This window comes from Nesoenas mayeri, assembly GCF_963082525.1.
Source record: "Nesoenas mayeri genome assembly, chromosome: 3".
NCBI lineage: Eukaryota > Metazoa > Chordata > Aves > Columbiformes > Columbidae > Nesoenas > Nesoenas mayeri.
In genome coordinates this window covers 51,551,847-51,677,298 of record NC_137544.1, presented here as the reverse complement: position 1 = coordinate 51,677,298, position 125,452 = coordinate 51,551,847, and the positions used below count along the sequence as shown (strand labels likewise).

The following is a 125,452-nucleotide window of genomic DNA, read 5'->3' as shown; positions in this document are numbered from 1 at the left end:
AGACAACTTATAATTGTTCAATTTTGTAGTATTTTAGAAAAAGCCAAGTTTAGTAAACCTTTATTCTAATTGAGTTCTTGTTTTGTAGGTTGTAATGTCTGGTTTTAACTTTTCAGACACCATATGTGATCAGGCATATTTTTTACTGTGTACCCAGTACATTGCATTCTTGGTATATGTATTTAACACAGTTTTTTAGTAGTTGAGACTTATCCCTTCTTTGCGAAAGAGAGTTCAAAATCTCGACTAAATAATTAGACAGGGTGTAAGGCAGAGCCTTCTTTACTGCAGCAGTTTTGCAGTCAGACTTAATCCTTGCTGGACCTCATCAGCCAATGCCAGCATCCTTCTGGCTGAAGAAGGTTGTGGTGGGTCACTCACTTCGATAATCTGGAGGCTGAGAGACTTTTAAAGAGGAGTATGTCGATGTAAATAAAAGTGGTCTGTTACTGTGTTTGTCTCATAGATTGTCAGGAACAAATCCATACAAATGAGAGTGATTATGGAGAGGCAAGTGCAAGAAAGTCAAACCCTGCAACAGCCTAAAGACTAGATTTAAAAAGAACATGGAATTGGTAAAAATATTGTGGTCATAGAAAACAACTTCTCTAATAGCAAATGCTGATTCAAAACCTACCAATGATACCCAACATAAATTAAAATATGAGAGAGAGAAATAAATAGGACAATATAGATGTTGCAAAACACGTATCACTTGTGAAATAGTTGCAGTTATTGAAAAGCAATGTAACAACAAAATAGCAAATGTTGTTTTGTATCAGTTTCAGTGGGAATCAAAACTAGTCAGTCATACACAGGTTGGTACTGGGAATTACACTGATTTGCATTCCATCCACTGAGATCTAGAATATATTCTTTAATAATATGGCCATTTTGTAGTTGTATTTGTTGAGGGTCATGATAAATATTGGCAGGAAAGTCCTGCAAGTCAGTGCCAAGTCACTTTATGGAGGCAGTGCTGCAATAAACTGAGTCTGGTGGTCTTGGGCAACTGAATATGCAAAAACCTTTGCCGCAGTGCTTGCAGATAAAGTTGCTAGTGCTGAGCTTTCAGTAGAACTTGGGTGGTTGGTAGCTGGTACAGGCAAGTTAGCAGCCTTGGAAGGCCACAGGGTTTTTGCCTATCACACCTTTGGGAGGCTCATAAGGAGAAGGGAGATGGGTTGGCACACACTGGGAAAGGAAACATTCTCCTTCTGCTGGGCGTTGGAGGCTTGGCAAGGTCCTCTGGGACAGATAGCTAGAGAATAATTCCCTTCAGAGTTATTTTTATTCCAACAGTTTGCAGTAAAATGAGAAGTCATGCCCTTGAGACTGAGGCTGTAAAATATCTGGGAGTGGTACTTGTTTTCCTTTCGTGATTGGTGAAGGAGTTTACTGTACAGAAGCATTGTCTTTTCAATCTTCTCACCACCCTGGACTCAGCAGGAGCTGGTTGCTTATCCAAGGCCACGTGTTTCCTGTTGCAAATGTCTATAATGTTCAGGTGGAAGCTTCACATCTTCCAGAAGATGTTGGAAGCAGGAGGTTTCTGTTGACTTCAGTAGGATAATGAATAACACAATCAGTGCAGTAGCTTCTCTATTATTTATTTTGCTATTAAATTCACATTGCTTTATCATGCCCTCTCCCTGTCAGTTTTCAGTATGCTGTGGGCAAGGAACTTACTGTCAACTTCCAAGATTAAATAATCATGAAGATGAATGAAGTAGTCTATAGTTCTCAAAGCTGTTATTCAAGGACTTGTGTAACCCCTGTCACATTGCTACTTTGGTTCATGTGTACTTCTCCAAATATCCCTTTATAAGGAGGAAAATTAAAACCAGCTTTTAAATAAATACAGTTTTAAAAGCAAGTGCTTTGTGTAAAGGCAAAAGTTTAATTCAGAAAAAAGGCATACGTCAAGCCTGACTAATAACTTGTGGGGATGCCACACAATGGGAGGTTCACAACACAAATGCTCCCTGGCAGATCACTTCTGACAGCTTAATGCAGCTGATTTTGGTCAATAACACTGATTAATTTGGAAGAAACAGTGTTCCCCAAGAATGTAAACAAGTTGCTTTTTAGCATGAGCACATGCCCTTCCTTTACAGTTAGTTTTCCGAGCATACCAGTTTGGAGTATTTTGTGTGTTTAATGCAAATGGTATTAACTCTGTCACCCAAAACTAGATAACGTGTCTCATCTAGTTTTCATTATATTGATACATTTACTGTGCAGCCACTTGCAAATGGGAAATTATGTCTGACCCTAGGATGAACAGCAAGACGAGACTTCAAGACAAAAATCAGTTCAAAACACTTTAGGAGGTGGTTGGTCAGTAGGGTGGGAACATGCTCAATTGTCATTTATAGACTTGTACAATCCTTAGCTTCATGGATTTACGTTCTTACCTATACTTGTTGTATACTGTTTCATACTTGTATGTAACACACACTGAAAGAGCTTCTTCTAAGCAGACCTAAAGGATCTAATAAGTCCTTGCTGCCTTGTGTCATTTAGAGCCGGCAGTTTGTCTGGGGGAGGGGCAGAGAAGGAAGGAAAAACACACTGAAGAGTTTACCTAAGCTTATGTTGCAAGCTTGACACTGTATACATATTTTCTTTCAAAAGCATCTGTTTAGTACATTTGTTCTAGGAGAAAGAAAAAAGGTAAAAAATGTAATTTATACAAAGAGGTTTAAGTTTCATCGTATTGAAGCAGCCTTGCTTTTGTGCAGCCAACAGGAAAGTTCCTGTTCTTCAGAAGCTGTGAGCACACTCTTTGCTGACTGTGTAGAAGGGAGAGGAATCATAAGGCACAGTGAAGTGGAGAGGACCCAAGGTCACAAATCACAAAACGCAAGAACGATTCTAGACATTGAGAGACACATTAATCTTGTCATTTAGCAGAAGGGTAGCTTGCAGATTGAGAGGTCTTTTAATGGTCTTTATACATGGGCCAGGTTTTGCAGTTTCATTGGTGCAAAGCAAATATTCTAATGGATTTACAGGTAAAGCTGGGAACAAAATGCCCTAGTTGCTGATCTCTGTGTATTCAGGTACTGTGTTTTACCAGAAGCATATGTGGTGGTTGAATAAAAAACCAGAAAATGAAACATAGGAAGTAAAAGCCTGAAATGCATCTAGATTCAATATTTGTATATGATATGTGAGGAACCCTCATTGTTAAAAATGATTAGGTTACAGCCAGGTCAGTGCTGCTGCAAGGTTGTGGTGTGGCTTAGAAAGTCTAGCAAGTTCCCTGAGACACACCTGAATTATTCTGTATATGCAGAGCGTTAATGGACACAGTACACTTTCATAGTATCACAGTATGTTTGGGATTGGAAGGGACCTCAAAAGATCGTCTAGTCCAATCTCCCTGCTGGAGCAGGAATGCCTAGGTGAGGTCGCACAGGAACATGTCCAGGCAGGTTTTGAATGTCTCCAGAGAATTGGAAGACTAAGGCCATGCCTAGGAAGCAGCAAAAACATTTCAGCCTCTATTGAGGTCTGCATACCATTAAACCAGCTAGAGATGGACTGGCCTCCGGGACTCCTCTGGGCTTCTCGATATTCACCTGACTACTGCTGCAAAAACGGTCTTCTCATTTTGTACCAGACTGCTGGGCTGGGCTCCCCATGTCGCAGCCAGCTGTGGTTCTGGTGAGGTTCATGTTAGCAACCTCCATCCTTGTGTACTCTTCTCTCCAGGTGTGAAAATGCACAGGAATGATGGAGGTAGTCAAATAACATTTCCACTTTTCAGGTAGTTTTGTGCAAGTAGCTAAGAGGATATCATGACTCAGTGCTTCATTACTTCAAGGGAAACCCAAGGCAAAAATTAGCCAGAAAAAAACTTCTTCAGATAGAAGAAACAGTTTAACTTGCACTGGCACAAGTTGCTGCCCATACCCATACGGATGAGTTGGAACCGTAATACTGGCATTATGCAATTATGCTAGTAGCAAAAATCCCCAGGGAGGAGAGACCATAAATATTCTTAGACCTTCAGAACATGGAAGAAGAAATTTGGGGCAATAAATTCGAGTAATAATCTCTGGGAGAGAAAACCAAAGTGCAGCAGGCTTCAAGACTTTTGTCTTCTATTTTCAGCAGAATAATTGGTCTCATCTGGGCGGGAGCAGTAGCAGGGCCCTTCCTCACCAGGGCTGGCAGGCGCTGCCTGTGGGATAATTGAATGCTAAAGAGGATACACAGCCTCATTCACTACAACAGCAGCAGTTGGGTGTAACTCTAATGAGAGCCATATAGGGGATGAATGTGCACTTTTCATCACTTTAATTACTGTAACCTATCCAATCATGTCACCTATTATGATGCAATTATGAGATCAAGCTGAAGACTAATCATTTGTCCCACTGCCACATATTTTGCCGTTTCTCGCAGCTGCTTGATAGTCTTAGGTCATAATTTGTCTTACTTTCAAGGAAAATGACATAAAGTTGCTAATCATCCAGATTTTGAAGATAATCAACCAGACGTGCCATGCTGCCGTCTTATTTGCTGTCAAGAAATATGGGGCAGAATGTTCCTTTTCATTTAAACATATTGTTTTCGGGTTGTCTTGAAAAATATTGTGATCTAAAGATTCATGACACTCTTTGTCAAAACAGAGCCTACTATTTTATAACTGACTTGTTGGCAGCATCCTTGATCAGTTTGCCAGTGACAAAGCTCTCATTGCTTTTTATAGGTGTTTTTAAGAATTTTCCTGTTTCTGTAAGGTATTAGCCCTCATACATTTAGAAGATAACCACTTTTAACTCTTAACACATAGGTAGTATGTAATTTTGAACCGTAGCATGTTTTCTTTTTGAGGGTGAGTTCACAGCTGAATTTGCATGGTCTGCATTTTTTTCTGTGAGAGGCAAGTAGTCTTAAACATTTACTCATGTCTTATGAGGCTGCATCAAAGTAGGAGCTAAGAAATAACTTGTGCAAGATATGAAGCAATCCTGTGGCCACTTCCAGGAATAAACAATTATGTTTGAATCACATGGCTTTTTAATAAAGACAGCAATCAGTCTAGTTATGTTCTTCCAAAAAAAAGTGTGGAGTAATGGAAGGTGAATGCATGCGAGCAGAGTTTAACCATTTCTCATGTAGTGAGTGTGGCACTTACTCCCATGTATACTAGGGAGAGCAGTTTACATACTGTTTTATTGATCACTAAACTCCTGGCTATAGGAGTAAGCTTAGAGAGCTGAAAGTAAATACAAATGTGAGTGAAGTGACTGCCTGGTTTAACAGAAATAATTCAGTTTACACCAGTGCTAGCCCTTTATCCTAATTTCAAGTGTTCATGCCAAGTTGCAGTTTTCTTGCAGGGTGTGATGTGAAATCAGGCAGAAAGCCTCAGGGATGGAAAAGTAAGGCCAGAGATGGCTTTCTTTGCCTTCAGTTGATTTCTTTGAAGAGAGAGGGATGGGAATCATGCTTATTAATTCAGTAATTAGTGATTCGTGGGACTGAGCTCCCTCCCCCCACCCTGTGCTCACTTTGGGCCCTATGGAAGATTGCACTCCCTGGGAGCTTCAGAAGTCAGCCAGTTGTGCATAGTGGAAGCTGGGCTCATAAATCTGCGATAATCATTATGTATGGAGAAAAAGCTTCTTGTGCAACTTTTTCACATAGCATTGGGGCATTACACCAATGAATTACAAGGTCAAATTCTTGTAATTCATAACTGTCACAGCTGTGGATTATAACTGTATATATAGTTTGAGGGTTCACTGTCAATTGCTTTTAGAGCCTGGCTATTTATTAAATGTAAAAAACTGATCAAATGTCATCTGTCTTTGTAAAGACTTTTGTGCCTTCTAAAAGAAAATTTAAAAAAAAAATTATTGGTCCCTGCAACAATCCCCACTACCCAGCCATATTCCTCATGTGCCCAGAGAAACAGGCAGCTTCACAGAGGAGATGCTGTGGGATAGCTCAGCTTAGTACAGTGCAAAAGGATAGAGGATGCACACCCAGAATCCCAAATGGTGAGCATGATGATGGTGCAGTCAGCCACAGCTAAGGCTGTGCTGGTGGCTGCTCAAACCAGGGCAAAACTAACCTTGATAATAATTACCTGGTATAGTCATGCAGTGGAAACACATACCTCTAGTCTCTAGAGAGGACATGAGTCCCTGCAGCTTCTGACTTTCTCGTGGAGTATCCCGCTCATCTGGGAATTACGAGGATTCAGCATCTTTTCAGGGATTACCATAATCTTCTGGGTTCAGACTTCTGCTGTGCACATTTGAATACTATATCATTTATGCATTTATAGGTTTCAAAAAAGATGAGCGTGCTATATAAATCAATCATCAGGATTCATGTTAGCACTGTTGAACCGTTTTCTGACTTTGTAGATTTTAATTGCAAAAGAGAAAAATCAAATGGATTTTGATTCATTCTCATGACATTATTTGGTCCCTCTCCCATATTCCTGTCAACATGCCCTCATCACTAGGGATCTAGAGAGTCAAAGCCATTGAAAAATGGTGGTCAGATATCCTGTGTTACACTATCCACTCCTATCACTGGTAAGGTGGTGAATCCTGACTTCTCAGTTTGCCAGTTCAATCAATTCTAAACAAGCAGGAGCAGGGATCCTGGCTGCTCTTCAGCCTCCTCTCAGTTACAAACCACTGTTGGAGCACACGTAGGTTATCCCATATTGGTTTCCTCTGGTGGCAAAGGCTGTCTATGGTGGACCATGAACCTTCACTTACTTCCTTGCATCTTAAAAAGTATTTAACAATATTTTTCTTGATGTTCCTTGTTTTACGTGGGACTTTTTGTTGTTGTTTTAATCTGTGGAATTACATTAATGTAATAAAATAGGGAACATTGGAGCAAAAAAAAAGAGAAAACCAGCATGACAGAGATACCACAGTCAGAAAATAGTGATAACATTTGCAGACAGCTGTTCTACCAAGTGAAGGCTATTTGGTTGCTACACAAGAGAAATATTTACAGCTATTTCATTTTACTGGTCTTATAGAAATTCCTCATATGTATCATCTTCATCTGAAAACCACGTGCAAAAAAGCAGTGAACTATTTTGATTGGCACACAGATATTAAAGTGTATGTGCCTGGGCACTCTTTCTGGACTCGGAAACACTGCCAAAGTAAGAATTACAACTTAGCAGTCCTGCTCGGGCAGAGTCTCTGCCTTCAGCTTAGTTCTTGGGCCTAATCTAAACCACCCTGAAGTTACCAGAGGAGCCTGTGCTAAAAGCAGCACTGGGTGCTCCTTTGGGCCCTTAATTTCCAGGTTCTGATGGATCTTGCTGTAGTGTTTCAAGGTATTGTTGCACCTATAGTAATAGGATCTGCCTAATTTCTGCAGCTCGCAGAGCAGCAGAACAGAGCATGTGCCTACACCTCAGCTGTTCAGCCTTCATTTAACCTGCTATTAGGATGGGTATCCACCAGCACACTGGGCTGTGAACACAAGTGTCTGCAGGGGTTGGAGGATATGGTCTCCTCTGCAGTGTCTGCTGTGGATTACTGCAAAAGGGCCATTTTCACAGAACAGACTTTCTCTGGTGTGTAATTAAATCCATATTCCAAACATTGCTAGAAAACAAAAAATACAGAAACATCTTCTCAGCAATAGTTGTTACAGTATCAATTGTTTTAATAAGTAATTCTGTTACATCTGTTTTGATCTAGAGATTTTATGTTTCTAGCATGTTCCTTTCTTCTTTGAGCTCCACTGATTCCTTTCAACATTAGAAGGTGCAGGGCTGTGTGTGTGCATGTGTTTTTGCATATAGGTAATACTGAAAAATAATATACTTTTCATAAGCCAATTTATATCTTTAATCTTGAGAGTAGAAAAATATGAATCAGTATGACATCCCTTGTTTAATGCTTCTCCTCTCTTATCCTACTTTACCTTGAGGTAGTATTTGTCATTACAGCTTAAGCATGTCATTGTTTTGCAAATCTTTAGGGAGTACAGATGTGCTAACAATTAAAGACCAACTCTTGTTATTTATATTATCATAATGCAGAGAGAGGTCACTGCTCTATTGTGCAAGATCACATTCAAACACATCACGAACAGCAGACCCGGGTCCCCAGGCTTCTTTCTATTAAGGGACAATGATGCATCCTCGGACAGAAAGTTAGTTAACAATAGCAGCTGTTAGAGTGAAGGTTTGAACTAGCTGAGTAAAAAGGTCCCTTTCTTGGTCTTCCTGGTGCTGACCTGATGTGTTGAGCCAATTCAACTTGCTGAGCCAGCAAAACATTTTCTTGACAACAAGGTGAATATCTTTCTGCTGTGTCAGTGACCTGAATTAGCTTGGTAGAGGATCAAAACAGCACCAGAGCTGGTGCAAGGGATGACCACACTGCTAGAGGACAGGACAGGGGAAACTGAGATCTGGGAACATGGTGAGAGGGAAGGGGAGGGTAAAATGTCAGGGGTGCTCTGTTTTGCAGGGCAATAAATCCTTTCAGTCTCTGTGTGCACACTCACCATTAGTGTTCAGGTGTAGCTCTGTGTTGTTTGCCCCTCTTCTTGCTCTGGCATCTGCCTGATTTCTCGTTGAAGAAAACCTCTTCAGGAAGGAAACTTCCCTCAACTGTCAGGAAACTTCCTCAGGCAAGGGAAAACGAAAAGCTGGTTCAACACCCAGGCAACTGCTTTGTTGTGGGTCTGACAGCACGTCAGTGCCAGCACGAGTGGCAGCACACACACAGCCGGAGACAGCTAATACTTAGGCCATTTTAAAGCATTGTAATTAATTTAAAATCAATAAATCTAAATGCAGATGACTGCTGTTGCCATCAATGGAGATGTCAGGCTTGGTTCAGTGGCCTGAACAGAGGCACCTCCTGCCTTTTGAGATGCTAAGATGATCTCCTTGCCTCGCAGCTGCTGGTCTGGAAGGGCAGGGGTCTCCATTGCTCTGGGATGACACCTGCTTGCCCTGGCCCTGGCAGGGGCTCTGCCTGTCCCTGTCTGGCCTCAAGGGATTCACTCCCTGGCCACAGCCGAGGACCTCATGTCAGAGCCCTGGCACCACCAGCCCCTGCCCCAGCGATGCCCCAGCAAGGCTGGCCTCCAGCTCCCACAGCCCTGCCCTGCCCAGCCAAGGGCCCCACTGAGCCATGGGCCCATGTTCCAGCCTGGCCTCAGCCTGTCCCCATCCACAGGGAGGTGCTCAATGCCTGGGGCTGCCCCATTCTTCCTGACTGCCCTGTTCCTGGCTGCGGTTGGGACAGACTCTGCCTGCCAGGCCCTGCGCTGAGGCAGGGTCCCAGTTGTGGTGACCAGATGCCCCTATCCCTGGGTGAACCTCTGGGATACCCTAAAACAGGGCAGGTATCACCAGCAACCTATATTTAGGCAACAGGCTCCCTGGTGTCAGGGAGCAGATGCACAGTCATGGGACTCAGCACCAGCTGCCTCTCAGCAGGGCTTGTTCTGGATGTGGCAGCTGTGGAGGAGTGTGTAGGCTTTCCCCTCCACCCAGCGAGGTGACAAGTGACTCCTGAGGAAAGGCCACCTCTTAAATCATGGCTGCTATTGATACTCCAAAGGGATTTGAAACCGTTAGAGGATACAATCTTAAGAATGGGGTTGCCTATGGTGTTGGCATACATTAGCTACGGCTTTCCCACAGCATTTACCTTTTCATCTGTTAAAGCAGATGGAAATGATGTGCCGGGTTACCATCCCCAAGATTTTTCATGTCAGAAGTCCCAGCTAACCGCAGTCTTCCCAGGGGATGTTTCCCTGTCCCTCAAACAAGAAGACATCAAACTTATCTCCAGCTGTTTGCAACAGGCCTGTGTTTGCCTGTTGGACACTCAAAAATGTTTTAGAGAACTTGTTTAAAATTACCATTTTTTTCTACTACAAGGGGCTTCGTTCTTGCTTGTGTAGAGAAAGGGAACTATTTGTTCCTGTGGACCAGTGACAGTACCTGTACCCAGGGGCACTGCTCAGTCAAGGAGAGGAGGACAGGAAATTTTGGGGGAGAGGGACTGAAACTCTAGATATTTATTGAAAGGTTAGTGAGCAGTGTATCCAAACAGCACTCCAGAAACACACTGTCACAAGCAAGTGATTGAAATGGTCAAAACCAGGCCCTGCTAACTCCTGCCCCACATGGTGGGCACTGTTGCGTCTCCAGCTGTCACAAACTCTGTGCAGATGGGCTCTCTTCTGGGTTGCTGGATGAGCAATTTCTTTTCATGAAACTACTGGGAGATTAAATGTTCAGGTATTTTGGAATACCATGGAAACCAGGAGGTGTTAGAGGTAAAGCCTTTTATGGGAGATGTTTATGCAGGCTGAGCATGACTGTTCTGAAGATCTCTACAAAGATCATGTAATCTGCACTACTGCTTCTGCTCCTTTTGTCTTTTTCTCCTAATCTTGGCTTTATATCTTCTTATACACTGATCTACATGCTCAGAGTGATAAGTCACTCCCTCTGCAGTTTGCAATCTTCTTTCCTTCTGTTCCTCTCTAAAAACCTTTGTAAATCTTTCCCACGCAGTCCTCTTCAGACATGCTGCATCAGGCCACTTTACATTTACACTGTTGCCCTGTCTGCTACTTGTGTAGTTTGAAATGTAGTTTTCTTCAAATTTCAGACTGCACATTTGATTAGTGACAATCACAAGATACCTAATAGATAATACAGTTGAACAAATCACTAAAGTGCTTTGGAAATACCTTGCCAACCTATCATCTTTAAAGCAATACAATACAAAAAGCAGTGCAAGCTTTATCTACCTGACAGCAAGGTTTTTATTGTTACATTGTTGCTTCCTTTGTCCCCTGATGTCATATAGGATGACTACACAAAAGTAGTTAAGTAAGCCCTGATACAGGTTTTTTTTTTAGCAGCATATTTATAGATCTTTGTTACCCTTTAGCATTCCTTATATTTTGTGTCCTGGCCTACCTTTCACATCTCTTGCTATTGTTCATCTCCACAGCTCAAATTTGCCTAGTCTGAAATCCATCATTGTACTTTGCTTAATGAGACATTTCTCCAGTCATCATTACTGCAGATCAATAGAAACAAATCCCTGTCTCCTGACTGGTTTAGCTAAGTATCTCATGCATGACTGTCTTTCCAATTTGATCCAGTTTAACAGTCTGCTTCTCCCCCCTCCCCAGCCTCACTTCTCTAATCTGCAGAGATATAAATCTTGAGCCAGACTCCAGGGGGTTTCTCTTGTACGAGTCTTCCCTCTGTTTGTGCAAAGCTCTCCCTGACCGACTGGCTGCTATTGCCAGACAAACAACTGCCTGAGCAGTTGCACTAGCAAATAAAAGGGGAGGGAGGCAGGGGCAGTGTAGGGCAGCTTTTTGCCCTCAAGGTCCTTGTTCGCTTACTTTACTGAGAAATTCAAAAGCTAATGAGGGCCCATTGCTGGAGGGAAAATGAGAATAATCTGTGATCTTTGGAAAAGAGTGAGAATCTGTCACCACTAGTGAGTGCTTCACTTGAGCAATATCTTTTCAAGGCTACCCCCACAAGACAAAGGGGTTAGAAACTGATAAGTAAAAGCTGAGATTTTCCTCTTCATTGCTCTGCCCTGTAGGCTGGCTGCGGGATTTAGTCTTTCCTTTCGCAGCTCTCCCAACTTCCCCCCTACCAAGACCGGACTCAGGAATGTGGTCTAACTTCAGGGAATTTTTAGTGCTATATAACTTGGTACAAGCAGTCCAGATTATACATACACATTTGGGGCCTTTGGGTGTCCCCCTCCTTGCCTCCTCAGGCATCCCTTTTTCTGTTTTGCAGTCCTCCCAGTTGCTGTGGAAAGACGTGGTTTTGTGAAACTAGGTACAGAAGTGTTCAAATGATGGTGCATGGTCAAGTGTTTCGTTTGATGTGATTTTAGGTAGCGAACTCACACGTGGGAGCAGATCAACATTAGATGGCTGGAGTGGGTATTGCCCTGAGCTGTTGGCCTCCCTTTTTGATGGAGTTGCTGCCACTGGGGCAGGGATGATGGCATGGCTCCTGGCGTGGGTCGACTGGGACCTGCCCTGAAATTTGACAGCTTTTCCTCTGGAGTATGAAAATAACCTGAAGTTGGCATCAGTTTGTATTAATGTGTTGGGTTGCAACCTTTGGCAGCCCAGGACTTGCTTTCCAGCAGATGCCTCTGGCTGTAGGGGTAAAACTTCGTGTCTGCACACTGGGGTGTATGGTAGGGGAGGCTGCCAACCCACTCTGAGCCAACAATTTCAGTCTTCTGCTCTAAGTACATAGGAGCCCTAAACCTCTGTCTCTTAGGATCATTAATCTGCTTATACAATACCATTCATGTGTACATATGCACAAATATGTGCATGCTCACATACAGGAAAGATTTGTCTTTACTGATCATGATAATTCCAGGTATAAAGATGATGTTAGGTGCCTTACTGGAAGTAATAATATGTATTTTTCTCCTCAGGATATAATAGTCCATATTCATTACTATCAGGGCTGATAATTTATCTGTATATAATTTTATTGCTTTCAAGGAAATTTAAAAGATGAATCCACAGTTTGTGAGGTGCTCTGATATATGCTGCTGTTCAGGTAAGGAATTGTAATAGAGTCTGCTTTTCTCTGTTATGCATTACACTGCTATTTTTCTCATTTACCGTCTCCTCTTTTGCAGACCCCCAGATTTTCTCTCCCTGTGCTGGGCTTTGGGATTAAGAAAATTATATTCTGTATGTAGATCTACTATACGAAGGACAAGGTTTATTAATGGTGTCCCACAGAGTCTAGATTCCTAGTTCTGTGCCAGGATGCAGTTTTATGGAAGAGATGCCCTTAAAAATAACACATACCCCATCATTTACAGATTTTACAAACCCTCCTTTTAAAGTTTGTTTTCTAAAGTCCATAAATACTCTCTTCCTGAAGAATTTTTAAATTTAGGGGAAAAATTCAAAGGCCGAGGTTACTGCTAGTATTTGTTTGGCCAATGTGTCAATATAATCATAAACAAGAAAGGAAACAGTTCAGTGTTTTTTTTCTTTGAAGGTCCCGGTTTATGGGATGTTACAGTGACATCTGGTGGAAAACAGCGCTGAAAGTCTATGAAAAATTTCTGCATCCTAAAACGAATTATTCTTTTGCATAATATCTTTAATATTATTTTATTAATTATCTGCAGTAATGGCTAGAGCCCATTTGTGCAAGGTGTGCATGTACTACACATATATGAATGTGAAAATTCTTACAAGAACTATCAGCATCAGTATTTGCAAATCCTTCCAGTGATAAAGAACGATTTAGTTAGGCGTTTTTTATAGTATCCAAATTTTCTTGCCCTAAGAGCCAAATGCCGACATTTTTATGTGTCTGATACCTTCTTCAGGCTTTCAGGTGCACCTTGACTACATTCCTCACCAGAATCTTAACTTGATCCCTCCTTTTCCCCTCCCACTGCACCTCCCTATATACCTTCAAATAAGACCCAAGACAGGCCCTGACAATAAATTGTTTCCTAAAAAACAAAACAAAATCCCGAAGTGTTGAATAATAGATCTGATTTTATATATATATATATATATATATATATATATATGTAAGATTGAAATTAGACACATTTGTTAACCTGTGCTACACCTAAACTAGCAATTTAAAGCCATGCCTGGCAGCAGTGACCGCATAAACCTACTGTTAAACTGCTAGATTTGTGCATGGCTAGTTTTGGTCCATGTCAGCACTAGCCCAAATAATATCCAGGAACAGTATGTGAGTTAGCAAAAGCTAGGAGTTATTCCTCATCAGTGTTCGAGTTGTGGTCATCCTCTCCTGGAGTATGAAGGATTTTTGAAGTGTGGATCTGACTTATCCTATGCCACCTGTTAGGGTGTGGATGTGGGTACATTTAATTTACTGGTGTAGAACTAGAGGTCAAATCCTGAGGGTCTTAAGTCTCCTAAAGATCTACGCAAAGCACAAAGTGCTCTGTCTCAGGAAGAAATTACAGCCCACGGCTGCCTGTCACCAGATTCCTCTTCAGTTATGCTGCTCATGTGAGCTCTGACAAAACTTCTTCAGCCTAGATGAGCTGGATTAGCAAAGAACTACTATTTAAGAAGTCAGACTAGACTGGATTATTTTGGCTGGAGCTAAGGAGTTCCCTCTTGAGCAGCTTTGCTGGTGGGCTGGAAGGTGGGCAGCATCCTTCTGGAGCAAAGAAGTGACAAACAAATGGGGCAGTAACTCCCCTTCACCTTCCCCTTCACCCTTAGCTGAAAGCTGAGCTCACTATAGACAAGTCTTATTCTCTTTCAGGAGTTCCCTTGAGTAGTGGTGAGGAGGCTGAAATAATGCACAAGCAAATCCCCAAACGCTTCGCAGGACAAGTGGAAGAAAAGGAAGAAGCCTCCTCCACAAAGCCTTTCCTTCCTCTGATCACCTTCGAGCCATGTGCTTGGCAATATCCATCGCCTCTCTCCAGCCCAGCTTATCTTTTACCTCTGTCTCGGTGCTTTTAGTGCCTTTCACCTATCATGCATGGGCACAGCAGCACATGAGGCTGTGCTGCAGCCTGAATCAGAGAAAATAGCATCAGGATGATGTTAACCAATTCACTTTTGTTGTTGCTGGGTTAGTGTCATCCAGATTCTCAGCCTGGTTTATCGCATGGCTGCAGGATGTTTGCATGGCAAGGGAGTGGGGCTTGGGAAGGTAAAGGAACATTTACATATGGTAGGAAAGTGGGTCCCCTGTTTAAGCAGCAATGACACAATGTGCCAGCTTAAACTTATGATTAGTGCTCTGTTACGTATAGAATAGCACATTTTATTTACAATGCATAATACACATGCACATAAATTATGTATCATTTGTTTATATATACATATATATTTGTAAGCTGGATCAATTTCCTATTGCAGTTCACAGAATTACTCTGTGGAGGGTCCTGTGATACAACAGAGATGTACTACAGACTGGAAGCTGGGTGTTCTCACTGACCTCTTTAATGTGAGTCTCCAACTTTAGGTAGGATTCTTCAAGTCTTTTTAAATTAGATACATGAAAAATCCATCAGGTTAAATTTTATTGCATGATATGGGCACAAACTTACTAGTACATTTGTGCCCACTCGTGTGGACACCGCCTAGCAGATTTGCTCTTGTTAACATGTGTCTACATTGCAGCAGAAGACAGACAGGAGCCTGTTTTGAGTGGTATTTTGGTGTAGAAATGGGACATTTGGAAACAATCATTAAAATAGATAATTATCATTTTTGTACTGACTGATACAAACTCTAGTGTTCTAACAAATTTATTCACCACCACAAATGAATTTACTTCATTGTATCCACTTGAAAATACTTAGAAATAGCTTAATCACAGTGGAAATGAAGATTAGGCCGGTTTTCTCTCACTCTCTCGCTGTTTCCGTGTTGCTTGGAGCACCCGATTAACAGCATTGCACTTAGTTTCCTCTGTACATTAATTATATTTATGTAAGGAGATACGCTGACTTTCATTGGTCAACTCTTTTGTTTCAGTGGTTTAATAAGAAACTATGAAATAGATGTTACGCAATTTCAAGACAAGTGCTCCAGGAAGCTGAAAAGTTGTTGAAGGAACGGAGTGTAAACAAGGATTTTAAAAACATTGAATACACTGAAATGCAGAAAGTTCACAGTCGCATCTCCGTCATCTAGCCTAAAAGGAGCTCATATGGCCAAGTCAAGGAAAGAATCGGACTGCCAGATGAAACTGTTCAAGTTATGAGGAACATTTGCCTTTGGGATCTCCCGCTAAACAGATTTGCTGCTTTTTACTGTGTATGGATTTCTGCAGTGTACTGTACTTTCTCAAAAAACTGCCAAAACTTGTGTACAAGTAACCTGGTAAGTTTTGAAAAACTGTGTTTAATCTTTTGAAACATAGATGGTTATTAGCACTGTAAGAATTTTCCATTACATATCAGCTTTTTTCAAAATTGTTTTAAAGAATGTAGCTGAGTAAAAACAGAGTTTGAGAACTAATGTTTCATATTTGAATTTGTGGAACTGGGTAAGGAATAAATGCCATTAACCAGTTTGCATGTGTTTTTGTTTTATACTTTATATACTTCAGTTCCAACAGCTCCTGAAATTGCTGTAAACGCTAAAGACCCTGGAGGGTGAAGGAGATAACCCTTTATTATTTCAGTTTATACACTTTGCTTATCCATTTCTGTCTAGTATATGACTTCTCTTATACAAACCTAGGAAAACTGTAAATTCAGAAGAAATTGGCTGGGAATCTGTGGCTTGCACAATTATCCCAAAATAGTTTCAGCTTCTTTTTTAAGCCACTTATGCTTTAAATTGTGGATGTTTCTTTAAGTACTAAAGTAAGTGGTTGGATCCTTAATCTTGTGCTTTCTTAGTGCTCCTTTGAGTACTCAGGTGGAATTTATTATTTTCCTTCTATTGATGCACAACAAAGATAAGCAAAACCTCTCAAATCCAAACAAGAATTCTACATGAGGCTTTCAGGAGTGACCTCCTTGTTTCTATTTGCCTGAAATGTTGATGTTGCTTAGAAGACCATGTACCTTTGCTCTGCAAAGAGAACATTTTGTGCCCTAGGGCTAACTAATTGTGGAAACCTACTGCAAAGGACTATCACCTGCTCCATTTTATTTCATACATTTGTCTGACAGTTCCTTTAAAACTATTTCTAATTCTTGCACCAGTGAAAGAGTTAATTGCCTTCCCTGATGGAGACCTATCATGCAATGATAACTTTAATGGGGATCCTTTGATTTAAGCTTAAATTAATTCAGAGTAAGAAGTAAGTTTTTGTTCCTCTCAGCTTTGAAAGACAGGAAAATCTGATTCCTGTTCAGTGAATGTATTGTATAAGGGATTCAGATGAGAAAAATATGATCTTTGAGTCCGAGAGCTGTAAATCTTATTTTTCATGTCCAGACTACTTATTGCATTTAGATTTGCTTTGTGACACCTTTGATTCTCACTATTGTCACAGTGTGCCCAGTGTGCTGAAAATGTCTTCTGGAGAGTTGTTTTATTAAGGATGCTCTTACCTCCTTGCCAGACAAAGCTTAAGACCTAACATTCAACTCTCCAAGGCTGTTAGATACATCCTCAAATCATTTGCATTTCACAGGTTGTGACTGGTTTTGCACACTTTGAATTATGTGAAAAAGTAGACACCTTAGCTCAACAACACTTTTGACAGGAGACGAAGGGCGATCACCATATGGCTGTGTAAAATCCCTTCAAAAAGAGGCCAGACAAAAGAAATTCCACTTGAAGGAAGGTCTTTATGCTCTCAAGAGGTCAAAACCACTTGGCTTTGTCATTTATGCCTAACATATTTATGAAACTTTCATTATTGATTCAGTGAACCAGAATCAGATGAGAGCCAAATTCCTATCTAAGGTAATGTAATTGACACCAGCTGATTATGCCAATGTCTTTGATGGTACACTGAAATTATTCTCAAGTGAGAAGCTACTGGTCTGTCAACAATAAATTTCTCCAAATTAGGAAACGTTAGTCAAAGAAAATTTGCTTTACAAGAAAATAATGCTTTAATATATTTCAATCAAAGAGTTTTGGGGAAACATTTTGACTTTGTAAAAATGTATGTATTTCTCTTATAGGAAGGAGAACTTGGAATTACTAACCTTTGCAATGTTAGTGACATCACTGGAGCAGTGAGTAATAGTTTACTTTGTTAATTACTGACATTTTATGTTACTGCTATTTGAATAAAATGGGTACAATGATTATATTGTCAAAGACTTCACGTAAATGTGCACAGTTGCCTGTCTGGCATAAGTCAATAGGTTGTGTGTTTAGACTTGGCTCAAGTTATTGCAGACACAATTGTCTTTTTTGTTTAAAGAAAATGTGTAAAGGGTGTGGATCTCTGCTGTGAGCCATGTTCACATTTATGATCTACAGTGTTGCCTTCAAAATGCAAATCAAGACAATTTTATTTAGCTACCTTTGTATAGATAAGTGTTTTATTCTGTTTTTAGAGTGATTTGATGAGAGAAAACTTAAAATTACAATTTTTGAGGATTTAGAGACCTATAGGATTTCAATTGTCTGTGTCTATCATGGAGGATTCTTAAGCTTCACGTGAGCTTTCCACAGCAGCATTCTTGCAACTGTTTGAGCTAATGTTCTCCTAGTTCAGATTTCAAATGCAATTTAAATTGGCAGTTATACATATTCTTTGAAGAGTGGTGGAGGATTCAGTCATCAGTATTTTCCACAGAGACTAGTGGGAAGCAGCCTCTCGGCACCCGGCATCCAGCAAGGCCAGGTCATTTATGATGCTGGGACCATAAAGGCTGTGTTGTCATGACAATGCATAGCAAGGTTGGCTCACTCATTTAGGTCACTGTGTATCTTTGCTCAGTGTTATAAAGTCTTACTATTTCTTTCATGAGGCTTTGCAAGGCTCAATGTCAGTTTCCTGCTTCCAAAGCCGTTCCCTTTCAGTTTCCTTTTAAAAAGAAAAATATACATGATCATGAAGAAGTGAACGGGACTGAATAAACAAGTGAGGTCCAATATGAAATCCAAACCACATCATATTCATTATATCTTTGAAAACTCCTTGTTTTAAAGCCAATGCCTTGCCTGTTGGAGAGTAGGAGGCTCGTGTTGCATGGCTTTCCACTGTGCTTGGCTGTGCTGTGTGCTCCATATCTCTTCTCCACAGAGACCAAGGGGTAAAATAAAGCTGGGAGAGAGGGAGCACTGACCGCACCCACTGTGGCTGGATGACTGGACGTGGACTGTCATTAGCCAGGGCTCCTTCTGCTCCTGGAGCTGTGCGTCAGCCCTTTCCCAGGGCCTGTGTCAAGCTGAGCACTCTCCCCAGGTGACAGTCACAGTCTGGTCAGGTGTCCTGCAATCCTTTTACTGCCCTCAGTACATGCAAGGGTGTCAAATACTTTAGCAGAACTGAACAAGTAGCTGAACATCTACTCTTCTGTACAAACCAATCTTTAAGAATTCTTTTTTTCTTCTGCTCTATATTTGATTTTGCATTGAGAAGAACACTATGCAACATAACTAACAGTGTACATAGCATGTGAGTACCTATAATCTTTGATATATTTAATATTTTTGTTACAGAGTTTAAGTGCTGTAAATGCCTACTTTATTGCTAAGGAACCAGGGCAAGAAGGACCTAAGTGACTTGGTCATGCAGAATATTTTCCTTCATCTGGAAATTGAACTGTTGTCCTCACTCTTAGCATATGGAGTATCCTCTCTCTTTAAAAATGTGTTTTCAAAGTCCTTTTTAAAGCTGCTGTCTGTCTTTGCAGTGCACACAGGGATGTCAGTTTTGGAATGCAACAGTACAAATCGATTGTCCACTGAAATGTGTGAGTATTGCCTTAGCCTTGCCTTTATAGCACTTGTCTCCAGTCCATCAAGAACCTTAGCCAACACTAGATGTGAAAAACCTAACCAGAGGAGTGTTTCTATGAAAAAGATATAATGAACATATTCTCAGTGCATTCATAAATTCTGTCTTCAGAAGTTAATAATCTATGGGAGTTACAGAATCACAGAATGTTAGGGATTGGAAGGGGCCTTGAAAGTCCAATCCCCCTGTTGGAGCAGGAACACCTAGATGAGGTTACACAGGAATGTGTCCAAGCAGGTTTTGAATGTCTCCAGAGAAAGAGACTCCACAACCCCCCTGGGCAGCCTGTTCCAGTGCTCTGTCACCCTCACTGTGAAGAAGTTTCTTCTCATATTTAAGTGGAACCTCCTGTGTTCCAGTTTGTACCCATTGCCCATTGTCTTATTACTGGTTGTTACCGATACTGAGAAGAGCCTGGCTCCATCCTCGTGACACTCACTCTTTACATATTTGTAAACATTAATGAGGTCAACCCTCAGTCTCCTCTTCTCCAAGCTAAAGAGACTCAGCTCCCTCAGCCTTTCCTCATAAGGGAGATGCTCCACTCCCTTAATCATCTTTGTTGCCCTGCGCTGGACCCTCTCCAGCAGTTCCCTGTCCTTCTTGAACTGAGGGGCCCAGAACTGGACACAATATTCCAGATGTGGTTTCACCAGGGCAGAGTAGAAGGGAAGGAGAACCTCTCTCAACCTACTAATCACCCCCCTTCTATTACACCCCAGGATACCATTGGCCTTCTTGGCCACAAGGGCACAGTGCTGGCTCATGGTCATCCTGCTGTCCACCAGGACCCCCAGGTCCCTTTCCCCTACACTGTTCTCTAACAGGTTGTTCCCCAGTTTATACTGGAACCTGGGGTTATTCATGTCCAGATGTAAGACTCTACACTTACCCTTGTAATATTTCTTTAAATTTTTCCCTGCCCAACTCTCCAGCCTGTCCAGGTCTCACTGGATGGCAGCACAGCCATCTGGCATATCAGCCACTCCTCCCAGTTTGCTGTCATCAGCAAACCTGCTGATAGTGCACTCTATTCCCTCATCCAAGTCACTGATAAATAGAGTGAATAATACTGGTCCCAGTATTGTCCCTTGAGGGACTACACTAGATACAGGCCTCTAATATCAAAATTTTCATTGTGTTTGTCAAAATCTGGGGACATTTTACAGTTCATTAAGTTCAACCACTCACCCAGATATTCAGGCAGTGAGAAAGAACTAGTACTTTTCAGGATTTTATTCTACTGGGGCCCGTGTCAGAGTTGTATGCAGATGCAAATGAAGCACATGGTCTTTACTAGATTGATTTCTTGCTTTTATTAAACCGATGAATAAGAATTACCATTGGTCTGGGACAACTGGCCTGATAGTTTTTAACTGCCTTTTTTTCTGGACCTCTTGAAGACATGAAGCTGGCATCATTTTAATGTTGACTTTCTGGTTTTTCAAGTGTGGATTTTCTTTCTTTCATTATTTGCCAGTGATAAGTTTTTGTAGCATACTTTCACTGCAAGAAATTTTTAATTAATTGATACTATCTGAAATACTCTGTGATTATATTTATGCTAATCCTGCATTTGATTTATTTGCTTCTTGGCAGAACAAGACATACATTAGAGCATGTGAGGTAAGTTAAATGCTATCAGATCAATATAAAAAATCATTATTTCAGTGATTACAATGTCCATATAGTGCTAAGAAATACAATGTAGATACATAAACTTATCAATCCGGGTCTACTGGTTTTGTGCTCCCTAAAGCTGAAGAATGAGTTAAGTACTGAATCCTTTCTTTCCAGCATGGTGAATAAGGACATGTTCACATTTAAAACTGCTGTGTAGCAAAGAATATTGCTTTCAAGAAAACAGACTAATCACACCAGTATGGTACAGAGTACAGATAGAGGTCTTGTTCTATCTAGTTTTTCATTAATGCCATCAAAGATGAAACAGGTGAGAATCAATGCTGGTATGACACCAGTTTGGTGAGAAATGGCAACAAAGAGTGGGAACTAGAAGACAAAACACACTCTTGCCTCAGAAGAGTCTCGGAACGAAGTAAAATGCAATTTAGTAAGAGATCTCAAATGGACAGTCTGTACTGCAAGATGGACTGGGTTTACAGTGATAAATATGAGGCAACGAAGTGCTGCTAAAGAGACAGTGCCTTTCTGGGGCCCTTTTAGCATGAACATAGAGTGTACGACCAGATGGGGATGGGACTGTTTCAGGACTGTGTTTGGGACTGTTGAGGTCTCTGTCCGAGGGCTGTACCCAGATGGGAGTAACGTACTTCAAGCAGGAGATGATGGAGTTGGAGGGAATCCCGAGTAGGAACAAAAATGCGTTGGCAAGCTGGAACTTGGATTGAAAAGACTGACTTTTTAAATGCTTTTTAATCTGTGAAATTGTAACCATGACACAGGTTTACAAATATGCTAAATGATGGTTTTGGAGTGTAGGAACAGCCAAGAAGTAACCAACTTTTGTAGAAACACTGAATTAGTGTGATTTTTGTTGTTGTTGTTGGCTTTTTTTTGTTCGTTTTGTTTTTGTTTTTGTTTTTGTTTTCGTTTTTTTTTCTTGTCTGGCCACACAATATGCCAGCTAAATTCACTAATTCTACAAGGGCTTTTGTGAGATGATTTTTCCACTGTATTAGCTAGCTGACTTGACTCCCCACATGGTCAGGTGAGCAGCAGGTCACTGCCTGCAGAGGAACAGGTCACTGTGTCCTGCATGGGAGAGGAGGGTGAGTAACTGTGTAACTTTTCCTTTGGTGTTGGCTCAGCTCTGTCCTGTGACTACACCTTGGGACTGGAATCTGGTAGTATTACTCCTGTTGGATATTATCTCTCACCTAGAAACACGGGAGTGCCACTGAATTCTGTGGGAATATTCACAAGGGCAGCAGAATCTGTCTCATATAGGGGCAGTTCTGATCAATGGAGAGTATGTGACTATTGCTTGTTTTCAGGCAGAGCAGATGGCAAATTTCCCTCTAAGTTTCTAAGGCTAGGAGCTTTAGTAATCCTCTTACCTCAAGCAAAAATTGTGTTTATGGTTCAGACAAAGATGAAAAGAAGAAAGAAAAACACTGCATAAAACAAATGGTCAGAATTGTTTGTCATAAATGAAGCAGAAGGCAGTATGAATCAGTACGTAATCTGGGGACACTATCCCATACAAACTAAACAAGTCTTGGTTGTAAATGAAAGCTCCAGTGTACAGCTGGTAACTGATGTCTGCTAATACCTGCATATTTGCCTGCTCACCGTCAAGATAATTCACTTGGAAGTATTTTATTTCTCTGAATATAAAAACATCAGAAAAAACTTTTTGATACTTGCACTTGGCACTGAATGCCTAGATATGAGATAATGTATGTAGGAACACACTGCTAAGCAAGTTTATAAATCCATCTCACCTGCAACTGTCTTGTTTGAAATAACATGCCTTATCAGTTTCTGTAGGGTGACGGAAGTGTATATCCTAGAATCACAGGAAGAGCAATTAAAAAATTTGCTCACTTAACATAATTAATTGTTTCTGAATGATCTGAAGGTTAATTATCACTTGAAAGGTCGTTGCTGTATGAAGCAAACTTCAATATTTTATAGGCTGAATGAACTTGCAGAATAAAATGAGCCCAAATAAAATACTTGTTTAGAAAAGCTCAAACCATCACTTCTCAAAAGCTTCGGCTTTCCAGAAAACACAACCTTTCAGGTAATTTTTAAGCTACTGAGATGCACCTGGAAAATGTTACTACCTCTTCTTAAGTTGTCTACCTATAAAGCAGGGTAGCACTATATCTATGTTCCTTACCCAAACTGAAACTCTTAGGAGTTTTCTGGTTTTAGGATATGAGCATAGAGAACTCATTGCCCTGGGGTATTTGTTATGTTTGCAGCTTGTAGACATGACTGTACCAGAAGGAGTAACTACTAACAAGGAAGTGTGAATTAGACATGGCTGCTCTGATGAATCACTAATTTCAACTATTTTGAAAACTGACTGGAAATACATTTGAAAGAATGTTCCTCATTCACAGGAAAGACAGGAAGCAGGAAAGAGTGAAACCAAACATGTGGCACGTAGCATTAACAAGTTAAAAAACATTATTTCCTGACTCCATGGTTGTCACTGAATTCTATTCCCAGCTTTAATGTAGCCCCATAGTTGTGCTTTCCACAAAAGGACAGTGTGTGAGGAGAAGAACCCTAATTCAGTGCCCAGTGAACCAATGGAAACGCTCTCAGGAAGTTCTTTGGATTGAGTTTGTGGAACTGCTGTTTTTTAGAATGAATGTAATGACTTCCACAGGGTTTGTATGTATTCAATATATCCACAGGATTTGTACATGTTTAAACTGTGTCTGTGTAACTCTAGGAGGAAGTTTGCCTTTTCACAAAACTAACCAGTGATTTCTGTACCCTACACAGACAGTTTCCTGTAAATTTGGCTGTAGCCGTGCAGAGGATGCATATGGAGTTGAAGCACAAAGTAAGTCTGAATGGAGTCCTGTGTCTGATTCACAGTCTGATAAATTCAGTTTTAACATTATAGTCTTGTTCTACTCTCTGGATTTCTTTGAAAAAATAGGAATGTCTTGAGTATTTTTATTTATCAGAATATTACCACTCCTCTCTTTTCTTTTAACAAATACAATGAAGTTAACCATTTCTTATCGTAAAACTCATTTTCCTCCCTTTCATGGACATCAGACTTTGAAAATTCAACCTCAGCTGTTTAAGATGATACTTTGTCAAGACCTGTCTACTACCTTGAAATCATTGCCAAAAGCTCCTGAGACTTACATGGGAACAACTGGGCTAATACAGTGTTGTTGAAATAGACTCCTTGAAAATGTCTTCAAAAGTCTACCACAGCTTCTCTAGGTCTCTATTTAGCAAAATTTTACTAAGTATCTGTAACTAAAAGGGCATTTACCAAAGCACAGAGTTGTAGTCACATACGCTTGCATTGAGTTTGGCCCAGTTTGGGCTTACTTATCAAACTGTGCTTAAAACGTCATGCAATTTATTCAGCAAAATTGTCAATGTATTCTTTTCTGTCTTTTCATTGGCCTCACAACTTTTGGGTGTGTGGAGTGCCATGCTTTAACCTTCAAGGCCCAGAGATTGTCATGGAGGTTTTTTCTCACTATTGAATTATATTTTCCCTTCAGACTACTTGAACAAACCTAGTGCTCCATTTGCATCTGCCATTGGAAGTCACAATGTCACATTAGGGTGGAAGCCAGCTAACATCTCTGGGGTGAAATATATTATCCAGTGGAAGTTCAATCAGCTCCCTAGAGACTGGAGGTACACAGAGGTAAAGAAGAACATTTCCTTTTACTTGGCAAGGAAATAGGTTCTTGATTTTATTTATAATCCTATCCCATTTCACTGGAGAAAGAAAGGGTAATTTATTACTAGGGTGCAATCATATAAAAAAAAACTCATGAGGAAAGAAAGTAATGACTAGATTTTGAAACAGAAGTGGCTGTAATTTACTACTGAATTAAGTTGTTCCTTTATCTTTTCCTAGCAGTTGACTAAGACTGGTAAAATACTTTGGGATTCTTAGTGTATTTGCAGGACAATGGTTGTGCTTGTTATCTCTGCTTTTCACTTTATTTTAGAAAAACATTGGATAATATGTTAGGTACAAGAAACAGGTTTACAAAATCATGAGTAGCATAGAGGAGTTGAGAAGTGGACAATTATTATCCATTTCCTCCAACATAGGAACTAGGGATCCTGATAGAAACTAGCAAGTGTCAGGTTCAAAACTAGCAAATGAACGTATTTTCTCACAGAATGTGTAGTTCAAATGTTCAGCTGCTTTCTGGCAGATGTGGATGCTAAATTACTAAATTTCAACTACTAAATATTGAAATAACTAAAATTACTAAGTGGAGTTCAAAAAGTGACTGGATCAATTAATGGAAGAAAAAATTAGGTTCTAGTAAATGCAAACATTGCCATTGTTTCATGTTGAGCCATGCGTATAAAATGACAAGACTGGGAGTATTTAAAAGAAATATCACTGTAGGCTTTCTCTTTTTTTATACCTTTCCCTAGACATATATTTTAGTTCTTGTCAAAGACACAATGCTTGGCTTCGTAGACCTTTGTTCTGACTCAGTATGGTTATTCTCATATTATGTACTTTTGCGTCAACTGTACACGTGTTATCTTGCTATCAACTCAATTGGACCAATTTACAGAGCATGGCAAGTTTGTGCCACAAATCAAAGGTAAAGATAATTTGCTAAGCAGGAAGTTCTGATGAATTAATCATCGGTGAAATAATGGGGAACAATTGCTTTGGACCATAAATATTTTAGAGTAACTAGGAGCTATTGGTTCTTGAACTTGTAGTATATATATATCAACAGTTTAAAATACATTGCCCATAATATGTTATTATTTTAGTTTTTTACCTTATTCTTCAAATTTACTATTATACAGCATCCATCCTTCCATACATTTACTCATTGTTTAGATTTGGTAGTGTGTTCTGAAGAAAAGAGAGGAGGACAAGAGAAAAAGTTCTGAAAGGTTGGAAAATGAAAGTCTATGGTGAAAATAGCCCCCAGAATTTCCTCTTATTTAAACTTAGGATGTTACTTTTCAGTATCCTGAAATATATCTGTTGTTGTATGAGACCTCTTTTGCCCTGATAACACTCTACATAGCAACTGCAGATGGAGGAATTAAAAAAATGATTGTGTCTGTGCATTGATCTAGGTAGTATCTGAAAATTCATATACAGTCAAAGAACTTCAAGCCTTCACAGAGTACGTGTTCCGAGTGACTTGGATCATTACATCTCAGCTGCAGCTCTATTCTTCATCGAGTCCCAGTTACCGGACACATGCTTTTGGAGGTAACAAATAGAACTTTAAATTGCAGCTTTCGGGACCATATCAGAAACATTTAGATTTCCTTGTTGTTTCTTTCACGGAAAACATTGATGTTTAATCTTCAGAATGATGTCTATGTTGTCTGCTGGGTAGCTGCAGAAGACCAAACTAAAATTCTATGGGCTCTTTTTATTTGAACTGGAAGATTTAGGGCTACTTCCTGCTTTTAGTTTGAAAAACATGTACAGAAAATAATGGTCAAAATTGTGAAGGCACACTGGATACCTTTGTGCATAATTATGCATGTTAACTTTTTGACTGAAATACATGCACATTTTCCTGGTTCAAAAAAAGAAAGGTTAACCATTGCTGAAATCTTATGCTGTCCATAATCATATTTATTAGTATAAATGAATTAGTAGGTGCGAAACCTAAAAATGTACCTAAAAAAAGAAAAAAACTATTAACGTATTAAATGCCATCCCAGAGTTAATTACTTCTGTCTCTTGCAGCTCCTGCAACAGCTCCTGTCATTGAAGATATCCAAAGTTCAAGTCCAAACACTGTTGAAGTTAGGTGGTCTCCACCACTTTTTCCCAATGGGCTGATTGTTGGATATAACTTGCTCCTGACCAGTGAGAAGCATGAGCTGCTGAGAGCCTCGAGAGGGCACAGCTTTCAGTTCTTCTCCACTTTCCCAAACAACACTTACAGGTACAAAAAGAAAATACAACCAATGTGGCCAAGTGTGCTGTAGCTCTTATTGCCCCGATAGTACAAGATATGCTTAAACACCACTGCTGCACAATTATGCAGCTTACTTATGTTCTTGCCGAAAGCAAGAGTTCCTTCCTTGAGATAACGGAGTTATTCCAGATAAGTTGGCTACTTATGTGCAACTGAGATGGGGAGGAAGGAAAAGCAATAGGTCTAGAAGGCTGCATTTTCTTGGCTGCTGTTTTTCATTTTTTTTAATCTTATGTGGCATGTTTTCTGTATATGCAGGGAATAACAGAGCAATACTCCCTAGCCCTTTAAACATCTGGAAAAATTCCTTCACCTTTATTAAACACAAAGGCCTGCATTCTGCTTGCACTCTTTTGAAATGAAGTTGTATTGCTCTTGAGTCTGAAACCCCATTTTGAATTTTAATTTAGAAGATTCTGTTGTTGCCCCACCTTTGGGGAACTCAGATTTTGGTTGGTTTTATTTTTATTATAAATTTCTCAGGGCATTATATTTAAACAGGCATTTTCTGGAAGTCAAGCACTTCTGTAGCAGCTGCCCTACTTGATAAAATATTTCTCAGGGAATCTTTCAAAAGAAACCTGCAAACCAAAACCTGTCTCTTTTCTTTAATGTAGGTTCAGTATTGTGGCAGTTAATGAGTTTGGTGCTGGACCTCCTGCTGAAGCCAACATCACAACCCCAGAATCCAAAGGTACAAAAGTAGTAGAGTCCTTATCATTGTCTGTTTCTGAGGTCAAAGTCACGTTTGCTGGGCTACCATGTACCTGGCTGTAGAGAATAATATTTAGACTGTAAACAGTGCATGAAAAGTACACTGAGGAGTCAGTAGCATATCAGAGAGACCCCTGTGTTTTATCTGTAGACATTATTGGGCTACACAGCATGGTAATAACCTGCAATGCTAGTAGGCCCAAAGAAATTTGGCCTGAGGTGTATTACAGATGAAAAACACCTCAGTGGTTAGAGACAGTGCCCGACAGGACATACTTTCATTTTCTAGGTAAGATTTTAACAGCTGACAAGCAAATGTATTCTTCTTCTAATAATAAGTACTTAATATGAATCTCTTTTGCCAAAACTTCCTCAGTTATCTCATGTCAAATATAAGAAATCCTGTCAATATTTATTGCTCTTTCATAGCTGTATTTATCTTACTATATTACCTAATTAATAATGAAAGTAATGATACTCTGTAGGTATCGCATTGTAGAAATATTAATTGTCAGAGAAAGGTACATGTTGAGATGGACCACAAGTGATAATTAAATCAATGTTAGCAAAATGTATTTTTAGAAAAGAAAACAAAAAGATGCTCCCCTCCTCCTGAAGAAATCCAGTTGTCAAACACCTGGAAACTCTTCAATTTTAGTAAACACTTTAAGTCTGTCAATCTCTAATCTTTTGCCATTGGTTGGAGAAATTGAGCTTATAGCTTCTCTGATGCTTTTAAAATCTGTTTTGTTTTGTTTTGTTTTGTTTTTTTGTTTTGGTTTGGTTTGGGTTTTTTTTAATAGCTTAGATACTCTCATATGTCCTTATCTGGAGACTCCATAGAAGTTTGCCCTAGGGCTGGCTGACCCTGAGCCATAAACATTTGTGCCATTTGTGAAATGTCCAGGCTGGTACATTTGACTGTGTTCATTAAGCCAATTACCAACCAATTAATTTCAGGTAGAAAACAACCAACCAACCATACCCCTCCTAAACATTTTCTGGGGGTAGAGAACCATTCCACCTCTCCTTCTGAGATAAGGAAGTGATAGTGGCCTCTTGCACTCTGCTTTGGAGAGGTCATTACTGAAATGACTCACTGTGTGTGTGTCATGTGAGAAATGTATGCAGCTCAATCTATGCAGGTTATGCAGGAATTAATTAAAACGGCATCCAGCCACAGTCTTGTGATACCCATATGAGGAAATAATATCTGGTAGCAGACAGCTGTTTAACCTAGAGGGAGAAAAAAAAAAAGGAAGGATTGTTTGGAAACTGCAAGTAGCCAAATGCAGACTTGAAATAACACACCACTTTTGAAAATGACGGTAACTACTTGTGAATCCATTTAGCAAGTGATGTGTAAGGTTTTCAGGGATCTGAGATTCAGAAGCAAGACTAGCTATCTTTTCCAGAGCTATGCATAGCCTAGACAGGAGGTATGGATTTGCTGCAGTGTTTTGATGTGAGTTACTTGCGACTGTATAAGCACGAAGTCACCTTATGTGAACAAAACTCTCCTTCTTGATTTCAAAATCTGTGACTTAAAAAGAAAAAAACCCACAACATTGTAAAAATTTATCAACTCTGAAGGAGATAATGTTATCCCATTATCATCTTTACTTGTGAAAACTACTTATTCCTTGAAAAAAATGGTCAGTTTGATTAAATACATTAAACAAGCGTACTTCCTTTGCTTTTCCCCAGCTCTGTGGGATAATATTCTAGTTTGAATGGGCTTTTCAAAGAGACCCACTTCCACTGGATTTCGGACTGACATGGATGTCTCAGTGCCCTTGTTTCCTCAGGAGTTTGTAGGGCCTTGTTCACTCCAACTTCCTTTCCCTCACTGGGGACTCACTGCTGTTACCTGAAAAGATGGTGTGAAATTCCTGTGGTGCATTCTCACCCAGTGGTGAGCAACCAGAAGGCACTGTAGTGAATAACTCCATCCACTTTCAACATTCAAAGAGTTTACATTTTAGTCAGTCATTGCTAGTGTAAAAATATATATGTACACGTACATAAGTGTGTGCATGTGTATACGCATGTCTATTAGCGCTGTATCTGAGTTAGAAACATTTTTCTCTGTGGTGATTACCTATCTTAATTCTGATTATGTTTTTTGTTTTTTTTTTTAGTTAAGGAAAAAGCAACATGGCTCTTCCTATCCAGAAATCAGTCTTTAAGGAAGAGATACACAGAACATTTCCTTGAAGCAGCCCAGTGCCTGCAAAATGGTATTATACACCACAACATTACAGGTAAAAACAGATAGGGCGCTCTCCTCTCATCTCAAGTATGACTTAGACCTCCGTGTTCACCAAGTATAGAATGAACCTCACCTAGCCTGAGATAGTATCTAGCCTCCCTTCATAGTCAGTGAGGAGCAACAGGATCTTTCAGGACATGATTTGAGCTATTTGAAATGACAGGCATTGGGAAGAGATTAATTGTTCTCCCCAGTGCAACCTTTCCTTCACTGAATCTAGGCAACTACTTCAGAGCTGGACTTTTACATAGTAAGTAACTAAATTAAGATGAAGCCAAAGCAGATGTTTCCCTGTAATTAGTTGGTCCTGTTTGACCAACCTGATCTTCTATGGCAAGGTGAACCACCTAGTAGATGATGGAAAGGCTGTGGATGATGTGTACTTAGACTTCAATAAGGCTTTTGACACCGTTTCCCACAGCATTCTTCTGGAGAAGCTGGCAGCTCATGGCCTGGATGGGCATACTCTGAGATAGATAAAGAACTGGCTGGATGGCCGTGCCCGAAGAGTTGTAGTGAACGGAGCCAAATCCAGTTGGTGGCCAGTCACGAGTGGTGTTCCCCAGGGCTCAGTATTGGGGCCAGTTTTGTTTAATCTCTTTGGAGGAAATGCAAACCGCATCTGTTTGCCCTGGAGGGGGGAAATCAGTGCCAGTTAGTTTGCATGTCATACATACACCCCCTTTCTGCAGGGGAATTGTCTATGATAATGTCACTTACATGGCAAATAGGAAAGTTTCCTTATTATCTGAAAGTAGAAGCGGAGGAGAAAACTGGTTAACTTTTCTCCAATAAAGCTGGCCTGCAGATTGAAAAATATTTCTTTTTAAGGCAAGTAGAAAAAGTAACTGAAAAACTGAAACTTTTTATCTGCACATATCTTTCTATTTTAGGAATTTCTGTGAATGTTTACCAGGAAGTTGTCTATTTTTCTGAGGGAAGTTCCATCTGGGTGAAAGGAGCTACAAATATGTCCGATGTATCTGACCTAACACTCTTTTATGCTGGCTGGGGGAATATTACATCCATCTCAGTAGACTGGCTTTACCAGAGGATATACTTTGTCATGAATGAAAAGGTAGTGCTCTAGGGCTTAATTAATTTCTTATTTCATTTGAACCATTACTGTGATTTATTTTACATAAGAAAATTTGATTTATATATAGATATGCATGCACAAAATATAATTATAGAAATAGACTTTTTAAATTTAATAATATTCACATATTTCAGAGATTTAAAAAAGAAGAAAGGCTTGGATATCAGGTCATATTTAAAGCAAACAGGCTATAGGGAACTTTGAGTCCATGTCTTATTTTTCTTCTTAGGACATAAACCACTTTGATTTTAGCTGCTTTGTTTTTGGGACTGACTTCACAACCACCTCATACCCAATATAAGTGACTTCGTTACTTTATTCTCCATCTAGCTTGTTCAGTTCCTGTTCTGTCTCAAGAAGGAGGTCAAATAAGTAATTAGTGATATAATGCGCTTCAGAATTGGCAAATGGTGTTCAAGAGGGAAAGTGTTTCATACATATGATGACAGCTGAGATTACAACTGTTTCAACTTGAAGTAAAAGTGATGGCAACTCTGCACTGGATCCCCTACTCATAAAAGATCAGTTACTCTAATGGTCAGACTTTGAATGTATCTTTGTAGTCCTCTAATGTGCAAAGAACTGGAAAGTTTCCCTAAATGGTTAGTGGGGGGATTTATTGTTTGTTTTTGTAAGCCGCTTGCCATGTCTGATTTTTTTCACTTACTGCTCAGAGAAGAGGGACCAGGAAAAGCAGTAGTAAGAAAAAGATACAAATGAGCTGTAGATGAACAGGCTGATGCTAGGGATTTCTGAATCCATTGTAGGTTATCGAAATCCCAAGGTATTGCTGCCAGGATCAGAAAAGCATTTGCTTCCCTCTTTTCCCTTCTTTACTAGAGTGTTTTCAAAGCACAGTCTGCCTATACCCCCAAAATTGGGGGTTTCCCTCCAGGCAGGAAGTTAAGATGAGGATGACTGACAGACAGCTCTTTTAGAGTAAGCTGTCATGCATGCATTCATACGTGCCCCACTGAGCAAGTGTTATACTTGGGTGACTGACAACTCAGGAGCCCAGAAGGACCTAAGATTGTCAGAGAGGTGTTTCATTGTCTGATTCCCCTGAAGGAATCTCAGGTCAGCTCATTTGCTCATTAGCAAATGCCTTATGAATCCATCACCAGTTTTTCTTCTCGTTCCCCAGATACATGTCTGCCATTTAGAGAATTGCACAGCAGCTGAAGACATCACTCCTCTTAATGTGATGTCCCCTAGAAAGGTTATAGCTGATCCCTTTAACGGGTAAGTGTCCTCCTTTGAGCATTTGGTGTCAAAGGTGTTATAAAGCTCCTCTCTCATTTTCTTCACTTCATTAGTCATCTAGGTTCCTGCTTCAAACTCTTCCCTTATCAAAACAGAAGTGCAATTGGCAACACATAACAAACGATGAAACAATTGGAACAAGAGTGATGCCATGCAGTATTGTTTTCTGCATTTTCTTCCTAGGGTGTTAGAGGAAATTAAGTATTTCCAATGCATAAATTTGGTTTCCAGACATTCCTTGCTTTTATGAATATGAAGCTCTGTACATTTTAAATGCCCATGCTTAATACTTGAGGTATTATGGAAGAATATTCTCCAATAATCTGCCAGCCAAATCCCCAGAAGGTAAAAAGTGATACGCTTAATTCTTCCAGGATGTATATTAATAGCACTGAAAGCATTTTCCTGTTGTCTACATAAAGACAGGCACATCTCTAAGCTGTTAAAATATTTGTGACTCATCTACGGAGTTCTTGTGCTGTAGTTATTTGGGTCTATTTTCCTCCATGGCCAGCTATATTTTCTGTCTCCTGGAGGATGGCATATACAGAGCAAACCTTCCACTCTTTCCTGGCACTGCCTCCACAGCTTCACCAGTAGTGAAATCCGGTGCTCTGAGAGACTTCATGATCAGCTTCCAATCTAAGAGACTTGTTTTCTTCAACAAAACAGAACAAGCCTTTGTGTCAGGTTTTCTTGATGGTTCTGAGCTTCACACACTGCGATCACACATGCCACTTAATGATGTGGAGAGCTTTGTTTATGAGGATGGCACATTTACCGTCACAGATGGCCAGGCAGTTTACCATGAGGAGGTCTCTCCAGTGGGGAGTTCTAGCTTCAATGAGTATGTTGTGGATTGCAATTTGGCCTATCCAGAGTACTTTGGCTTTGGCAACTTGGTTTTCTACGGAGCATCTACTCAGCCTTTTCCTTTACCAACTCCTCCTCGTTCTGTCACGGCACTGTTTGGATTGAACCAAGCTGTGATCAGCTGGAAACCACCTGAACACACTATTGGAACCAGTAAGTTTGGTTGTTTCTTCCTGAAAGTCCAGTCCTTTGGTTTCTAGAAGAATAATTTCCTGGTTTATCTTCTCCTGATGTGCTTTGGTGACTTCAGTTTCTGATTCCGCTGAAAGTTGTGCAATTACCTGAATTTGAAATATTTAACCAAAAATTTGCCAGTAGAATAGGTAAATTGTCTGACTAAATTAATACAAGTTTACATTGCTAATTCGTTTGTCATCTTCAAGGTATTTTAACAAGTCAAGTAGCAGTGACGTTGGTTGCTGATGTCACACAGAAAATGCAGGCCAAAGATGTAGTGACTCTTGATCAGTGACTCTGCTATAGTCTCTGTCCTCTGTGCATGTGTCTTTGAACAGCAGAAAATTACCTGGTTGGGGAAAATGTTTATTCTTTCAACTTCATTCTTTGTGAGGGATTGAACCACTACTCTTGGTTGGTCACAGAGTGAGCAAGTATAAATTTTTAATTTATCCCTTTCCTAATTCCCCTGATACTGACATTTTAAAAATGACCCTCCAACATTCAGTTTTCTCAAAGAATGCACATCTTCTGTTACAGCTATCCACTCTGTAATAACATGATCGTTTCTATCTCATAGGTCTGTCTGCCTGGCAGAACTGGACCTATAATGTGAAAGTGTCACCTCAGCACCCATCTGAGGAGGAATGGATTGTCTCAAACATTAGTGACACAAGGTTTACAATGAAGGATATGGCCAGCTTCATGACATATGAAGTGTCTGTTAGAGCTGTGTCTCCTGCTGGTGAAGGACCATGGTCGGAGTCATTTAGAGGCACAACTTTAGCAGAAGGTGAGAATTGTTTTGTCATGCAGGAGAAAGGAAGAATGAGTTATGCATACAGCTTTCCACCTGTTGAGGTCCAAGCTTTGGGCAAAGCCTGCAAAATGAGGGACACAAAAAGAGTTGGTTTAGAACAATTAAATAATACAGGATAAGTAAATTTGCTTTTAGTTAAAGTAGCAAGATTTTCAACTACAGTAATGGTATTATATACTATGTATTTCTTATTGCTACTTATATACATTTTTCTAATGCAAATACACTATCAAACACATTATTTGATACGCTATCAAATGAACAGCTATGAGAGGTGTTATTCCTTTCCTGTTTTCTGTAAAGCACTTCCTATGATTAAGTGGTTTGAGCACTGCCTTGAGGATTGATGACAGTTTCTGGGAAAGTGCAGGCTCACTGAAAGCTGAAAATCACTGGTTTGAGAGTAGATGCTAGGGGAAGTGGATGTGTGCACAACATCTGAAGTTTGTAGACCTTGTAGACCCACAGTGGTTTTTAGGCATGTAGTAGGGTTCCAAACTGTCTGACTGTTCCAGATCTAAACCTGCTCTGAATCTGAGTTTCTCAAATGATGATGTTTTCATGCCTTTCTTCTTTGTCTGTTATTTCTTAGGGCAGTGGGGATTGGTCTCTTCTCCCAGGCAGTCAGCAATAGGACAAGGGGGCATGGGCTTAAACTCTGCCAGGGGAAATTTAGGCTGGATATTAGAAAGAAATTCTTTACAGAGAGAGTGGTCAGGCATTGGAACAGCCTGCCCAGGGAGGTGGTGGACTTGCCGTCCCTGGAGGTTTTTAAACTGAGATTGGACATGGCACTTAGTGCCATGATGTAGTAAACAGACTAGAGTTGGACCAAGGGTCGGACTCGATGATCCCTGAGGTCTTTTCCAACCCAGTCAATTCTGTGATTCTGTGATTTAACTGGGCTTCTGTACCTTTCAAGAAACAGAAACCTTTGGTGTTGGAAATATAAATATTATGCATCAAATATTGGTGTGTACAACTGCAGTTTTCTTTCTTTATCAGCTGAAGAAGAACCATATATATTGGCAGTGGGGGCTGAAGGGCTCTGGAAGCAGCGGCTGGATAGCTATGGGCCAGGAGAACTCCTCTATCCTCAAATAAGAAATATTTCAGGTAAACACTAAACAAACTACATGCTGCTGCTACAGGCTTGTTGGCATTTATTAGCTCTCCATAAGTTTCATCAACAGAACTGAAAGACAAGAGTTTTCACTGCAGCAGTCTAGACTTGAATGCAGTGCAGTGCCGCATCTTTGCTGAGCCAAGCCTTTGTGTTCATCTGCTTTCTTCTACTTTATGGATCAAATTAATCCTTAGTGAAACCCTGCTGACATCACTACAGTTACAGCAGAGCTAAAATCAACTCTCTGAGCTAAATAGTTCTGCCTCCAACGTTGTAATATATGTCATACGTTTATAATCATCAGGGCTATAAATGTACTATATATGTGCATTGTATTCCTGTAAGGAAGTATCTGTCTTCATGTTAACTGAGCGTAACTGTTCATTTGTATTGATTTTTCTTTCAAAAATATGTGGTTTTTTTTTATTTACATGTTTGTGAAATGCTTTATATATATATTTTTTTTTTTAATTTTTATTTATTTATTTATTTATTTTTTCTTCAAGACTTCGACTGGTATAATGACACTCTTTACTGGATTAATTCCATGGGCAAAGTGCAGACCTGGTCACTGAGCAAAAGAGAGGGCACCACTGAGAATACTTATATATCTGACATCAGAAATGCAAGAGTGTTGGCCTTTGATTGGTTGAGTCAGTGCTTGTACTGGGCTGGTAAAGCAAATACGGTAGGTACAGTTGCACTTCTTGAAAGGAAAAAAAAGTGCCTTTAAGTCAGTAAGAAAGACTGTAAAACAGTGTTTGGGAAGATAATCCTTACTTCTTGCAACCTGAGATGCACTTGGGCCTTTGCTATTACAGTGTAGAACAAGGAGGCCTTTTCTGTGTGATTTTCCAGAGTTGTACAAAAGTTTGGGGTAAAATGTTCACTAATAATCACTAATGCAGGATACTGAACTTCAGGGGCAAACCAGGCAAATCAAACATGCTATCAGCAGTTTTGTTGTATTCAGCACTGTAAAAAGAAGTGAAGATAGTGAAAATGGAGGCTGCCAAGTTGATCTCAGTTAAGTAGTAGATGGACTTTACTTTAATCCCTATATATGCAGCAAATTTGACACAATTTGTTTACAGAGAGATTTTCATGACTGGCCTGTGTACTGTGATATTTTGCAGATCACTGCAGATAAAAAAATAATTACAATTGCACTTTGTACTCTCTCATATCAGGAACATTGACATGCGAATTATTTAAAAGGTATCTGCCTTCAAAATTGCAGTGCTAATTTATGCAGTGCTGTCAAATTATGCCTTCCATTTCTTGTAAGTGCAAAGTCAGAAGCTGTTTTAAAAACTGGAGCTAGAAGGCCAGATTTCACACTGCCTTGCACCCTCATTTACACTTGTGAATAGTGAATAAGAAGTGGGTGAGAAACTCTGTCAGACAGAAGGCTGCCAAAACTGGGAGAGCCAAGGGGAAGAGATATTTCAGCTTTTGCTTTTGTTACTTTCTGGCAAACATTTACTAATAATTTTGCCTTATTTTTCATCCTTATACTTGGAATGCAAAAGGTTAAGCTTTGAAAGCTGAAGGCTTACATAAGCTTTGGCTAAACAGATGTGGAAATGTCACTTATGTATACTCAATTGATCATGGCCGATAACTTAGGTGTGATGCTAAAAGCAATTCTTTTGTCCCTAGATCTATAGAAAATCGCTGCTGGGAGGCCATATGGATGTTGTGGCTCATGTTGTGTTCCTAGTGAAGGATCTAGTAGTGGATTCAATAAATGGCTATTTGTACTGGGCCACGATGTATTCAGTGGAGGGTGCAAGACTGAATGGAGAGGAGTATCTTGTGTTACAGGAGCAGCTACAGTTTTCTGGTAAACAGGTGAGTGATTTTTTTCTTTTTCAGTTGGGGATGTGTGGTTAGATCTCTTGAATATAGTCAGTGTTCATCGTTGTCAAGATCACTGTGTTATGACCAGAAAAATAACATGCTTACAATATTGTTATATCATTTCAAGAACAGGATAAGAATTAATTCTTGTAACAGCTGTACCAAAATTCTGGCCTGTAATTCTAAAGTCAGACCATTGCAACAAAATGTGATGTAAAAGTTGTCCTTATGGCTGTAATGCTGCTTCTTCCCATACGTGAAAGTTACTTGCTTTTTCTAGTTGTCAGTTCTGGCTTTCCAATCAAAATACAGAGCAGGAACTCCATAGCATCCTGCCTCTTCTGTGATGTTTCCCACCTCACAGGTCCTGACAAAGCTAATTTGGGGGGCAGACACTTGCTAGGGACACCAGAGTGGCACTTCATGCTGCAGAGGTGCTGCTGCAGAGACAGCTTTTGCTCATGCTGATGAAAGGGGGGGCATGGTAACTGGTACCATGCCTGTGCTTGCTTGCTTGCTTGCTTGCTTCCTTCCTTCCTTCCTTCCTTTCCTTCTCCTCTTCTCCCCTCCTCTTCCCTCCCTCCTCCTCCCCATGTAGCTGGGAGAAGAGTGATGGATGACCCAACTCCCTGATAAGAAAACCCCCTACTGCCACAAAAGGTACTGAAGGACGCTGTGAGTCAGTAGGATGGGGACTGCAGACCCGGTGAAGCACACAAGGTCTGACGAACCTATGAACCTTTCCCAGCCTGTATCCTGAGCAGCTCAGGCCAAGTGACTGTCCCATCTTTTGCAGTGCTTTTACTCTATGGAGTCTCTCTCAAAGAAAAGCTGAATGCTCTCCACCTCAAATCACAGCCAGTGTGGGGTTTTACCCTCTGTCCCAAGTGTTAGACTGCCACAGAAGAGGTTAAGTTAGCTATGTTATTGCTGCAACAGCTTTCTTTAAAACACAGCTCTTGCTAAAGAAGCCTTTAAAAAAAAATTTCCATCTGCCTTGCAATTTGTGCTCCAATTTTACCTGAAGACAACCTCTCTATTAAAGACCCTTTCTAAACTTTAGACATCTGTGTTTCTTGGTTACCTTTGTATCATTGCCGAGAACATTTCCATTTACTTTCCTAAAGGAGAAGAGACTGATGCTTCTCTGATTATTAAAACAAAAGCCGGGCTTGGCTTAGTCTCTGAAAGGCATTTAACATTCAGAAAGGCCAGCCAATCTCACAGATCCCTGTTACATTGATGGGGGCCTTGGAGGCAGAGGGAAAGCTGGTTCTGGTGTTTGTAAACCTAACTACAGAAGAACTGAACAACTTTTGTCACGTCTGTGCTGCAAATGGTCACTGTATTTTCCACGGCTCTTCACGGAAGCTGGCTGGTGTGGACTGTCTTCACGGGAAGAGACATGCTGTCCCAGCTCAATAGCGCACTTACCACATACCTTCTGGGTGATGTGTTGCAAAGCACTGACAATTTGCAGTTTATTCTAAGCAGTGAACATCACCTTCCTCGCCCTTTTCTTCTGTTTGACTACCTGTTTCTCTGAATTGCCTCATGCTAACCTTAAATTTTCTTGTTCTTGTTTTCAAGAACCTTGGCAGCAATAAGACTGCTTGTCTGTTCCTGTCATTTTTTTTCTGCACCTTTATGTCAGTGATACCAGCCTTCAACCATCCACTTATTCACACCTCCTACAAACAAACGTCTCCTCTCCTGCTTCGATGCTGCCCCTAATCTATGCACTGACTTCCTGAACTCAGCCTCCTGCTGTGATGTGTACAGGAAAAAAGCCAAGTAAAAATGTCCAGTTTGAGAAGTGACCAGTTATAGCTGACAGGTGTTTGTTCATTAAAATAAATCTAAAATAAACCCAAAATAAACCTATCAGGAAAAAGGGCAGTATAACGTTATTTAAAGGTGGAATTACCAAGCTGGTCATTATGTTTTGCACGAATAATAATATGTATCTTCCTTACATAATGGAGTCCTTTATCCCAAAAATAGTACCTCTTACCTCAATATTAAAACACAGATGTAATAGTTATTTTTTGTTATCCAACACTTAGAGCATGTTCTCTGCATAAGTGGTTGTTACTGGTATTTGCTAGCTCTTTTTCTAATAAAGAGTTTCTGCTCAACTTGTCAATACAGAATCTTCATCAGTATATAGCTGTATCTTGTTTTAGCTTGAAATCTGACTTATAAGAATAGAAGTGACTACTTTGTAGATGACAGATTTCCTAAACAAATATGAAGGCAGAGCTTTGAAAGTCTAATTTTTTTGGCTGAAACTAGATCCTTTATGACAATTATTTTATTTTCCAATCAGTTGTTTAGCTTAGCTAGTGCGCATTGGCATAGCTTGATTGATTTTGGCAGAGCTACTCTGATTTATTCCAGTTTAGGATATGGCACAGAATTTCCAAAGCCCTTAGTAAGTCGTTTACATGGTACAACGTGCCTTGGACATCAATACTTTATAGGGGAGCAGCAAAGTGTGTTGCATGAAGGAGGAGGTAGGACCCTCTCAGTGTGGCCTCTTAATATTTCTGGTCAATGGGTATTTCAAGAAGCTAAATTTATCTTGCATCTCATGATGTGGAGTTACATTGCATGTCCATATCATGTCCAGACATTCATAGCTCTCTTGAAATGAAAAAAGTTTGTCTATTTTTGAAGTGCAACAAAAGGGAGGTGGTAAATTGCTACCTAAGTCCTCAATATGAATAGTACCAGTATTTCTTTGCCTTTTGTTAATGGGGAGAGAGGGATCAGAAGAAAAAAAGATGGGCACATCTATGGGAAAATGTAATAGTTGCAGAAAATAGTGGGACAAAGAAAGAGGATCCAAGTGTTTCAAAAAACCAGACAGATCCAGGAAGATGTGATTTGGTGTTGAGCATGAGAGGGAGAGTAGGTAAATGCGATAAAATATAACATGCTTGATTAAATATACACTCAGGCACACACATACTGTAAAATATTTTTAACAGGAAAATCTACAGAAGCAATCATTCAAACCTTGATTTTCTGACACACAATGTCAACAGAAATATGTGAAGATTGTTGTTACATAAGGACCAACAGACAACTAAGGGATGTGGCATTTGCTTTCCTGTCATCATCTTCTGCAGTTTATTAACGAAAAGTAAAAAAAAAAAAAAGTCTGCTCCACTTACATCCATAATGGAAATCTAAGCTTATAAACGAATACCTCCAACTAGTGTTTGGATGAGAAGTTTGAGAGCTGCCAGAAAACACTTTCAGAGAAGCCCCTAACAACTTGTAAGCTGTGCTAATGACTGAACTTGATAATATTTAGCAGACTAATTTGTGGAAGCAAATTCTTTGTTACTCACAGAACAGATTAACAGATATCTGATTTCTATTATTTTTGCATATGGTATTGAATATGTTGTTTACTGCAAGAGCAAGAAAGCTCTATTTTTAAATATGGGATCCTATTAAAAAACAAATCTTGCACCTAGTTTAGATGAAGATGAAATATTGAAGTAAGGAAAAGGAAGATTGTTTCATTTCCCTCCCTGACTCTTATTTAATAATAAAAGATTTACAAAAATGTAAATATTTGAATTTCCCGTTTAACCAAAAACATCAATAAAAATTTTGCACATATATTCCATAAACAATCTAACACATTAAATATTTTATGCATAGCATCCAAACTAAAAAACAAAGACAAAATATATGAAATACTTATTTCAAAAAGTGAGTTTGACTTTCAGACTGGACATCAACCACCTGTTTCTGATACAAAATATTAAAATACAACAGATGCTCTGGAAATTTTGATAGCTAGTTTCAATAATCTCTTGATACACCATTGTCATAATATCAGAAGTTCTCAGATACTCCAGGGGTGAACACTGCCTAGAAAATGCTGCCTAAAAACCATTGTTTGCTATAACGGGGTGTCTACCCAACACCAGATTATTTTCTAGTGCTACTTCTCTTTGTGTTAGAATAAAGCTTCACAGTAATGTTATTTTTGCCAATAATATTTTTGCCAAAGAGCTACTCATGATGCTGTCAAGACATCAGAAGAGAAGGCATGTTTAAACTGCTATTTGGACTTGTTTTCCTCAGGTGGTTGGTTTAACTTTGGATCTCACCTATGGTTTTCTCTACTGGCTTGTGCAAGATAGTCTATGCCTAAACCTATACAGAGTTTCTCTTTGCAAAGAAGGGTAAGTAAATGCATAGCAGAAATAAGAAAGTCTGTATTTTCTAGTTTTTGTGATACTCTTTAAAAACAAATTTCATGCAGTGCTGGGCAGACTCATTGCTAATTTTACAATGAACGAAAGAAGAGAGAATGGTCACATCTGACTGATGGCGAACTACATGTTGAGATGGTTGTTAACATGGTTTTACAGTAAGAGTATGGATGGTATGAATAGTATGGAGTATGAATAGTGTGGATGCTTAACTGAACTGAGGTTATGCTCATAAATTCTAAGACTTAGCTTTAGGAAATAATCACCATTTATTTTCTATTTTATCTTGACATTTACAACAGCTGACAGTTTTCAAGTGCCCAGAGCTGTAACTTGCTCATCTTGCATGGAGCTTAGGACTTGAACTGACACCACTTTCTCACCTGAGCAATCAGAACTCAGCAGGCTTTCCTCTTCAGGACCCTGAGCTTGAAATGGCTTCATTATTCTTGAAAGGCAAAGTTTTTTTAAAAAAAATAATAAACCCATCTTTATAGGTCAGCTTGAATATATGCTAAGACCTCGAGAAAAATGGTAATTTGTTCTTTAAGCAGCAAGTGCATGATGAGTGGTGGCTCATGAAACTACATTTTTGCTTCTTTTCATATGGAGAGTATGGAGAGTGCCTTTTTTTTTTTTCCCCCCCAAGCATCAGGTTAAACCTCTTAAACTTAATTGAACAGTATCTGTATTTGCATGTGCTCATGAAGTTGCTGGCTTTGTGTGGAATCACCTGAACTTTCTGATTTTAGACTTGCTATGATTAATGGTAAACATTAAAAGAATCAAAATGTGTTCATTACTTTTAGTAATAACATGTATCTCCATTATGAACCAATTGGCAGCCATAAATCATTGTTCTTGGCATGCCAGAACAGTGAGATTAGAAATAATCCATTCTAATGGACCTGATAGCCTGTGAAAGCTTTTAAAAATTTGTTTGGATAGCATATGTCTAAGAGGAAATACATTTCTGACATGGCAAAATGATGCCTCTTATGCCTTATTTAATCTTTTACCCAGAAGACAAATTGAGACCAAAAAAAGGCCTGTAAATTTTGACATAGAAATAACAAGACAGATTAAATAACCAGTGAGGTCGGTGGAGGAAAATGTTAACAGAGTTGAATAAATAATGGAAGGTTATCAAAGAAACTAGTAGGGTCAGATTAACTGGGAACTTGCTGTAATGAAGCAGAATGAATCTCATGCTGTGAAGTAGACTCCACTGTTTCAGTAGGGCTGATGTTTCAAAATCTTTAATTTTCTACATACATACAGCAAAATATTAAGTTGTTTTATAATTGTTTTCTAAGGAGATCAAGGGAATGAAGGCTTTGTTTTGTGGGTGTTCCTGCAATGTGCCATTCGGAAAAGTGTTCTGCTGCAGAGAACTTCATGAAAACTTTTTGAATTATTTTCCTGCCTCCTACATGAGTATTAAAAATTTGAATGATGAGAATCTTATTAATGTGTCAAACATTGCATAAATTTTGTTCTCTCTACACATGTTTTCAGTTTGCTAAACTCATACATGTTTTCACAGTTGTGGTAATGCTATCATCACAGAATTTGTAGCATGGAGTATCTCAGAAGTATCTCAGGTTGCACTGGAATACTACAGTGATCGTCTGTTCTGGATTAATAGTCTTCAGTTCATTACAACTCAGGAAGTCAATCAGAGCTTTAGCATTCCCTTCTCACAGCCAGCAGAGTTTGAAGCCTTTACACTTGTTCACACATCACTTAAACCTTTGCCAGGTACATTATTTTCTCTATCTAAACTCCTCAATAAAGGTGCTCATTGTCACCCCATAATTCTTCATTCTTGAAATTCTTTGGCCATTTGACAAAAGATAATAACAACAACTTATTAATAAATATATCAGACTATAACTGGATAATGTATAATTATAAAACTGATGGGTATGGCTAAAAAGAAAACATGGTGGTTTTAGTCATGGTTTCTATCTTATGACAGCTTACAAGATTTTCCATAGTACTTTAATATTCTAAGTCAGGTTTGAAAAGTCTACCTATTCCTCATATTCTTTAAATTATTATTATTTCTTCCTCTCTTTGTGGATAGGAAATTTTTCTTTTACACCCAAAGTGATTCCAGATTCAGTGCCAGAGTCTTCCTTCAGGATTGAAGGAAATTCTTCAAGTTTTCACATCACTTGGAGTCCTTCCACAAATGTGGACTGGGGAACGGTCTTTTACTGCACGGGATCAAAAGCTCTACAAGTGAGGATATTCATGCAATCTCTCCTTATTATCCACATGTATTTCTGTGTCTGCTTGCTGGTGTACATATTTTAAAATCAAAATACCGTTTATTTCTTCTCCGGCATTTGCAAATCAGTCAAACAATGAAACTAAATAGTAAATATAAAGCAAGTTGTCCTGTTTCTCCAGCACTGAGGCCGGCACAGGAGGAGCACAGGCTTAGCAGTAGCTCTGGGTGAGCTGCTGGGGTGTGAAGAGTGGGTGAGAAGCTCCCAGTGCTCAAAGTGTGAGAAAGCCTTTCACAGTAAGTCAGAGACAAGAAGCGTCCTCTGAGCTGCCAGTGGGACAGCCTTTGTCTGAATGTGAAATCTAGCCTTCATCCATGCTTAATTTCAGCATGTTCAGCAGTCTGTACTTTAAATCAAAGGGCAGATTGCTAGCAGATTGCTACGCATCACTGCAGTGCCACAGGAGCTGGTGGAAAAAAAATCACTCACAGGAAGAGAAACTTTGTCTTGAATTAGTTGACCAGACTGGTGAGGGAATATTGGAAAACTGAAGGCCTTTCTGAGAGGGAAATAAATGCTTTGTTTTATTTTTTTCTGTTTTGTTTCATTCACAGTCGTTGGAGGGTGAACAATGGCTCCATCACCGTAAACTGACAGTGCCATCCTACCGAGTTGACGGCCTGGAACCATTTGCACTCTTTGATTTTACTGTCACTCCATACACATACTGGGGCAAGGCACCAACAACATCTGTATTCCTTCGAGCCCCTGAAGGAGGTACCTGAATTTTAAATACCATTCCTCACCTGTAACAGGTACTGGAACCAGGTCTGTGTCAGCAAGTGAAACCCTGGAGAGAAATGAGGAGGTTCATGGCTAGTCGGCTGTAGGCAGAGTTGCAAGGACATGTTCTTGAGTATCTTTGGCAATTATCTACTGCACACAGAAATGCCTGCAGCAGCAGTGATAAAATTTGGAACAGAAAGTGCATGACAATATGCACCATGTGCCTATGACTCTGAACAAGAAAGAGAAATTGAGATCCATTACCATGACCATCAAAGGCTGCATGTAATATATTAACTGCTTATTAAGTTTTTACTAAAGGTTATGCACTTTTTACTTCAGTGTTTAATTTTGCACTCATTCAGGTCAAAGTCAAGTCAGCTAAAATATAGTGCTGAGTGACTGGAGCGCTGAGAAAGCTTATGCGCTGCAGCAGATTTTCAAGTGGTGAGGAGAGTGAATACAGTACACTCTATACTGAGAATATTCTTGCAGCTCCATTGTTATCTACAGGACTTGGCTAAATAGATGTGTCCTAAACTAAGTGCAGGAGTGCATTTTTCTCTGTTTATACAGCTCTTTTTTGCTAAGCAAGTTAAAATCAAATACCTACACACCAATGAGAAACAGAAAGGAATTACCATTAAGTTTCAGATATTCTTATCTAATTTACACCTCACCAATTGCTATCTGCTTCTGCCAGCATTGGAGCTGTAAAGTTCAGGCTCAAAACTGAAAGAGTTATTTATGAAGTAGAGCTTGTGTTTTAATAGGAGTACTTTGCTCTGTATTTTTACCTTTTATCTTTTTTTCTTTGATACAGTTCCTTCAGCCCCTACGAATCCCAGAATATATGTGTTACGAAATAACCTATATAGAAGTGATGAGAACGTCCTTGTGGAGTTCAGATGGGACAAGCCCAAAAGGGACAATGGAGTATTAACACAGTTCAGGGTTTACTATCAACTATTGAGTCAGAATGGCACTGCTGACACCTCCACAGAGTGGAACATGAGCAACATCAAACCCACCCTGATGGTCTTTTCTCTCAAGAGTGTGCTTTCTAGCCTCACAGTAAGGTTTCAGGTATGAAAAATTACTGAACTTAGCTCATGGTAGATGGTAGATGTTATCAGTGCAGCCTGATTGGTTTGCCCAGGAGATGGTATTGAGCTTGGGGCAAGAACTTGTGGTTTTTGCTTATGGAACTGCTGATTCGCTGACTCACCTTTGGATACCTGGCTTAACCTTTCTACATATTGTATTGTTCACTAAATAAGGTGCAAAACAATGCTGCAATATATAGGTTTGGTGAGGCCCAAAAGAACCTTTTCTAGAGGTCTCTCAAAACCACCGCTAAAAGCTACAAGTTAAACACAGATTCTGCTGAGCTAGTGGAGCGAGACAGGTTATTAAAACAGAGCCACAGAGTGAGATAAATTCCCCTGCTGGAGAAATGCAAGGGCTTGCATGGCTTTCATAAGAAGAGACTTCCACATTAAAGCTTCTCAAGAGGTCATGCTTTCATTTTGATAGAAGGTTTAGAACACACAGATTGTGTGCTTGAAAGACAGGTTAAAAACACGGGAGCATGTAATAGGCAGGGTACTGATGGGAGAGAACACCATGTTGATTGCAACATCAACCAATAGTGGTAACTACTCCAGCCTGGGGAAGAAGACAAGCCTGTCTGGTGTCCTTTGAGCTCCAATTGATAGATGCAGCATAAATTGTCACTCTCTGGACCACTGCTTAAAATTCTCTTCATAGCCATGGTCCAGCCCTGAATGCAGCCTTTAAATTGACCAGCACATCTTTTGGTCAAACAGAGCACATGGATGGGTTCCTAGCTGAGCAGCCAGGGGATCTGTTTGTTGTTGTTGTTTTGTGTGTGTGTTTTTTTTATGTTTTGTTTTGTTTTGTTTTGTTTTCCTCATTATCTCTGATTCTACAGACTCCCAGATGCAGTGACTTTTGTTGCTATTTAACACATATAACAATCTTCTGTCCCACAGGTGCAAGCCTTCACCTCTGTGGGTCCAGGACCTTTGTCTGATATAGCTGAGAGGAACTCATCAGGTATGTATGACTTAGATGCCATCTCATGGTTTGTGTCTAATAGCTGGTGAAATTTGCAGTACGGGAATTTGGTAATCTGATAAATAGCCTCCGACACTTCGTGTGACATTTGTTATGCTCTACAGTAGACACCACAGAGTTACAGCTTCTGACATGAAATGGTTAACATATTTCTTATCATTAGATTAGATGTCAGACATTTCAAGCCTTTCCTCAAAATTATGTAAAATTAACTTTTCTAGGCAACCTCAGGAGAGTATGGAACAGCAGGTTTAGATCTGTAACCTGCATATTGCTAGAGATCATAGAATATTTCTAATTGGGCTAACCAGGAGAGTTAGAGACCTAGTAGGGATCATAGACTGTTTATACTTTGGCTGTTAAAGATAATTAAGTGAACAAATCTGCTTTTACTAGGCTTTTAAAAAAACATCTAAAAAACCTCAGGAGTTTATACATGATGGCAAGAAGATATCTCATTATTTTATTTATTTGCTGTGACATATGACCAAATATAATTTGTGCAGGGCCATAATTTATTTTTATCTTGTACTTGCTTTCCTTTTGGATGATTGTTATTGTGTAGATTGTTTTTTTTTTTTGTAAATTTTGCTGTGCACTTTTCTTTCCAGATCTTTTCCCTGTCCCAACTCTAATAACTGTTTCTGCCAAGAAGTTGTTGCTTACTGACATAGACAATGATAATACCATATGGGAACTTTCAGCAAAGGCAAATGTAAAGGACATCTGTTATACTGTTAATGATGACAAAGCGTACTATATCATAGAAGATTCTCTTTTTCTCCTGGATGTAAAGACTACTTCAAAGCTTCAGGTATTCCATTGTTCATTCCCTTTCTTGAGAGAGTATAGGAAAATATGTGGCCATTATTGCATTATTTTGGGGTTAATTATGTTTTTGAAGAAATCAAAGCTTCATATTTGAAACAGAAACAAAGCAGCATGCGGAACAAAGCACATTTAATGGCAAAATACAGAGGGGAAAACAGAAGTGGAAAGACAATTTTCTTAATGACTGTCAGTTTGTTTGAGATGTAATATGAAATAGGTTAGCTGGAAAATTTTCCTTTCTAGCAATACAATAAAAATACATACAATTTTAATGTATAACATGACATAACATAACATAACCTAACATAACATAACATAACATAACACAACATAACATAATAGAACATATTTTTTGTGGTCATCAATAGCTATTAGAATAGACCAGAGTATGCCAGTGGTAAACTTTTCCTATTAAATATGTATGATTTTACTGTCATCTGCTTTGTTGATGAGATATTTCAACAGATATTTAATTTTATATTCACATTATTAAATACAATATTTTCTGTTTGTCAAATGTAATTGAATTAAACTTGATTTCATTCTAATTTCAAGTACATAGAAGCAATATTGAAGCAACAATTGGTATTTGTGAGATAATAATTTTAATTTGTATAAAAATATTGAAATCTTTACTCCATGGGATCTCTTTATATTTTGACTTCTACTTGTCGAGTAGAAACTATTTCAGAAAAAAATCTAATTTCATAATGTACTAGCATCAGGTGGGAAAATTCTGCTCTCAAGTAGCATTAGTAATGTCTTTATTTTTCTCAAAAGTTTTTCAAAGATGCATATCTTCACAATGCCACAGCCATCACAGTTGACTGGATTGCAAGACATATCTTTGTTGCCCTGAAAACACCATGGAATGAAACTGAAGTGTTTGTTATTGATCTTGAGCTCAAGATAAAATCTCTAAAAGCCTTGAACATACAGTTGGGTAAAAGTAATTCAACTGTATCGTCTCTGTTGTCATATCCTTTCTTAAGGTAAGACATATATTACTAGTAACTTTTAAAAGCATATTCTAAACAGGATTTTCATTAAATCATCAACTGTTGGGACCAAAAAGGACCTTTTATAGTATACGAATCTTTGCATCATGTAAATCTCAGAAGCTTTGGGATGTAGTTCTACTTTTATGCTGCTAGTTGAGTTTGGACACATCTAATTTCAAAAGATGTCTGTGTTTGAGTAAAGATTTCAAATGATACTTAAATACTGATAGGTTCTTCTACTTAAGTGATGCGAAGTCAGCACCAGGCAAAAATTTTTTACAGTAACTGTTTTATCCAGAATACTAAGTTATTGTGATGTTCCACTCAAAATTATCCTTTAAACACCTGGAATCACTCTGCAAATATGCTGCTGTAGTTACCTTGTTTTAAATGTTTGGGAGGTTTGCAAATGTAGTCACTTATAGAACTGCATTTAGAGCAGGTTGCTCAGATTGAAGTTTCTCAATTATAAGCAATGTATTTTATTTGATAGCCGCTTGTACTGGATTGAAGAGCTTGATTATGGCAGCCGCATGTTTTGCTATGATATTCTGAATAACACTGTGCACCACATTTTGGGATACATATTAGCAGAAGAACAGATGAGGAACTACTGCACCTGTAACGTAGCAGAAGCAGAGCTAGGAAGAACTATGAGTATAGATGTGTCTGACTCCAAGAATCCTCAGCTGCTCTTTGTCAAAGGAGGAGATGAAATATGGGCCTCAGACATGGACGGTTGCCACTGCTGGAGAATTACCAAAATACCAAGTTTCCAAGGTCTGAGCACTCTGTTATGTTTCTAGGTAGTTTGTGATTCTTGCTGTCTCTTATGTCAAACAATATTCATTTCAGCAAAATAACATTTATGAAGCACTTTATTTATAAAAATGATTGATCTATAGGCAAGATGGACAAAATGTTCATGTTCTGTGTTTCCAGCTGTGTATCCTGTTGATACAAACTAGGAGGAGGAGCAGTGTGAGGATATTGATGCAAGTATGTATTCTATTAAGATGTAAATCAAAGGGAGACACTACCGCCTCGAATGCTAAATGTCAATAGATTTTACTTATAATATTAACACATTCTTTTGCTAGGGTTTCATATTAGATACACCTGTTCCAGTTTATATCAATGAAAAGTTACAATACTCTCTTGAATTATGCCTGAAAGTGGCACTGCAGACTTCAATATGTGGGGAGGGTACTTCATACTGGTAGTGTCTTGTATGACAACTTATCAACGTTGTGCTTCTTGTAATAATAACATTTAATCTTGGTTGCTCAATTTTCAGCTTGATTCTGGAGGAGTGTTGGTAAAGCTGTTCTGTTACCTGAGGAGCTGTCTTAATTGTTCCTGGGAGCTGGCAGAGCACTGTGGTTTTCATCTTGGAAAAATGAAGTTTCCATAGGCAACACTTGCTCTTGTGTTTTATTTTTGGTGTTTGTTAATTGTATTGGAGTTCTCATAATTGTGGATAATAAAAATCCTTCCAATCTACACTTGTAGACTGAAATAACAAAGTATCTCAGCTGCATGAGACATACTGAAAAATATCAGAAATCTCTTTTCCAGGGGAGGTCTTTGAAGATATGGTATGACCAAGATACTCATAATGACTCACTGTGAATACAAACAACAGTTTGCTCTTGTAAAATTGTTTGCTCAGGGTTTATTCTGAAGCTTAACTGTACAATGTTTTCCTACAGGTAAGAAAATTGGCAGCTTGACTGTAGATAAGAAATTTATATACTGGAGCACTGAAATGGCGGAATACACTGAAATCTGGCTAGCAAATAAAGAAAGTACAAGACACTCTCTTCAGAAGAGAGCAAATCATAAGCTGAAAATCTTAGCATACAACTCAGCGGCGCAATTGTATCCAGGTAGAGGAGATCTGGGGTTGTTTTGTAAATGTAAACAAATTTATTTCAGAGCACGTATGTAAGTTGCAGACCATGCTATGTGTATTTATATAAAGTATGCTTTGTGGATTCAGATGCCTTCTACAGGCAAACAATTTGCTATGTGTATTTTTAAAAGGATGAATGCAAGGACTGACCTTGTGTTGGATCACATGGAAGGTCATGATGAGGGACATCGCCCATGTTTCAAAGACTTGGGACGTTAATGCCAGATCATGCCAATTTTCAAAGTTGTGCCAGACCTGGAGATTTAGAAAAGGTGGTGCACTGTAAAACATAGAGAAAGAGCAAACATATCCACAAAGTGTAGCAAGAGTTTGGTGATTATCCCTGGTACAGATTTCTAGTTTTGTTCACAATTATGCAAAGTTAAAACAAATGAACAAACAAAACCTCTGCCATTCCAAAGACAAATAAGAACTGTGCTTATTAAAATGATTTATAAAGAAGTACCTGAAAGGCAATTAAAGCTCACATTATAGTAAAGCCAGGTTTCACTTAGGATTCCTAATAATTTAAACACTCATTGTAGAATGATAATGAAAGAAATGAAAATTAGTTTTAATAGAAAGTTAAGATTCATGGGCCCTCTAGGGATTATCTTTGTAAAAGTAGAGGTTTAGAACACTTACTAGCCCGATGAATATATTAAAAATAATTCTTTAACTTCAGTTTTGCACAATAACCTGTCAAATATACAAGACAATATTTTAACAAAATGGACTTTTTGGAATAAAATAACTTCACGGTCTTTTGGGCAGCCAGTAGTTGCTCCTGCCTGCAGCTGCCCTGACCAGTGCCCAGGCTATTCTCTCCAGCACTTTGGGCAAGTTTGTTCCCATGAGGTCTGTGTGGGCTTGGCTTTGATGCAGGAGCCTGTTTTGGCCCTGGTACAGAATGTACCAATCCCTGTTCCCAGGGACAGGGTTTCATGCAAGAGCCTCAGGCTTAGCTGATGCAGAAGGGAAAGAACCGAATTTCAGTCCAAAGAGATTATTTCTACCCAGAGATCCCCATAGAGCTTTTCTTATTTACATTCACTGCTACGAATATATTTGGAAAAATACACAGCCTTGGCGTTTGGAGGTAGGGGACACACAATATTCTGAATTATTCACACAAGTTTGAGATAAATGAACACACTAAAATAAGAAAATAAATTCTTCTTTCAGTGAATGGTGTATCTGTGGAAAAGTGATATTTGCAAAGACCAGCTGGTTTGACTGACATGCTTTTTGCTGCTTTAGTGATGTGAGCAAGCAGTACTGCTAGAGTTTCCTTTCATTCTAACCTATTTAATTGCCATTCAGAGATGTGATGTCAGTTGATCATTTAAAACATCAGAAGTACTCAGTGAAAATTATTGTCCTGTCACAGAATCTGTGAGAGAATGATTTCTCTTCAGGGTTAGGAGGAAGGGGACTGAATATGAGTGAAGGATTTTCTTGTCAGGGTAAACACATTTCTATGGAACAGCCTGACAGAAACTTTGACTCTGAAAATGACTCAATTCTTTATTCCATCTGCGACTTTTCCCGTGGGAGTTATCCTACTCTAAGTAACTAAAAAATTGACAAAGATTCAACTTCACATTTATTTTTGTTAAACAGAATTTGTTATTCTCCTTCCCTTATGTGCACGAACCTGCCTTTTGTAGGATTAGTGGGGTTGTCCAGAGAGAAAATATTTCAACAATGAGGTCAGTTGCTCTGGCCTAAGGGCAAACATTGGTCCTTGTACCATCTTCCTCATGCATCTCCTTAATCTTTTCCTTCTTGGCAGCAAGTCCATTCAGAACCATAGAATCCTTTCACTTGGAAGAAACCCTCAGGATCATCGAGTCAAGTAATGAGGGGTGTTCTTTTGTTACTTTTTGTTTACCATCAGAGAGTAGTTTCCTATTGTGTTCTCTCTATAGACTCCTTTTCTGCTTCCAAAATCTGTCTTCCCTTTCCCTGTTGTGTTACTGTGAACTTTGCAAGTGAAAATCTGTTTGGAAGAGAAGAGAGAAAAAGTTGCTAGAGAAAGTTGCTCTCTATTATGCATATCTGTCCTTTCTGTGACAAGTAAGTTCATACTCATCAGTGTGTACTGTCCTTGATAATACAGCAACACGATCTGGATTTCCAAGGTCTTTAGGCACTTGAACTTAAATTCTTCAGTAAATCTGTACCTTAAGTGAATCTGTTCATGAGACTTTACTTTGATGACTGACATTTTTGTGTCCATGAAAGTGATCAAGAAAGTACATTCAGGTGGGATCTTTTTTCTGTTTCTGTTTGTGAAAAAAGAGAGAATAATTTATGGTTATGCTTTCTCGTAGGAATGGTAATTGAATGCCATGTAAGTTTGAATTGGTCCAGCAGTAATTTTTTTTTCATTTTTTGATGTTTTTCCTAGATGAAAGATGCCTGATTTTATTGTTAGACACTGAGAAACCTACTATTCTTGATACGACAAACACCAGTATTACATTAAGCTTGCCATCTGCCACACCACAGCAGCTATGTCCTGGCATATCGCAGCCTACGCCAACATATCTGGTATTTCTTGGACAAATGACTAACAGCCACGGGAACTCAAGCTACCATTTGTCTGCTCTACAGCAAACCCCATTGGTATGGTTATTTTGGAGTAAAAATGCACATGATATCATATGTGAACAGGGAATGTGATATCACTGCTAGTCATTTTACAAGCCATTTTGTTACTTTAACTCAGGGATTTTTTCCAGTTCTATATCCCCAATAGTAATTCCCCTTTCTCATCAGTATTTGTTAAGTAGGAGATTCTTTAGCTTTCCTCTGTGCAAGTACTCCTCTACTTTTTAACATGTCTTTGCTAAAATCCTGTTAAAACAGGTTTTCAGTTTGTACTTGTAAAAAGAGCAGTTGTGGTTGATATTAATCTGTTTAAATAACCCTTGAGACTCTCCAGCAATCATAAGGCCTGCCTTCATATGTTTTGTGGTAAATGTACTTGCCTAAAGTAATTTTTTCTTCTGTTACATTTTTTTTGGACTTTGCCATTTCCTATTTAAGCACCAGGCACTGAACAATATGCTTTTGTAGCCATGCTAATTACACCTCAGCTTGTTTTTTTAGCATGTACTTTCTGTAGTGACCTATTAATAAAACTATCATTTTAACTTTTTTTTTAATTAAATGCTAAGGTGTATTAGAATGCAAAAGCACTACTGTATTTTTTTTAACACTCATTTTATTGACAGATGATTGGATTGACATATGAATATCTTTTCTAAGAATACTTGTTTATTGTCTGATTTTGAATTACAGGAATTTCAGGGTCCTATAGCCGTCATAGACAATCTACAGCCATTTTCAAGTTATGTCATACAAGTTGCAGTGAGAAACTACTATTCAGATCAGGAAGTGCTGCCTATGGGAAAAGAGACAATTGGCACAACTCTGTATGGAGGTTTGTTTCACATTTTATTCTGGCTTTGAAAGGAATTCTCATCTCAGTTAAAGGAAGAGGTGTGTAAGTTTGGGTTGCAAATCAGAAAACAGAGAAATTTTCTGCTTAAAATGTAACCTGTGTAGATCTTCATAACGTTTTGGCAACCAGACTTGATGAATCTGTAAGATTCATAACACATATATGTATTCTCTAGCGCTTTCTCTCATTGGCTTCCTGAGGAAAGATAAACTGTGGTCAAAAGTGGCTAAACAGTTCCAGTTTCTGCCTTGGACCACATTTTTAATAAATTGTATTTGAATGTATATGTGATTATGCATGTTTAAATACGTGCATTATTCAGCATTAAGATTTTTCCCCATGGCTTGACATTTTTCTCATAATCACTATTTCTTAGAGTAATGCAGGTTTGATTTATTGTGAACCAGGCCAAAACCACAACACTTTATTTTTACTTCTCTTGGTCTGAATGCTAATTGCACATTTTCAGCTGATTTCAAGAATTTTGATGTGGCCTTCTCAGGCCCTTTTACATTAGAAGAAGAAAGGAGTAGTGATTTGAACTTGAATATTCACTGTGTAATTTAGGGCAGAGAGTGGACCGGTTAAGGATTACTTACCTTCATAGTTATCCTCTCCACCCCATGCTGGACTTTCCATTGCAGAACATAGATCTGGTGCTGCCTTAGTTCCCTAACTAAATAGAAACTAGAAATGATGGTTTTTGTTTGTGCATTCAGATATCTACTTGAGTCCAAAACTACTGACTGCTCATCTTGTCGTACTTGTTGAAACATGGGGCATTTCATAATGAGGAAACTCCACTCTCTGCTGCACTTCAATGCAGACCCAGGTGCTGGCACTAGGAGTGCCAGCGTGTCTCCCATCTGTCCTTGAAGTCAACGTGGCCCAGAAGCTTTGCTCAGTTGCCACAAGAGCAACTGAGATTCATAAGCAGCCCAAGTTCAAGATGTCCTTATTCTTTGAGAATACTACTAGTCTGAGCTAGATGTTTTCTGTGGTTGGAAATATCTTAATTAGGGCAGGAAGATGCATCTTGTCATCCCCCAGAAAGAAAAGGATTATCTGAAGGTGCATGCTGTGCCTTTGCATGGGTTGTGTTGCCTTGCAACCCAACCCACTAGAAGTAGCTGCTCAGGACTTTTTCTTGTTTTGCATGTGTGTGTATACAGATGTACACTTGTATCTGTCTTCATGAGGAGCTGAATTTGCACTGCTCTTCAGATAATTTTCTCACCATTTGAGTGGAACTGCTGGACTCACTTGATGAAAACAAGGAAAACTACGATGAGAGCTAGCTATTTCCTGTAGTATACATAGCACTTGCTCTTCTATTGGGTTGGTTTGCTCTGTAACTGTGCTCCATTGACTGTGCCTGGTGTCACCAGCCAGGGTCAGCTTGATCCACATAAACTCACCACTTGCAGAGCCATCAGGCACCTCTGACAATAACCAGGTCAGCAAGGCAGAATTGTAACTAAGCCTACATGGCAGGCAGTTTGTATTTTGCAGGAAAGACTGTGGAGATTGTACCCAGAGATGCTTGCTGTTGAACTCACAGTAATGTGGGAATGCTATAGCTGCACCTTCACTAGCTTTCCTGTCTGGCTTTTGTCCTGCAGCACTGGAGCAATTCTTCTCTGAAAGAAGGTGATGGAATGAAACTGAGAGGCATGGCAACACCTGGTCCTTGGGCATTAGCTCAGTTAACCCAGCTACAGCAAGGCTGCCCATAGCTGATGTACAGCTCTGCAGACTATGCAGCTATGGAGATATTGCTGTGATAGGCAGACAGGATGCCATAGCAGGAGTCCTATGATTTCCCCTTCTCTTTCTTTACCTCTGCTTGGCCTTTGGATGCTTCAGAAGGTGCTGAAGCAACTGGAATTGGAATAAGTGCAGCCACCGCTGTGTTTTTCTTACTTGTCTCAGTGTTTCTTTAAAGGTTCATCCATAGAAGAAGTAAAGTTCCTTTTTGCCACTGTTGTTCACAGAAGAGCATCACCTGTGAGCTGTCAGTGGCTCCTCTTAAGCACAGATCATTCCTTGTTTCTTGTCCTGAGAGCAGTCATGTTTTTCCTGTCAAGAAAACCTCAATTTAAGATGAGCCTCTCTTCGTTTTTTAAATGAAAGTGGAACAAGAGGAGCAGGCACACTGCCACTCTTCTTTCAGGATCCAGGGATGCTATGCTTTGGAAATTCTCTTCCACCATGCATTTTTTTTTTCCTCTTAACATTCTGACCTTTTAGCATCTGCAGCATCAAGCAAATAGGCTCTCATTCTGTGTGGTTCTCTGGCTATTACGAGCATATATTTTTAGGACACTATGGCAAGAAATAAAAAACCAAAAGCTGGCCTGTGATAAGTAGATGTCAATTCTTTGCATGGGAATCCACATCTGTATTGTAAAAATCTATATGACACGCTGATCAAATAAGCCTGAATACTATTGGGATGTGACAAGAATTCACACACTTGCTTCTGAACCATCCCGCAGCAATGTACACCCTCTCGGGGACAAAACACAAAGGTAGCATAAGAAACAGGAGACTGGGTTGCTCCACTCAAATGGAATTTTTCAGTCAAGTTAAAATGAAACATGAAACTCAGGATTAATCTCTACTTTCCAACAAAAAGCAAGGAAGACAACTTGGAAAAACTACTGCATTGCTCTTGCCATAGAGTGTCACTCTTTCTCCACATATGTTTTAGCTAGTGAAATTAGACTTTGTCTTTACTAGTCCAGCTTCTGTATGTTTCAGTTAAATAATCTGCAGTCTTGCTCCTAGAATATACATTATAGCATATGTACTCATAATTATTTTATGCTAGGAACATAGATAATGCCTTAACTTTTTACCTATGTAGATAGTTCAATAGGAAAAAATAATTTTTAATGTGGAGTTGGGGCATGTCATATATGATTTCGAAGTTTGTGATCTCAAAGTTTCAAAGGAAGGTGTAATTTTTCCAAAACAATTAGTGAGTAACCAGTTGGCATGGACATTAGACCAGCAACCCAGTTTCGTGCTTACACAGCTTAGCCAGACCATGTGTTTCTGATCGAAACTGTAAATGATGGCAAACAATGCTGAGTTTAGGGTTTTCTTCCTTCAGACTTTTCGGTTCAAGAAAGGACTTTCCAATTGGAATAGTACATGAGTACTTTTGCCAGTGCATATCGAAGTAAGCATCATATTAAACTCACATCTGAGACCCTGATTAGGAAACAGACAGCAGGAATTCAGTGATACGACTACAAATGTAGAAGTATAGGACAACAGCTGGTGGTTTTTTTGTCTGCTTGCATGGTAGCATAACCAAGGCAATACTAAAAAAGTCCCTCAAAATATTTTGAACTTGTCTGCAGCTGACTGACTACAAGAATATAAGTTTTACATGTGTAGAATGTCAACCCTGTAAATGGGTTATATCCATATACTTGTAACCTTTTTTCAGTGATATTTCTTGACTTCTCTAAAAGTAACACAAGAAAATAAACAAAAAAAACCCTCTAGTGACATCTGTCCCTGAGAGGAAATTATTTTTTCTTTCTGTTTCAGTCCCAGAGGCAGTTGATTCCATTAAGACAGTGGTTTTGTCTGACACTACCATCAACATCTCTTGGAGTGAACCTTTGAAGCCAAATGGACTTCTGGAATCTGTCCGCTATCAAATCTGTGTTAATTTATGGCCTCCTGTCCCAGCGACACCCTTGCGAAAAAGTGAATTTCCAGATGGGACACTTGCCTGGTCTGTCAGTGGGCTCCAATCTGGAACAATCAATTCATTCAAGGTATAATATAAGCAGCTTTACCTGCACTAACTTGCAAATCTTTAAGTTGCTCTTCTGGAAAGCTATATGTGTGTTTTGAAAGTATGAATTCAAAACTTGGCAGACGTCTCTCAGTCCTTTAGTCTTAAGGAAAAATAAACACCACAGTTTATTCCTGTATAGATAATTCAGATAAAATCCTAGAACTGAGGTCTTTTCTATTTGGGGAGCACATCACGAATCTCAAAAATAAATAGGAGTTTCTGCTGCAATCCTGTTGTTACTGCCCTCAATCTCCATGCAACACTCTAAGAGAGGGGCAAGTGATGGCTAACCTCTGTTCTGAAAGGAGGTTGCCTGGAACTGTGACCTGCTTTTGAAGGACAAGTTGTAGTGCAATAACCAGGGCTATGTGAGTGCATGGCCAAAAGATAAAAGCTTTTCTCAGGAAAGCAACATATCTGAAACCTTCATAAAGAAGAAACCTCCTTATGTTACATCAAGAGCAAACTCAGCCATTTTGTGAATTGCTGCTTTTCATTTAATCAACAACTTTTCATTTAGGAAAAAAAAAAAAAATTCTTAGTCCAATACACCAAAAAGTATCTGAAATATTCATAGAGATATAGTACATGACTGGATTAATATTTGTCTGATTCTGTCTTCCAGCAGTCACATTTTAAAGAAAAGTGTACTATAAAATATGCATGCAAAGTTCATAACAAGTACAATATATCAATGCTGATCCTTTAACAGATGTAGAGGACTAACAATAATTCAAACATGCAAGTAGGGGCTTGGGTATTTGGTGACCTTTGAAGACAATTTCTGTAGACAAGAATATTGAAGGGTGGTTACAAACCCTCTGATTTTGGATTGCATTGAAACATGATGCTGTCGATGCAAGGGAAAAAGTAGTTTCTTCCACTGTCCAAGCAAGTCATAGACAGAGGAAGACAGAAATAATAAGAGGCCAGCCGCAGGCTACCTAGCAGAAGCAGCAGAATGGGATATCCATCCATCAGCTGCTGCAGTTCATGTGGACTCCCACACCAGTGTTGCACAAAAACTTCGGTGTCTTGTGTAGTTATGCTGGGCTATGAATGGTGAGAATTGGGGGCAGACAGAGCAGCCCCCGACCCCCCCACCCCACCCTGCTCTCAGACTCAGGCAGCGAGACTTTTGGGGCAGCCAGGGCAGGGGAAGCATCATCCTAAAGTAATGTCAATATTACCTCCCTGAGCAGTAGTCATTTCTGTAAAAGTGAGCAGGAAAAATATCTTAATGTTGAAACAAAATCAAGAAGGTGGAGGAACCAAAAGAATTCAAAGCAGCAAGGACTAAAAAGGCAGCTGGGAAGGCTCTATTAGTATTCTGAAGAGGAAGACAGTAGGAAGAATAGGTTGCTGTATCTAGTGTTTTTTTTTTGTTTGGTTGGTTTTTAAGAACAGGAGGCTTGTGACTAGATATTTGACAGAATTGCATGAAGCCAATGTTAGCAGAACAGATCAGGAGAAGAAAAGATCAGGTTAAAGAATATTTATGTAGGTTATATATATTTAAGTCAACAGCATCTGGTGGCCTTAAGCTACCTAAGGAGCTGGTTAAAAATAGTCTATGAATGTTCATAATTATCTTCAGTAACTTTTGGAAGAGAGGAAGTCCCACAGAACTACAAAAAAAATAAAGTTACACTTAACTTCAAAAAGGAAATTATAGACTACTTTGTGTGAATTTAGTACCTGAAGTTATTTTAGGGATATATATGGTTTTACTAGGACTATATCAGAGCATATATAGGTATTATTAGGACAAAATGGTAAATAGTTGGTCTACAACTATCTAGAGGATAACAGAAGAATAAAAATGTCCAATGTGGATTCATGAGAACAAAACATACTGCTTCGCCCTTTACAGGTGAAGGGTTAAAAGGAAAATAATAAATGATGTATCAGGTCAGCAGGGCTATCACCAGGGTGACGTTTTCAAAAGCAACCAAGTAAACATGTCTGCAGAATGCACACTGAATGCATCACATACTCTGAGAGAGTGGTTATCCCAGTTCACCCATGGAGAATACTGAGGTGATGACTGGACAGGATCTGTTCTCTCCTTAAACTGATTTTGTGCTTCTATGAATGATTTGGATGGTAAAATGAGGAATACCTACAAACCTGTGTACCTTTATGTATATCTGTAAGTATGCATACTCAAACATCTTGTCATATTTGTGGCTTACTGTAAGGCAGTATACTAGGGCATTTCCTTATCTTGTATGTTTTTGATTCTGAAATATTGCACAGTATGTGATGTGAGACCTGTATGCCTGTGTAAGAGTTTGTGGCATTTAAGAGAAGTCTAGAAAGAGAAGAGTCTTTTTAGAAAGATCAAATTAGAAATTAAGAAGAATCTCTGAGGAAGGGAACTCTAGGCCATGAACTTCCAATCTGAAGATGTGTAACGCCTCAGCTGTGAGGCTCAAAGTTTTTATACACCTATACCTATATTGCCTGAATATTGTCTTGTTGAAAACAGCCAATCTTCCAAACACTTGGAGCTGCTAACGCCACTTTTCCAGTTGGTCTGGTGTTGTACCGTTTATCTGTTTCTTGATCAGGTTCTTGCTTTTCATCCCAATGAGAACTGGTTTTCTGAAAGTGTCCCTGTTATTGCAAAGACTTTTGAGACTCCAGCTGCACCTGACAATATAGTTCCCAGAAACACCAGTGTCCAGCTGGAATGGAGAGCTCCTCTACATGTTAATGAAACCAGCTTTTGGTTTGAGCTGCGTAAGGTAAAAATACCCTTTATTTTTTTTCCAGATGAGCAAATTTAACCCACTCTCTCCTCATGAGCAGCATGGGGTGGCAGGATGAATCTGAAGAGTCTCAGTGGTTAATTTGGGCAGGATGATGTCAGTGTCAGTGGCTCAGAAGGGGCAGGATGGAGGCAGTGTTTGCCAGGAACAAGGGGGAGTGCAGCTGTAGCATTTAATACTCCATAGTGCCAAAGGACATCCTGGATGACCCCATCAGAATTCCTCCCAGGTCTCCGGTTTCAGTAGAGTCTCCTCCCTTTTTCCTCACTGCCCTCCCTCAAGCTGGCTTGTAGCTACATATCCTATGTCTGCTCTGCACAAGAAAGAGAAGAAAGGGATTTTCAGCATTTAATATGAGCTACAAGCTAGTATAGGAATTTTATTTTCTTGTAATAGAGGCTAGGAGAAAATGATGGAGAGAAAGATGGGTCTGGAAGTGCAGACTGTCGAGGTAAGTGCTGCAGTGAGAGCAGTATGGATGGAAGCTTCAGATTTTAACGTCTGGACCATTAGACACAGAAAATGTCATGTGCTAAACTGGATCACGTAGATTCCTTAATATAGATCATCAGATTCATTAGACCTACACCAAACATTTCCCATCCGCCGTAAAACAAATGTCATAGCACAATTCCACTAAACTGTCTTCTTTCAAGTGCATCATGGCAAGCTGAACTCATGGGTCCGTCACAGTGATCCAGAAATACAAGATGTACAGAGATAAGCAAGGGAAAGGCTCCTTTTGGCTGTGCAAAGGGGCCACTTAATCTGTTGTCCTTTGTGACTGCCAAGACTTGTAGGTCTCCTGAAAACAAAGAAAAAAATGGGTTTTTTGTCCTTGGTCTCCAAGAGGACAAAGTCGCGTGATTAAAACAGCACATGCATAAACTTTCCCCTATGATATTAAAAGGTGGAAAAGTAATTAATCTACCCAGGAATAGAACTGTGACACAATTTCAGCAGAGTAAGAAAGTTGACCATGATGATATTTTATTTTTCTAGTGGCAAACAAAAAGTGACTGGTTTTCTCCTGCAAGCACTGCGTGCACAGCAGATCTTGTTTACACATGCAATCTCACAGGAACTCTTCCTTCAACCAACTACTTTGTAAGAGTAACAGTAGTTTATGTTACAGGAGTGCAAAGTACTTCCTCTCCAACAAGCTTTAAAACTACAGGTAAGCACTGAATGTAGGATAACAAGGTTTTAAGACTCTTTTCAGGACATGAATTTTCAAACACGATATTTTATAAAATTTAGCAGGCAATTTTCTTGTACTAAAAACCAATAGTTGTGTGTGTTTGAAAAATAAATAGCACAGTATCACATCTGCAAAAGTAAAAGGGTGAAACAAATGAGGTTCACTTTCAAGTGGAGCACAGGAAAAGAGTGAGGGGAACTGAGATGAAATGCCTATATGCATATGAACTCATAACTACAGGTGAAAGGCTGCATGTGAATGAAAATTTTGAAACTTGTACATCACAAAGCAAAGGCTGAAGATTCATACTTCATGGGTACTATTGATAAAGATCCTCCATTGCCTTGTATTTCTAAACACTCATGTGCACATCTAAATTTTTGTCTGTTCCCATTAGCCCCTTGTCTTGCTATAAACACATTGTAAGTGTTCTGTTTCTCCCCTTCTTTGGTCTTAGCTGGTGTTCCCAGTAAGCCAGGAGTTCCAAAAAAATCAGAAGACACCAAAAACTCTGTACAGTGGGAAAAGGCTGATGACAATGGAAGCAACCTGACCTACTACATCTTAGAAAGCAGGTAAGCTATGCATGCAGGTACTCTTCCCATAGAGAGCTGCCCATAACAAATCTGGGTGTGCAGAGGCTTTCAGTTTGGCTCCGATAGGAAGAGTGAAATATCAATGACCCTTCTCAAAAATGGCCTTTTTCATGAGATCTCTTTCTCAGGTAAACTAAGTAGCCACCATTTCCAGAAATTCCTGGAAAACTTAGAAGAAAATGCACGCTAACAATATTACAGACCAACCCTGAAATACAGGGATATATTTGGATATATGTTGGTGAATTAGAAGAAGATTTGGAGATACTGTCAAAGCACAAATTTTAAACACTTAATATGTATTCTCAGCTAAAATATATGTAGAAATAGTGTTCAGAGGAATCATGGAAAGGTCTTACAAAGTGGCCAGGAAGAAGGTATTACCACGAATTTGGGATGACCAGATAATTTTTAAAGCACTCTGTCATCAAATACAGTTTGTCTGGACGATACATGTCACAATCATTAGGTATCTATAGAGTGTGAGTTCTCACTCATTCCTGCACTGGCATTGTAAGGGCTGAATGGACAGGTTAGAGTGTATTGTTGTGGTTAATGACTTTGAAATTTCTAATTTTTTAGCCATGACCCTGAAGAGGTTTATTTAAGGTAGGCAATGCAAGACTTAATGCATTATTTAAAAATGGGGAAAGTCCATCTTCTGATATATTCCTATGACATTTTTCGAAATCAGGACTGATGGAGGGAAGCAATTTTTTAAACTCAGATATTATTTCCTTTTCCTCAGCTAACTCTGTGCTTATGAAAGCTAACGACTGACAGCACCGTGGAGCTGGGCATACTTTACCTATATAAGTTTTCACCCAGACATACTTTCCTGGTGCTGTAAGCTTCCTCCATACAGTTCTGTGAGTGTGTAGAAGCACTGACCTGCGTGCTATGAGACCACCATAATTTTGATATGCCAACCACCAGTTTGTACCTGGCTTGCTGTGCATGGGTAGAGAAAGGACAGACCCTTGGCCTGTGTCAGGGCTGTGTGTTAGCCACTGTGTTCTCTAGGCTCCAGCTTCTCATTCATCTCTGAAATCTTAATACATTGCTAAGGTGTTGGGCTTTTTAATGAAATGAGCATTCCTCCTGCAGTTTGAATGTGCACATGCTGATATTTTTGTCTGAATTTAGCTTTGAACCTCATGGTCATTTTACACCAGATGATAGAAAAATGTTAGGCCAGTGGTATAGCATTCTAGAAAATATTTGCACAGACCTTTGAAACAAACCCTGTTTTTCATACAGTTCTGGTAGGGATGTGTACACACCAAGGACATGAACACACAGTTTTCCCATGTCTTTCTGATTTAGAAGTGTTTGACCTTTTTTTTGCTTCATTAAAGTGTATTGGGAGAATGATTGACATGCACGTGAAGGTTATTTCATATGAAATACTAGTGTCTTGCGTGACATGAAATGATATTTCAGATATGGCCTTTCAAGTTGAAATACATGGTCTGCTTTTGGTCGGTGAATAATCAGCTCTGAATTTATTGTGAGCAATCAATCTCAGTCCAATGGGGAAAGGAAGAAATATACCCAGCAGTCAGCAGATACTGTGGGAAACTGGCTAGCTGAAGAATCGGGGCTTCCCTGCCAATGACCTGCTTCCTGTTTAGCTTGTGAAACCTGATGCACAAGAGCCACTGAATTACTCTGGGCCCAGGAAAGCAAAAACCTCTAGCAGGATACAAAAATAAATGTTTGTTTTTTTTTTTTTTTTTCTGAAAACCAAATAGGAAAGTTTTGAACTCTTGGCTGTGAGGTATTTACTGGAACAGGTGAAACAGTGCTGGAGATTTTTATGTCTAAAACATTCTAGCATTTCATTTCCAATGCCAAGCTAAAGATGTGTAATTCCTAGCATTGCTGAAATGGTATAATACAATCTTCTGCTCCGTAGCCAAAACCCCATTATGAGATTGAGCTTTCTTTCATGCAGGCAGAGAGAGATATTTTGAAGGCCATGGAACTGAAGTGAAGAAAGATGGGAGGGAAAGAAGTAATCTGACCTATGTTAATGACATACCTGTGTTATTTTGCTCTGCCTGTTGCAGGAAGCATTCTAACAACACCACAAAGTCCTTGTGGGAGGTGGTTTACAATGGCTCCTGTATCAGCATTTGCACATGGGAGGCCAAGAACCTAGAAGGAACTTTCCAGTTCAGAGTGGCAGCTGCAAATGCGCTGGGACTTGGTGAATACAGTGACACAAGCAAGGATATAATTTTGGGTGAAGGTATGTCCCGTACTTTGTCACTCTGTTAATGAAGTTTTGTATTCAGAATAACCATACCAATTTATGAAGACAGACCTACTATTTTAATAATGATATTGCTGAACAGGTGAAGTAATGTGTCTAAGCACTGGTAAATGGCGACTTTTATATGGTGAGCCCAGGTAATGGTGCTCATCCAGGCTCTTCTGCACAGCACAGTGGGCCTGAAATTTGCTTCTGATCATTTATACCAGTTAATCTCTGTGGGCCTGAACACTGAAATTTGCTTCTGATCATTTATACCAGTTAATCTCTGTGGGCCTGAACACTGCATTGTGGTATGATTCCTGAAATAAAGGCAAGCTCCCACACCAGGTAAAGATGTGAGGATTACTTTTTGCCTTTAGACAGAACATTGGACCTGCACTTTGTGAGTGTTTTTGAAAATCCCACCTGGAGTGGTTAAACAGTTCAGCATTTTCTCTTTCCATGTACACAGTAGATCATCACCACAGGAGTGGCTCAGAGCTGTGGGAGTAAGATTAATTTGACCAAATGTAGACATCTACATACAGCTTGCAAGAGAACTTTGTGCAGATGAAAACATTTACACAGCAGGCAGCTCAAGGGTTCTCTCAGGTTTGCTCAGCTCTTTAGGACTGATTTTGTTTGTGTACAGAGTCACTAGCCAATTTTCCCCTTCTATTTAATAGATACAGTTATCTCCCCAGACACCATCATTGCCATTGCTGCTGTGAGCGGAGCTGTCGTGCTGAGTTTGACTGTGGCCACGCTATTTGGCTTTGGTATGTAGCTGAGTTTTTCGCATATCCTTGGTTTGCCAGGTCTCAGTAAAAGGCAGTTCAAATAGTGAGACATGATCAGCCTTTAGGTTTAGGAAAACACTGAAAAATCCCCAGGGTAAGAGCTGACAGGAATTTGTATTTTCTCATCCTTTGAGGCCCTAGAGATGGTAGATTATGTCTTCAGTATCAAGGGCAGGATTCCAATTCACGCTATCCTCAGGCAGCTCTTGCTGTCGATTCCCTGCAAGAAGAACACAGGATTGCTGAAGGAACTCTCAAGTTGGATACTGCTTTTATTCTGCAAAGGGTCCCATTTTTTCTCTCTTAAGCTTTGTGCCTGAAGACAGGATGTAGAGCGGGGGTGTCAAACTCATTTTCACTGTGGGCTACATCAGCCTCACGGTTGCCTTCAAAGGACCGAATGTAATTTTAGGACTGCATGAATGTAGGCATAGTTACTGATCTCTACTGATGTAGAGATTACCCTGAGATGTAGGTGTCTGTATGTGGTGATCCTGCCCTCTCACTCCTCACCGTCTCCCTGGGATACAGCAGTAGCCCTTTGTGTTCAGGTCTTGACTAATTTCTCAGCTCAAGGACCAGTTGTCTGTGTTTTGTGGGAAAAAGATGGTGACCAGACAGAAATGTCTTGCTTACATGAGCTCTGAGGGGACATATTGAACAGAATACCAAAACAGCTGTAGCCTTTCAGCCTGCTTGCACACTGGGATACTCTCAGAGTGAAATGTCTGATGGTCTGCTTTTCTGTTCCAGTATGGCACCAAAGATGGAAATCCGGAAAACAGGCCATGCCTGGGCAGATACTGTTTATGAAGGAAGATAAAGAATTAGCTCGACTCAGGGGAATGGCTGAGACAGTGGGACTAGCCAATGCCTGTTATGCTGTAAGGTATGTTTCTGGAGCAAATTTATTTTTCAGGACAAAAACATCTAAGAGGGCTTCCCTGGACTGGTTTTCATCAGTGACACCTCAAGGTGGAGTTAAGGGCTGCATCTGCACCGCAGGGCAGGTCTGCTCTGAAGTAGGCCATGCCACATTGGCTCTCTGGTGTGCACCCTGGCCTGGGTCGCCCCCAGCCCACCCTGCACACTCACATTGGCAAGAAACACAAGTACACAGGGAAGATAGAACACCTAATGTTTTACAATAGCTTCCAAAACATCCAGGCCTCACTTGAGCTCCCTTTAAATGTATCAAATGAGACAAATAGTACCAGATTCATTTAAGGAAGAATTTTAATATCATTTTGAACATTCTTAGGTATGAACAAGTGACTACTGTTGCTGTTTTGTAGCACTCTTCCTTCTCAAGCAGAGATTGAATCATTGCCAGCTTTTCCTCGGGACAAACTGAACTTACACAAATTGTTAGGAAGTGGAGCATTTGGAGAGGTGTATGAAGGGACTGCAGTAGACATCCTGGCAGATGGAAGTGGAGAATCCAAAGTAGCAGTCAAGGTAATTGCAGCTATGCATTCCTCTGGCAACCGAGTGGGGTGGGCAGAGGGATTTGGCTCAGAGGTTAAACCACAGAAACAGGTGTTGACAGATTTGGGTATTTTCCTGCAGTATTTCTTGCAAGTAACTCAGGGCTGAGCCTATTTCCTTGTAATGACTGCTAAATGTGTATTTTAAGGCCATGTCTATGTCTGATTACTTTACTTAAGTGCTACATGATAATGGTGGTGGTGACCTAAGTGCTATTACACTTTTGCTTTCTATTGAGTAGACTTTGAAGAAGGGTGCGACAGACCATGAGAAGAGTGAATTCTTGAAGGAGGCACACTTAATGAGGTAGGGACAGCTCTGCCACTGGACACCCTTTGGAGCCAGTATCATGTGAGGGTGGTGGCCTTCAAGAGGAATGAAAGTAACACTTTCCTCTAAACAAATTACTGTGGTGTTTTGTGGGTGTTCTTCTCTTGCTGCAAAAGAATTAAATCACTGTTGATTAATATTTTAAAAATAAAACTATGAAACTGATTAACAAAATTTAACATACAGACAGCAAGTTCAGCGTGCTCATGTCATGGATTTATTGGGTTTGTACAGATTATTTCAGTACCTTTGCTTCCTTATAACTGCATTTGTTGTTAAAGGCAGTTGGGTAACATTTGGCTAATCCCATTTTACCAAAATAAAAATATCAGAACCAGCTGGTGCCTTGAAGTTTCAAATAACTGTTTTTTAAAAATGTACATACTTACCACTAGAGGTTGCCACATACCTCTTCTATTGAAGCAAACTTAAAAAAATAATGTGTCTGTCATCAGTGCGAGAATTTCACGTAGTCTGATTGTCAGCTAGAAATCTGGTTTTCCAGAGCCTTCATGAAAACAAGTAGAAGTTTGGCTGAGTTTTCAGCTGGTAACATAAGACTGAGAATGTGGTTTAGTTTTCAGATGCATTTCTGCACTTCTCTTCCTTAATATTCATGAATGCAGAATTAGAAGCATCTTTTGAAAAATGAAGGAATTTATATCCTACACAGAAAACATAATGTTATTAAATTTGAAACTTGTTTTCATGGCATTATTTTTTGTACTTACATACTTGTAAAAAAATATCTTGCATTTTTTGCCTTTTTCCACATACCATACACTGAATGAGATAAAAGACTCCTGAAAACCAATATGACTCCATGTCATTAAAATGTAAATTAATGGGAAATAGTAAGTTTCGTGTGTAAACTTCCTACAATCTATTTTTAGTCTACCTAGCAGTCATAAACCCAGTTAAGGTTTCTTTCCTATGTAGTGTGGAAATTATACGTACCCATAGTTCAAAGTCTCTGAAGATTCCCCAATACTGCTTTCTTGTTGCAGCTAATAATCCAAAACTAGAAATTGTGGAAAAATATATAATTGGAAATTAATACATTTAAATGTAAGCATTGATGTACACCAATACAATCAGACATAGTAACAAAGAGAACAAAGAAGTTAAAACATTATATATTTCCATTAAACAATATTGTTTTTAAATAAGTATGTTTTAGATGTTTTAAATCTTTCACTTTTTAGTGTGACAAAAGAATGATTTCATTCCCTCATGCAGGGTTTAATGATTTTTCTTGATGTTCATCTGTAAGGTCTCATAAATGAAACCAAGAGCAGAAAGGAAAAATAAGTGGACCTGATTGCTTACAAATGTTGATGCTAGATATTTAAATATAGCTCTTTTTTTTTTTTTTTTTTCCTTGCCTTTTTGGGTGTTCATTAAAATCTGGATTGTAGTGTTAGGGATACTGCCCCAGTTAAGCAAGGACTATTTGTTTCTTCCATTAATGCTATGCAGCAATGGGGAAATTGAGTTGCCTGTATTTCAAAAAGTCATTTGATATTGATTATTGGTGAGTCCTTTGTATACAAATATATGTAGCAAATTCTTGTGTGTATCCCATGACTTGGGAAGTCAGGAATGACAGCTCTGTGGAGAAAGGTCTGCGTGAGCTGTAAGGAAAGTGCCAGGTGCTCCTTCCCCTGTTTCTGGTGTTGGGAGTGCTGAAATTTGGCTGATTGAGAGGTATATGTTAGGGGCTGGGGTAGCTGTCAAATTCAAATTCACAGTTTCCTCTAGAGTCCCTACCCACACCTAATAATATGTGAATTGAAAGAGGTTAGAAGGAAACTGTCCCGCTGTTTTATTTGTTTGTTTACATTGGTGTACTTGACAGCATTTTAGACACCAACGGTTTCCCCCAACAGAGTCAAGTTTCTCTGACTGCTGGTGCAAGTCACTTCACACAGCAGTGCAAAGGGAACACCATTTTCTAACACAATAATTGTGATTGTAAGAACACAGGCACTGACAGAGGCTATAAATATTCTTCATTCTTTGAGAAGTGCTATATCTGAGGGTGCTGATTGCTCTGTGGTAATCCCCCTCTCTTTGGACACACGTGGACAATTGCTAGTATATCTGCAAGTATTTCTGCATATTTTGTTTCTCTTGAAAATGTACTGTGAGAAACGGTTCTCCTCTGAACTGTGAGAATAACATGTTGCACCTCGTGCTCTTCCTTTCTCTGTGCATTTCTCTGAATCAGCAGTTCTACTATGAATATAGTAGTAAAAGTACTCTATTAAAATAATACAGATACCTTTAATGTGCAGGTGGCAATTCATGTTATTCCTAGACGAGATTGCCATTTGGCTACCTTTCTTTGCTTTCTGGAAATATAATGAAGTGTGATTTTAATACACACGCATGCATTAGAGTACCCATCAAGGTACAGTGTAAGCCCATGTCTTGAAAGGATGTCCCTGAACTCTCCCTATAACTAAGCAAATCCAGGCACTGTGAGTTGATAAATCATCTTGTTGGTAAAGGCAGGATTGTAAAGGCCAAACTGCTCATTCATTGCTTCCAGCTATATGGACTTTATTAGTCATCAACCAACTGGATTTCTTATATGGAATCTTACAGCTGTGTCTTTCTTTTCAGTAAATTTGACCACCCTCACATTCTGAAGTTACTTGGTGTCTGCCTGTTAAATGAACCTCAGTACCTTATATTGGAGCTGATGGAAGGAGGGGATCTACTTAGCTATTTACGAGGAGCCAGAAAGCAAAAGGTAGGTTGAAGACCATAAGACACATATTTTTAACCTGTAACTGCCCACAGGTTCTCAGTTTTTCCCTCTCTCAGAGGCCATCCTGATGTTCAGCTGTTTGTGTACCTGCAAGATCTGACCTGACTTTTCCCTGCTACTCTGGGACCTCGATGTTGAGTGCTGACCTTGCATTTAGAGTTGCTGTGAACCAGATTGAATGTCATTAGGTCACTGACCTCAATTGTGTTTTCAGTAGTGAGATGTCTGCTGAGTAATAGAATAATAGTATTATACTGAATAATAGAACAGCAAGCAAACCTGATTTGATAGTGGGAGGAAATTTTCAGGGTCTCATTTCTTCCACTATAGTGAAGAAACAATTCTGAAGGTCCCAGGATATTTTTAGCCCCAAATCAAAGAATGGGATGTATTCACCTGCCTTGCACTGCAGTGATTTGGCAGTTTACTGTGTTTGTAATTAGAATTCACTGTGTTGACATCCAGAGATTTTGTACCTGTTCTTTGCATGTTTTGGAAAAATCCTATACATTTCAAATGAGGAAACAATACCAATTTTGCATGAGGAGGTTGTTGTTCTGAGCTTGTAAAGTTGGAAGACACAGCTAACTTCCATTTTTGTTTTTGTAGCTCCAGAGTCCCTTACTGACAGTGACTGATCTCTTGGATATATGTTTGGATATTTGCAAAGGCTGTGTCTATTTAGAGAAAATGCATTTTATACACAGGTACAAGACTCATTTCCTTAGTTTTCCAAGGTTTACCCACAATATCAGGACTAATTATCTTACTTGGGAAAAAATGCCTAGAAAGATGTCACAATGTAACAGGGAAGATGAGAGCTCTGGAGTAAAATTTGTTATGCTTTTCTGATAAAAAAAGTTGTGTCACAAAATGGTGGGCTACTCTGAGATCTGAATCCAGTACTTGTTGCACCCTAGGCAAGAATCATATCCTGTGCAACAAAGGGAAGGGCAAGAGGGGCGATCCATTTACTATTCTCATCTGCCTAACAGGTAGCTACAGAGAACACAGCGTCAGGCTTTTCTCAGAGATTCACAGGGAAATGAAGAGAACCAACAGGCACAAGTTCCAGCAAGACAAACCAAACTATGTTGTTCACTGGAACAGGTCGTAGGGCAAGGCTGTACCATTTCCAGTCTTTAAGATATGCAAAACTTAACTGGATGAGGCCCTAAGCCACTTGATGCAACCTCAAGGCTGGAATTGCTCTGAAAAGAGGGTTGAACAAGATGACCTCCATAGGTCCCTTCTGACCTGAGCTATCATACAATGCTTGGTGAGACTGCACCTGGAATATTGTGTCTGGTTCTGGGCCCCTCAGTTCAAGAAGGACAGGGAACTGCTGGAGAGAGTTCAGCACAGGGCAACAAAGATGATTACGGAAGTGCAGCATCTCCCTTATGAGGAAAGGCTGAGGGAGTTGGGTCCCTTTAGCTTGGAGAAGAGGAGGCTGAGGGGTGACCTTATTAATGTTTACAAATATGTGAAGGGTGAGTGTCACGAGGATGGAGCCAGGCTCTTCTCGGTGACAACCAACGGTAGGACAAGGGGTAATGGGTTCAAACTGGAACACAAGAGGTTTCACTTAAATTTGAAAAGAAACGTCTTCTCAGTAAGGGTATCAGAACACTGTAACAGGCTGCCCAGGGGGGCTGTGGAGTCTCCTACTCTGGAGATGTTCAAAACCCACCTGGACACATCTTGTTTCTGCCTTTCTAATCAGGGACCTGGCTGCTCGCAACTGTCTTGTGTCTGAAAAAAGATACGAGAGCTCCTCCCGGGTAGTAAAGATTGGTGATTTTGGACTTGCCAGAGATGTCTATAAAAACGATTATTACAGGAAAAGAGGAGAAGGCCTGCTCCCTGTCAGATGGATGGCTCCTGAAAGCCTCATTGATGGTGTCTTTACAAATCGCTCTGATGTCTGGTGAGTTATAGCATTCACACAGCTGTGGGAATAATCATACTAAATCCCATGGCAAGAAAATATTGGTTTACAGGGAGAATGATAAGGTAGTATACTGCCATCCCTAATAATTTTTAGGCTAAGGCAGATTTCCTCCTAAGTGATATTTTAATGAACTAATGAAAAGTTTGTCATCATGACAGTACCTGCATGGTTATATTTCTTAATGCTTTGAGTTCTACCTTTGGATTCTGGCTGGAAAGAGCTAGTGTCACTCAATTAAACAACTTTGTTCTAGGCCCACAGCATAATTTTTGCTTGATCAGTCAGTAAATTGACTGCCTGCATGCTGTTCCATTTTGTTTTCCATTAGGTTGATTGACATTTCCTTCCTACAGCCAAATACTTTCCTGTTAACGTTTTACCCTCTTCTGGTGATTTCTTTATTTTGAAGCCAAATTTTCTCAGCATCATCAGGGGAACGTCATAGTACTTTGCTACAGAAATTTACTAAAGGTTTATATTTGGGTGGGTTTGAGTTTATGATGAACAAGCCAAGACGCCTTGTCAAGAAGAGATATGGTGGGGGATGAGAATAAAAAAAAAGGACTAGATCCATTAAACCTGAGTTTCACACAAATTTAGATTTTGGCAGCCGTAGGTACTCATGGTGGGCTATAGTACACCAATTTTCCTGTGCAATTTGCTCCAGGTGTACATACTTTGGCAGGTAGATTGGACTAGCTGATTTCCAGAGGTCCCTTACAGCCCCAGCCACTGATTCTGTGATTCTGTGATCTTGTCCAAGTCCTCAGTCCCGGCAGCCCATCCATTTGACTGCCACTCTTACATTTATCTAAGCAAGTGGTTCTGTGCTCTGTGCCAAACCAAATGAGGTGCTGACTGTTTAATGAGCGGTGCTTAGGAGAACGTGTCTCTCTCCATTTCCAACCGCACCTCTAGAGATTTCTAAACCCTTGTTTCAGTGAGGACTTGCTCAGCCAGAGAGCATTGCCGGGGGAAGTTGTGGGCTCTCAGTGCCTTTTAAGCTGCATCTCTGTGAGTCTGGGAAATTGTGTCAGTTATACACATTTATTTTAGCTATTCCAGAGGCTGGCTTAAGAAAATATGAATCATTTCACAAAAAATTAGAACTTCTTACTCCTAATTTTTGTAACTGAGTCTTAGGTTAGAGACACTGTAACTGTTTATGAAGAGATTGTTCATGATGATTATGGTAATTAATTTTTTTTATCGATGTTTCTTAGGGCTTTTGGAGTCTTAGTGTGGGAAACATTAACTTTGGGTCAACAGCCATATCCAGGTTTCTCCAATACAGAAGTTTTACAGCATGTACGATCTGGAGGAAGGCTGGAACCTCCAGATAACTGTCCTGATGACCTGTAAGTTAATTTTGTTTAAATATTTTTGGTAATATTTACAAGAAGCATGAGGCTTATTGCCAAATGGCCATCATTTTGAATGTTACTTATTCCCATTAAGAGTTCAATGTCCTCCATGGTTTTTTTTTTCGGATAAAACAGCTAACACTTGTAGCTGCCAACCCACTACTAACTCACCCAGTAGTGCTGCTTGCGAGTAAGAATTTAAGTGTTGAAGTTGAATGGTGGGTATTTCAGACACAATGTAAAGTCAGTCTTGAGCATGAATCTGGTAGTAATGTGACAACAGGCTGAGCGTGTCCGATGGCATTGGTTAAAAGTTAAGATGGCTTTACGAAGTATTTGCTGGTCCCTGTACACCATGTGCCTGTAGTAGCAGATATAACTGGCTTTCTCAATGGTAGTTGCAAGAATTAAGGTAATATTAGAGTATACATGGAAAATAAACTGTGCTCTCTCTGCAGATATAACTCTTACAAAAGACAATAGAAAGCTGAAGCAGTACAGCAAAGGGGAAGCCTGCACTTCTGGTTAGTTTTTCACTGAACTGTAAAAACAAAGCTTTCAATTTCCGTTTGCCTCTTGAGCACAAAGTTTGGGTTTAATTGCAAAATTCTTGCAACTAAAAGAATAAAATGAATACATATAGTGGATCAAACCCATACTGGACAGAAGCATACAAAGGAGGAAGTTGAACCTGAGCCCAGTGATCACTCAGTATTGTCTAATTTCATGTTGCAATTCCTATATCACCCACTCTGCACAAGCAGTCACAGCAATGCACTTCACAACAGATCCTACCAACTGAAGGACAGGGTACTTAAAGTGCACAATTCTTATTCCTGGGGCTGAGGAAACTGATTGAGAATAATTCTGTGACTGGCAAGCCCGGATCTCTGTGATAGGTCGCACATAATTACCATGCTCTGAGTTCCAGAGAGGGTGATTATTTATCATTATGTAAGCATAGCTGAAGCACCATATTAGCAATAATTTTTTTTTGAAGTAAGCTTTAGCACTTGGAGGAACTGAAGAGCTGAAGAGAGAAGGATTTTCTTTTAAGAACATGGTCAAAACTGGAAGTCACAGAACAAATGAAAGCCCAAAGGAATTTCAATTTCAATATTTTTTTGCTGAAAAAGGTTTCCTCAAAAAATTCCTGACAAGTATCCTGTGAACAAAAAAGCATAGGAGGTAATGTATGGCTATGTACTAGTGTGATATTCAAACTCACACAGAGGCTTAGAAGTTGCCTTTAAAACAAGCAATCAGATCTTCAGAAGAATCAAGAAAACTTTGCTTGAAGTCATTTTTACAGTCCCAGATCTTAAATTTAGCCCAGAAGGTAGGGCTTAAACACTGGTCTGCCTGTTGCAGCTTGTAGGATCAGTGCCTAATAGCAATAACGTAATTTTTGAAAGCCAAGGGGCTGAATGAGCTCTTAGACACCTATACCATCTTTTATCTCATTTGGTGAACACTCAGCACCTGCACACATCTTCTGTCAGTAGCGTAAATAGCTTTTTGCTACTTTGCTGGGTCATTAATGGCATGCTGGGATTCTTGACATTCCTGCTTCCCTCCTTGTGGTTTTGAACCTGCATCAGGACACCAGTAGTCTGTAATTGTCTCCTCAGCACTTTGGCTTGCTCATTGTCATTTGACAAAACAAACCATCACCGATAGGAAGAGAGTTCAAAGGCCAAACTACTTCAGCTGAGAAGTGTTTAGGAATCTGTGGTAGGCTTACATTGCAAGGGCAAGTAGGGCTGACACAGAAACCTTGGGGCGTAAAATCACTAAGGAAGTGGGACTGCATTTTTTTTTGGGGCAGGGGGGAGAAATGCTCCCCTTCGCTTTCACAAGTTATTTCTCCAGGGAGTAATCGTTTGCTTTCCCCCAAAGAAGCATGGATAAGTAAAGATTGCTAATGAATTGGAAAAGGGGCTTGGGGATCTAGAAATGAGCCTTATTTAGTGAGATGAATTAGATGTATGAATGGCACTACTTTTGCAGTCAGAGATCCACATTTGGCACAGCCACCTGGTAGTGAGGCTTGCATGCAGGAGTATGCCAAGGTTGGGACTGAACTGAGCTAACAATATAGATCCTCAAAGGCAGTGGATTACAGTCAGGAGAATTTGTACAGGGCTGATGCCGCTTGCTGGCTGGCTGTGGTTTCACCAAATGCTCAGTCCCATGCAAAGATACACAACTAAGTTTGATGAAGAAACTTTGGTTTACTAATTAAAAGCTTTTGCTACTTGGTTCTTAAACCTAACATAAACCTTCAGCTAGTGTTGCGTTTGAATCTGTTATTTTTCATTTCTTCCTGAAAAGCTTTCCCCATGATGTAAGGGAACCGTCTGAGTTTCATCCTCATACTGAAGGGGTGTACTATTTGCTAGCCCATGTTTGGCTCCCAAAAAAATATAGGAATGTTTCAAGCCATCATTTATGTATATCTTGGCATATTAACCTGACTTTTCACCTGCATCATGTTGATGCCTTTCTGGGCTAATGAAAGTTTATGCCACGTGACTTAAAACTTTGGATGTCACAACATGCCTTAAAAGCTAAATATCATGCCACAAACTGCTGTTCATGCAAAATTTGTAGATATCTTCTGAGAAAGCATGAAAGTTTTTGTTGTTAGAAACCCAAAGCTTATCTGAATTAAACACTTTATGAACAATATCAGTTCTATCTGCTATTAATATTTTAAGCCCACCAGCAAGTTCTTTGAAATAAGAATATGGAATATAATTAAAATGAGAAAATTCTAGTCTTGAATGTTTTGACAGTAATGAATATCCCCATTCAATAACAAAACTGAACAGCTTTATAAAGCATATTGTCCAATAAAAAAATTGTTATTTTGAAATATAGAGATTGGTCTTAGGAATACAAAAATATTCAGAATCCATTTTTGTCATGTTCTTATTTCATAAATGAAAAGACGGTACATTTAGATTGTATACAAAGAAGAAGGTGAGGCCCTGGAACAGGCTGCCCAGAGAAGTTGTGGATGGCCCATCCATCGAAGTGTTCAAGGCCAGGTTGGATGGGCTAGATGAACTTTGAAGGCCCGTTCCAACCCAAACCAATTTATGAGTCCATGACTTATGTATCATTTTCTATTTCTTTCTCCCTCCATTGGCCTGTGGCTGTTTGTTCCTTTCCATCAGAGGAGCAGTATTCTCAGTCAGCTCTTTTCCTTCATTGCACTTCGTTTCCTTCATTCCTTGTGCACCTTGCACAAAGCTCTGCTCATGAGAGCCCAAGTTCTAACCCGAACTCATGTTTTTTTATTATATATCCTACCAACTAACATCACCAGAAAACAGATTGTTTGCCTTCCAGCACCCAAGGCTGGCTTTCAAATTCAATGTGACAGACACTTTGTTGGCAGCAGAAGTAAAATTAGTATTATTTCACTTTGAGACCTATTCAGTACTTTTCCATCTATATTTTCAGGGTCATCAAAAAACAGTACACCTAAAGGTAAGCAGATGAAGTGATTCAGAGCATTAAGAAGTCCTTATCACATTTTTAGATTTTTAAAATGGATTTTCAAGTTTTCATTGGATCCTTCTGAAAAAAAAGAAACATTCTGTCCAGCTCCACAACCACACAATACAGGACAACGTAAAGTGGTTTTGAAACATTTTTTCTACTCACATTTCTCACCCAATGCCAATATTTTAATATTATTGAAAAATCAGAAGTCAAGATTACTCCCATCTGTTACCACAGGTTTTGTAAAATACCCAATTGTGGGGAAGGACAGCAGTCTCCTTTTAAAGATGGGTGAGCAAGGATCTGAGCAAGCCGGTTCATTTCACATAACTCAGTAGTGGCTGGTGTCACATAGCAGCAGATCTGGGACGTTGCTGGTCAGGGGAGGATTTGAACTTAGGGCTTAGAGGTGAATACTCCACATTCCAGTAGCAGATTCCTAAACTGGCCTTTCACTGGCTGCTCAAACGACACTCTGGGGTTTTGAGACTCTAAGACCTCTCTCCACTCTCAACAATTTGCATGTCCAGGTGCTGGCTGTGTTTTGGTTTTCAGCCTAGCTCCCTCTGGCTTTTGTAGGATTTGGTTTTGTGTAGCCTGGACTCACCTTGAGTAAGCAATATAAATCAGCCCTGTCCTTTAGACAAACAGGAAGGGCAGTTTTCCACTGAATGGTACAGATAGTGTTGTGCAAGGTGAGCTGTGATCCCTGCACTGGGAGGAAACTCATACCATTTTTGCCTTTGATAGGAAAACTTATCCCTATTTGTTTTGCTCTGGAGGCAGAAGTCTAAATTAACCCTCTCTCTACTGAAGGGTTTGTGTTGAACTTCCCCTAAATTTAAGGTACCACAAGCTGAAGGAGGATTAAATAACCTGATAACTTCAGAGTAGATTCTAGGTTTAGGCATCTTTAATTTTTTTTTTTCTACTGTGGAAGAATTGCCTCTTTGTCTCATTTCTTCGAAAATATTGGTGACTTCTTTGGCGGAAGCAGATATTAATGGCAAATGTGTCTTTTTTAATGTTATAGTTGCTCACAATCTCAAAAATATCCATCTTTAAAAGATTAAAAGCATTCATAGTGAGTATTCCTGACAACCGAACTTTAATCTGCTTTTCCTTCCCTCAGCAGCTGATGATAGTCTTTGTACCACATATAAAGTTTTTGAAAATTAAATTCTAGGCCAGACTTTCTTCTCAGGTGATTTAATGTTAACTATTGAGATGAATGATTCTATTATATTTTCTGTTTGCATTTTAACTTTTTTTTCCAGATGTGATTTAATGACGAGATGCTGGGCCCAAGAGCCTCACAGTAGACCTACTTTTGCATATATTCAGGACAAACTGCAAGAGATAAGACACTCTCCACTGTCCTTCATCCACCACCTTGAAGACAAACAGGTAGCAACTGGAGTCATCAACCAAGCTTTTGAAGGTGAGTCTGGGCCAGCACTTGCTGTCCCCATGACCTCTTCCCCACTAACAGAGTGGGATTCAGCAGTTCTTTTCACTGCATTTGTCACCACCTCAAATTCTTTGCCTATAAGATGGGGAAGCCAAAGATTTACCTCTCTCATAATGAACTTGTAACGATTCACTAGGTGCCATTAGGTATGATGCATTAGGTAAAGCACATATAAAATTACCGAACAAAAAGACCCCTATGAGGTTGCAACTGAGCCTGCTTCACAGAGACATCCAGCTTGCATCTACATTTTTGATTCTTAATGACCCTGTTCCACTAAAGGAAATGCTTAAGATCCCTGTACATCCAGGAGAGCCTTAGAAGGCTTCTGAGTGGAAGTCTGTTCCAATTTCAAAGGCATCTACTTCCTCTCCATCAGGTAAACATGGCAGTTAGGCACTTACTTTGGGAGCACTGATTCAGTAGTTCACTGATTCAGTAGTGAAGCATAAATAAGGTACCTAAGTAAGGGCAGCCTTGATCCTAGCCCAAACTGTGACAGCTCCGGTCAGGAGTCACACCATATCTGTGCTCTGCACACTGGGAATGAATAGAACTAAGTGTTGTTAGGAAAGATGTACTTAAGACATGAGACACAATAGACACAATTATACAAGAACATTACTAAGATTGTGAAGACAGGAATTAAAAAAATAATAGGTGATGGTAAATTTGAAGTCATCTGTGCAACTGTGATTCAAGTCACCTAAACATGGAAATGAACATCCTTGTCTAGACGAGAACAAGAAACAGTAATTCCTGGCTGGCTAAACTTTGAGAAAATGTGAAGTCTTAGTAAACAATGTGATTTGTAAATTTGCAAAAATGAAGTTTTTATTATTTCACTTCTATTTCAGAGGGTGTTTTTTTTTCTTTTAATTTAATTTAACCTGTTTGCATTCTATGGTTTACTAATGAAAATATTTATTGTTAAAAGTATTACTTTCTATTCTAAAAAAGCAAAACCTATTTGTTTCTAAAATATCTAAAGACTCTATTTTTTTGTTTCTTGGTTTGTTTTGGTTTTTTTTTTTTCCTTCACAAAATGTTGTTGAACTAGGCACTCACCCTGTTTTATAAGCAGTTTTGACACAGCAGGATTTCCTAAAAACTTCCTGATCAATTTCAGGAGTGGCTCAGTACTCAATTACACAACTATGTAGTCATTTTTCCATAGGATTCTACCTCTAATCAATTCCCCAGCAATGTCAAATGCTCAGTTAATTATAGTCTAGTTGATATTTTGCTATCATTATCATAACCTATCGTTTTCTACTTTTTTAACAGCTGATCTTGCACCTTTATATATAATGAAAAGGTTTGTGTATTTGCATTTAGTGTAATTTCTTAGTTTTTTTAAGGGCATCTTCACTGTGAATAGTGGAGTTCAGGAAAGAGACATTTAATCTGGCACAAATCTAGGCCTGGCATTAGCTCAGGAAAGGATTACAGCCAATTAATTAGGCACTATGCCCAAGCTAATAGGCCTCACATTTTGGATGGGCTTCATCTCACCTAAATACAGCTGTCTAGAAGCTAGGACATATTAGCTAAGATATCTCTGTAGTCAGGGGCAGAAGCAGACATCTCCAGAGAGTGACAACTCCTATGTTTTATGGATGTATCATAGCATGAAAGGGGTCACCTTTTGCCTTTCTCTCCATCAATGATGTCTGGAATCTAGGTGACTTGCCATATTAGACTTGGACACGGCATCTCAGATTAGACATTTATTTTTCAGATTGCTACAGGAACACAACATCCACTGGACACAGGGCTGTACTGATTCAACTGCTTGCACCTACTCCTGAGCTAGTGTGGTTTCCGAGCTTAGACATCTCTGCTCTGTATTCCCTAACTCCCTGGGCACAGAGACATGAAAACTAAGTGCGTTAAGAAATTCTTGTGGCATTGCAGCGGTACCTGTTAAAATCTTTAGCAGGGCTGAATCTTTTAAATACAAGCCTGCCCTCCTGCTCCTGAGAGTTGGGGAAAGAAGCTGGAATAGCAGGCCCGGCACAGGTGTAACATGAAAGGATTTTCGTTTCAGTGCAAGTCTCTGCTTAGCACGTGCCAGCTGTTAACTTGCTCAATCTAGCCAAATCATTACTTTTACTGGGATGACAAATTCATATTTTTAATGTAAAAGACATTATTATGCCAATTTTTCAGGTTCTTCCATACAGCAGAGAACTCAGAGAAAAAACCATTGCTTAGTCAGGGAGAAATGTAGTATTCTTAGAAATGGCCAGACTATTGAAAAGAAAAATATGGACTGGGGCTTCCATGCAAAGCCTTAGTTTGAATGGCTAAAATTTGAAAAAAGGGTTTACTACAGAAAATGTTGTTGTATAATGGACTTCCAGGTTAGTTTTAATAATAGTGGTACTCCATAACGTAGGTTATGTTCAGGGAATCTGTTGCCTGTGGTCACTTCTTAAATCAGATTCCATTAAGCCTGTTTATAATAACCTAGTTGGTTAAATCTGGCCCACTGTGCTAAGCAAGGCAATTCAATGCAAACAGAACTTTGGCAATGGCTCTCAGAGCCAGGCTGTTTTGCTCAGCACATTCTCTCCTCGAGCCCTGTTCCCTTATGTGGCTTCCTCCCATTCTTCCCTTTCCATAGGCTCTGCCCAGCTGTTGTTGCCACAGAGCCACTGCTGGATCTGCATTGGCGTGAGATGGCAAAGCAACTCTTATTATTTTTCCATTCATTGTTTTCATGCTTTGGTTCTTGAAACTCCCCAACTTCTCCTCGGTCTCATGTAGTGATTTTCATAAAGGGAGTACCCATCAGGAGACAGTATAGCTTGAATTTTATTTATTTATATATCATCCCTTCATTTAAATATATTTTAAAAGGTTAAACACTTGACTCTTTCCCCAAGTAGGCTTTATAAGCCTATTAAAATGTTATGCTGCATACTTCACTGAAGGCCTAGAGTCTTGGTGATGTCTCAGTGTTGCTGGATTGTCTGATCAGGGACACATGCATGTCAGTTTTCTGTAGCTCTCCAGAATTAGACTAATTCAACGTTTTTTCTGCCTGCAATGTAAATTTTGTGCAGCAGAGTTCAGTGAAACATGGGCTTCAGAAGTGCAATTGATTTAAGCAATTAAATGGCAATTGGGGTTCTAGTCAAGCTTCTGGACTGAAATCCATGCTCCATTATGACTCTGTGTAAACAGTTTGGGGCATAAAATATATCTCAGTTTGTGATTTGTAAAATACTATATAATAAGTAAACAATTTTTAAAATTTGCATTCATTTTCGGTTGGGACTAACTGAAGTACCTCTTGTGTTTGTAGTGGTAGTAGAAAGATGACAGCCAAAACAAATAATCCAAAAGACTGTTCCATGATAGATTGTCCTGGAAAACATTTTCCAAAAATGTTATGTGGTCATTGGCCTTTGTGTGTAATGAAACTCCTGTCATGAGCTTCCTGCCAAGAAATACTTGCTCTCACCAGGAGACTTGGTTCCAGAGTAAGAGCCAAATGTCAAGCAAAGTGGAACAACGGGCCTCAAAATAACTGTGATACTTAGCCCTACATAGAATCATACAAGTTCCAAATTCTGTTAAGCCTTACCTTTACGAGGTCTGTACATATTGTCAGTGCTATTTCATAGGTGTGAGAGCTGGAAAACATTAGATTTTCTCAACAACATTAATGCTGGTGCAGTATGACACACAGCTTGCAAGTGTGGGTGAACTAATATGGACGGTATGTTAGTGGTCTAGACAGCACGCTAATGGGATAGCATGGAGATGGCAAAAGGGCCACCGGGTGTGCTATTGCAAGAGTTACCCTTCTAAAGGAGGCATCAAATGGCAATAAATATGTCTGAGAAATACCAGCAGCTCCTAGCACTGCTGCTTCCGAAGGGAGAGAAGCAAACTCAGCACAAGACACAGGTCTAACAGTTCAGAGTTTTTTCTTCTTGCTCTTACAGTCTTTCCCAGGACATTGGTTGTAGGCATTAAGTAGCATTAACAGTATTTTTTTGAGTAAGGAAAGGACTATCCAGTTGGAGGACTGAGACAACGGTGGGTTTTAAATCTGGTGGGAATCAACTGAGCAGAGGCCCCATCACCAGAGTCCCCATTCATTGCTGAAAGATCCGCTCTTTTTCTCCCAGTTTCAATGAATGCAAATGAAATGTCATGAATCAGCATGCTAACAGGATTGCTGTAAAAATAACCAGTCCATCTATTTTCAGACATAGCTTTTTACATTTGCACATATAAGACAGCACTATATGTTTTTGGGCCCCAAGCGTGCACCTTTATGGATAGAAACACCTGCTTGTTTTGGCAAATATCTTTTCTGACATCGGACAACTGGACAATAAGCAGCTGTAGCAGCTCCTTGCCTTTATGATCCAGGAGGACTATTCTTATCAGTACTGCTCCCCACAATCCTTTTTGGACCTATAAGGAACAAAAGTCTAATTGCCCAGAAGCTGTGTCACAGCACCACAATTTTACTGCTAGAAGTGAGAGGAGATGCAGGGCAGCTGGAGAGAGCCTGAGAAAACCCATGGCAAAAGACTGAAAATGAACACATTTGGCCTCAGAACTGTCATTTTTTAATCTCTAAGCTGGAGATACTGCTTGAAATATATGGGAAGATAAAACAGTTAGAATTTTGTAATGTTTCCTTTTTTTTTTTGCTTTTTGTTCCAAAGCCACTGGCTCAGTGTATTTACTTTTTTTTTTTTCAGTAATTAAGGTACTTGCTAAAAATGTCACCCTTTTTTTTTTTTTTTTTTTTTTTTAAATCTCAATGCAAAACCTCATATTGAAGGGGTTTTATATTAAAATCTGGAATCAGTGATTTCACTATTAATTATTTGTCTGCCCTCTCTACTGGCTGAGTAGTACTGGTTTGCTGTTCTTTGTGTAAGAGTCATCAGTTTATTTTCCTAAGTCAGACAAATTTAGAAACTATTCTGCACACCTCTCTGAACTTAAAGTAATCACTTGGACAAACGAAAGCTTCTCCAAAGCAGACGTGTTGATAAGAGACATTTTTAAAACCTAGCCTCCTTTGTATTTTTCTGAAATTCAGTAATCCTCTTCCCCACTTAGCTTAGTGAGTGGCTGACCCAAAGCCAGCAGAGGTCAGAGAAAAGGCTTCTTCCAAAACAGCAAGTGGTTACAACACTGCACGAAAAGGGGGACTTGGTGATGTGATCATTTCTTATTTGCCCCCTAGAAAAATGCTGTTTGGTTCCAGAGAGCACACACAAGCCATATGATATGGCAAGGAAAATCATGCTAGTATTTTGCCTTGGACTGAGGAAAAAACCCGCTGATTATATGATAAGAGCTGACATTTGTGTAGTATAGGTGTATAGATATAAGTAACTAAAACTCAGGCACTGCATTTATGCTGGCTGTCCAGGCTATTTGACAGTCACCAGTGAGTTGTGGACATCTTCAGGGGATGTTATTGTGTAAAGGTGAGGATGTGAAATAATCACCTCTACAAAGGGATTAATTCTTCCTTCTCTCTCCATTGACTGGTAAGGCAGCCTAGGCAAGGAGCTTAAACCAGACACGTAAGATCTGGGGGATTCAAACTTATTAAAATGAATATTGCTTTGTGACCTAGAGAAGTGGGAGGTAAGGGGGATGCTTTTCTGTTTATACAGCCTTATTGTATTTCAGCAAATATGTAAATGACTTTTTTTTTTTGTGCTCTTATATTATAAATGATAATAAACAAGATAACAAACAAGTTTATATCTGTATTTCCCAAGACAGCTTCTTGTACACAGAGGTTTCATTCCACAGATCTCTGAAGAATCTATTAAAATAAGAAGAAAGACAGGTAGTCAGTTCTTCAAGCAGTTTATTGCAGTGGAAATGCAGGATGAGCAAAATTCTCACTTTTAACTCCTTTAGTGTCTGACAGAATAGCAAAGCTTGGTGAGTCACCCTCAAACCATGCAAGATCATATGCTTCATTAGACAGGAAACACAGATATATCTCTGCTGATATATAATACAGAGTGGAGTATTAAAACGGATATATATTTGTTCTATTTATATTCTTACTGGCAATGTGCAGAAACTGAAACACAGCACCTCCAGCTCCAGGTGGCCAGCAGGTATCAGGAAAATACTCCCTACACAGGAACTGTCTCCTTGAGCTTACCAACATAGCTGAGGTGCAGAAGTCAGGGTTCAATAGCTACCTTTTACGTCCTTAACAAAGATATGTCATCAAACGCGTCTTTTGAATGTGTTCACTGCGGGGCACATCTTTCAGCCATGCCAGTAAGTCAGTCACTCTCTTGTTTACTACAATGTGCCTTGTGTAGCAGGGACAAAGGGCAGAGCAGGTATGAGAAAAGCAAGAGGATATTAGTGGGAAAAAGTAAACGTGGCTTCACTTCCAAATACCTTGCCATATTGAAGGTGTTAAGCATCATAGGGGATTGTGTTACCCAGAATTAGTAACGTCTCAGGCTAGCTACTTAGCTGGTGTAAATCAGTGGCATCCCATCACTTTCTATGGAGTGTTTTTAATTCACTCTAACTGAGGATCTGTCCCTGAAATAGCTGTGATTAGAAGAACAAAATCTCTAGATCAGTTTGTTCAGTCTCTACCAATCAGCTTTTCTATGGACTTTTTTTTTCTTCTTCTATGTTGTCACCTTCTGAACTTAAACACCCAAAAAACCATCTGCTTATCAAGACATCACAAAAATTTGCACCCTTCCAGGCAAGACTTCAAAACATGTGAGCCCACACAGCCTACGGAGCAGACAAGGAAAGCCACTCTGCAACTGCGAGGCAGGATACGTGACCCAGCTCGGCACCCTGGCTGCCCTGTGGCAGGAAGCAGCCGACTGAGATGCTGAGACTGGGGAGGGGGAAGCAGAGATTTTATCAGGCTGGGACCAGTCTCCTCAGAGGAGGCTGAGCAAGCAAACTCCATCCCTCATTAGTATGAGTCAGGCGACCACAGTTTCTTGTGTCAATTAATGTGGGGGTCTCTACAGTAAGCTTCTGCCTACCCCCGGGGAGATGTGTTGTGATTAATTTACCTGCAATTCAACTCAGAAGTGCTTCAAGCACACCACTACTAGGAAAAGTGTTCAGCAACGTCAAAGCTACGTACATTTAGGACCTGATAACATGTATCTATGCAAGTACAGTGCTGAGCTTTGAATGTGCCATTTTAGTTACTGAAAGCAGTCTACCTGAGAGAGCATGGAGCTTGGTGGGAACCTGCTACTCAGCAGAGTACTTCTCAGTCTGTACAAAGTTCTGGAGTGCCAGAGCTAGCCTGCCTCCTGCCCTGAGGTAGGGTGTTCAAAGCAGACATGGGTAACTCTATACTATGCAGCAGTCCATGGTGTAGACAACCACCCAGGATTTAAGTGTTTGGAGCTTACTCCCCAGCACGACTTCAGATTCCATGAAGGTGTTCCTTGGACGCCTCGTCTCGGGATGTTTTGTTGGGTCAGCCAGGCTTTGCTTGTGAAATCTGAGGGGATCACATCACATGGTTTATCCTGCATTTACTCACGTATAATCCAGCATGACTATACATCAATCAACTAATTTTAGCAATGTTAAAACTGAAAGGAAAATAATGATATCTCGTTAATATACTGACCTACCTCCTCACTCCAGCTTCTCTCTATCTTGCTTCATATTCTTAATGTTTTTTGGAAGGGGCTTCCAACATTTATTCAGAATTCTCTGCATTTGCTTCTGACTTCCCAGGGTATTGGTGGATCTTCTAGATCTCACATTTCTCGAGGAATTTCATAACATATAATGATTTTTTTTTTTCCTCAGTTACTCAATAATCTTTTATTTCCATCCATCATATAGCTAAGTAAGCAAAAATTATTTGCTTGCTTTGATGACTTACATGAGAGGCAAGCATGGTACTACTGACATATTTCCATAGATGTTTTGGCTTGTATGGCAGAATGGTGCTAAGCTTTCATAGGTGCCGAACATTGTGCTAAGAGATGACACAACTATGAAGGAAAGGGCACTTGTAGTCAAAAATCTCATTGTGAAAGTGGCAATATGTAGTTCATATGTGTCATGTCACATAAGAAAGGACGTCAACATTATATTCTTCCTCCATTTTTGTATAGGGTAAGAATATTCTGAAAAAATAATCCTTCCTGCTTATTTTGTCCCCAAAGTCAAAAAGTAAAACCAAGGCAAGGTGTTTGATATTTTTAGTTCTTTTTCTCTATAATGAGAAATGCAGTGGGGCATAAGCTGAAAAAGGATTATAATATTTTATACATTCTGCAGTTCTTCAGACCTGTTGGGGAAAGAATTAGTAACGTATCTATATATCTGGTAAAAATATCTCAGTGACCTCATACTCACATTTGTGTAAACATCACCTCATCAGTTCCAGATACTTATACAGGAAACAAATCTGAATGCTCCTCTAGTGTTCTATACTTAGGCAGGTCAGCCGGCATATGTCTGGTCTGTAAATACCCAGTTTTACTTGGGTCCTTATTTTAAGGTTTCTCTCCTAAGAGTTTACTGCAAACATGCCCTCCGCATTTCCCAGCATGCATTTTCCAAAGCAGCTTGCCCCAAAGGGTTTCAATTAAAAGCTTTATGAAACAAAACCCAAATACAAAGAGCTGTACTGGTTGGTAAAGTCTTTGTTGGGATTGAATTACTAAATATTGCCATAATAGTCCTGAACTGATAAAGTGAGTATCAAATGATTTTTCATAGCTGTCAGTCACTGTGGTATGTGACCACAGTTTGCTCTATGTCTCAGTCCTCCTCTTGCTAACGTGTTCCTAAAACCCAAATTCTCCTTCAGACTTCTCCTAATAATCTTTCCTAATGGACTCTAGCATGTGGAACAGACTTCTGACTTTATAGCTTGGGAGAATGTGTGATTATAGTGACATAATAAATTGCATATTGTCTTGTGCAACAACACAATGCTTGTGTTTGTTTTGAATAGAAAACCTTGAATGTTGCCTGCTTCATTTTCTAGTTATGATGTAAAAAAAGGAGAGAGTGTAATAAAAGAAGGTATCTGTTACAAAAGTAAATCCACAAAATGGTAACAATTATCTCTTGAGCCTTTAGTTAGTATTTTTACATTTAGAAAAATATATATTCCCTGCAATAGACTTCAGGAAACTGCATGTGTAAACAGCATCAAATTAGGGAAAAAATAGAAAGTTTTCAGAAATTATAAAAACACACTGGATTGCCAAGTTTAAGCTTCTAGAAAGACAATATTACAAGTCCTCTAGAGAGACAATACATAACGATTTAGTAGGCAGAGAACTGCCTATGTTACAGGACTCTTTAGCAGTGTTATTATCAGGGTGACACAAAGGTACAGATTAAAATCACTTCGGCTTTATGCCCGGCTATCTTTACTACTAAAAGAAGAAAACCATGTGTTCATAACTGTATTACTGCCTGTGGAGGTACGAATAGTGATGGCCAAACTTCCCTAGTGATTTCCTTAAAGCTATAATCCACATAGGCAAAAGCAGAAAACAAATCTGAATCGTCAGTCACTCTTTATGTGGTCACTAAGCCAACTTTCTCCAATAGCTGTTTGATGTTGTTTACTTTCTAATACTACATGTGTATCACTGGGCTGTTGTCTTTTTTTTTTTTCTTTTAATACAGAGAGTGATGTTCCATGTGCAGATTCGGACAGTATTCTTTCAGCCATGATGATGGAAATGAGGAATCAAGAGGGCTTAAATTATTTGGTATTAGTCAAAGAAGGCAAGCAAGATCAAGGAAGCATTAGTTCTGCTGAACATATTTAATCTGGTTCGCTCTGTTTGAGAGAAGGAGGGAAAGAAGAGAAAAAGCTCTATCAAAGAAGACAAAAGCCAAGGAAAATAGTCAGCACATTGTCACACTTACAGAGATGTCTTAAAAACCCAACAGCTTTCTAAAACACTAATACTATCAGAAAATACTGTAAGGTACTGAATAATGTGTAGCAGAATAAGACAATAACTTTTAATTTTCTACATGTTATGGTTTGGGTGTTTCACATGAGATAGTTTAAGGGAATAAAACTTATAATCAGACAGTAAATGATTTTACTGTAGTGTTGACCAAACTCATGCAATCACATATGCCTCAGACGCAGGAAGTCCTTCCGAAAAGGGAGCACTGGTGTGCTGTTTCAAAGAAGGGACAAATTCACTCATGAAAAGAAAAAAACAGTTGAAATATAGCTTCATTGTGCACAAATAAGTCTTTACAAATTGAAAAACTAGCAGAAATTCCTAGTGAACTCCAAATCAGAAAAGAATTGAAGGGGTCTGAGTTGTCCATTGCTGGGAATGGTCTATTTCATTATTTAATTTAAGCAAATGTTTGCGGTCATCTTGAATGTTTAGTTGCCCAGTGATTGATATGTGAATCTAGACAGTCCTTTTTTCTTACATTTATTTTCCTTTCGCTTTTTAATGTTCATCATCCTTGCTGATTTTTTGTCAGACTGAGTGAAGGGAGGTACTTTTCCTTGATGTGTTTGAAGATCAAGTCAAAGTATATAATAAAATTATATATAAATCATTATTGAATAAAAGACAACAATGAACTTTTTGGAACATTTCATCATAAATAGAAGTTTGCAAATTATGCAGAGCTCTTCACTGACATCTGTCAGGAAGCTAGAAATATTCTCTGATTTTATGCAAATATTTGATAATGGGAGACACTGGAAAGTAATAAAGGCACTATCTGATGTCAGAATGTACATATTTTTAATATGTGACTCCACTGAAATCAAGCTTCAGAAGTTTTTTAAATGGAGATCCAACACAAATGAACAAGAAATTAGGGGTTTGACCATTTTACTCAAAAGAAACAGAAATGGATATCTTTTGAATTAGGGTTCTTCAAAGTCCCTGACAAAGCTCATTCAAGCAGTCTATAATGATGTAAATTTTTTTCTTCATCTACAAATTAGTGCACAAGCCAGATTTGCTAATAACAATAACTGCAACACTTTGTTTTTTAATCCTAAGCTATGCTTAACAGACCCTGAGTGACAAACAAATATATAAATACCATATAATGTTTCCTTGCTCTTCAAGTGCTGCTTGAGTGGTTGCACAGCCATTCCTTCTATTGCAGTAACTTAAACATGAATAATGTTTACTAACCAGTACCATGTGCTGGTCAGAAACCAAGAAGACCCCAGTTCTGTACTCATCACACCCGGATGACTTCATGTATGTGCGTAATTTCACCTGACTACAAAGTACTGCTCAGTCAGCAAGCCACAAACAAAGGTTTTGCAAATCAGTGGGACTTCATATGATATGTTTTTCTTTAGCAGGAGAGGCCTAGAATCCTGCCAATTTTTTTGTCTAGGCAACACCTTTCACAGGCCTCATGACCATGTCTGTGATGTGATAACCCAAGTCAGTTCAGATTTGTGTAGGTCTGAGTTGGAAAAGAGTCACGCAAGAGCCCGTCCAACACAGGGGAAATAGGTTAGTGGGCAAGATGAGTGTCAGTGGCATACAGCAGCCAGAAGTAACACCCCTGAGTTCTTAAAGTAGCCATGAATACCCAAAGCAGCACAGAAAAAACAAAGGGGAAGATAACTCTTGCTTTCTCAACATTTTCTAAGTGTTTCAAGACAAGACTAACTTTAATGGAGGATTTCTCATAGCATGATGAAGAAGAAAATGTCAAGTTTAACACATTGCCAATAAATGAAAGTTCAGGATATCGACGAGTGATCTATGCCTTTTGCACCTAACAATATGAAAAATGGATTGGACTGGATAAAACACAAATCTTTCAATCCAAATCTAGGGATCCTGATCTACAATTTGCTGAATTCAGTGAAAGACACAATACCTAACCTTCCCCATACGTGCAGTGATCTGAGGGATGCTCAGTGATACAGTTTGTCAGCTCTGAGCATGACCCTATCCATCACTCCATTCTCCCTCACTTCCCTGCCTTAGAGAAAGGATGCAAACACAACTACTCCACTGAGTCATGGTAAAGCTGAATTTGCTGTATGCAAACTTGCCTCACTTGCATTCACTCGTGATGACACTCACAAAGAGTTTCTTAATCCCTTATGTTTCCCTATCACCCTTTTCTTTACATGTCTTCATCACTTCACCTTCTCTATCTCATTGAAGATAAGCTGCTATGAAGAAAATGAACTCCATCCCAGCCAGACCCCGCACAGTCTCTAACCTGCCCAGGAAGAGGAGATGTGTGGTGCCAGGTGCTGATGTCCCAGGTGAGTCTCTGGTTTGCAGCCGGTTCCTGTCTCAAGATCTTGCTTGCTTCTTGATGCCAACACAAACACTTGGCGAGATCCCTGAGGAATGATGGTGAGCATGCTGCAGGACGTGATACCGCACACAACCCACTAGTGCTGGCAATGACTGAACTCTGAGCCGTGCTTGGACAGACATGGACATACTATGTGGCTTTAGTTGGCTTATTTAATCTCTCAGCTGCAAACTTGACATCCCTATGAATGGACGAAAAATAATTACTGCTACCTATGAACAGTATTTACTACAACATAACACAAATACTGTGGGGATTAATTAAAGTTTTTAAATTATTTTGTAAATGTGAAGGGCCATGGCAGATGCTATATATTTACTGAGGCAGCATTTCCAGTGGCATCAATTCTAGGTCTGCTGTCATCATTTCCCTTGGTCTACAGCGGGTGGTAACACCTGACCATCAGTGCATTTCTGTTTTTCAGAGTTGTTTGCAAGGGCCTTTGAGCCTCATGACCAGATCTATCCAAAACCTGTGTACCTCATGTTTTCCATTCAGGACCACAGTCAAGATCCTACAACAAAAAAAATAATGCTTTATGACAAAACTATGAAGTCCTTATTGGGTCACAGATAAACTTATAGAAAATCCACATGTAGCTGCTGCTGCAAGACATGCCAGGCTTCAGTGGTATCACTTCACTCATGCCCATGTGCTGCAGAGGGACCACTCAGCAGCCTGACACGAGTTATGGGATTGTGGCTGTCAGGATCTCCAAAGACAAAACTTACACAGTTTGAAAAGAGGATTTTTTTGAGATATGGAAAGCAAAATATATGCTTGCTTGTACCACATAGAACTGAAAAATGTGAGGCCTTCAGATGGTTTCTTTGCCTTTTTTATACTTAACATTCAAGTCTCATCTTCTCTGGGAGACTTTACTGTCAGTCATTCAATGGCATCGTCCCAAGATTCAGGGAACTTAATAACTACCAGAAAGGCAAAAGGTCATGCAGCTACACTGCTAACATGAGCGTTTTCTATTAGTCTTCTTTACCTGCAAAAAACAAATAAGTGGCAGGGACAAGAAAGGCAGGAGCTGAGTTCACCACAGCCTCACTTATGTGAGAAGCTTGAGCCAGGGCCCAGGGCTGAGAAATAAGTTGTTGTTTCTCAGCTTTCCTGGTACCCTAGATAAGAGAGACTAGTAAGATCCTTCAGATCACAAGGTCCCTCAAAATTTGGTTTCCTAAATACCTGTACGAAAGGACACAAAGATCTTTATGGCAGGGCCACTGAACCCTTTCTTCCCTCGGCTGTTTTCAGAACAGTTTTACTGTCTACTTTAATTGACTAATACCTCCATCTTTTGGTGGCTTTTCTTTTTTTTTTTCTCTGGTATCTGTGGCATGCTGCATATGAAGGCACACAACCAGGTGAAACTGACTCTTTGTGATACAGGTTTAAGACTGCACATTTTAATAAGAACTGTGAAGGCAAGCTTCCTTCTAGATTCAAATTTATGTCTTTCTACACAAAGTTGATCTTAACTCAGCTACAACAGACTTGAAAATAGTCATTACAGAAAAGAATGTCTGTAAAATAGCCCTGACAGGTCTGATGGTGGTTAAAAAATTCTGGTTTACCTTCATTTCTTTTAACCGATTCTTGAAAGCTTTCCTTACACACAAACACACATTGGAGTGAGTTGTAGGAGCTTGCATACCAGGTGGATTTTTCAAGCGATCATGGGTCTATTTATAATGACACTTGGCACCTCTAACTGACATTATGTTTTAACTCTAATAAATAACCAGAAACCCAGTGCATCAAAGCCAAGTGATGATGCCAAAATATTGTCATTATTGCCAGTGACATGACTGATACTGCCGTATAAAATGACCTTTTTAATAATGTGTTAACTTCTTCTTCAGATGACGTCTTCCATTTGGAGGATGTTCATCACCGCCTTCTATCTTTTACGGTAAGAACTGGACTGTGAAACAGCCACTCTCTGTTTAGATACCAGTCCCTTTTGCAATGCTGTTGACATAGCTGGATCTTCTTTTTCCTGATTTTTTTTCCTCTCCTATCTTCTCTGACAAGTCACTTAGTACTTGTCAGAGATGTGGCGACTGAAATGCCTTTGTTCTCCTATGCACTACAGTAAGCAACTACAGTTACCTCTTCATCTGTCCTATAGGAAACTCAGTGGAGTTTCAACATGTTTTGTAGCACCAAAATCTCACCACTCTGATTTAATCTCCTGGTGTATTTCTCTTCACCTATCCAATTTTTGCACCTTTCCAGGTGGACTGACGATGTGTAAGTGCTCAGTAATTTCCAGTCACAAATATATTTAGCTTTCTCTTACAGAGAAACAGGAGAGGCAGAAGTCTGGGAGTCACAGAATTAACCTTTTATGAAAATATCTTCTCTTACATCTATGTATTTCTTCAGTCTGATATCACCACATCCCCAAGGATGAAAACCTACTTACACGGCGCAGCCTTGTGTTCTTCAAGTAGAACTTTTCCAGCTTTGTGCTTCCATCAGTTTGTCTGCGGACATAGTCTTTGTTATCCTACTAGAGGCATTACTCTTTAATTTTTGAGTCTGTTGCTTAAGGCACAAAGAATTATCCCGTACCTGAATCTACTGAAACAAAATTAGTGGCCATGATAAACCACGGTTGGTTGTCAAATATGTCCTCTTGCCTACTCCACTCAGAGATGGCTCTTAGCTTTAGTGGCAGCATCACCAGATCAGATGCTGTCACTTCTCTTCACAGAAGCAAGCATAGAAGGGACTGTTGGTCCTATTTCTTGCCAGCATTCAAGGCTGGCATTAAATAATTAATACAGGCATCAAAAATGAGGGAAAAAAATCACACATTTCGCAGTATCTTTAAAAGTCTTTGTACACTTAATCATGTGGTCTTGCAGCAGTAAGTTTAGGTGGTCACTGAGGGCTGGGTGACGTGTCACCAGGAAAAGGGCTGGACCTTAAGGCTCAGTTGTCAGGCCTGCATGCCATAGTCATACTGCCACCAAAATCAAGCTTTTCCACTTCTAACTTTTGGGTTGCTTCTAACGTTTTTCAGATCTTTTGTGCAAGGAATGCTTTCATAAAGGCCTACCTGTCTCCATATAGAAATTAATTTATGGGGAAAAGTGTTACTAGACCTCCTCAGCATTCTTCAATTCGATTTTATATGAGAAAAATACTTGATCTTGAAAGCAGCATAAGAAAAGGTGGTGACAAAGTGACTAGAGCTGCAAGTGCCCACTTGCTACTGTGTTTGTACACTTGTGTTTTGGCCCAGATCATAGACTCCTGCAGCTTCAAAGTAGTTTGTGTGTTTCTGGGGCATGAAAAGAAACAAAAAATAAATGTGAGCAATAAGATCGCTTTTAGAAAACAGACCTATATGCAAAGAGTTTGGACTGTAACTAAAAATTTATGACTGTTACTCTAAGGACTATGCATATATAAAAGTTGCAAATTCTTATCTGATTTATATTTTTTTAAAATTGCAAGAATGTCAAGAGAAGTGGCAAAACAAACCAATAAAGTGCCCTGAGAAATACGCTCCCAAAGAGGGCAAACAAAACTAAATACAAGTGCCCTCTTAAACACGGGATTTGCGTTTTCTTAGCAGAATAAATTCTCTGCCTTGACTCTCTGTGCTCTCACTGAAGTGGAGGTCATGGCTAGTGACAACTGGGAGCTGCTCCTGGACGCTCTCTTGCCTTTTTAGGTTATGAGGGTCTCTGTGTGTTTAGGATAATATGATTGACAGCTCCACTCCAGCCCCAATTAGCACCCTATAATTTATTAGCTTCTGCTTTCAGATTATGCGCTAACTTCACAAATATTTCAACCACGGAAACAGCAGCTATCAAGTGTCTCTTTCCTGATCCAGCTCACTGGGACTGCAGTTAGATACAAGGAGGGAGCTGTGCAGCTCTGTCAAGAGAGAATAATCATTTGTGTCTGTGTGCGACTGGAGCTGTCGCAGCTCTTTAGACCTCTGTGGAAAAAAAAGGAGTTGTTCCACTGGATCAGGGATTAGGGCTTGGTTCCTACCACAGGGATATGGTACAGGATTGAGGCCACATACTGGCTCTTCTGCATAGGGTTTATGTTTGTCCAAGACTGTTTGTTGTACAAATACTTGTGCTTCAACTCCATGCAAAAAGCAGTGATGGGAAAGTTTGTGTCCCTTCTAATGCCATTTCTTTGCTCCTCATTGCTGCAGCATGGGGCCACGGAAGTGTGTGCGGGAAGGGAGAGACAGGGTGTGGCAGGAGAACAAAGAGGAGATGAGATGCAGAGTTGGGCCTTGATCCAGAAGTCAAGAAGAAGATGAGTGGAGAAGTTGGGGGGTATGATGAATGAGGGGGGTGCATTGCAGCCGTTCCTTGGCCAGGTGGGAATATCCCATGTAATGGAGAGATGGAGCCCCCTCAGTAACATCCAGTGTGGTATTACAACTCCTAGTGGGACAGCTCTTCTGTTTTGTATTTATCCTGCCTTTACTGTGGATGTCAATAAGCAACTGGCACAACCTTAAAGAAATGGTTCAGTCCCCTGTCAGTCTGTGTTTTTGTGAGCTGCAGGCAAGCATGGCAAAGGGAGACAGCCTTGCGTGTGAGTGGGGCCCAGGGATGTGCACCCCTGCACCCTTGCAACCTGCACCCTGCTCCCGGAACCCTGCACCCCACACCTCTACACCTTGCCTGGGCTCGTCCAGTGCCTTCCCCTTCTCCCACAGGACCTGATGCACAGAAGGCAGGGGCAGGAGGAGGGAAGAACATGATCCCTCAGCACCTCTCTGTTACAGTTTACACTCACAGGTTGGTGCACATGACTTGTGGGTTATGCTGGGCTGTGGAGGCAGTAGAAGGTGCACTGCAAAGGTAACTCCTCCTCTGTGATTAGAGACTGACCTGAACAGGGGGACCTGCTGGCCTGAGCTGCTTGTACAGTCGGTTTAGGGAACAGTCTAACCATTCTGGGAATTAAATTAACAGTATGGTTGCCAAGGCTGGAGACCCAAAGCCTGGGGGCTGACTGAAGTAAAGACTTTTCTTTTTCCTTTTCTTCTTCTTTTTCATCTTCTTTTTCTTCTTCTTTTTCTTCTTCTTTTTCTTCTTCTTTTTCTTTTTTCTTTTTCTCTTTCTTTTCCTCTTTTTCTACTTTTTTTTTACTTTTACTTTTTCTTTCTTTTTCTTTTTATTTCTTATTTTTTCTTTTTTTCTTCTTTCTTTTTCTTTTTTATTTTTCTTTTTTCTTCTCCTTCTCCTCTTTTCTTCTCCTTTTTTTCTTTTCTTTCTCCTTTTTTTCCTTTTTCTTCTCATCTTTCTTCTCCTTTCTCTTATTTTCCTTTTTTTTTTTTTTTAATTTAAAAACATGTTTATTTTAACTCTCCCCTATTCCCATTTCCCGAAGCAAAATTCCCTAGCCTACAGAATCAATACCTCACTCCTCTGGATAATCACACCGTGAGCCTCTCTCCTTCCCCTGCCACAACTGCTCCTCTGGGTAGCAGGCCAGGGAAGCCAGCCAGGATGCTGCAATTCCCCAGAGGAGCTGTCTCACCCTTCCGTAATCAAAAGGGCATGTTAATTACAACCCTTGCCCAGAAAAAGATGCACGAGAACTACCAGTCTGAGAATGCTGGTGCATCTAAAGCCACCAGCAGCATTTTCATCCCTTCTTGGAAGGGACCAACCTTTAAGCCCTCACTAGCGCTCGCCGGGAACCTAAACAGGACTTCAAAGGGAAGGCGAGAAGGGACGGCGGTCCCGCCTGACCCAAGGAGGAGACAGGGCAGATACATTTCCCCAGAGACAGGCAGCACACAGCCCAGCGGAGGCACAAGAGATTACTCAGACTCTTTCACCCTCGCTCTCCTCGCCTCCTCCTCCTCTGCTGGGCAGCCCTATGGAAAATCCACTGGAAAAGGAGACGGGAAGCAAGGAAGGTTACCCTAAGGCTCGCCAACATCAGACTGTAAGTGCAGGGCCACATATGGATGTGTCTAAAGAGCTCTCTGCCACGTTCTTGCAATTGCAGCTGTACTGAAGTGAAACCCTTATTAAAATAAAGTGGAGATTATGACCACAAATACTATATCCCATCCTTACTTCCAGCCTTTCCTTGATAGATCAGTGTTAACCTTGGAGTTGATTTAAATGGTATTCTTTTGTGCTTTGCCAAGTTTCAGTAATTTTCAGAATGGGAAATAAATGTCTGCAGTGAATACACTCAGAGTTCACTCTGCAAACTTCTACAAACCACTCTTGGTATAAGTGGATCCTCTCACTACACCCTGTACTGCCATGCTCTGGGGCAGATCCCATCCCTCTGTCTCCTTCCCTGGACTCTGCATGAAAGGGCTGGGAGCTTGTTTATCTGTCTGTCCCAGCCAGGCTCCTTTTTTCATCAGGTGGGCAGCCAGAGGGCACAAGCCGGTTCAAACCTCTGCACAACACTCACGAAAGGGGCAGTGGGATGATCTGCTCTTTGGGCTACAGGACAAGAGACCCATAGCCCTGCTCTTTTGGTGTGTGACAAACACATGACATACAAGACATATGTAACATATAAGAAGTATTTCTTTTCTATTTCCAGATTTCCTGCAGGCATTCATGACTAAGCAATCAATCTATGAAGCAAAGAGGAATAAAACAGACCTGTGAAATGGCATCGAGGTTATTTGCCCTGTTACTGCATTAGGAGCTGTGGCTCCAGTCCTGCAAAGATACACTCCCAAACGTTAAAGGTAGATGCTGTGAGCAGTGCCTCTGGAGTCAGAGTAATGCTGAGTGAGCAAAACTCTGCAGGGATTAGCCAAAATATGGCATGTGCACTTTCAGACTGCACTTCATCTGGAGTAGGAACATTTTTTTAAAATTGTTTGCATAGCATCTAACACCTTGAGCCACAATCTTGCCTTCAGATGCTCTCACAATACAACAATAAAAAAGAGTACCTGAAGAACAAATGTCAAAGACAATATTCATGTATTCATTGTTTAAATTCTCATGCTTGGAAACATTCACAGTCCAAATGGATTGTAAATGCCCATAAAGTATATGATTGGTTTGCACTTATGTGAATATTTCTGAATGTATTTGGGCTGTATTGCCCAGTCCTTCTTATTATGAATTGTAGAGGACAGGGGAGAAAAAGAAAGAAAAATGAAACTCTTCTGGTGAAGCACAACCAATGCTAGAGCCACATTAATATTAAAAAACAACAACAAACAACAAACAAACAAACCAACCAACTTTTAAAACACCCTAAAGAAAACCACAGGCAAATGCTACAGAATGATCCTGTTAGCTCCAAGCCTCTGCAACAGTAAAGTTAAATGTCATTTTCAGCTACTTTTCTCCTGCAAAGCCCTGCTGCCTTTTTTCTTAATAGACACCTCAGAATGTTTTTGGTTTAACCAGTCATATAAATTCTGGACTCCTTCCCTTGCCCTTTACAGCTTGTCTGGGCTCTGGCTGATTGGAGGCTGAGGGCGAAATGCTCAGGTGTGCGTTTGGCTGAAGGAATCACAGCAAGTCACCTTCTGCCATGTGCCGAGCTCTGGCCAGGGATGTTCCACACACAGTGTATTTCAAAGCAGCTCCTTGTCAACTTCTCACAGTATTTACTCACGGCAATGTCATGGCATTCTTACTATTGGGATTCCTATTCTTTCCTATAAAAGGAGTTATGGCTGAGCTGAAACCTAGGAGAAGAGTGTTTTGGTTATTCATAACTCCATTTCTGACACGTGGTGAACATTATGTCAGATTACGTGAGAGCGTCAGAAGTTAAAAACTCTCATCATAGCAGAAAAGTCCATTTTCTACTGCTTCTCCCAATGTCAGAGAAATAATATTAAGAAAAATTAGAACAAAACAAAGCACAGTAGTGTTGGGAGCAGATGCTTTGCTTGTAAATAGCCAGCGTTTAAGGGGAAATTGCCACTTCTGCTCTGTTTCATTATTGTTCATCACCTTATAATGGTATTTTAATTTACTTGTGCAATAGCAATGCTGAATGCTACAGTTCCCTCTTCTATCAGCTTTATGAAGGAACATCTGCTATTATGGAGCAGACCCCTTACATTAACCTATCTTACAAATACACCGTACACTAAAATGTAGCACTGCAACAAACTAGAATTTTCTTATCTTTTGTATTTATCACTGCATTTTTTACTCAGTAATGACATATTTTCAACTGCTAGGATTTCTATTTATCTTTAATGCAAAGTAATAAAATAACTCACTTCATCCACATCACAGGCATTTTTCCTGTTTCATCCTGAAGCTTCCAGTATGTTTCATTTCTCTTATTTAACTTTAATTCTTCATAAAAGCACACAGGGTGAAAGAAGGAGATACCTTTAATACAGCTTTTCTGCTGTTAAATAGATACCTTATTCCTCCTTCAAAAAAAACCCCAAAACAAAACAACTATTAAAGTGACAAAATGACAGCAACAAGAAGACAAAGAGAAATGTTAGAGGCAACTCAGACTTATTGTCCATTATGTGCCTTTCCCTCAGATGTTCCTGGTAAAGGCTGCTGAGTTGAGGGCAAGCAGTTCTTCACAGGTTTCCTTCCCCTGCTTTAAAGGGGGCGTTTCTTTCACCAGAAAATGTTTCTTGTAAAAAACAAAACAAAACCAAAAAACCACAACCAAACAACTGTTTTATATCCAATGCAAATGTTGTGCCAAAGTCTGAAAAGTACCACCTTGTTTTTTTGTCTTTCTGGGGTTTGAGCAGTTGTGCGTGGAACAGCTGCATCTCTGTAAGCCCAGGGCAGGTGGCCCCAGCCAGACACTTGCCACTCACAACCACAAAGCTGAAAAATCTGAACAGTTCCTTGATAATTCAAAAATATTAATGAGTTCCAGTTTCTTCTCCTTTTACTTTTCTATAATGTAAAGTATAAATCCAGTTCAAGACTGCTAAGTAGCTTTCCCATGTTTGCATTTGAGAAATAATTTTCACTGCCATAAAAAAATATTCATACCACTACGAAAAAGCCCCCATGATTTCCTCTGCCCCCTGTACGAAGGCCAGTGGTTTTGCATCACCATCCATGATGTCATTTAACTCTTTTAGAGTAGTCTGACTGCAGTTCTGGGTATGGGCTCTGCTTAAATAGAACTTCAATGTTTTTGGCTCTCCTCTCGCAACAACAGGATCTTCCTCTCCAAAATAAGTCTGAAGTATCGTCCTTGCAATGCCAGGTCCTTTTAAGTCCTGTTGTCTTTCACCAAGCTGCAGGGCCACAGTGGGCTTGGAAAAGGGCAAGGGGGGATCTGGGAGTCTTTGTGTCAGCACATCAGCTCAGAAGGGATCCACCACAGAAGGAGTAACGGCGAGCTGCAAACCAAGATCAGAAGCTGTTACAAACTGACCCGATTTCAGCTCCGAATGCCACCATGTCTAACAGGCAGAGATCTACAGGGGAGAGCCAGGGGAAGAAGAGTGAAGGACAGCTCTAAAACCAGTATAGATCCTTGCTTTTATCCTGAGGCTGCAAACCTGAGAACGGAGAGAAGAAAAAAAAAAAAAAAAGGAAGAAGAAAAATAGGTACAGGCATTTAAGGACAGAGAAAGATAAACTGCATTTCTGCCAGGTGAAATCAGGAATCAGTCTAAAGCACGGACTCTCTGGAGCCCCAGGAGGCTGTGGACCAAGGAGAAGACCCCAAGCAGATGGCAGGCAGGCACACCTCCCTCCTGCCTACAATGAGGCCGCTGTAAGGAGCCATTTGTGGTGGGACTGAGCCGTGACCTTTGGGATAGCTCTGTCCTGCTCCCAGCTCTTTCTGCTCAAGGCAGAAGAGGGGCCAGCACCGGGGTAAGAGTACCACAAAGCAACCTGTACCCTCAGGGCATATTTGTGGGTGTCAGAAATTCAAAAGAAGTTGTGGGGGTGTAGGTGTGTTGCCCTGTCCCATCTTTGCCCTCCCCTTCCTTACTTGCCTGACCTGAGAGCCCCAAGAAGGGCACCTAGGGTAGAGCTCAGATACCTCCCATGGGGCTTCCACCCCCAATTTGTCCCCCTAGAGCAGTACCCCATCCACCCCACCACAAAGGGTCCATCCCCACTAGTCTGGGTGTTGTGAGGGCGGTGGCGAGCAGGGGTACAGCTGAGCTGAGGGGACCCAGAGAGGCCAAGGACAGCTCTTTACCTGCGTCCACATTGAGGCTGAGGCTCTGTGCCATGTCCCCCGCTGCGCTGGGAAAGGGTCCCGGTGTTGTCCAGGCTGCAGCGGTGCCTGCCTCGCTCTTGCCGAGTTCGCAGGGCGGGCTGACTGGCGTGGGCACAGAGGCGGGGGTGAGGCGGTGGGGGCGGATGGAGGCGGTGGGCACCAGGAGCGAGCCGTAGCGGGGGTCGAAGTGGGGCCCGTAGACCTCGTGCATGGCGGCAGGGCGGGGGTAAGCAGTGCTCTGTGTCCCGATGTAGGGGTGGTGGTGGTGGTGGTGGTGGGCATGGTGCCAGGGCTCGGGGCCACCCTGGTGCAGGTGTCCATGCAGAGAGGCGGGTGCGTAGGGGTCAGCAGCGGCGAAGGGCAGCTCACTGTGGGCAGCAGCGGCCAGGGGGCTACTCAGAGTGGCTGGGACCGAGGAGGGCTGGTACGTGCTGTTCCAGAAGGATGGGGGGAAGCTGCGCTGGCTCATCGGGAAGGAGCCATCTGGATGAAGGCAGTGGGAGAGAAACGAAAGACAGCAATGAGCACATCCAGCAAACCCTGACCTCTTTTCCCTAGGGCTCAGCCCCTTCCCAAATCCCCTCAAGCTAGCCCTCACCTTCCCTTTATCCCCCCCAAAACTGCCGAACACAAGAAATTACTCCCAACAAGTACAGATTCCCCTCCAGATAAACATCCATCACACCTACCCCAGGGCTCACCCACAGAACTGAAACTATTTGCTCCAGCTTTCTCTTACTATGTATTTAAATAAAAGGCTGTTATCCAAGGTGAGGGAAACATCTCTTTTCCTCAGTAACAGAAAATGAGCGGGAGCTTTTATGCACCTCAGCAGTTTCCAGGATTGGATTGTCCTTGTTTGTTTTTGTAGTGATCTCCCTGCCTAAGCATTTACATCCAACACCTCAGAGAATGCCTGACCCTGCCAGGAAAGTGGCTGCTGCTTCAGTGCAGTTTCAAAGTGGGCAGGAACAGCATGAGATGTGACTAAGGGCCAGCTCAAATTTTCTAAACACGTGAGGGCAATTTCCCATCTATTACACTGAACTTACGGCTGTTTCTTGGGTATATTGTTAACATATTTGAGAGGCACTCTGCAGATCTTTGGAGACTGGCAGGGCAAAGGACAAGGACCCTACATTTTCTTTACTCAGTAAGCAACATACAAGATGGACTAAGGATTATTAATAGCGCAGATAGACATTATGCATTATTAACTGGGAATGTGCACTGTTCCTGAGACATACAAAACCATGCTCCTGATATGTGTTTGCAAGAAGGTAGGTCAGTTCTGCCTCCTGGCATTACTCAGGAGAAAGGAAAGAGGTTCAAGACGAGCAAAGGACTCTCCTCTCCTGATATCAATTCCAACACCGAATATCTTTCGCCCGTGAAATATTTAAACTACTATTTTGTTCTTAGAAACTACCAAGAGCAACTCAGGGAGGGTCTGGGAAACTGACTCTTGGCTAAGTGGGTGACCCTGTGAGGAAGGGCCCGCAAAACTGCCACAGAAGGTGTGCCTGCTCTGACTCTGGTGGGCAGAGAGTGGAGAAGGCTACTCCCCTCTTCCTCAGGTACCCTGGCAGGCTCGTCCATGTTGGATCGGGCATGGCTATGGAGAACTGTACATCAGCTGCAGTCTCAGCCTTGCCAGCACAGGGCCACTGCTGTGGGCAGGTTTGAAAGCTGTCATTTTCAGAAATTTAGGGTCCTTGTCTCTGCTCCAGAAACAACCAGGGTGGTGATACATGTAGTACAAGATCCAGGCACATACGCAATCTGGTTCTTAGCAGTGGGAAGCTGGCGAGATGATTTCCACATTTGCCTTTTGCTTTGTTCCCACCTTTGATGACCACCACACTAGACTTAAAGCTGCCCCAGCTGGGTCGACAGGGGAGGCACTTGCCACAGCCACAGTGAGAGGATCCCTCAGCAGCTTGTTTGGCTGGAGCCCCTGTCAGGTAAATCGTCTGTGTAAAGGCGATTGGGTTCTGCCAACCACCTCGCTTGGCACGGGCAGCGGGAATCACAGTGTAAACAGAACGGGGGTTTCTCTTCCTTTTTTTCACTAAGAGACACAAGCAGCTCGCGGCTCCCAAGCCGGGACAATCGGTTCCCAGGGGCTGCCCGCCGGGCACCCGCGGCCGGCGGAGTGGAGGGAGATGTCCCGGATGGAGGTCCCGCGGCCCTACGCACCCCACCGCGCCCCACCGCCCTCCACCGCGCCTCACCGCGCCAGGAGCCGGCGTTCCGCGCCACTTTCGCGCTGCCGAGCGAGAAACTGCTGGGCTGACTGAGCGCCCGGCTGAAGTGCTCGTCCACCACGGCGCTGATGTCCCCCTGGAAGTAGGTGAAGAGGACGCAGCGGGAGCTAATGTACTCGGCCTCGGGGGGTCGCTCCTTCTCGGGGCTGCAGTCTTCCTCCTTGATGCTGGTCGCGGGGTGGCTGGAGAAGGAGTTGCTGACGCTGGCGCTGCTGCCGCTCTCCGGGGCTTCTTGCATTTTGGAGTAAAAGGCGAGTTTCTAGAGGAGAGTCGAGGGGGCGGGGGCCGGGAAGGAAGGAAAGAAAATAGAGCCGGTTATGCAGCGCAGCGCGGCAAGGTGCGCTGTCCCTCTCTGTGGCAGCCGGGATGCAGCGCCGAGCCAGCTCCTGCGGGCTTTCCGAGAGGATGCAAAAGTCTGGTCCTCGGCTGCCGGCCGTCCCACCAGCAGCACCCAGCACCCCGCAGCAGCATTTCTGCCCCACCCTGCGGAGGCAGCGAAGGGGCTGCAAGTTAGTCTGGGGACCCGAAACCCAGAGATGTCCACCGGGATGGAGCAAGATAGCCTCCGTACCGGATAGGGAGATTACACAGGCGGGTCCCCAGCACGAAGTCCCGCACAAGAAGGCACTTTGAAGGCCAGCTCCTGGGGGGACAGTGGCCGCCAAGGGGCTGAGGTATGGGGGGACGAAGCGGGGGCCGCGGGCAGGCGGCGGCCGCGCACTCAGGGATGGCGAGCGCTGCTCGGTCCCCGGCTCGAAAAATCTGACCCAAAGAGTGTCCTGCAACTCACAGCGGCAAGGAGGAGGAAGACAAAAACAAACAAACAAACCCCAACCACACAAAAAACAAACAAACAAAACCAAAACAAACCACTGGCAGCCTCAAATACATTTCAGGGGAAGGAAAAAAAAAAAAAAGGTATTTCCCTGGTCAGCAAGAAGTTCCAGGTATTTCCTACGAGATCATTCTGTTTTTACTGGATCCCGCTGTGTGGGAAAACAGAAGTTTGCTGAATGTTTCCCATTTTCTCTTTATCAGCGTTAGCGTGTCCGCAGCTGCTGGGAGTTTCTTAGAAATAAGCAACAGGGACGTGGAGCCCGGGCTTGGCCGCTGCGGGCAGAGACCTGGGGCGGGCCCCGGGGGAAGCACCGAGGGGACGGGTCGAAGTCCTGGGCCAAAACACGCGAGATATTTAATAATGTCACTCTTTCGTGACGACGGCCTTTCCACTTGGCTCCCGGCTCTGCTATTGAGGTAATGATCATTCCCCTAAGTAATGTCACGAAGCCGTGTGCGCCGCGTAGGGGGTAGGAGAAGAAAGGAAGGTGGGGGAAGACATCATTTGCTATTTCTAACAGGTATTCCGGCTCCCCTGCCAGGCGCTGAAGGTGGCACACGGACCACCACGCCGGGGGTTACGCGTAGCCGCTTGCTCCAGCACCGGCCCCGCACGACGGGGGCTGCCGCCCGACCCGGGCCCGGGGTGCTGCTCTGTCTATCCTTGCCCTTTTTTCGTTTTGCTGAGGGAAGAAGGAATTAATTTCTGGAAGGGATAAGGGGGAGGAAAAAATGAGAAAAACAGAGGGTGAGAGAGAAAGCGTCGGGCAGCAGGTGCAACCCGGGGAAACGAGCCCTGACCCATGCGGGACAGCAGGCATCACACGGCGGGCGGCTCCCCGCGCACGGCGGGCTGTGCTCGCCGCGAAACATCCCCGCCGCCAGCGGGATCCTTTTAACGACTTTCAGTGATTAATCGGTACCCGCGATAGTCGGGCGGAGCTGCACCCACTGCGGCGGCGAGACGTGGCTCTCGGCCACGAAGTACCTGCGGGTCTCGCAGGCAACCGCTGCCGCCGCGGGAGCTCGTGGAACGGACCGGATTCTCGCTGCCGAGCGGGCGGCAGGAGCGGGGAGCCGGTCGTGCCCGGTTCGGGGCCGGGGCTTCCTCCCCCTCCGCCAAGCCGGGGAAACGCCGCAGCCCTCCGGCACTCTGGCGTCCCACTCTTCCAGAGGGTAATTCCGGAGCACCTTGCCAAGGTGCAGGTAAAATATCTGCCCGAAGTAGCTCCCGCGGCTGCGGCCGGGATGCCGGCGCGCAGAGGGGTGAGCACTGCCCCGGGCAGCTCGTCCTCGCCACTGCCCCCGGGTCTCGTGCAAACGGCGGGCATCGCTGCCCCTGAATAGAACCCGTCCCGGCAAAAGGAAAAAAAAATCCCTAAAAAACCGTCGCAGGGATAAAATCGCTCTCGAGGCAGCCCGCAACCCGTCGGTCGCCGCGGGGGTACGTACCCTGCCAAGCCCCGCGCCAAGGTGGGATGCGGTTCTGCTCCGCTCACCATCGCAGGCTCCCAGATCTTCCCCCCTCCACCCTTTCCCCTCCCCTTCTCCTTTTCCCTTTTTCCTTTTGGTAAGGCCTCAGACGACCATCCTCCAGATGGCACCCCTCCCACCCTTTGCCTCTTCACCGCTGCCCCCCGCACGTACCGGGTGATAGGGGCTGTAGGCTGCTGCGAAGTAGGACTGGGGAGGACCGTAAACTTGGTACATAACATCCAAACAGCTCATGGCTGGCCGCGGCCGAGAATTATTTTTTTTCTCATCAACTCGTGTTCTGCAAAGTGCAGTAGTGCTTCGCGGGAGGGAGGTTCCTGGGGGTTAAGAGGCACAACTCATTGGTGGGAGGAGTGAGGGGGCATGAGGCCGCGCTGGGCTGATATGACAACCCCTCCCTGTCCTCTTTCCCTGCCTCTCTCCCTCCCTATAGCGCGGCTTTTCCCCGCAAACGCACCGGGGCCAGCGGGGCTCCGCGGGCACCGTGTTGGGGGAGTAGTTTCATCCCCGGACCCAGGCCCGGCGAGAGGCAGGGGTGGGGAAGCCGGGCAGAGCCCCCTCCTGAAGCCAGGGCTGCCCTGGAGCAGCGAGGCGGGAGTTGCGGAGGAAGCTCCAGCACCCGCCTCCCGCCCCGACCGCACCGGGACTCGCCGACGGCCGCGGGGTCCGGTGGAGCGGAGCGGCTGTAGGGGAAGCGGGGGGCTTGCCCAGCGGGGCAGACCCTCTCCGGTTGCTTTTCGTTTCATTTATTTCATGTGCTCATCGTGCCGGCTGCTGCCCCACCGCCGGTGCCGGCTCCCTCCGCGCCCCCCGGGCAGGACGCTCCTGCCGCCCCCCGGCTCGTCGAGCCCCGCTATCCAAGTGGATGAATCCGGGACTCGGGAAAGGCAGGGATGTGGATAACCCCTTCTAATCCCATCGAGTCCGGCGTCCGCCGCAAAATGCCACCACCAAAGTTACATGAACTGAAAGGTCTGACGAAGCAAAGGAGGAAAAATCGGTGGCTTCGAACGAGGAATCTTCCGAGAAACTTTGAATCATTAAAAATGCAGGAATGAAGATGCTTTTGCATTTAATAGAAACTCAAACAACGCCGAGGGCAAAGGCACGTGGAAAGAACAAATTATCTTGAAGGTAAACTGGATTTACTCCCTGCCTTTCTGCTGAGTACGACACACAGAGGTGTAAATAGGCGAATGCATTTTAACCGCTAATTTTGACGGAGATGCATGGGAGGTCGATTTCAATATCAGCTCTTGGAAGCGTTCGGCTTCATGGTATGGGTCACAACTACTGTGAAAAGAGACCAGTTTTAAGTTATGTTTTAAACATTTGTAATAAAAAATGCAGAAAATGTGAGCAAAATAACATTACTTGCTTTACAAATGCTGATTGTCTACAAAACTACGGGGAAAAATATCTGAAAAGAATGAACACTTCAAATTCTGAAGACCTGGAAATATTAAAATTCATTTTTGCAGAAAATGCAATTAAAATTAGTATTTGACTCTGTTTCCCTCAAAATGTAATTTTTGAATTCCAAGTGAGAATTGTTCTAAATGTCTGTCCTTTGCCACAACAGTATTTCAGTGCTTAATGAGCATAAGTTTCAATTTTTTCTGCAACAGGTGCAACGTTTAGAACTCACACTTAAAGATTTTTTTCTCTTCCTCTTCTAGTTTGGTAAATTTGTATTTCATACTGCAGTGCACCCTGGAACACCATAGCTGTGAGGTTCAGCCTCAGCACTGTTCCTTCCCCCAGCAGAGCAAATTTGGTGTCGGTGGTCAAGAAGAAAATGAGGGGAAATGTATTTCATACTCTATCATTTTATTTCTCCTGAGTAGCCCGCAAATAGCCACGGTGTGGGGAAGGATTCACTCTGTGGCTGGCATCCAAAATAAGGCAGTCAGCTAAGGAACGCCTCTCCTCTCCGCGCAGTGAGAGACTGAGGGTCCTCTCTTGGAAAGACAGGATCTCGCTTCTCCTGTGTGTCCCTGCTCCTGAGATGCAGGGAGCTTTCCCACCACACAGAGATCTGTGCCTGTTTCAAAGGTAATGGTGCACTGGGCGATGTAAAAAAAAACTTGATTTCTCAGAAGATGAGTCTGTTTGAACATGTACTCCAAAGACACAGCACACCTTCCTGCGGTTCATATAAGCTCTTCATCCATGACTTTGTGCAGTAGCAAAATTAGGACCTGACACTTGCCAAGGCTGAGCATTTGCTTATTGTGAAGAATAAAATAACAACATGTGCAAACGGGTGCTGCAATGTGGCAGATAGTCTAGTTTGTGTCCCCTGGGAATCTCTTCTTGAGGGATGAATTTAGGAATTTTACCTCACATTCAAGTATATGATAGAGGCATTAAGTCTGATGTGGCCCAGCACAAATTCAGTTATTTTATTATAAATAGCTATTTGACTGTCAAACTGTCCAATATAAGACACAAGCAAACTTTAGTGCCTTAGTGCAGAGCAATACAAACATTCATGCAAAGGTGCTGGCATTGTTTTGCCTTCTCAGTGCACTCTGTGAAATCAGTCCTTGTATAGAAAATTATCCTGGAAAACAAGCGTCAGAATCTACATTCACTAATGATCTCACTGCATATTTACAACTATATATAAGTAGTTTTTCTTGGTCTTGACTAAAGAATTTTAGGTGGATTGAGTCACTCGAGGAACAACAAAGGCTTGGACAAAAACAGCTGAGACAGAGAAAAGATTATGAGAGCAATGAAGGAAAGCACACTTTTAAGAAGGACATGGGTTAAGATTTGGCTGTGTATCATTGAAACACTGGCATGGGATTACTCCTATGGTCATACACTGGTATTGTTTCACAGGAGCAGTGTGAAAAGAAAATCTTGTTAGGAATAATGAATGATGGGTTCTGATAAAGAGCAAGATGCAAAAAGTTACACCTTGCCTTGGAAAACATTCCTATAAAGTCAAAGTTATCTTCCAACTAAGCTGGAACCTTTCACGAAAGAAGAATTGGGCATTAATGTGAATGGCTCACTGGACAGGCAAACAGGTCATCAAACAAAACATCAACATCCAGAAAGGCTGGGGAAAAAAAGAAGTGGAAACATGATAGCACTGACCACATTTGTTGCTCACCTTCCCAGGAAATCATACATCCAGTGCCAACCTGCCAGCACCTGGTGTGCAAATGTTTGAGCAGGAAACATAATGTTTGATAAAATGATTTTTTGTTAGCCAGAAGGTACCTTTCTATTTTGTCGATCTGATCTCATATGTACTTCATACTGTTGATAATGCACTTTTTTAGAAGCTCAGGGAGACTTTTGCTGTTTCCAGGAAGGGACACTTTCCTGACTGGAAGATACGTGAGGTGGATGGAGAATCCAGCCCTGGCTGCAGCCATTTACCGCAGTGTTCAGCTGCCTTTAGTGTTTCTCACTTCTAGCTTGAGTTTGGCTGGCTTCAGCTTCCAGCTGTTGGTTCATGTAATGCCTTGCTTCACTTAGCTAAACAGTTCTTTGGTATGTAATATTTCTCTTATGAAACCTATTTTGTTCTACATAATAATATTTTTGTTTTTGCCAAAATAGATGCAGCTCCTTAATATTCTACAGCAATTTCTTCAGTCCGCAGATAATTTTAGTACCTTTTCTCTTTCCACTCTGTGCAATTTTTCAACATTATTTCAAAAATACCTACACAAGAACTTGTTATTACTCTAACATCTCTCCTGCTGAAGGTATACACAAAGTGAAATCCCTTCTTAGCAACTAGTGCTTACGGCTAGTTTTTTTCCCCCCACAACACAATTGTAAAGGCACATCATGCAGACATGCTTTCCCAGTATTGGGATACCACGGTATTTTCAGGATCACTATTACAAGTTTGTAAAAACCAAGGACTACTTGGTGGTATTGGGCTGATGGCACCAGGATGTTTCTGGCCTTTCTTCTGAGGTCTTACATAGCTGACTGTGATTGCAGGTAACCAGGCTGAAACCTTTGGTGATCCTATGTGAACCTATGACATCTGCTCACAACCCCTTGTAGAGTCAGCCTTTCCAGGACCCTTTCCATCACCTGGCTTCCTTGGTCCTAGATATGCAACCCTGGAAACAGCTCCATTTGTGTGCTGTCTGTTCTTGAAAGTGCCAAGAGACTTAGCAAAAGACTCAGGTCTTTCCAAATGTCCCACTTCCCACCTTACTCACCAGTCTTGTCACTATGTTACCTGCAAATTTATTGATGTGATTTTATATCACCTTCCAAGTGGCTGATGAACAACTTGCACAGTTCACAAAATAGCTAATATAAATAGTCATATATAATGTTCATATACTGTACTCCTATATAGCAATATTAATACTCCTAAATACTAAAGATTTTCTGGTGACTCCAGTTTCTCTCAATTTTTGTCCATTTACTGTGTGCATCACAGTGTGATGTGTGTGTGCAGTGCCTCCTCTATGAGACAACAACTTTGGTTTCACTCATCTTCCTATTTCCGCTCTCTATTTTATTTTTTAATGCCTCAATCTGTCTGTAGAACTCAGTACATACTTAAATTTCAGTAGAATGCATTGCTTCGGCTGAAATGGATGAAGAGCAATATTGCTGTTCTTCTTTCTTATCTCTTGTCAGTCTTTGTGCTCTATCTGCCTAAAAGCTTTTTTGGTCTTTTAGGGCTTGGCAACTGTTACCATGGTGTTCCCAGGGACCTTTTTGAGGTGCAGCCTCTGAGTCTGTATTGATGCAGAAGACTTTAGGTTAAAGAGCTGCTGGCTTGCTAGTTTTCACAGGAACTGAATTAACTGAAATTAAAGATTAAAATCAGTATGGTAAACCAGCATGGGGACACATACCACTGGCTTCGTTGTCTCCTTCACCATCCTGAAGAACATTTTGGTTTTAATTTTCAACCTCAGAGGCCTTTTATAATTAATTGTAATCTTCCTTTGAAGGCATGATGATTTTATTTGTTTGTTTGTTTGTTTTTCTTTTCCTATTTTCCCAGTGGCTCTATGAATTAGCTGCTAGTTGCTAATTAGTAACACGTACAGATACTATTTGGTGCATGTTTGTATATGTGACAACACGTCTACTCCAGTGACACACTCTGCAGCAGCTGGAATGTACGTGGTGATTTTTACTCCATGATGTATTTACAGGGGAGCTGCAGTCTGGCTCAGGGCTCAGCATCTGGCGTGTGTCACTCACCCGTCCCACCCAGCCCTTATGGGCCAGAGGCATCACCTGTCTCTCCTCTACTGATCGCGGCAGATGAAGAGATCGTTATGCAGGGCTAGAAGGGAAATTTAGAGGGACTATGTTAACATGTGTGAGAACACACTGAATTTAGGACTTGATTTTGCATTACAAAAGCTCAGGGAAGTTGGTTTTTTTTTCACAAATCAGTATAGTAATGGGCTCAATTTTGTCCCCAGAGGTACAGCTAGCAGCCTTTCTGATGCATGTGTTGTGGCACATCCAGATCTGAGCTGAATGACTGTGCACCCCTCCACCCCCAGCACTGAACCACTGGTGGGTGAATTCAGCTTGTTCTGAGATTCATTCACCAAGATGCTCTACAGATATTCTTGTATTCATATATAACTTGTATAATACATATTTCCACAGCTGTGCTCAGGACAGAGAGGCAACTTCAGACAAAGTTTTCCCTAACAATCACCCCCAAGCACAAACTAAGTATTTTTTTTTTGTTTTGTTTTACTTTTTGTTTTAATTTCTGCGATGTAAAAGTAGAAACAGGCCATGTCTGAACTCTGTCAAAGCTGCTTAAACACTAGCCCTATTAATATAATACATGCACTAAATTATTGATGCAATTGTGATATGCAGATCCTCTGCAATATCCAGTTTCAGTAATTTTGATGGCACACAGTTACAGATTTGTGTGCTTTGTTTTGAAAAGAAAGTGTTTTTTTAAGCAAAGGCCTTAATTCCTAGAGTATTTTCATTTTAGAAGTGTCTTTCTTTCCACTTCTGTAGCTAATATTTCAGACAGAGGGAGGTAGGTGGCAGAGAAAGACTACAGCTTGAGAGAGGAGGTGGCTCGATGCAAGGAAACAAGATGATCAGGTTTTTGATAGAGCACAAAAAGGTAAGGTATATGCTTTATTGTCAGTACAGGCTTTCATATAATACTGACAACATGAAGCTGGGATAAGAAAAAAAACGACCCTCATTTAGTTCCATGATTAAGCCTTCCTCAAGTGGAAACTGCTATTGCTCAGTGTGGGCAATATTATATCACATCCCACCAGAGGGGTTCATTGATTTACTTCTGTTTCTTTTAATGCATGTTTGGTTCACTCTCAGGAAAATGTCACTAGAAAATGTTGACAGAGTAAATTTTAAACAAAATAAGTGCAAAATTAAGCAAAAAGAAAATTCATAGTAAAATACTGGAGGTGGAGCCATGGTACAGCAAATTGTGTTCTCATTGCCTGGAACTGCCCCAAATAATGTAGCTCCTGGGTTGAGTGTAAATAGGTGTGATTTCACAGGCTGGAAGATGTCCTGACTTTCTGAAACTGAACAGAGCCCACATTTAACATTTTTTATGGTCATATTTGAGAGAGAACTTAGTCCTGATGGTGAAAAAGTCAACCCCATCTTTAGAAATCAGTTTGGAAAAACAAGCAAAAGAGATGAAAACAGTAAGAAAGATATTGAATCAGTCTGAAGGAGAAGGAGACAAAATAAAATGTCCTTTGATTTTCATAATTATACTTATTTATTGTAGACCAATCCACTGGAAACCAGTGTATACATAGCTATATTGTAGCCCATCTGGAAACTCTGCCTTAATGTCATATTCGTATCTGTGTAGATTTATCTGATTTAATATGGAAGGCTAAGAAATAGTATGCAGATGAAGTATTTGTAATAAATAACAATGCTCCAGATTCTATTGAGGACACATATAATCTGTGTCCTATGCTCCTGCTTGTATACAAAATACTAGAATGGGGATGGAACTATGCAATCTCGTACAATAAACACACCTCTCGAAGGGAAATCATAAAGAGAGTACCAGGGATCATGTGCTGAGGTCTTCACACAAGATGGTCATGCATTTTAAAGAAGGAACTTTTCTCATGCTGAGATAGGCACTTTCCCAAACTGCAAAGTGTTTTCCATGTGCATGCAAATCAGTCAGTGGGCTGGCAGAGGAGGTAAGAGCCATCAATTTAGAGAAAGTAAGGCATTTCATACTTCTCACATGATTATGTTTTCTTCTTTCAGGAAGGCTTGTGTGCGTTAAAGAACTTCTGGTCTACTGAGTGAAATTTGTGGAGATACTATCCTAACAAATCAAGCTTTTGAAATGCAGGTCTGTCTCATGTATCAAGGTAAGAGAATACAATTTTCAATTCAGAGAGATATCTCAATTGAGCAAAACTTTAAGAATTGCCTTGAAGTTTCCGTTGAGGTTCTGTATTAGTTAGCAAGAGCCAAGCACACAGGGAGACAAATACTTGGAGTTGCTGCTTCAGAAGAAATTAATAGTCAGGAGTTCATTTAGGCCCAGAATTTGACATAACTTTTTGAATAACAGTTTTCAGAAATCCATTTTTAACTCACAGACAGTTCACTAGCCAGATGGGATGATGTTTTATTGTAGAGTATGAAAGCTGAAGAGCTGGCCAAACACAGTGTGGAGTGGGAAGGCAGCTCAAAGACATACATATGTCTCTGGTTGTTGAAATAATACAACTGCTGCATTGAACAAACCAGTTTGCCCATCATTAAGACATTAGTTTTTTTATACTGCCTATTGCTGGTCATGGTGACAATTTTGCCAGCCTGTGTGACTCTTGTCCTGATCTGCCCCTCTAGTCCCGGCCTGGGAATAGACTGGCACCTGGCTTTACTGTGGGAGGTGGTTTTGCTGTGCAGGGATGCTGCTGCCTCCTGGAGCCCTCAGCACCTTCCTGGGGCAGGCCGGTAGTTGCTTGGGCTGCTCCAGCAAGCAAAGCAGCTGAAGCTGGGGCTGAGGGTGTTTTCCAGGGAAATCAGAAACAGGTAAGAAAAAACTGTTGGGAAGGTCTGTCACCAACCCCATGATGCAGAGGAAGGGTGGGAGCCTCGGGAATTCCTTACAGCTCCTTCCTCTCCCACACGCCCCACGCTGCATCCCAGCCTCCTGCACAGCCGAGGACAGACGCATGTCTTTCAGTACACTGTGTCTTTCCAGCTGGCGTGTACCAAGCCATACCTCAGTCTCTCGCCTTCCAGCACCATGCAAACTCCACAGTCCTCACATTCCCGCAGCATGGGACATCCCACTCCTGTCTCTTCCCATAGAGAGCACAGCTTGTGGCCACGCTCCAGGGGAAACCACGCACTGATTAATGGGCAGTGAGCCTTTTTCCAGGTAAGCATCTTCTCTCAGGGGAGGACAGCAGTCATTATTCAGCAATACAAACCAGGTGCCTGCTCCACTGACCTGCAAGTGCCATTACACTCTTTGAAGATGATGTTGGAGAAGATGTCATAACCATTTGTCCATATGCTTTCTCTTGCCCCATAGAGCATATATGAAGAATTATGGGTACGCTGCTGCTTTTTTGCTTGCTGACAGTTCGGGCTGTGTGTCCTGCTCTTCACTGGAGCTTCAGAGGTTGGCCACTGGTTCTTTGCCATGTTACTTGTCCTCATTACCCTGGCACAGTGCTAAAAGTCAGTTGCCCCACAGAGTTAGGGTGGTGTTCAACTGTTGAGTGTTTTTCAGTTTGCTCAGCCCAGGGATCCCTCTTGCAGCACAGGAGGAAATGTGGAAATGCATACCTTTCTGTCAGTCCCAGCAACATCCTAAAAGCAACTGCCCTGTGGCACCCTTCTGTACGCTTCTGTTATTTGAGAAAAGCAAGATGACTCCTGCTCCGTGAATTGTATCAGTGTTAATCTCCTAAATCAGTGATGCTGCCTTACAGCTTTTACATACATGAGAGAAAGCTGGCACAAGGGTAAAATGAACTTTCAAAAGGGTATTCAGGGCATCCTGAGACTGCATGCTTTCGTCCAAGTAGTTACACATGCTTTAGTCAGAACCACGTTTTCTTCTGCATCTGGGAGAGCACATGCTAAGTACTGATTCCACACATACAAGAAACACTAAGCAGAAAAAAAAATACTCTATCATCCTCATTAATTTAGTAAAAAGGCAATTATTTCTAAGCCAACACACCTTTTTTCTTCAACTACATTCCTCTGTACTCACCATTTGTCCTAAAATATAAGTCAGTTAGAAGTTTATCAACACAGAGTGAACCCTTTTGCTCTCCAAAAAAAATAAAAAACATTGAAAATATGTATGAAAACATGCACAAGTTATATGCAGCGTCTTTCACACTGAAGAGCCCCAAATAGTTTGAGAGTTATAGTTTACATGTCTGCTAGAATATTCTTATCAAGATTATTTCTCTCTCTCTCTCTTCTACCTTATCTACCTACATACATACCTGCTTAACTACACAATACCTTATTATACAAATTTGTCACAATTATCAGCTGCCTAAGTAGAGACAATTTGAAAGTAATTTCATGGAAAGGGAAGGCTGAACACCTAATATGTAGAAGTCAAGCCTTCAGATCTAAAAGACATGATGGGGGAACTTCTAAACCAAGGACTGGAAAGAACACTTTGGCTTACTTCAGTTGGTCAGCCTGGAAGTTAATATGCAGCAAATTCATGGAGAAGATTAGCCTCCAATCTCTTTTAGGGACCCAAAACATTTCCAGTTTGCTGTTGTCTTTGGTGGAAACACTTGGCTTAACCAAAGCCATTGATTTCTCACAGCTCTACTGAGTTAATATTTTTCTCTCTTTTTTACTTATTTTTTTTAATTTATTTTGATGGATGGCTGAAAATCTCCTTGTATTGGGAAGATCGACATCTTTAAAAACCCTAGCATGGGTTAATTAGCGTTCAGCTATACAATAAGCACTACAGCTGATCACTGTTTAGTTCTGTTGTAGTTGATAGTTTTGACAGGGTTTTCCCTGATGCTGTTGCTTTCTAAGTCAGTTGCTGGTCCCTCAGTCATGGAAGGGAGAACTTTCACCTTATGTCTCATTCCTCTGCCAGGGTCATCCTTTCCACCCTTTTTGCTGCAGTCAGGTGAAGTCTCAGCTCCTGGAGATGCCAATGTGGTTCCTTCAGTTTTTGTGGGGAGATCTTTTTGCATGTGTGCCTTCGACAGGTGCCCCTCACTCCTGCAGGCCTGGTTTGGACTGGGACATTTTCCTAAGAACTTGCATCCTCATCTCAACCTTGCCAGTATAAGCAACATTCCCAATGTGAATAGCCAGCTGTCTGTTACACCCTTCTTTGACACCATGCTATGTAAACCTACTCAGGGCAGGTCTTGTTGATGTGTGAAAAATGCTTCTGACAGCCTGCTCCCACCTGCACAGAGGTTTCCAGCTTCCAGACTTGCTGACCCGCAGTGAGCAACAGTTGAGAAATCAAGAAAATGGTTTGCTATTGATGGGAAAGGAAGAAGAAAAGGAGCGGAGGACTACATTTGGTTTTCAGAACAGAAGTTTTCAGAAGCACGCTGTTGGCATGGTGGGCCAACAGCAGGTACGTGAAAAATGAACCTGCAGAAATGCTTATTAAATACACAGTTCTTTCCAAAAACTGTTTTCTTCATCAATTTACATGTATGGACTGCTTTCCACCGATCAGCTTACCTACAATACATGTATAATTGGCTTTTCTTGTTAAATGGGGTTTGTGACTACTCAGAATGGTACACCACTGGTATGTCAACCACTTGGGATGTACTCTCAGATAAACATATTCTGACACCCTGTCACAAATGGACAGTTTATTGTGAAGAAGACAGGAAAAGTGGTTAAAAATGTATGCATGTGTATGTAGAGCTAAATACATGCACACACATATGTGTAGGTATACATTATATGTAGGTACACACATATTCTTTTTCATTCTCTGGCAACCATAAGGAAAATCTGGAAACGAAAATTGGCAGCAACTATCAAATTATTCACTAAAAACTTGGGAAAGGATTATTTTCTTTAAAAAAATCCCTAGTATTTAGTTAAAGAACTGCCTCAACATAAAGCCAATGTCCAGGCCAGTAGATAATGTTTCTCTGAAACCAGAAGATGCAAGCAGCAGGTTCTTCTTTCTCTCCTGGAGGTCACAGCAAGGGGCTGTTCCCAGAAAGCTCCTGCAAGGGAACACTTCTCCCACCTCAGGCTGCAGCTGTTTCTGCACCATGTACCATGCGGTTATAAATGGTGATGGGAGACATTGGCCAAACCTATGGGGGAAAAAACCCAGAGCACTGTTCATGTTCATGTAGCAGTGTTTGGTGGAAGTGTAACAGCTGTCCATACTTTGGAAGAAAGCTAGTTTCTGCCTTCGAAATATCAAATCCACATTACAAAAAGTACACTCCCAAACCCACTGTTAGTTGCCTGTGTTATTTCAAAATCCAAGGCAACTGGGACTGGGAACATTTACAACCATCAATGAGTATTCTGGACCTCAAAATGTCACTAAACTGTCTTGAAAAATTTTTGTTTCTTTTTCCCCAGTTTTTGCTTACCTCTAGAGCAGGTTGGAAAGTTACAGTTTTTTCCTGGGCCTAGTTTTTGAACAAATAGGAAAATATTGAACAAATAGGGAAATATTTTGGAAAAACTATTCCATCTTCATTATACTTCTGGAAAACTCCTTCTGTGGCCAACCTCACCTGTGCTGGAAGATTACATTTGGTAGTGAGTGAAGTTGTTGGAAATAAATTCTCAGTGCATATGGCACAATCTTAATCTAAAAATGAACTGCTGACTGAGGCAGGCACAGGGCAGGGTAGGAAAAAATGGGATTAATTAGGAAAATAATAATTTAGAATTAATGCAATGGAAGGTCATCAGGGATAAAAATAGTTTTTCACCACTTTCCCTTTCTACATTTTTCTGGTTCTGCCTGTTTGCCTCTGGTTGAGTGTGATATGAACAGACCCCACGATGTGAGATAGGGCAGCTGGGCACTGCATGGGGTGGCTCTCAGGGAATTCTTCCTCCGGCTAAGCTTGCTGGAGGGAGTACGTTCGGATTATAACATCTCACGGGTTTTGGTAGCACTTCTGATTTGATCTCAAGTGCTTCTCATGGTGGGAAAATCACAAATCTCCCAGGTGCAGAGGAGGCTTCGGTCAGGTAAAAGGTCTATTCTAATAATCCAGCATGGCATCTCCAAATACTTGCGTGTCAACTGGGAGCTGTGGAACATGATCCCATTAGATCTGGCTGCGTAGTGGAGATGGATCTATCAAGTAAAATATATGGGCCATAATCAGCCCCTGTTACTGCTTTAAAAAAGCTGAGGATGAGAGGATTTTTGTTTTATTACTGGTTTGGAAGGTGTTGAAACACTTCTGATTATTTGCTCTTCTGTTGCACTGGGGCAGAATCTAGAGCAAAGAGCAAAAAATTGATCTAGAATTAGTTTAAACCTAGATACCACCCAGTGATTTATAAACTCTTGGTTCAAGCAGCCTGAATGCAGACATGGAGCAGAAAGCAATCCTGTAGCCCTGGTCTTACCCCCAGTGAACAGAGTCTCATCCACCGACTCCCAAACAGCTATTTTAGAAAGAAATGCTTGAAGTAACATGTAGAAATAGGGATCTCTGTAAAATGTACTTTTAAAGACTTTCTTGTATACATTGGTTTCATGTTATATAATGGCATGTGAGACACGCTCTGCCCCCATTTGAGGGTGAGCCCTTTTGCCTCAGTGCAGTATGGAGCACACACACAGTCCTGGGCTGGTAACAACTCCGTGCTTTACATGGATGACATATTTTGGAAGACATTGAGAGACTGGATTCAAAACAGATATAGAGAAAATAAGAAAGATGTAATGTGTAAATGAATATTTCACGCACGTCCAAATTATGCCCGGACAAAATATTCTTGTGAGAAAAATAGCACAGTGCAGGGAGAGAGGAAAGCTCAGTTTGGTGGGGTGGACAAAGAGCCAGCTCAGAAGGATTCGGCCGAACAGCAGTTACTCAGCTGTAAAAAATGGACATGGCAAATGTACTGCATTTGCTAAAGGCTCCATGAAACTCCAGGGAAAACAGAGCGTTCACAGAATGGCTTTGCAGACAGCGAGAAAGTTTCATTATTATTAGTCATATGCTGAGGATGTCAAGGAATTTGAAGGCCGCACTCTTTGCATTTTTAGAGGTTATTAATGAAATAGCATAGCAAGGTGAATTACATTAAAATATTTTTCTAACCATTCCAGAAATCTTGGTCCAAGTTGGCATAAGGGGGCTGGCAAGTGGTGAACTTTTGACCGAAGCTCGGATTGCCGGGAGACACATCCTCCTTGTTAGTTTCGGGTGACAGTTCACTGTACTAGAGGGATCCACTTGTGTGTAAAGAGGCGAGTGGGGGAGGAAGATTTAGCGCTGCATTTTCACAGGGGCAAGAAATTCCATCCAGCTCAAATGTGTTTTGGCCTGCTGCCCGGCTCCTTGTCAAACACATGACCATCACTCGGCTTCCTATTTCTGGCCTGAAGTTGGATCCTGGGGATAAGCGAGCCCCATTAGTGGTTAAAATTAGGCAGCCAAGCTGTGACAACACATGCTGACTCTCCAATAGAGGGTAGACATATTTAAAAACCAAAAAAGCGCTAGACGCACCAAGATTTAATGTCAGTGCCATGCGTAATTCGTCAGTTTGGGCTCCTATAATTCAGATAGCAGCTGATCTACTTCATGAAAAGGACTTAGCAGGATTTTCTGGCTTTCTTCTGACCAAAGGCTTCCTACAATAATTGCAAAAGTTAAGATTATGCCATGAGTTTTTTCATGGTAGAAATCCATAGCTCTGGCTTCTCACCCTGTCATGATCTAGTTGTATGATGGACAACTCCTGACCTGAAAATGATGAACCAGGACATCTGGTTTCTACAAGGCTGTACTTTAATTGAGAAAATTTGTTTCCAGTTGAACCATCAACAGACTAGATGGTTAACAAGTAGACATTCTGGGTTGCTCAGTAATCAGAATTTTCCATTTGCCAAAACCAAGTCAGTCGAAATGTTTATGCCTGTATGGATGACTTTCTTGGATGCAGCACTCTGATGGCTATTGACACTTGCTTCTCTTCCTATCACACCTACCTCCATCTGTTTGGTTAGTGACACCAGTCATGGCAGCCTGGCTGGCAAGGTCCTCCACAGATCTCTGGGATTTATCATGCTTCCCCATAGTCTGAGATGCTCTCCTTGAATCCATTCATGGAAGACCTGGACATGGACACCAGACACAACAGCCTGAGCCGGTATGAAATACCCCTCTGCAAGGACAGGCATCTCCTCTTACAGCAAAGAAGATGCTCAGAGAGCTCTCTGGAGGTGGGGATACGAAATGCCCCGTCAGATCCCTACTGGCTGCATAGAGAAATAACTAACTTCTCAGGGAACTAACCCCTAAGCTACTTTAAAATGTGTGTGTTAAAAAGGAGACTAAAGTTTTACCCTGAGAAAAACATGCTGGGTAATTCAGGCTTGAGTAACTATTCAGTGTAGAAAATTCTGCTAAGGAGACAGCCTGAGATATGTTGCTCTAACAAAAATTTCCAAGAGGTCTTCAGTTACAGCACAAAGCAAGATACTTGAAGTTAATAAGAAATACACTTACTAAACAACAGAACAATAAGAAATGTGCCTGCTGAGCTTTTGCAAATGTCTGCTGCTATTAACAGTCTAGTATTTTAAATGCTTCCAGTCTAATGAAAGCTTTGAAGCCAAAGGAAATACATCTGATACTCACAGGCTGGTTACTCTTTGTGGGTATAAGCAATGCTGTAGACACAGAGAAACTCCAGGTGCCCACTCAGGTGTGACAATTTGTGGTACTCTTTGGATAGAAGGATGCCGAGGCAGATCCACACCAGATACCCCAGCACAGCATTTCCAGCTCTACCTCAGGGCTCAGTGCAGTGCGGCTGGCTCCAGGTCTGCAGGCAACATGGTGTCTGTGCCAAATAAGCCCATGCAGAGCCAGATAAGGTAACCTGGGGACTGAAGCAGTCACTCCAACCCTAAGAAAGTAACCTGGCACCATAGAGAGTTGGCTGTGCCTGTTTGCACCTGAATTTAGAAGTCGCCAGGCATGTGTGCATGGGTTGGTGTTTTAGTACATTGTCATTGCAGTCAGGTTAATCAATTTGGTCCAGACACAAAATGGCACATGGGGTTGATTACTGTTTGGACAGAAACTAGTCAAAAAAGCCTTATACCTTCAGGTCTGATGCAACAATCTCCTCTCTTTTCTTTCTCTTTTCAGTGCTCTTCCCCCGACCCAGTAAGCAGGGCCCCAGTTGGCTTTTCTGCTGTGCTCAGGTGTCTGCTGTGCCTGACCCACAATATGCCAGCAAACTCCCTGAAGTCATAGGGTGCCAGCAGCTGTCACTCAAGAGAGAAGATCAAGAAAATTCCAGACAAGGCAGAGTTGGCCACTCCAACTGGCAAAGGGGCTGTCACCAAGGCGAGCAGGCTTAGAGTAGCTGCTGGAGTTAGACTTGGTGTGATTATACTAACATCCTCGTTAGTGGGATGTTAAATCTTCAGATTTAAATCTTTTGCTTGATATCTTTTAGTCAAGTTGTATGAAATGTTTTAATAGCAGAATCTAAAGTTTCAAAAAGTGTGTAAAAATCTATCTTCAACAGTATCACCTTTATTTAAAAGATGCAGGGTTTGCATATTTTAGTGTATTCTTCTTTGAGTCCATTAAAACACACATTATTACTTCTCTCAACTCTGAACATTTGACTCCCTCTGCAAGAAAAGTGATGTGTTTGCTTATTAACATAAATCTGAATGCTGACCTTCCAGGCATCACTCAATGGTTTGATTGCTTGGAATGATAAGCTATTACAAGAGGTGCTACAGATTCCTCTTTCCTGGGAAAGTAGCTTAGGATTTTGAATTGTTCATTAAATCATAACTTCAATAGCTTTCTCAAGATAAAATTTTCTAGTTCTCTTGATATTCTTTTTTGTTTCTTTTTATACAAAATCAAATTTTCTACTGAATTTCATCATTCTGTTCAAATAGAAAAGGTAATATTCAAGAATTGGCTTGAATGTGCTCTTCTGTGAACGTGATGAAGGAAAGATAATGTTTGTTTGGCTTAAGACTATGGAAAAGCAAGGACACAAAAAGGTCATGAATGTCTAGGGGAGGCCAGAAGATTGATTCCTCCTTAAATACTCTAGCATCTACGTTACTTATTTGAATTGAGCTGCTAAATAATTGCAAATGCCTAAGTTTTTGTTGAATAGGAGGGCTTTCTGTTCAATTTTTTTGAATCCCTTCTTGTTGCTCTTGGGTCTCACCTTCCTTGCTTGTAATTGCCAGTTGACCTGAGCAGTATTGGCCCAGCTGCCATTTTCTGTCACCCCTGAGTTGCTTCCTACTTCCTTTTGACAGCGCATATCCTATAGCAAGAGTTTAATGGAGACTGGCTTTGCTGTTGGTGAATTAAGCAGCATGCTGATTGTGGCTTTCTGAAAAAGTTTAAAAATGCATGTCAGTGTAGATATCCAAAATGTCATTAAGGAGCTCTTACGCAGACATGAAGAACCTGTGGTCTGATCCTGGTCACACACAGCTATTCGTCTCAGTCTCCACAGTAGTAACAAATGTCATCTATATACAGAAGCTACTCACATATCTCTTTTGGCTGACATTATTGATGCTTGTTTTTCTGGATACATGTATTGACTAATTGCAACTGCCAATGTTTTAAGAGTCAGATCAAACAGTAAAAACTGATGGTGGCTAAGTGATACTCTGAACTCCCAGGGCCCTTGGCAATATAGAAGAATGTTTTCTGTTGGCTTGACAAAACAGTATATTAGGCATCATGGAGATAATATTCAAAAAATGTGCTCATTTGCCTCATTTATTCCTGTAAACATGCCATTAACAGCACTGTTCCCTGAAAACAACCCTTCCTTGCATCCCTCTTAAGAAAAGGAGCTGATGAAATGGAGGAAAGAAAAGCAAGAGGTTGAATATGGCATCTTGCAGACTGCTGTGAATTATTATCATAGTTAACTCCTGCCTAAATCTTGTACAGGCTGAAGCTCCTTAATCCATACTTGACTTCACCCACTTGGCAAGGAACTATTCCCAAAATGTGGCCAGGTCAGGTTGACCAAAGGAGCTTTCTCTCCATGGTCAGAATTGTTGGTGAACCTTTCTGGTTCTTTTTCTGCTCTGCTGTCCCAAAAGGTTAATGTCACTTTTCTGGTTCTTCAGCTCTTCCAAAACCAACTTCAGAGATAAAGAGCTGAAAAATGTTTCCAAACTGATGAAGAAAATGGGCTCAGCAGCCTCCGCCTTCAAAACATTTATTTTGGAAAATAAGAACCACTCTGTAGGGTGAGAGGTGTGAGTTATCCATGAGTTTACCAGGTAATGCAGGCTTTTTGAAGAAATACTAGAGTAATGTGTCTTTGATATGAGAGAGCAGGTAAGGATGAATGAAGAAATGATACATTCTAAATTCTGGTGAGCAGGGAAGCTAGTCTGGAGGTAAACAGGTCCTTGTCTGTTTTTTCTTAGGGGAGAATTTGTTTCTTCACCCTTTTTCCCTTAGGCTACACACACATGCCTATTCCTGCATATGCTACTTTTTACATAAACTTTGCTTCTTGATTAAGTTTCCTCTTATAGAAGCCATCCAAGTCAATATTCTGGCTGCATTAATTTCATATTCCACAACTTCAGTTGTGTTCTCCACAGTTTTTATTGTTTGTTGCTCATAAGGACTAAATGTGCCTCACAAAGCCATTGTAACTATCACATAATGCAAACCATGTCTCTGCCACAAGTGTCTGGGTGGAGCAGGCATCTTGTTCAACCTCATGTAACTACTTTTTGAGAGTGTCTGTAAGTGCTTACCCATTTTGCTGACACCGGCATAATTAATCAGCACTCACCTGACCTGGTATAGAACACACTTTCATTCACTTGACATTTAATAACCTGTTATCCAACACCTTGCTTGTGTCCTCCTTGGCATTTTGTCTATTCTAAGTATCCTGTATTACTAAGACCATGTGCATGTCACATTCATATAGTTCTGACTTTTAACATTTTCTCTGCCAGTCCCATGCAGCATCCCCATTCTTCCCCCCTCCTCTCCGTTACTTGCTTACTCTGAACATTACTTCTGAGTCACTGCACATGACCTTTTTATTTCACAGAATCACAGAATGTTAGAGATTGGAAGGGACCTCAAAAAATCATCTAGTCCAATCCCCCTGGCGGAGCAGGAACACCTAGATGAGGCTACACAGGAATGTGTCCAGGTGGGTTTTGAATGTCTCCAGAGAAGGAGACTCCACAACCTCCCTGGGCAGCCTGTTCCACTGTTCTGTCACCCTCACTGGGAAGAAGTTTCTTCTCATATTTAAGTGGAACCTCCCATGTTCCAGTTTGTACCCATTTCCCCTTGTCCTATCATTGACTGTCACTGAGAAGAGCCTGGCTCCATTCTTGTGACACTCACCCTTTACATATTTATAAACATTAACGAAGTCGTTTGCTGCAGCATAGTGTATCTTATGAGATGTATTGGTTGCAGTATTTTAAGTAGCCCTTGTCTTTCTGCATTCCCTAGACTCTAATGCGTATGAGGCAGTTGTGTGTCAGGTAGACACTGAAATGAGCCCACTATCACTGTGATGTCTCTGTCCTTGCCATCCCATAACATCTGATCCACAGGACTGCATTCAGTGAAAGGCAGAGGCTTGGTCTCTGTTTATTGATACAGACTTTTTGTTAGTGGAAAAAAAAGATGGTTCTCCTAAAAAAGTGCAGCTAGCAGTAAGTCATCAGTATTGTTTGTAAAGTTTGGAGTAGTAAAGATGGAGAGACTTTATCCACCACTTAATCTGTGCCTTCTTTTCTCTTGCAACAATACTGGCAGCACTTGGGTTGCTGTTCTGTAAGGTTGAGCGAGGCAGGAAACAGGAGAAAACAGGAGGCATGGCTGATGGGGAGAGGCAATGTGTCTTCCCACAGCTGTTTCTGGAGCTCTTCTTGGTCCACTGTAGCTATTCCTTCAGGCAGAACTCTCCTTTCTAGTCTGCAGTCCAGGGAGCACATCCTTTATTCCCACCTGAACCCGTGAAGTATCAGGGCTTCATCTCCTCATCCACAATGCATTTTTCTGTTCCTAAAACAGATGGTCTTGATCCAGTGCTTACTCTCCACACATTGCCACTGAGCAGTTACCACTACCATTCAATCCTAGGATGTAGCCTCATCTTTGAATTTTAAGGTCTTTCTGGAAAAAAGTTCTTGCCTCATATCTATCTGGTAAATGAAATAATTAAAACCACAGGCATTTTTATTTATCCTGCACTTCCATTAGACTTTATGTAGGCTTTTCACAGCACCAGGGCTTACTGCCAGGCAGAGGAACTACAGTCCAAGTTTGTGCACATAACTCCAGGCTTACTCTAACACCACCTTTGTTTTTCAAACATACGCTCTAAGCTGGCAGATGTTATTTAGTTACCCTCCATCAAGCACCTGACTCAGGCTTGCAGCCTGGAAAAAGTAACCTCATGTTAGGCTTTATGGGTTGCCTAAGAGCCTGATATTCCTAAAGTTCCTCTGCAGCCTTCCTAGTGAGACCTCATGGTGGTGACATACACTTATTGCCTTATAAAGAGGAGACACAAAACAAGAATTGAATACGGCCAAGGTGGCTGTGCTTCTGGGAAGTGAAAGAGAAGTACAGTATCTGTCCTCATATGGAGATTACAGGGAACTCTTCCCTCCCATTCATCATGACATAATTTTCCTATGGGGATTACAGAATATGTTGACAATTAAATGTAATAGTAGGAAATTATTTTGATATGTCTAAGTGATGCTGCACAGGTGGAAACATGAACAAAAGCTTCCACCTGCAAAAGCAAAAGTCAAGTGCTCGTCTTCTATTGACAACACTTTATTTTTTAGTATTCTGCAAGGACAACAAGTAGAAAGGTCACATCTAGGCTAGGGCTGAGAAATCCAAGTCATCCAGCTGGACAAAGGACAGAATA

At 40.8% G+C, this 125,452-nt stretch overlaps 2 protein-coding genes across 3 annotated transcripts; one reads left to right on the top strand and one right to left on the bottom strand.

The window, feature by feature from the left end:
* Positions 1-15,765: 15,765 nt before the first annotated feature.
* On the top strand, positions 15,766-88,062 carry ROS1 (ROS proto-oncogene 1, receptor tyrosine kinase; the record flags this gene model as incomplete). The annotated part of the gene is made up of 44 exons (XM_080342285.1): positions 15,766-15,888; positions 17,655-17,708; positions 19,341-19,400; positions 21,044-21,070; positions 23,888-23,948; positions 24,634-24,782; positions 26,204-26,342; positions 26,832-27,033; positions 27,684-27,760; positions 29,922-30,044; positions 30,946-31,130; positions 32,296-32,393; positions 32,929-33,440; positions 34,045-34,257; positions 35,290-35,400; positions 35,917-36,098; positions 37,073-37,264; positions 41,381-41,481; positions 43,058-43,272; positions 43,601-43,758; positions 44,363-44,525; positions 45,358-45,620; positions 46,550-46,613; positions 47,246-47,448; positions 48,246-48,457; positions 48,960-49,246; positions 50,179-50,355; positions 52,795-53,012; positions 53,691-53,832; positions 57,418-57,650; positions 60,247-60,423; positions 61,450-61,624; positions 62,106-62,223; positions 64,317-64,498; positions 65,191-65,283; positions 66,058-66,193; positions 66,600-66,762; positions 67,034-67,098; positions 69,751-69,880; positions 70,508-70,605; positions 71,625-71,828; positions 73,076-73,210; positions 78,007-78,170; positions 87,870-88,062. The coding sequence occupies 44 exons, from the start codon at positions 15,766-15,768 to the stop codon at positions 88,013-88,015; spliced, it is 6,930 nt and encodes a 2,309-aa protein (XP_080198411.1). The 3' UTR covers positions 88,016-88,062.
* Positions 88,063-99,767: 11,705 nt separating this feature from the next.
* Positions 99,768-105,541, bottom strand: VGLL2 (vestigial like family member 2; the record flags this gene model as incomplete). Of its 2 annotated transcripts, none has more annotated exons than XM_080341608.1 (4): positions 99,768-100,035; positions 100,689-101,192; positions 102,944-103,235; positions 105,461-105,541. In XM_080341608.1, 4 exons carry the CDS (start codon positions 105,539-105,541, stop codon positions 99,992-99,994), a joined length of 921 nt encoding a protein of 306 aa, XP_080197734.1. The 2 variants fall into 2 exon arrangements, with proteins under 2 accessions (XP_080197734.1, XP_080197735.1); XM_080341609.1 differs by having other exon boundaries at positions 99,833-99,873.
* Positions 105,542-125,452: the final 19,911 nt, after the last annotated feature.